This window comes from Aquarana catesbeiana, linkage group LG10 (assembly GCF_042186555.1).
Source record: "Aquarana catesbeiana isolate 2022-GZ linkage group LG10, ASM4218655v1, whole genome shotgun sequence".
Taxonomy (NCBI): domain Eukaryota; kingdom Metazoa; phylum Chordata; class Amphibia; order Anura; family Ranidae; genus Aquarana; species Aquarana catesbeiana.
Window position 1 is genome coordinate 227009138 of NC_133333.1, and position 144179 is coordinate 227153316.

General features: G+C 45.5%; 2 protein-coding genes across 2 annotated transcripts; both read right to left on the bottom strand.

Annotated features, from left to right (window-relative positions):
• Window positions 1–13029: 13029 nt before the first annotated feature.
• Window positions 13030–74057, bottom strand: LOC141111248 (indolethylamine N-methyltransferase-like). Its single transcript, XM_073603391.1, has 3 exons — window positions 73864–74057; window positions 67671–67878; window positions 13030–13810 (listed from the first exon to the last, which is right to left on the bottom strand). Exons 1-3 carry the CDS (start codon window positions 74012–74014, stop codon window positions 13387–13389), a joined length of 783 nt encoding a protein of 260 aa, XP_073459492.1. The 5' UTR covers window positions 74015–74057; the 3' UTR covers window positions 13030–13386.
• A 17917-nt stretch (window positions 74058–91974) lies between these two features.
• On the bottom strand, window positions 91975–107782 carry LOC141110154 (indolethylamine N-methyltransferase-like). The gene is made up of 3 exons (XM_073601367.1): window positions 107632–107782; window positions 106209–106416; window positions 91975–92398 (listed from the first exon to the last, which is right to left on the bottom strand). The coding sequence occupies exons 1-3, from the start codon at window positions 107780–107782 to the stop codon at window positions 91975–91977; spliced, it is 783 nt and encodes a 260-aa protein (XP_073457468.1).
• Window positions 107783–144179: the final 36397 nt, after the last annotated feature.

The following is a 144179-nucleotide window of genomic DNA, read 5'->3' on the forward strand; positions in this document are numbered from 1 at the left end:
GTAGAAAATGTCATTTTTTTTCAAAATTTTCAGTCTTTTTCCGTTTATAGTGCAAAAAATAAAAACCGCAGAGGTGATCAAATAACATCAAAAAAGGCTCTATTTGTGGGAAGAAAAGGACGCAAATTTTGTTTGGGTACAGCATTGCATGACCGCGCAATTAGCAGTTAAAGTGACGCAGTGCCAAATTGTAAAAAGTGCTCTGGTCAGGAAGGGGGTAAATCCTTCCAGGGCTGAAGTGGTTAAGGGGAACCCTGGCCAAAATTAAAAAAAAAAATTGGCGTGGGGTCCCCCTCAAAATCTATACCAGACCCTTCAGGTCTGGTATGGATTTTAAGGGGAGCCCTGCGCCAAAATTTAAAAAAAAATGGCGTTGGGTACCCCCAAAAATCCATACCAGACCCTTATCCAAGCACGCAACCTGGCAGGCCGCAGGAAAAGAGGGGGGAGCGAGAGAGCGCCCCCCCCCTCCTGAACCGTACCAGGCCACATGCCCTCAACATTGGGAGGGTGCTTTGGGGGTAGCCCCCCAAACACCTTGTCCCCATGTTGATGGGGACAAGGGCCTCATCCCCACAACCCTTGCCCGGTGGTTGTGGGGGTCTGTGGGCAGGGGGCTTATCGGAATCTGGAAGCCCCCTTTAACAAGGGGACCCCCAGATCCCGGCCCTCCCCCCTGTGTGAAATGGTAAGGGGGTACAGAAGTACCCCTACCATTTCACAAAAAAAGAGACGGTTTTTGACAATTCCTTTATTTAAAGAGGAGTTCCAGTAAAAAAAAAAATATTAAAAGTCAGCAGCTACAAATACTGCAGCTGCTGACTTTTAATTGGACACTTACCTGTCCCTGGGTCCAGCGATGCGGGGGATCGAAGCCCCGCTCGTCTCCCCCTCCGTTCGGCGGCGCCGGCATTGCAACTGTGGGCGCTGGGCTGTGGCTTCACAGCCTGGCACCCACTGCGCATGCCGTGATTGGCCGCTCAGTCACCTGGGACCTGTAATGGATCCCAGATGATTGACAGGAGGGAGCAGAGCTGAGCCCTTCCTGTGCCTAGGGGGAAGTGATGTCACCAGCCCAGGCACTGGAAGAGGCAGACTACGAGGGACCCCCTAGCAACATGCATTTAGAGGTGAGTAAAAAAACATTAAAATATCCAAATTTTTTTTGTATTTTTTTTTTTTTTTAGGATTTTTTATGTAGTTTTTTTTTTTTTGGGTGGAACCCCACTTTAAATGCTTCTTCTTTTTTCTATTTTCTATCTTCCTTCGGTTTCTTCCTCCATCTTCTTCTGGTTCTTGTTCTTCTGGTTCTTCTTGTTCTTCTGGTTCTTCATCCAGTCTTCTCGTCCGGCATCTTCCTCAGCGGCGCCGTCTTCACTTCATCTTCTTTCCTCGGGCCGCTCCGCATCCACGATTGGATGGGAGGCTCCCGCTGTGTGACGCTTCTCCTCTTCTGACAGTTCTTAAATAACGAAGGGCGGGTGACCCCGCCCCCCCTGATGTCACGGGGAATGCCACAGGGAAGTCCCCGTGCGTCAGAAGGGGCGGAGTCACCTGCCCAGCGTCAAAGGGGGGTGGGGTCACCCGCCCTCCGTTATTTAAGAACTGTCAGAAGAGGAGAAGAGTCGCACAGCGAGAGCCTCCCATCCAATCGTGGATGCGGAGCGGCCCGAGGAAAGAAGATAAAGTGAAAACAGCGCCGCTGAGGAAGATGCCGGACAAGAAGACCGGATGAAGAACCAGAAGAAGAAGATGGAGGAAGAAACCGAAGGAAGATAGAAGAAAGAAGATAGAAAATAGAAGAAAGAAGAAGCATTTAAATAAAGGAATTGTCAAAAACTGTCTCTTGTCATTTTTAACATTTTTGACATTTTTTTTGTGAAATGGTAGGGGTACTTTTGTAAAGGGGGCTTCCAGATTCCGATAAGCCCCCTGCCCGCAGACCCCCACAACCACCGGGCCAGGGTTGTGGGGATAAGGCCCTTGTCCTCATCAACATGGGGACAAGGTGCTTTGGGGGGCTACCCCCAAAGCACCCTCCAAATGTTGAGGGCATGTGGCCTGGTATGGTTCAGGAGGGGGGGCCGTTCGCTTGTCCCCCCCTCTTTTCCTGCGGCCTGCCAGGTTGCGTGCTCGGATAAGGGTCTGGTATGGATTTTTGGGGGTACCCCACGCCATTTTTTAAAAAAATTTTGGCGCGGGGTTTCCCTTAAAATCCACACCAGACCTGAAGGGCCTGGTATGGAATTTAGGGGGACCCCCACGGCATTTTTTAAAATTTTGGTTCGGGGTTCCCCTGTGGGGAATTTCCATGCCGTTTTTATCAATTAACTTTTATGTGTATTGTCGGGCCGGCAATTCAGTATAGCCGCAAGTAGTTTTAAATGACTTTTTTTCCTTTGAAATGTCATTTTGCTGTCAGACTGTTCTAAACACGGGAAACATGCGCCCCTTTACAGGCATACTATAGACACCCCCCAGGTACGAAATTTAAAGGAATATTACACTTTTATTGTTTGACTTTAAGCATTATTAAAATCACTGCTCCTGAAAAAACGGCCGTTTTTAAAACTTTTTTTTTGCATTGACACATGTCCCCTGGGGCAGGACCCGGGTCCCCAAACAGTTTTTAGGACAATACCATGCAAATTAGCCTTTAAAATGAGCACTTTTGATTTCGAACGTTCGAGTCCCGTAGACTTCAATGGGGTTCTAACGTTTGTGCGAAGTTTTGGTCTGTTCGCAAGTTCTGATGTGAACCGAACCGGGGGGGTGTTCGGCTCATCCTTACTGGTCAGTAAGTAGAGCTTGGAATTTTCCTTGGATTTTTCCTTGGCTGTTTTTAACTGTACCATATTAAACTTATCTGTTGAGAATAAAATACCCCCCTCCCCTCTCCAAATTCTTATGAGATCTTAGGGAAAGGCTTTTTTTCAACAGGCAGATGTAATGTTGTACGGTGCACAGACAAGATAAGGCTCAAACGTCCTATGCCTTGCACATGGGCAGCACATCATTACACTAGTCTGTTCATAAAAATGTCCTCTCCCCTCTTTCCAAGATTTTGTGAGCAAAACTTCTCAGTTTTTAGAATGTGTACAATATATCTAATTAATATTTAAAGTAATTTATTTTTCATGCTATTGGATTACAAAAAGTATTTTACCTATTTTATATACACTGTGATATTGGAGACCGGTATCATCAGCCAAGCATGTTGGTAAGAACAAACAGTCCCTATAATGGTGAAAAACAGGCTAACAGAAAAAAACAGCTTGTCCTCAGGAAACCAAAATGGTCCATTATTGTTGGTACAAAACACACATGCTCGGCTCACTGACAGTCACACTTGTCCCTTAACTGGGTGTTTGAAAGTTCCTGTCTACCTAAAGCAGTGGTTCTCAACCTGGGGGCCGAATGACTATTTGCCAGGGGTCACCAAATCCTGGGCTGTTCCTGAATCCCTCGCCGCTCTCCCAGCCCCTTCGCAGCCGCCCATTCAGTTCACAGCATAGCTGGGGGGCAGAGACTAGAGGTCAGCTGACTGGTGAAGAATGTGAAGTGGGAGGGGCTGGAGGAGACACTATCTCCTGATTTCGGCATAGGTGTCACTGTTACGAGACACCACAAAGTCGGAGACATAGTGAAGCCAGAGACACAGTGAGTAATACTACCTGTGATTATAGTTGTCAATAAAAGGCCCCACTACAGTTCTCAGATCAGCAGATGACCTTGATCAAGAGCACTTAAATTGGCTGATCAGAACTCCGCCCAGCATTGCCACTGATCCCATTCCCCCCACCAAGAAGTAAGAGAAGGAATAAAAATAGAGAATACATGGAAGGAAGAGAAAGAATAAGAGAAAGAACAAGCAAGACGGCTAAAGAGAGGGATGGGGAAAAAAAACAAGAAATTAGCAGAGCGCAAGATAAAATGAAAAGAAAGGAGAACAAAGAGTGGTACATCCTAAAATGTACCATAAGGGGTTTTAATACTGTACGAGTGGAAGGGACTCAGGGAGAGCTAAATGTCCGTGGGTTAGTTGTGCAAATTACTTGTCTTGGGTGTTGACAAGCCACGCTACAAAATTTTTTTACTGTTAGGGGTCCCCACAACTTGGGAAATTTTATCAAGGGGTCACAGCACTAGAAGGGTTGAGAACCACTGACCTAAAAGGTCCCAGGGAGGAGGTCACCACAGTTCAGCAACCTTGTCTCAGCCGCTAGCCCACATTGCTCATTTAGCTGTGTTCTGCTCTACTCCACCACACAGAAAGGAAGCTGAGTGCTTCCTCTTCCTTTTCTGGATGCTGATGCAAACAGGTTAACCCTTTCTGGGCAAGAGTCCCTATAATCAGGGTTGGAGATTCTTTTACACCCAAATTTCTCTCTCTCCGAACCTCCAAATTTCATGTTCCAAATGAGGACTTATCAATCCAGAGAGTATTGCAAGTCATTCCTCTCTTCTCTGATCGGACTACCCCAGAACCCCTTACCCTGCATGGATGAGAACCCCTGAGTAATAATAATGTCTAAGCTCTCCCTTAAAGGGACCACAACCCAAACAATGGGGAAATATACCTGCCATCCAGGACAACACTTATTACTTTTTTTTTTTTTTGAAAATCTTTTTATTGAGTTTAAGACATACAAACAAATAACAGTAAACCTGCCACAGCATTGGGACTAGACCCACGCAGGAGTCAGTGCCAGCCGGCCATTGGGCTGCTTCCAGCATTAATATGATACAGCTGTAGCACGTCCGAAAGAAAAGAACAACAAACAAACAAACCTAGTGCTGTATTGGCTCCTGCTCAATTAAAGTATTTCAGGATCAGATTTATCAGTTGAGACCCAAGGGACAATAATAGATATCAAATAAACCCATATCAGAGATAACATTACCAAAAAATCAACCAATGTATCAGTATCACTTTCTCCCGTAGAGTGGTATTATGTACCTGTTCAATCAGTCTACGGTTGCTGTGGAGGCCTCAGCTAACCATTTGGCCTACACTCTATCATATTTTTTTGGGGCATCCCCTATTTTGGTAGGTTTCCTTATAGAGTGGTAGTACTTTATTGACATGTGTTTTCCATAACAATATGGATGGCGGGGCACGTTTTTTCCAGCAGAGAGATCATTTTCCTGGCATAAGAGCAGGAGTCCTATGAGGGTTCTCTCTGCTATCTTGGGGGCTAATTCTTCCACTAAACCTAGAAGGCAGATCTGCGGGGTTGGGGCTATATCTGTTCCCACCACTTCTTGTATTACTGATAGTACTTGTGACCAGTAGTTTTTAATTGCTGGACAGGACCAGAAAATGTGTATAAAATCACCCCCAGTACATCTCCAACACTCTGAGGACAGGGAGGTTCTCATTTTATGCAATCTATACGGGGTGAGATATGCCCGATATAGTATTTTGTATTGTATGAGATGGTCTCGAAGTGAGACCAGGATTTTGAAGGGGAAATCCCACATGTCCTCCCAATCCTCGGAGCCTAGTGCCGGGATATCTTGTGTTCATCACTGCCGGAGCTTCGACAGATCTGGAGAGGAAACTCTAAGGAGATGTGCATAAAGGACCGAGGTCGATTTCCTGGTGCATTCATATCTTGTGACCCTCTCCAGATCTGATTGCACTATTTGCGTGTCGTTGGGTATTATTTGGGCTTTAAAAGCATGAGACAGTTGCATATAGCGAAATAGATGCGAGCGAGGCACATTGCTGTGGGATACTAGGTGATTAAAGGGGTGTATGGCGGTGCCGGTGGTGAGGTCAGATAACAGGTAAATACGGCATTTGGCCCATATTTTAGGGTCAGGTAATGAGTAGAGATGGGGTAGGGTTGTTCTATAGGGGGGTGTGCGGGGAGACTGCATTCCGTGGGAACTTCTCAAGTCCCAGTTCCGCCCCCCAGGCCCTTAGAGTCATGTGCATGGAGGTGGTCAAATCATATGTAGCCTTGGGACCTTGAAGGGGTAAATGTGTTAGGGCTTCCACAAAGCAGACCACCGCGGCCTCAAGAACCGCAGTGAGGTCGGACGCATCCGGTACTAGCCACCAAACTGCCGTGACCAGCTGCCAGAAAATATTTCTGGCAGTCTGGAATTGCCAGCCCCCTCTGTGACCCCGGATGCATCAGTGTGGAGAGTTTAAATCTAGGGTGGTTTGGACCCCAGAGGAAGGAGGAGAAAATTCGGTTCAATTTCTTGAAAAATGAGCAAGGTATCCATTGTGGGGAATTACAAAATAGTATGTAAATTTAGGTATGATTTTCATTTTAATTAAGTTAATGCAGCCTAATAGGGATAGAGGAAGGTTCTCCCAGGCTTTTAGTTTGGCCTTGACTACTTGGACCACCGGATCTAGGTTAAGGGGGATAAAGCTGGATGCGTCTCCCAAGACGCGTACACCCAAGTACACCATTTCGTCCACCCATTGCATCTGCAGATCCAGCGGGGCCAGTCTTTTTGCCTCAGGGTCAATAGCCAGCAACTGGGATTTTGTCCAGTTCACCCGTAATCCTGTTACCTTGGTGAATTCAGTCAATACTTGCAGTGCTCCTCTAAGAGAGGAGTCTGCGTCATTCAGAAAGAGCAGGAGGTCGTCTGCATACAGAGCTACCCTCTCCTTCAGCCACGCTATTTTTAATCCTTTTATATGGGGCGAGACCCGCAGTGCCTCCTCCACCGGTTCCATAGCTATTGCGAACAATGCCGGAGAGAGGGGGCAGCCCTGCCTGGTACCCCTGGACAGCAGGAAGGGGAGAGAAACATTACCTCCCAATCTGATTGCCGCCTTCGGGGATTTGTATATAGTTTGCAGCCAGGCAAAAAACCAACGGAAATCCCATCCTCCGCAGAGTTTCCCAGAGAAATGGCCATTCGATCAAATCGAATGCCTTTTCGATATCAAAGGAGGCAACCGTTCTAGTGCCCACATTGTCATGTATGGCCTGTAAGTTGGTGAATAATCTGCGGAGGTTAATATCCATTGACTTATGTGCCGTGAACCCAGTCTGATCTGTGTCTACAATAGAGGGCAGAAGTGGGTTGAGTCTAACAGTAATTAGTTTAGATAAGATTTTGAAATCAATATTAAGAAGTGCAATGGGCCTGTATGAGGCGCACTGTTTGGGATCTTTATTGGGCTTAAGGATTAGTATAATGTGCGCATCTGCCATAGAGGGTGGGAGCGCTCCCTCCTCCAGACATCGGGTATACAGGTCTGCCAACAGGGGGGCCAGTAGATCCGCATGAAACTGATAAAATTAGACAGGTAGACCATCAGGACCCGGGGCCTTCCCAGCTGCCAGTGTGTTAATGATAGCCTGTACCCCCTCCGCAGTGATAGGCCTAACCAGATGGGACCTCTCCTCATCTGAGAGCCACCCCAGAGCCAGGGGGTCCAGGAGAGGTGCCATTTCGCCAGGAGTCACATCCTGAGGGAGCGTGGTACTGTACAGTATCTGATAAAAGGACTGAAACTCCTTTAGGATATCTTCTTGGGACGTAATAGATTCACCCGTGGTAGAGATCAATTCGGGGATCAGCGTTATGGGGGTGTCATGATGGGACATCATTGCCAGTAGTCTGCCATTTCTATCACCCTGCTCAAAGAATCTTTGTTTGGTGTGGAATAACTCTAAGCGCGTAACCTCAGTGAGATGGAGGTGGAGATCCCTCTTTGTGGACTGCAACAGTTCAAAATTGGAAACCGAGGGGTCAGACCCGTAAGTGGCTGATGCCGCCTCAATCTCCCCTTCCAACCGCCTTGTGCTGGCTTGTTGATTTACTTTCACCACCTTAATTGCTGACATATCATGTCCTCTAGTGAACATCTTGAAGGCATCCCAAACTGGGTGGAGAGGATGACCCCGCGTTATGTTCCCAAAATTTGCGCAATGTTTGTGGAGTCTGCCCTGAAATCTTGTCATGGGAGATCCAGTGGGCCCCAATGCGTCACATGGAGCCACTGCGTTTGTCTCTGGTCCGCATAGTGATCTTGAGGGGGGAATGATCAGAAAGCCCGCTAGGTAGGTATGTTGCCTACACTATGTCATTTAGCATAAGTTGATTTGCAAATGCATAGTCAATTCTAGAGGAGGTTTTATATGAGGTAGAAAAACATGAATAAGCTTTAGTCTGGGGGTGTAACCACCTCCACACCTCAGTAACCCCTGCTGAAAGTGTCCACCCCAGCAGGTCCCCAGTAGAGGACTGCGAAGGTGTGGGCCTATCCAGATCAGGGGAGAGGGTGTTATTGAAGTCTCCTAGGATTAACAATTTAGCTGGACAGTACGAGGTAATCCTCTCCAAAATAATGTAAAGCACTTCTGGTTTGAAAGTGGTGGGATATAAACTCCTACTATGACATACTTTTGTTGCCAGGCCGTCAATACCAAAATTGCAAATTTGCCATGGGGGTCTGTATGAACCGCCTCAACATTACATGGGTAGAATTTATTTATCAGTATTGAGACCCCCCTGGCATATGAGGAATACGTGGCATAAAACGTTTTCTGAACCCAGGGCTTTTTCAAGGCCATCAGTTGGCCACCTGTCAAGTGGGTTTCCTGTAGGATCAGTACCTGCGGGTAGTACGTCTTGACATACTGGAACATCAGTACCCTTTTAAATTTGGAGTTGAGGCCTCTGACATTCCAGGATATCACCGACATTGTTCCTTGATCAGGTGACGCCATGAGGGTGGTCCCCTTCTTCTCCCTCAGGCAGACCCAGGACTCTAACATTATTGCGCCTCAGCCTGTTTTTGCGTCATCCGATTTTGCGACAAGGGACTGTACTGTGCGCTGCAACTCGGCAATAGAGGCGGCATGGGTGGCCGTAAGATCTTCGGTGGCTGATACTCTGGACTCGGTTTCAGTCATTCTCCCCCTTATTTTGTCGAGGTCGTTCCGTATAAGATTACACTCCTCAGCGAGGTGGTCGATGCATACCAGCAGTGAGGTCCTACTTTGCTCAGTCGCAGCAAGGATCGTGGCTGTACCGTCTTGAGGCAGTGGGGCTGATGCCTCTGCCATTGGAGCCTCGCCAGGGTCCATTTCCAGGTCAGCAAGCAAGGCCCAAAGCCACCCTACCAGTAGTGGATCAGTCTGCGGGGAAGATAGCAGCGGTAGTCGGAGCAGTGCGTTGGTCTTTGCGGCTTTGGAGGGCCCCTTCCCTTTTTTGGAGGAGGAGGACATCGGACAGTTCACCACGAGAGCCCTCTATATGGGATATTTATCCGTGCCCAGGTGAGCGTGCAGGAGGCAATTAGAGGGTGATCAAGCTGGCAGCAGGCGCTGAGCCCCAGGAGAGAACACGCTGGGCAGGTCATCGGTGTTTGCCAGCAGCTCCCAACTTCACTGCAGACACACAGGCAGAGACAAGGTGGTGAGGATGTGATGCTGGGGGCACTAAGGTGGAGAGGGCCCAGAGCAGTATGAGAGGCAGAAGGGTGGCAGATGACAGACACTAGGCCCCAGGAGTTCTCAGCCAGCTCAGGTAATCAGTCTCTGCTGGGCAGCACACCAGGCCTTGGCAGGGGTGTGGATGGATGGCAGGATTGTGGATGGATGTCAGGGCAGGAGGAGACAGATGATCCATGCGCCTGAGTTCGGGCAGGCCGGCCGCGGCGCCCCCCGGCGGGATCATGGCTCAGGAAACACCGGTGCTTTACAGGCCGCACCAGGCCGCCGCAGACGTCCCCAGCAGCCAAACGGGCCTCCGGACCGCGCTAGGCAGGTGGGTGGGCAGGCAGATGTGGACGGAGGACAGTCCCTTACCTCCAGTCCGGCCGAGATCAGATCTCCCCAGAGTGGCACAGGCCTGCAAGATGGCGGCGGCTGCAGGTACCTGGAAGCTATGGCGTGTAGACGGCCCCGGGCAGAGAAACTCCGCAATTTTTGACCCAGGACAATGCAGGGGACACAGAGGAACGGGCTGGCAGGGTATCAGCCTGATTTAGCAAGGCAGATGCACAGATGGCGAAGGATTCAGATCAGGATGCCCGGAGCTCCCCAGATACACGTCCTCTGGTGCTCACATCAGGACATGCCCCCCAGGACAACACTTATTACTTTAAAGGATAACTAAAGGTTCTTTTTTATTTTTAAAAAAAAAAACAAACATGTCATACTTGCCTCCTCTGTGCAGTTGGTTTTGAACAGAGTGACCCCGATCCTCCTCTTCTGGGGTCCCTCAACGGCGTTCCTGGCTCCTCCTTTTCTTGAGTGCCCCATCAGAGATGCGCTCTCCCTTGGGGCACTCGTGCGGGCGTGCTCCCGTGTCCATTGACACAGACAGCAGGACTCGGCTCCACCCCCCTAGATCCTGTGTCGCTGGATTTGATTGACAGCAGCGGGAGTCAATGGCTGCGCTGCTATCAATCTATCCAATCAGGACCCGAGACACCGGCTGGAGTGGGTGTGCTCGTACCGGGGCAGGAATGATCAGGCTCAAGTAAGTAAAAGAGGGACTCTGGTGCACTACAAGAGTTTTTTCACCTCAATGCATATAATGCATTGAAGTGAAAAACCGCAAGGGTTTACAACCCCTTTAATCTCCCTATGTTTTATCTCCTTATAAACAAATAAAGTATTGAACCCGATAATGTAAATGTTTTTATGTTTTTTAACATATTATCCATACATTCTATCTAAAAGTATACTTTTATATAATCCTTAACCATATTCTGATGAAAGAGACACTGTAAACGTTCTGAAGTGTATTGGTTATCAATATATAGATAAAAGATGTTTTACACGTGAAAGCTTTACAATATTGCTCCAAGACAAGTCAACACACATTTCAATTCTGAATGATCTTTATTAAGATAGGAACATTTGTTAACACAATTTAACACAGATTAATGCAAAATAACATTGCTGACTTTAGCACAGCTGCTATGATTTCTGACTCCCATTAGTAGGTCAATGATTAATTATATTTGTTGCCCGTAGATTTGCCTTTGAGAAAAATGCTATTAGTTCGAATCGTCTACTCCCCTTTGCATGCTACAATAAATAAAACAGCGCTATAATCAGTGAGATCGCTGACATTGCTTCTCATCTTCACTGCACAGTAATCAATGACTAAACCCAGCTTACCGAGGGCGTTTTTCACAAACTCCTCATTACATTTAAATAAATGGATCCGTTTCCCTTTAACAGTATAATAGGTTGAATCTAATAACCCAAAAAGCAACAGCTGGCCTCCGCATTTTAGCATCTTTCGAGCCCTTTCACACTGGGGCGGTTTGCAGGGGCTATTGCGCTAATAATAGCGCCTGCAAACCGACCCGAAAGTGCCGCTGCTTTGTATCCAGTGTGAAAGCCCTCGGGGCAAGTTCGGGCTGAACTTTGGTTGTTCGCCGAACAACGAACATTATGCGGTGTTCGCGGCAAATTCGAAAGCCGCGGAACCCCGTTAAAGTCTATAGGACACTAACATGAAAAACCAAAAGTGCTCATTTTAAAGGCTTATATGCAAGTTATTGTCATAAAAAGTGTTTGGGGACCCGGGTCCTGCCCCAGGTGACATGTATCAATGCAAAAAAAAAGTTTTAAAAACGTTCGTGGGCATAACAGGCTGTGATGAACGGGAACCTGGGGTAGGCACTGAAGCTACCAATGTGGGAACCATGGCAGGGTCCACAGCAGCTGAAGGGAGTAAGGGCACTGGGGTCTCAGCAGACAGGGTACATGAAGCTGGGACCTCAGGTGGTACAGAGGTTTCAGATGTTGGGGCCTCTACCTATCTGAATGGTGACAGAGTTGAAGCTTTGAGCTGTACAGTAAGTAAAGGGACTGGTGGTTTAGGCAGCAGAGAGGGTAAGAAACTAGAGGTGGACAGCACCGGAAGGGGGCCTGCAGTAGGAGTAGTCAGGGGAGCAGCTTTTTTACAAAAGACATCTGGGAAGGTCTGATAATGTTGGGGGAGCATTGGAGAGGTGGTGACCTTAGCCACAGATACAGAGAGAGGTGGGAGCACCTTAGGGAGACAAGTCTGATGGCATTGGGTGCCCCATGACAACACCTGCACAAAGTTCCAATCTAAATATGGCAAATGTTTTTTCAACCATGGCAGTCCAAGAATGATGGGATTAGAAGACTTAGGAAAGATCAGGAAGGAGATTTCCTCACGACGAACAACACCAACATGCATAGTTATTAGGGTAGTTTGGAGTCATAGGGGTAGGCCAATTCTTCCTTTCATCAAGATTACCTCTATAAGGTTACAGTGGGAAGGCACCACTGACACCCAAAGACCAATTTTTCTGCACCTGTTTGACAGGTACATATCATTGCAAGTTTTTACACCAAGGCCAATTCTTGCTTTCATCAAGAGTACCTCTGTATGGTTACGGTGGGAAGGGGCCACAACACCTAAAAAACAATTTTTACGCACCCGTTGCTTCTATCCAAAGTCAATGTGACACCAGAATGTATCCAAAAAATAATTCCCAGTGCACTACATTGTGGCCTAATCATACACACTGGCTCCCCAGCTGTTGCTGAGCAAAATAAAGACAGCTTGCAGGAAAAATGTCATTTTTTTTGGCTTTATAAATGCAATTATTACTGCAGCAGATTCTAGACATGGTACAGATCTGCCACTTTACAGGTAGACTAAGGGGACCCCCCCAGGCACTATATTGGAAGGAATTTTTCATTTTTATGCTTTCACTTTAAAAATAAAAAAATCACTGCTCATTTAAAAATGACCTTTTTCACAAACTTTTTTTTTTATTGATACATGTCCCCCAGGGCAGGGCCCAGACCCCTATAACCATTGTATGCCCAATTACTTGCATATAAGCCTTCAAAATGGGCACTTTTGATTTTTGACATTCGGGTCCCATTGACTTTAATGGGGTTTGTTATTCGGGTCCGAACTTTCACAGTGTTCGAAAGTTCTGGTGCGAACCGAACAGGGTTCCGTTCGGCCCATCCCTATTGGTTATCAATAGATAGATAAAAATATATGTTGTATACATAAACGTTTTACAATATTTTCCAAGACAAGTCAACACGCATTTATATTCTGAATGATCTTTAATAAGATAGCAATATTTGGTAACACAATTTAACACAAATAGTTGCAAAATAGTATTGCTAACTTTAGCACAGCTGCTCTGATTCCTGACTGCCATCAGTAGGTCAACAATTTATTCTATTTTTTGCCTGTAGATTCTTTGCATTATTTAGCCCTTGTTCACACTGCCGTGGCTTCAAAGTTGCACTTATTAGAATGGTTCCATTGCCATTATTGGGGCGCGACTTGTCATGGGACTTTGAACTCTCAATTCGCATGACAAGTTGCGGCAGTGTGTACCTGGACTTCCATGCTGGGATGAATGCTGTCGGCTCCAATCATCTACTCCCCTTTTTGTGCTGCAACAAATATAACAGCGCCATAATCAATGAGATCGCTGACATTGCTTCTCCTCTGCACTGCACAGTAATCAATGACTAAACCCAGCTTACTGAGAACATTTTTCACAAAGTCCTCATTATATTTAAAACAATGAATCCGTTCCTCCCCAACAACCCCGTAAGTTGTATCCAATACACCAATAAGTAACAGATGCCCTCTGGGTTTTAGCAGCTTTGAGATCTTTTCCAAGTTCCTCATGTATTCATCTTCATTTTTACTGATAGTTTCCAGTAACCATGCACTGATAATGCAATCAGCAAGTGGTAATAACACTGGGGAAGTTATGTTTTCCTGATCAAAATCACATTTTAAAATATGCTTCACAGATGACCTTATGCGTATTTCCTGCTCCTGAAGTTGATCCCTAAAAAGAAAAAAACAAAAAAACAAAAAAAAAAAAACATAATATGAACATTACAGGAAAGTTTCCGATATAAGTACGAATTTACTTCTGAAGCGTGATGAGCAATTCTGCTAAAATTCAGTTATGCTGTAATCTGTCAAATTAAAAAACATGTCAAGCTAGGATTTTTTATCTTAAATTGCACTGAAGTCAATAGGAAGTAATATTTAATGTTTAACTTAGGTGTCAGGAGTCTGTGATAGTGAACCCTTGTAGATTGCCAACTCAGGGTTCCCCAGGGCGTGGGGTCTAAGCCCCAGCCTGCTTCTTTACTGGATGGACTTGTAGCAAGCTGGAACCAGGTTGCGGCCCCCAGGTACGCCCAGCTGAGGATGCGGAGAGCAAACATGTGTACAGCGAACAAGCAGCAGGAAACTACAGGTAATGCAGGAGACAAGCCAAGGCCAGGGCGTGTAGCGGACAAGCATAGACGTTAAGAGCCCATTCACACAGGAACGACTTGTCAGGCGACCTAGTCGCCTGACAAGTCGCCTCCCGTTCTGTGCTATGGAACCGTTCTAAGGGGAGCGACGCAAGTCGCTCCGACTTAGAAAAAGGTTCCTGTACGACTTCGGGGGCGACTTGGGGCGACTTGCATAGACTTCTATACAGAAGTCGTTTTGCAAGTCGCCCGGGCAGTCGTTTGCAGGTCGCCTCGCTGAGGCGACCTGCAAGTCGTGTTGCCCCTGTGTGAATGGGGTCAAACGATGCAAGGGTACACGGGTAGTCAGGCACAGAATACACAAGAGACAAGAGCTCAGAGAACTGTGAAGTTGCTCAGGCAAGGAGCGCTGCACTGAGCATATGTGTGTGTATATAGGGAAGCAAACAAGGGGGGGACCCAGGAAGTAATAGAAGGGAAAAGGATATAAACCCACAGTGGAGTAGGCAACACCCAAAGGTGAACAGAGAAGCCAAACACTACGTGTGAAATGAAGTCACATATCTAGCAGGACCCTGCAGCAAGGAGGTAAGAATTTCACAAATAGTACAAATAGTACCCCCCTCCCCCTTTTTAAATCCTCTCCATCCGTTTAGGGCCAGGCTTGAGAGGAAACCTCTGATGAATGGGTTTCACCAAATTGGAGGCAAAAACATCTGTAAAAGAAGTCCAACATCCTCCTTCCGGACCAGTGACATGAGGAGTAAATTTCACAAAGGGTACTCTGAGACAGATATCCTTAGCAGAGAGCCAGAAGTTGTCGCCAAGTAGAGATTTGGGACTCACACCGTGCAGACGATCTGTAGCTACTTTGTATTTGGAAACTGTCAGAAGCGAGTTCTTGAAAACATCTGCCACTAAAGGAGCAAGAATGGTAAAAGTTTCATCAGGTGCTTGGGCTGGAGCAGACACCGGTAACCAAGATGAAGGGTCTGGTGAGGTGGCTGGCAGAGAGGACACAGGAGTGGGAGCAAAGGTAAGGGAATAGGAGTTGAGGCTTTAGTTTGTACAGTGGGCATAACAGGTTGTGATGAACGGGAACCTGCGGTAGGCACTGAAGCTACCAATCTGGGAACCATGGCAGGGTCCACAGCAGCTGAAGGGAATAAGGGCGCTGGGGTCTCAGCAGACAGGGTACATGAAGCTGGGACCTCAAGTGGTACAGAGGTTGCATATGTTGGGGCCTCTACCTAACTGAATGGTGACAGAGTTGGAGCATTGAGCTGTACAGTAAGTAAAGGGACTGGTGGTTCAGGCAGCAGAGAGGGTAAGAAACTAGAGGTGGATAGCACTGGAAGGGGGCCTGCAGTAGGAGTAGTCAGGGGAGCAGCTTTTTTTTACTAAAGACATCTGGGAAGGTCTGATAATGTTGGGGGAGCATTGGAGAGGTGGTGACCTTAGCCACAGATACAGAGAGAGGTGGGAGCACCTTAAGGAGACAAGTCTGATGGCATTGGGTGTCCCATGACAACACCTGACCAAAGTTCCAATCTAAATATGGCAAATGTTTTTTCAACCATGGCAGTCCAAGAATGATGGGATTAGAAGACTTAGAAAAGATCAGGAATGAGATTTCCTCACCATGAAGAACACCAACATGCATAGTTATTGGGGCAGTTTGGAATCGTAGGGGTTCTAAGGCCAGGTTAGAGCCATCAACTGCAGGTACCGAGAGGGGCTTTGCCAAGGGAATGATAGGAAAATCCAATTCAGCAGCCAAGGACTGCTCCATGAAGCTCCCGGCTGCCCCAGAGTCCACATATACAGCTACTTGATATGAGTTCAGGGCCCAATAAATGGTGACAGGTAAGACAAATCAAGAGAAATTAATGGAATTCAGATTCTGGTCTAGATCACTTCCCTCCGAGGGACCTAGATCTGAGAGTTTTCCTGGGTGGACAAGACAGGACTTTAATATGTGACCATCAGCTCTGCAGAATAGGCACAGGCAGAGTTTGAGGTGTCGCTATTGCTCTTGTGGCATGAGGTGTGTCTGACCGAATTGCATGGGTTTTTCAGATTCCAGCATTGTTGGAAAGGTGCATTGTTCAGGAGCTTCCTTGAAAAGAGGTGCTAAATGATCCACTGGGGGGGGGGGGGGGGGAGACGTGGACAAGCCCTTTCCAGACTTCACTCCTGCAGAGATCAATTTGGATGCTAAGGGCGATCAAGTTATCCAAGGTGGAGGGTATGGTTCTGCCAGCAAGTTCATCCTTAATATGATCTGCTAAACCCTGCCAAAAGGTTGCAGTAAGGGCATCATTATTCCATGCTAGTTCCAAGGCCAAGGTGTGAAACTGAACTGCGTACTGACCAACAGTCATGTGTCCTTGACGAAGCCAAAGAAGTGCTCCAGTAACGGATGAGGTCCTGCCAGGCATATCAAAGGTCTTACATAAAGCTTGCTGGAAGGCAGGAGCACAGGCAAGTGTAGGGTCTTGATGCTCCCACAGTGGCGAGGCCCAAGCCAAAACCTCACCAGAAAGGAATGATATCATGTACGCCACCTTGGAACAATTAGTAGGGAAATGGTTGCTCAGTAGCTCGAAGTGAATCGAGCACTGATTGATGAAGCCCTGAGAAGCTTTAGGATCACCAGAAAAGTGAGGCGGTGGAGGCAGCTGGCATTTTAAAATAACTGCCCTCCACTGGAGGAAGCTGGAGCACCAGGAACCGGAACAGGAGCCGGAATGGAGGGTGAGAAAGTAGGCACAACCTGCAGCTGATCCAAAAGGGGGAAAGTTCCTGCAAACATTGCATAATCTGTTTTTAATAGGCCTGCTGGAAGTTGTTCCAGAAGAGGCTGCGGTATCTCAGAGGAGTTCATGGCCTGCTCAAACTGTCAGGAGTCTTTGATAGTGAGCCCTTGTAGATCACCAAACTCTGGGTTCCCCAGGGCGTGAGTCTATGCCCCAGCCTGCTTCTACACCAGAGCCCCTGATGGTGTGGATGGACTTGTAGCAAGCTGGAACCAGGTCGCTGCCCCCAGGTTCACCGTACTGAGGATATGGAGAGCAAACGCATGTGCAGAGTACAAGCAGCAGGAGACAACAGGAAATCCAGGAGACAAGCCGAGATCAGGGCGGGTAGCGAACAAGCATAGACGTAAACTAAGCTGGGGTTGGTACACGGGTAGTTAGGCACATGATACACAAAAGACAAGCAAAAGGGAGCTCAGGGAATTGTGAAATTGCTCAGGCAAGGAGCACTGCATTAAACATGTGTATATATAGGCAAGCAAACAAGGAGGTGACCCAGGAAGTAATAGAAGGCAAAAGGATATAAACCCAAAGTGGAGCAGGTGATGCCCAAAGGTGAACAGAGAAGCCAAACACCACATGTGAAATGGAGTCACAGATCTAGCAGAACCCTCCAGCAAGGATGTAAGAGTTTCACAAACAGAAATCTGCTAGACTGTGACATTAGGTCCTTTGGAGGGCTGCTAGACAAGCTATTGTCACTGAAATGGCATGTTTGTGTTTGATTTTAGGGATGGGCCGAACACCCCCCGATTCTGTTCGCACCAGAACACGCGAACGGGCAAAAAATTTGTTCGAATACGCATACACGCTATAATGAATTGTCGGTCCCGATTCCCGGCAATACACATAAAAGTTCAATGATAAAAAAGGCATGGGATTCCCCCACAGGGGAACCCCGCGCCAAAATAAAAAAAAAAAATTGCATGGGGGTCCCCCTCAAAGGGTCTGGTATGGGTTTTAAGGGGAACCCCGCGCCAAAATTAAAAAAAAATGGTGTGGGGTCCCCCCAAAAATCCATACCAGACCCTTATCCAAGCACACAACCTGGCAGGCTGCAGGAAAAGAGGGGGGATGAGAGAGCACCCCCCCTTCTGAACTGTACCAGGCCACATGCCCTTAACATTGGGAGGGTGCTTTGGGGTAACCCCCAAAGCACCTTGTCCCATGTTGATGGGGAGGAGGGTCTCATTCCCACAACCCTTGCCTGGTGGTTGTGGGGGTCTGCGGGCGGGGGGCTTATTGAAATCTGGAAGCCCCCTTTAACAAGGGGACCCCCAAATCCCACCCCCCATGTGAGATGGTAACGGAGTACAAAGGTACCCCTACCATTTCAAAAAAAGTGTGTGAAAATGGTAAAAAAAAAAAAAAACACAATACACGCCTTGGGACACGTCCTTTATTAAAAAAATTAAAAAATAAAACTGTCCCACGGAGTCTTCTTCTTCTTGCGCTCCGACGAACCCAAAAAGCCGCACGTCGCCTATGATCTGCCCCCATGGGAGGCACCCGCCATAATGACCGGCCGCTCTCAGGTGACAGCTCTTTTATAACTGAGGGCGGGGCCACACAATGACGTCGCCGGGTGACCCTGCGGTCCGCCCCCCCTCTGATGCATGGGGACATCCCTATGGCTTTCCCGTAGCGTCAGAGAGGGGCGGGGCCACCTGGTTATGTAACCGAGTGACCCCGCCCCCCTCTGAGGCTACGGGGAAGCCATAGGGATGTCCCTGTGCATCAGAGGGGGCGGGGTCACCCGGTAATGTCATTGTGTGGCCCCGCCCTCAGTTATAAAAGAGCTGTCACCTGAGAGCGGCCGGTCATTACGGCGGGTGCCTCCCATGGAGGCAGATCGTAGGCGGCGTGTGGCTTTTTTTTTTCTTTTTCAATCCATCGGAGCGCGAGAAGAAGAAGAAGTCTCCGTGGGACAGTTTTATTTTTTAATTTTTTTAATAAAGTACTTGTGTATTGTTTTTTTCTACCATTTTCACACATTTTTTGTGAAATGGTAGGGGTACATTTGTATCCCGTTACCATTTCTCACGGGTGGGGGGCAGGATCTGGGGGACCCCTTGTTAAATCTAACTGTCTAACATCAGTTGACTGTGTATTGCTGCATGTTAATTGCTTCCACTGCTAACTAACTACTAGTATTCAATATAATAGTGTTGCCTAAGATTTATATTTACTGCTTTTAGGTTGCTAAGCACATAGTTACATAGTTAGTCAGATTGAAAAAAGACACAAGTCCATCTAGTGCAACCAGAAAAACAAAACAAAACTAAAAAAAAACAATCCCGTATAAACAATCCTTTACCCACAGTTAATCCAGAGGAAGGCGAAAAACCCCAGCAAAGCATGCTCCAATTTGCTACAGCAGGGAAACAAATCCTTCCTGATCCCCCGAGAGGCAATCGGATTTATGGAAAGTATAAACTTTACCTATAAATGTTAGTACCCTGTTTTATTATGTACATTTAGAAAAGAATCCAGGCCTTTTTTAAAGCAATCTACTGAGCTGGACAGAACCGCCTCTGGAGGGAGTCTATTCAACATTTTCACAGCTCTTGCTGTGAAGAAACCTTTCCATATTTGGAAATGAAATCTTTTTTCCTCTAGACATAAAGCATGCCCCCTTGTCCTCTGTGATGACCTTAAAGTGAATAACTCAACACCAAGTTCACTATATGGACCACTTATTTATTTGTACATGTTGATCATATCCCCCTTAATCTCCTCTTCTCAAGAGGGAATGGATTCAGTTCCTCTAATCCATCCTCATAGCTAGGGATGAGCTTTGAGTTCAAGTTGAGCCCATGTTCGACTCGAACATCGCCTGTTCGATTGTTCGTCGAATTGCGAAGGTTATGGGCCATTCGCGCCAAATTCGAGTAACGCGTCACGGGCCATAATTCACTGCGGCATCGCAGTGCATTGCTGGCTGATGATTGGCCAAGCATGCACTATGACCAGCATGCTTGGCCAATCACAGCGCCGTCTGTACAGAGAGCCGTAGTTGGCCAAAGCCAGGGTGGCTTTGGCCAATTATGGCTCAGGGGGTTTAGTACACTCCCCACATTATATGAGGCCGCCTGCGTGGCGGCCTTGTGTAGTGTGTTGCGGCAGCAGAGAGAGATATACAGAGAGACAGTGTCATTTGATTAAAGTTAAATAGAGTAGGCAGGCGAGTCAGTTAGCTGCACTTACAGTGTATTGTGTATATATATATGCATCCTAGATGTTGTGTGTGTATATATATATATATATATATATATATATATATATATATATATATATACACACACTGTATTCAGTTTAGCTAGATCCGTTCCTGTTATTATCTTCCTAATATACTGACAGGCAGGCAGGTGTTTTTACAGTATTTACAGTTAGTGTACTGTGTCCTCTGCACAGTGTGCACCTAAAGCTACCTGAAGACAATTGCTAGCGCTCTTCTGATCCTATTAGTATCACAGGCAGGCAGCTGCAGTATTTACAGTTAGTGTACTGTATCCTCTGCACAGTGTGCACCTAAAGCTACCTGAAGACAATTGCTGGTGTTCTGATCCTATTAATACCACAGGCAGGCAGCTGCCGTATTTACAGTTAAACCTCGTTTCCACTGAGCGGATCGGTTCGGGTCGGTACAGTTTGAATGGCCTAGAATGGTCCGGTCTATTCTGGTGAGCGTTTCCACTGCAAGTGGGACCACAAGGGGCCATACAGGGTTTAGAAAAAATGCCTCAGCATAGCACAACAGAGGGTTTTCTGTCAGCCAATCAGTGGAATTTATCGTAGCTCCGCCCTAACCGAACCGTTCCATTTACTATGGCCCCACATCTGAAGCAGGACCCTGAATGGAGCGGTACGGTTCAGTTGTATGGGCCGCTTTCATAATGGAAACACCCAAAATAGCGTACCGTACCGAACCGTACCGAACCGATCCGCTCAGTGGAAACGAGGCATTAGTGTACTGTGTCCTCTGCACAGTGTGCACCTAAAGCTACCTGAAGACATTTGCTGGTGTTCTGCTGATCCTATTAATACCACAGAGAGGCAGCTACAGTATTTACAGTTAGTGTACTGTGTCCTCTGCACAGTGTGCACCTAAAGCTACTTGAAGACAATTGCTGGTGTTCTGATCCTATTAATACCACAGGCAGGCAGCTGCAGTATTTACAGTTAGTGTACTGTGTCCTCTGCACAGTGTGCACCTAAAGCTACCTGAAGACAATTGCTGGTGTTCTTCTGATCCTATTAATACCACAGGCAGGCAGCTGCAGTATTTACAGTTAGTGTACTGTGTCCTCTGCACAGTGTGCACCTAAAGCTACCTGAAGACAATTGCTGGTGTTCTCATACTAATAATACTACAGGCAGGCAGCTGATTCTGCTAGCTGCAGTATAATCGGTATATATATACATCCCAGCTTTGTGCAGCTACATTGCACTGCAGGCCATTAGTATGTCTGGAAGGCCAACAAGGAGAGGCAGACAGTCACAAGCCAATAAAAGAGGGCAAGCAGGCTCTGTGTCTAGAGGCAACAGTGCTGGTCGTGGAGACAATGCATCCTCATCAGCACGTGGCCGTGGGACATGCTTGTCCTTTTTTTTGGCAGCTGGCCGTGTTGAGCCGCAACATGCCGAAGACTTGGTAGAGTGGATGACCAAGCCGTCCTCATCCTCCTCATCCCCTCTCACCAAGGCTCAGGGTACTTTGTCTGGCAAAGCAGCTGCCAACGTGGCCTCTTCCCTTGGCTCAATGACATCAGTCACTCCTTCCGTAGCCCCACCATGTCCTCCTGAGGAGTCCCCTGAACTGTTTGACCATAATGTTGGGTATATGCTCCAGGAGGATGCCCAGCGTTTTGAAGGTTCCGATAATGGTACCCAGCTAGAGGAAGGCAGTAACAGGAGCCCAGAGAGAGGGGGTGCCCAAGAAGGACAGCAATCTGGCAGTCATGTTCCCCCAGCTGCAGCATACTGCCAGGTTTGCTCCAGTGATGAGGAGGGAGGGGATGATGATGAAGTCACTGACTCCAAGTGGGTGCCTGATAGGAGAGAAGAGGAGGAGGCACATCTCCAACGAGGCAGGGTGCCCTCCAGGGGCCAGATTAAGGGCAATACACGACTGCATCACACCGCATGTGCAGGGCGCTGCTGTCTCTGCACATTATTCATTGCAACATATGTCTCAAGGGTATCTCGCATGGCCAAAACATCACCCGCTTGGGCACCACATGCTTGATCAGTCATATGTCAACCTGCCATGCAATTCATTGGCAAGCGTACCTAAAAGACCCACACCAAAGAACAAAGCGGACCTCTCCTTGCTCCTCATCAGTTGGGATCTCCAACCCCCCTATACCTTCAGTCCTCTCTGAAACCTGCACTGAGAAGAATGAAGGTGTAGAATTAGGTGTGTCACAGCCAAGTACTTGCGGGCAATCTGCTATCGGTACACCGACGTCAGATTGTACCAGGCAAATTTCCCTACCCCAGCTGCTGCACCGTCAAAAGAAGTTCGCTCCCAGCCATCCACATGCCCAGCGGTTGAATGCTAGCTTGGCTAAATTGCTAGCACTTCAACTGCTGCCTTTTCAGTTGGTAGACTCTGCCCCCTTCCATGAGTTTGTGGAATGTGCGGTTACTCAGTGGTAGGTTCTCAAATGCCACTTTTTCTCTTGGAAGGCGATTCCGGCTCTCTACCGGCATGTCCCCCTTATACATTGTAAAGCGCTGCGTAAACTGTTGGTGCTATATAAATCTCGTATAATAATAATATAATAATGTGGAAGGCAATGTCTTGACCTCGCTGGACAGGTTGGTCAGCGGTAAGGTGCATATTACCGCTGACTCATGGTCCAGCAGGCATTGACAGGGACGTTACTTATCTTTCACCGCGCACTGGGTGACTCTTCTGGCAGCTGGGAAGGATGCAGGACAGGGTGCAGTAGTGTTGGAGGTTGTTCCGCCACCACACCTCCAAAATTCTACTAGTGGTGATTCTGCCACACCTCTCTCCTCCACCCCCTCCTCTTTTTCTTTCTCCATGGCCTCTTCCTTTGCTGATTTGTCCTCAGAACCAGCGGTGCTCCGTAAGCGTTCAAGGGGCTATGCAAGCACTCAGGCAAAAAGATGCCATGCGGTGCTTGAGCTGGTGTGCTTGGGGGACAGGAGCCACACTGGGGCAGAGATTCTGTCAGCTCTGCAGGGGCAAGTTCAGAGGTGGTTGACGCCACGCCAGCTTAAGCCAGGAATGGTCGTTTGTGACAATGGCACCAACCTCCTCTCCGCCCTCCGACAGGGAAAACTGACCCATGTGCCCTGTTTGGCTCATGTCCTTAACTTGGTGGTGCAGCGGTTCTTGGTAGGCATGTGCATTGCGCTTTGTTCCGAATCGAAATTCGGACGAATTTTTCATTATTCGGAAATTCGGATGCATCCAAATTTCCGAATTACAAAAGTAAAGAATTTAAAAATCCGAAAATCCGAATCCGAAAAAAAACGAACGAATTCGAAAACATATTCGAATTGAAATCGAAAACTTATTTGAATCGAATTCGAAGACAAATTCGAATTTAATTCGAAACCATATTCGAATCGAATTCGAGGACAAATTCGAATCGAATTTGAAAAAAATAGAAAATAATAAGATAGAATATAAAATAATAAAGCAATTGAATATATATATATATATATATATATATATGTATAATTTACAGTCCAAAGAAACCCATGGACTTTTATGTGGCTGGGAGGAGGTGCCTGCGGATCATGTCGTCCTTAGTGACCCAGAGGACTCTGGACCGAATGCCTCAGCAAACCTATGCTGCATGGCCTTCCTGATCCTGCAAAGCATGCGGTAGGATCCTCGTATGTGTGGTATCAAGGGGAGGGATCATTACTGGCTGGCAACCCTCCTTGATCCACGTTACAAGGATAAGGTTGTGGACCTTATCTTGCTGTTGCAGAGGGAGCAGAGGATGAAACATCTTTGGGAGGCCTTGCAGAAAGGTTTGTGCAATGCGTTTCCAGAGCCTGGGAGGTTACAATTTCCTGGTCCTCCTGGACAACGTGTTGCTGAGGCTTTGGTCAGTCACAGAAGGAGCGGTGGAGAAGGTGGCCATCTGACCGATGCTTTCAGACAATATTTTAATCCGCAGCCCCAAGGGATGATCAGTTCCAGCAACCATCGCCAGCGTCTGATTCACATGGTGCTGGAATACCTAGGGGCAAGATCTGACTTGGACACCTTTCCCACCGAAAATCCTCTGGGTTACTGGGTCTTGAGGATGGATCACTGGCCAGAGCTTGCACAGTATGCAATTGAGCTACTGTCCTGTCCTGCATCCAGCGTTCTTTCGGAATGCACATTCAGTGCTGCTGGAGGCTTTGTAACCAATCACAGGGTGTGCCTGTCCACCGAATCGGTCCATCGGCTGACCTTCATAAAAATGAATCAGTCTTGGATCACAAGCTACCAAGCACCTGATGCTGATGTAACGGAATAATTTTTGATGTGAGATCCCTTCAAGACTGCCTATGCTGATGCTGAGTGACTATCCTGTTATGCTGAGTGACAAACCTCTTCCTCCTCAATTTTCATGCTGATAGCTTGTAAGAACATTTTTGGTTCTGGGCACTGCCACCAGTGGCTAAGGCCCAATTTTTCTGCCCCTGTTTAACAGGGGCGTGTAATTACAATTTTTGATGCAATACTTTGCAGCAGGGCTCATTCCTGCGCTCCAACTATAGTATCTGTGAGGGGTTGCAGTGTTGTGGCAGCAGTGGTTAAGGCCCAATTTTTCTGCCCCTGTTTAACAGTTGCCTGTAATTACAATTTTTGATGCAATACTTTGCAGCAGGGCTCATTCCTGTGCTCCAACTATAGTATCTGTGAGGGGTTGCAGTGTTGTGGCACCAGCACCAGTGCCCAAGGCCCAATTTTTCAGCCCCTGTTTAACAGGGGCATATAATTACAATTTTTGATGCAATACTTTGCAGTAGGGCTCACTCCTGCACTCCAACTATAGTATCTGTGAGGGGTTGCAGTGTTGTGGCACCAGCACCAGTGCCCAAGGCCCAATTTTTCAGCCCCTGTTTAACAGGGGCGTATAATTACAATTTTTGATGCAATAGTTTGAAGCAGGGCTCATTCCTGCGCTCCAACTATAGCATCTGTGATGGGTTGCAGTGTTGTGGCACCAGTGCCTAAGGCCCAATTTTTCTGCCCCTGTTCAACAGGGACATGTAATTACAGTTCTTGATCTAATATTTCACAGCAGGGCCCATTCCTGCGCCCACCAAGAGTAACTGTGAGGGCTTACAGTGTTGTGGCAACACCACCAAAGGCCCAATTTTTCTACCATTGTTCAACAATGGCATGTAATTACAATTCTTGATCTAATATTTCACAGCAGGGCCCTTTCCTGCGCCCACCTAGAGTAACCGTGAGGGCTTACAGTGTTGTGGCAACACCAACACCTAAGGCCCCAATTTCTGCAGAGTATATAGGGCAGGCCCCTACTTTCAAACATTCAACTTTCAAACGACTCCTACTTGCAAACGGAAGGAGACAACAGGAAGTGAGATGAAATCTACCCCTATGAAGGGAAATTCTCTCCTGTAAGAGTTAATGTTGGAAAAACGTGCCTCCTCTCCACTGATGCTTAATCACCAATCCATATTTCACTAAAAACCCCAAATTTTCAAAAAACATTTGTCATTGGGACAGAAAGTGAGGTGAAAACTTCTGAAGAGGTGCACAGACAGCAAAACAAATGTTACAGGGGTGATAACCCTTCCCTATGTTTTCCAAAAAGCTTAAAAATAGATTTTTTGGCTGGAGCTACACTTTAAAAATGTACCAGTTCAAAATTACAAACAGATTCTACTTAACAACAAACCTACAGTCCCTGTCTTGTTTGCACTGCCTGTATACTGCTGTTCAGAGTATATAGAGAGTCCTGGAGCTAATAATAGGAGAAATGGGCGCAGGGACGGCATGACAGTGCTGGACAGCACAGTTGCCCTTTTAAGAGCAGTGTTTCCCCTTTTTGGAAAGGGGAAGGGTCTGGGTGAGGGCAGCGTTCAGAGCTGGAGAGAGGAAGGGAGAGGGGGAAGTGACGTCAGTCGGAGAGCGGAGGAGGAAGAGATTGCACGCATCACCCTCACCGCTCTGTATCCTCTCCATTATACAGCGCAGCATTGTAGCGATGGAAGGCTTTATCGCCCAGCTTAGAGGGGCGGTTGTCGCACAAGGTGCGGACTGGCTGCAAGCCCAGATAGCAGCCATAGCAGCGGACAGCGGAGCGGCAACAGACAATGGGGTGGGGGCACCTTGTGCGCGGCGGGCACGGCTGCCTGGTCAGCCTGGAAGCAAGCCCTGGAGGCTCTCAGAGGAGGCAGCTACAGGCGGGGGGAGTGAGCTCCCGGCCCCAGCGCACAGCGGAGCCAGAGGACCAGGAACGGGGAGAAGAGCAGGACTCGGCAAAGAGGAAAGGGCCCGGCGGGGAGGGAGCCCAGTACAGCACACAGCTCCGCTCCCTGGCTTGTCGCAGATGCACAGACCAGGCAGCCGGGGCTGCGGGGGAAGATCGGGGCAGCCAGCCAGCCTAGTCAGGGAACACAGGATCTCAGGATGGGGGCCAGAAGAGGGTCCACGAGGAGCACAGGGTCAGGTGTGAGCGACGGCAGAGGAGTTGGTCTGGTCGAACAGGTTGGAGAGAAGGGCGAGAGCAGCACCGCAGACCCACGGCAAACAGAGCGGGTCCATCGGGGATGCAGCCGATGGTCGGTCGGACGGAAGTGGGCAGCGACAGATTTGAGGGTGAACTGTCTGGGTCGGAAGGAGGCGATGACCAGGGACATCCAGCAGCGGTGGTTCCTGGAGTGACGGCTGGTGGGCCCGGTCCTGGGCAGTCTGGTGAGTGTAATTCTTCACTTTCCATTTCTACTTTACTGAATAGTCTGTTGGGTCAGTGTAGTCTACCAGGGCCATCAGGTTTAGAGGTAATTGCGGGAGCCAGGGGGACAGGTCTACTCCTGTATCGCCCAAAGAGACGGGACTCCAGACAGGGTCCACGGGGCTACGTGATTTATTAGTAGGGTTAAAGGAGTTGGTGCACCACTTTGAGCCAAGCACAGGAAGTAGTCCGGCGCAGGCATGGGCACCGACGCAGGCCACACCTCCAGCAGAGGGCGCCGCCAGGGTTGCATGTGATACTACTGCGACAGTAACGGGAACGGCTATGGGGGTAGGTGAGTTTCCCGGCTTATCGACTAGTGTTACGGCTCCGGATAGCCAGGGCAAGACAGGGGACAAAAAAGCGAACTCAGTCAGGTTGGCGGATTCCGCAAAAAGTATAGTATACGTCTGTTTTGAGGGCACCCTGGGGGCCCATCTGAAGACAGAAATAAAAGAGAAAATTTGGAAAAGTGAGTATGTAGAGATTCAAGTTATTGCCTTTGGAGAAGTTCAACCTGGACAGGTTGAAGCCAGAAGACAGCAAGAAGGAAGACGAGGAAAAATGGAGATACCGGTTGATTCCTCGCACCTTTGCCAATTGGCTACCTGCGTTCCCCATATTAGCAAGTGTAATAGGGGAAAAGACCCCCGAACACTGTTCGGCTCTGTTCGTTTACTTGGAGGCCATTAGCGAAGCACACAGGACGTATGGCGGTGTGGCTTGGTTAAGGTATGACGAACAGTTTTGGCAATAGATGGCCATCCGACCTTCCCTACACTGGGATCATAAGGACATCAGCCTGTGGATGAAGCTGATGAGAGTGGCGCGGGCTCCTAATCAGTTTTTTCAGGCAGGGGTCGGAGGTTCGGCAGCTTCGGGACAACCGACCGAGAAAAGATGGGGCTTTTGTTGGCAGTTCAACGAGGGCACATGTAAATTTGGGACAAACTGTCGATTCAAACACGTGTTCAGACTGCGCGGGATCCCATTCACTGTCCAAGTGCTTTAAGAGAGGAAAAGGACATGACGGAGAGTCTGCGAGTAAGAGGGACGACGCCAGTGCGGGTGGAAAAGATGCTTCTTTTCCTCAGTAGATATCCCGATAGAGCAGCAGCACACATGTTAGAGGCCGGTTTCACTAACGGTTTTAGAATACCTTGTTCATTGACGACAGTCCCACCTGAGGCTAAGAATTTACTGTCGGCCCTGCTTCATCCAGCAGTGGTTTCAGAAAAACTGGGGAAGGAAGTTACTTTATGGCGCATGGCCAGCCTCTTTAATAAGGTGCTTCTTCCGGACTTGGTGGTCTCTCCACTGGGAGTGGTTCCCAAAAAGGAGCCCAACAAGTTCAGATTGATTCATTACCTTTTCTTTCCGAAAGGTGGGTCGGTCAATGATTCACTTGCTCCTGAAGAGCGTGCGGTAACGTACACTTCTTTCAATGCAGCGGTTGCATGGGTGCAGCGGTATGGGAAAAGGTCATTGATGGCCAAGTCAGAAATTAAATCGGCCTTCCGGCTATTGCCGGTGCATCTGGCCAGCTTTAGGCTGCTGGGCTGCACATGGAATGGGGCATACTATGTGGATTGTTGCCTGCCGATGGGTTGCTCCATCTCGTGTGCCTTCTTCGAAACGTGCAGCTCCTTCTTGGAATGGGCAGTCAGGGATGTTTCGGGTATCAACTCGGTCATTCATTACCTGGATGATTTTTTATGTGTTCGCCCGGCGGGTTCTAATATCTGCGCCGTCCTGTTGGGGATGTTACAACATCTGGCGGAACGTTTCGGGGTTCCTTTAGCTCCGGAGAAAACAGAGGGCCCCACGGCAAACATTACATTCTTGGGAACTGAAATAGATTCTATTGGGATGGAATGCTGGCTGCCGAGGGACAAGCTAGAGAAGCTAAAAGACAAGGTGCGAGGGACCATTGGAGTACGCAAGTTACAACTACATCAACTACAATCTTTGCTGGGGAAGCTGAATTTTGCTTGCCGCATAATCCCCATGGGTAGGGTTTTTTGCTGCCGGCTGGCGGCAGCGACTGCGGGAGTACGGGCTCCCACTCACTCTGTGAGCCCTAACCAGGAGCACAGGGAGGACTTGCGGGTGTGGCTGGATTTCCTAGAGTCGTTCAACGGGCGCACTCTTTGGATGTCAGGTCCCATCAGCAACTGTGACTTGGAACCATTTACGGATGCTCCAGGCTCCACGGGGTTTGGTGCCTTTTTCAGGGGACAATGGAGTGCAGCTTGGTGGCCCCCAGCTTGGGGCGAGGCAGGGTTTCTGAAGAACCTGGTTCTTTTGGAATTGTTTCCAATTGTAGTTGCCTTGGAAATTTGGGGGGAATCCTTCAGCAACCTGAAGGTCCGTTTTAATTGTGACAATCTGGGGGTGGTACAGGTGGTTAATCGATTGACAGCGGCATCTGTGCCGGTGGTCAGGTTGTTGTGACATTTGGTCCTAAGCTGCTTACAAGTGAATGCATTCATCTACGCTGTACACTTACCAGGGATTGACAACACTTTGGCTGACGTTTTGACTCGTTTTCAGTGGGACAGGTTCTAGGAGTTGGCACCAGAAGCAGAGCAACACGGGGTCGCCTGTCCCGACTATGTGGAGCATTGCTTTGGGACCGAGCAAAGTGGATCAATCAGTGAGTACGGCTACGTGGAATGCCTACTCGAAGGTATGGCAGGAATGGTTTGCTTGCTTGAACAGGATTGGAATGCCCCAGAAGGTCATGACGTAGCCCAAGCAGTCCTCTATTTTATTAATATGGGACTAGAAAGGGGTATCTCGGCAGCTGCCATTGACCGCAAGTTGTCAGGTTTGGCCTTTCTTTTTAAGTGAAAATAAAAAGTGCAGCGCTAGAAATATCTAACATGCAATAGTAGACATGTAAATATAAGACAAACGCACATTCAAGTGCAAAAAGTGTGAGAAAAATAAAAAATTATAATCAAATGTCCATATGTGAAATATGAAACAGCAAAATGTGAAAGTCCATATGTGAAGTAACAGTGAAGGGATATCTCCTCAAATTTCAAGGCAGAAGTGAACACCAGAAGACGTATGGATATTCAATAGGAGGGGATGGGTACCCTTACCAGATCAGTAGGACGCACATACCATATAGCAGTGCGTCAGAAAGGCATAGGCATCCTTTCCCATCCTTACAGCACTAACGCTAACTAACGTCAGCTCTTCCCTGTCTTCTGTGATTTTTGTATTTGATGTGTACCTTCTGAATAAAAAAGGCTATCTATGAGTGTGGCTGTCCAGAAATTCATTCATGTCTAAAGTCATGTCTTATTGGGGGGTCAGAAGAGCTGATGTTTGGCCGAACGGTAGGCAGTTACGTATCCCCAGGCAGGAGGCTCAGGTCAGGTGGATCGGGGTCCCTGGCATGCGGTGGAACAGGGTGTTGGGGGAAGTACACAGGTTCTCCCGTTTGGACAGGGCCCCGGATGTTTTGCTATTACATGTGGGGGGGAATGATATAGTAGTCAGATCTATGAGGAACCTCATTCGTGACGTAAAATGGGATTTTGTACGTTTACGAGCGGCTTACCCAGGTATTGTTATAGTATGGTCGGATATGGTGGGCAGGATGTCATGGCGGTGGACATGGTCAGCTAAAAAGGTGGACAGGGCCTGAATAAAAGTGAATAAGGAGATGAGCAGGTTTTTCATCAAAAACAGGGGTTTGGCCATACGCCACAGAGAGCTGGAGGTGGATACATGGAGGTATCTGAGGAGTAATGGAGTACATCTTAATGATGTGGGGAATGATTTGTGGGCACTGGACCTTCAGGAAGGCATACAGCGAGGGCTGAGGGTGTGGAGGTGCACACAAGGGTAATGGGTTACCCCTTTCGTGCTGTGGCAGTGTCGGGTCGCTGGAGGAGGAGAAGATAGAGGTTACATGTATGGAAGATGTTGTACACATCCATGGGATGGGGGTTGTTTCTGGTACCCATCCATCCTTGGGATGGGGGTTGTTTCTGGTACCCATCCTTGGGATGGGGGTTGTTTCTGGTACCCATCCTTGGGATGGGGGTTGTTTCTGGTACCCATCCTTGGGATGGGGGTTGTTTCTGGTACCCATCCATGGGATGGGGGTTGTTTCTGGTACTTTCAGGTTATGAAGGGTTAACCTGGAAGGGTTTAAAAGGGTAAGTCACTGCGAAGGTTGGGTACCGCCTCTGAGTCAGGGGTTTCCGACTGGAGGCCTAAAAATTTAAAGAAGTTGTTCGCAGTGACCAGTGGTATGTTGTTTCCCTCTATGACCCATAAAAAAGTATATCTAAGTTTAATGGTTATTTATGAAGATGTTATTTATTTAATTTTATAATTTGTTAATAAAAAAGTCAGTCAAGACCATTTACTCCAAAACCTGGTCAAGTCACTTATGAGGGATTTGGAGGGGGCAAAGTTTTGGGGATAAAGGGTGTGATCAGGATACTGGGCTTAAGTCCTACAAATGTCTAGGGCCTGGGGGCCCCACGCCTTTCCTTTTTTTAAATTGGGTGCAGGTTCCCCTTAATATCCATACCAGACCCAAAGGGTCTGGTAATGGACTGGTGGGCTGGGGGGGGGGGGGTACCCATGCCATTTGTCTCACTGATTTTCATCCATATTGCCGGGACCCAACAATACATTAAAGCCGCAAGCAGTTTTAAATGACTTTTATTCCTTTACAAATGTCCTAAGCACGGGAAACTCGTGCCACTTTACAGGCATACTATACATGTAGACCCCCCCAGGTACGATATTTAAAGGAATGTTTCACTTTTTTTCACTTTAAGCATCATTAAAATCACTGCTCCCGAAAAAACGGCCGTTTTAAAAACTTTTTTTTTCATTGATACATGTCCCCTGGGGCAGGACCCGGGTCCCCAAATCCTTTTTAAGACAATAACTTGCATATTAGCCTTTAAAATTAGCACTTTTGAATTTGAACGTTCGAGTCCCATAGACTTTAACGGGGTTCTAAAGTTAGCGCAAACTTTCAGTCTGTTCGCAGGTTCTGGTGCGAACCGAACCGGGGGGGTGTTCGGCTCATCCCTACTCATAGCCGAGCTCCTCCGTGCCTCTTATTAGTTTAGTTGCCCTTCTCTGCACTTTCTCCAGTTCCCCAATATCCTTTTTGAGAACTGGTGCCCAAAACTGAACTGCATATTCCATTTGAGATCTTACTAATGATTTGTACAGGGGCAAAATGACATCTCTCTCTGGAGTCCATACCTCTCTTAATACAAGAAAGGACTTTGCTTGCTTTTGAAACCGCAGCTTGGCATTGCATACTATTATTGAGCTTATGATCTACCAAAACCCCCAGATCCTTCTCCACTATGGATTCCCCCAGTTGTACTCCCCCTGGTATGTATGATGCATGTATATTCTTAGCCCCCATGTGCAAGTATTGTGGGTGAAATCCATGACTGAACCTAGAGTGTTAGAAGGGTCAAGGTAGCTCTAGAAGACAAGTATCATTCAGCGGCCCTCACGGGAGTTGCGTTACAACAGCAACAGCCCTTACTGGGCTAACAAGACTGACTACTCTATAAATAAAAAAAACTCTACCTAGCACCAGAATTTTTTTTCATCCTCATGACAATAGGATGCAGCTGCTATCCCAAACAAGAAATTAATTGACTAATGTAATTAATTTTGGTACTATTTCTACCCTTACCTGAACGTTTTCTGCACTCCTTTATTGGGCAGGTTTTCTGACACTTTCCTCCCTGACGTCCTCATACTACAGGTGCTAAAGGCATCTCTCATGAGGAACCCCATTCTGGTGGTCATGGGGGTAATGTCCAGTATGCAGGTAACAGAGTAATGTGGTGTTCTATCAATGAAACACAGTGCATGCATTCCATTCTTTTATTTCCTCTTTCTCTCATTTCTCTAAGCTTTAATACTGGTTGGAACGATTGTGACTGTCCTGTGCGATTTGACTGAAGCCCGGTCACAAGACACTGCCATTCTGGCCAGATGAGGGGCTAGTTATGGTCTCCAGCCAAAGCCACTTATAAACTGTGACAGCGATCTGGAGACTGGAAGATGCTTGCTGACAGCATCTGCAACAAGGAGTAGAATGCAGCATGGTTGGTCCACACTTAAAGGGGAGGTTTTCTCAAGAGAGGTATATGTTGCTCCTGCACTGTCCCTACTTCTTTGGAATCTTTCCCTACCTCTAAGCACTGTCCCTGCCAGATGGGGTTCCTGTCCCTACGCTAGCCACTTGCATAAAGTGTGCCAAACCCAGGAGCCAGAGTCTTAAATAGACTCTGCCTGACACAAGATGGTCACTGGAGTCACATGGGGCACCCTTGTCCAATCAGACAGCTGTCTCCCTGTGACCACAGGAAGTCATAGAGGAACCAAGTTCCTCACAACTTCCTTCCCCTTCTGCATTGCCACTTTGGCTGAGCACCACCTGCAGTAGGGAGTACATACTGCACCTGTCTACACGCTGTTAAATTCTATCTCTATTCACACATATATACGGTTACAACACCGCTCTGTCACCACTGCTGCCTCTATTTATTCTAAATGGATAAAGTAACAATAGATCCTTTATTCAATAATAGCTAGAAGTTGCTAAGTATTGAACAAAATATTTAGAAGAAGATTTAAACAGTAAAATTTTGTCATGAATTTTACTTTGTTGCATAATCATTTTTCTAGGGATAAGAATTCCTCTCCTTCACATCCATTCAAGTAAAAGACCAAGGGCAAGGTCTGCTCACCATCACCCACATTCTCATCATAGTACCAGCAGACACACTTCATGTTCTCACAGACATAGCCATCTGTCCGAGGAGCAATGCTGGGCATGCAGCAGACAAATTTTTCAAGGCAAATTAATTTGTGCAAGCTGTCTGTCCAAAGTCTTGAGAGAGAGACTAATGCCGCGTAGACACAAGAGCAGACTTTTCGTCTGACTGAACTCCAAAGGACTTTTTCGACGGAGTTCCAACGAAATGGACTTGCCTACACATGATCACACCAAAGTCCGATCGTTTCGAACATGATGACGTATGACCGGACTAGAATAAGGAAGTTCATAGCCAGTAGCCAATAGCTGCCCTTTTGGTCCATCGGACTTGCATACAGACGAACAGATTTTTCGATAGGCATCAAGTCCTTCGGAAAGGTTTGAAACTTGTTCTATTTCTAAGGTCCGTCAGATTTTTAGACAGAAAAGGTCAGATGAAGCCCACACACGATCGAATTGTCCGACGGATTCGTTCCGTCGAACCTTTGATGCCGAAAAGTCCAGTCGTGTGTATGCAGCATTACACACTCGTGATGGACATGATACATGTCCCGATCTAGTACAGTGCTGGGGTAGGCTGTGCTCCCCCAGATTTTAGGTGCACCCCCCCCAAAGCCCCCGAGCACCCCGAACGCTGTGCTGGCTGTTTCCCATATTTGCACAGTACACAGCCTGAGCAAAGACAGCAAGATCTCCTCCTCCCTACAGCAGCACACATTGTAGCTGAAATCTGATTCCTTTACACACGATCTGCACAGTATGTAGCTGGCACTATGATCTGACCTTTGAAATTCCTTGGTTGGCACAGCAGTTCAGCTGCAGTAGCCACCTACACACTGCAGATCGTAGCTGTATGTAAGGGACTCAGATTTCAGCTACAGTGTGTGCTGTGAAAAGAAGATCTTGCTGTCTGTGGTCCACACTTAAAGGGGAGGTTTTCTCAAGAGAGGTAGATGTTGCTCCTGCACTGTCCCTACTTCTTTGGAACCTTTCCCTACCTTTAAGCACCGTCCCTGCCAGATGGGGTTCCTGTCCCTACACTAGCCACTTGCTTAACCACTTCCCGACCGCCGCACGTATATATACGTCCTAAGTTTGAACGGGGATATCGTTGTTATGGCAGCAGCTAGCTGCCATAACCCCGGTATCCCCGTTTTCGTGCGGCGGCCGGCTTTCAGATAAAAGTGGTCCCTGCGGCGGATTCGCCGCGAGATCACTTTTATCGGTGGCGGGAGAGGGGCCCCCCCCTCCCGCCGCGATCCGGTGCCCTCCGCCGCTTACCGGAGCCGTCGGTAGCGGCGGAGGCGATCGCGTCCTTCTGCCTGGTGTGTCTGGAGACAAGTGAGGCCAAGATGGCGCTCACTCGTCTCCAAGATACTGCTGGGCGGAAGCGACGTCAAAACGTCACTTCTGTCCACGCCTCTTAAAGGCATATTTTTTCAAATGTCATTTTTCTAAATGACTTTTTTTTTTTTTTTTATTGCATTTTAGTGTAAATATGAGATCTGAGGTCTTTTTGACCCCAGATCTCATATTTAAGAGGTCCTGCCATGCTTTTTTCTATTACAAGGGATGTTTACATCCCTTGTAATAGGAATAAAAGTGACACAATTTTTTTTTTTTTTTAAACAGTGTAAAAATAAATAAAATATTTTAAAATAAATAATAAAAATTTAAAAAAAATTTTTAAAACCCCCCTGTCCCGACGAGCTCGCGCGCAGAAGCGAACGCATACGCGAGTAGCGCCCGCATATGAAAACGGTGGTCAAACCACACATGTGAGGTATCACAGCGATCGGTAGAGCGAGAGCAATAATTCTAGCCCTAGACCTCCTCTGTAGCACAAAATATGCAACCTGTAGAATTTTTTAAACGTCGCCTATGGAGATTTTTGAGGGTAAAAGTTTGACGCCATTCCACGAGCGGGCGCAATTTTCAAGCATGACATGTTGGGTATCAATTTACTTGGCATAACATTATATTTCACAATATAAAAAAAAATTGGGATAACTTTACTGTTGTTTTATTTTTTTATTCAGAAAAGTGAATTTTTTCCAAAAAAAGTGCGCTTATAAGACCGCTGCGCAAATACGGTGCAAAAAAAAGTATTGCAATGACCGCCATTGTATTCTCTAGGGTGTTAGAAGAAAAACCATATATAATGTTTGGGGGTTCTAAGTAATTTTCTAGCAGAAAAACCTGTTTTAAACATGTAAACACCTAAAATCCAAAACGAGGCTAGTCCTTAAGTGTGCCAAACCCAGGAGCCAGAGTATTAAATAGACTCTGCCTGACCCAAGATGGCCACTGGAGTCACATGGGGCACCCTTGTCCAATCAGACAGCTGTCTCCCTGTGACCACAGGAAGTCATAGAGGAACCAAGTTCCTCACAACTTCCTTCCCCTTCTGCATTGCCACTTTGGCTGAGCACCACCTGCAGTAGGGAGTACATACTGCACCTGTCTACACGCTGTTATATTCTATCTCTATTCACACATATATATGGTTACAACACCACTCTGTCACCACTGCTGACTCTATTTATTCTAAATGGATAAAGTAACAATAGATCCTTTATCCAATAATAGCTAGAAGTTGCTAAGTATTGAACAAAATATTTAGAAGAAGATTTTAAACAGTAAAATTTTGTCATGAATTTTACTTTGTTGCATAATCATTTTTCTAGGGATAAGAATTCCTCTCCTTCACATCCATTCAAGTAAAAGACCAAGGGCAAGGTCTGCTCACCATCACTCACATTCTCATCATAGTATCAGCAGACACACTTCATGTTCTCACAGACATAGCCATCTGTCCGAGGAGCAATGCTGGGCATGCAGCAGACAAATTTTTCAAGGCAAATTAATTTGTGCAAGCTGTCTGTCCAAAGTCTTGAGAGAAAGAGAGACTAATGCCGCATAGACACAAGAGCGGACTTTTCGTCTGACTGAACTCCAAAGGACTTTTTAGATGGAGTTCCAATGAAACGGACTTGCCTACACATGATCACACCAAAGTCCGATCGTTTCGAACATGATGACGTACGACCGGACTAGAATAAGGAAGTTCATAGCCAGTAGCCAATAGCTGCCCTTTTGGTCCATCGGACTTGCATACAGACGAACAGATTTTTCGAGAGGAATCGAGTCCGTCGGAAAGGTTTGAAACTTGTTCTATTTCTAAGGTCTGTCAGATTTTTAGACAGAAAAGGTCAGATGAAGCCCACACACGATCGAATTGTCCGACGGATTCGTTCCATCGAACCTTTGATGCCGAAAAGTCCAGTCGTGTGTATGCAGCATTACACACTCATGATGGATATGATACATGTCCCGATCTAGTACAGTGCTGGGGTAGGCTGTGCTCCCTCAGATTTTAGTTGCACCCCCCCAAAGCCCCCAAGCACCCCGAACTTTGTGCTGGCTGTTTCCCATATTTGCACAGTACACAGCCTGAGCAAAGACAGCAAGATCTCCTCCTCTCTACAGCAGCACACATTGTAGCTGAAATCTGATTCCTTTACATACGATCTCCACAGTGTGTAGCTGGCACTATGATCTGACTTTTGAAATTCCTTGGTTGGAACAGCAGTTCAGCTGCAGTAGCCACCTACACACTGCAGATTGTAGCTGTATGTAAGGGACTCAGATTTCAGCTACAGTGTGTGCTGTGAAAAGAAGGAGATCTTACTGTCTGTGCTTAGTCTGCGTACAGTGCTGGCATGGGAGAAAAAGCTCTGCAAAGTACTCTGCTAGCAGTGACCCCATCCTCTCTCCTGCCAGTGGTGACCCCATCCTCACCTGCCAGTGGTGACCCCTGTCCTCTCTCCAGCCAGCTGTGACCCCATCTTCTCTCCTGCCAGCGGTAACCCCATACTCTCTCTGACCAGCAATGACCTCGGTCCTCTCCCCGGCCAGCGGTGACCCCTTTCCTCTCTCCTGCCAGCGGTGACCCCTTTCCTGTCTCCTATCAGCGGTGACCCCTTTTCTGTCTCCTAACAGCGGTGACCCTTTTCCTCTCTTCTGCCAGTGGGGACTCCTGTCCTGTATCCTGCCAGGAGTGACCCCTGTCCTCTCTTCTGCCAGCGGTGACTCCTGTCCTGTATCCTGCCAGCAGTGACCCCTGTCTTTCTGCCCTGCTGTCCCCCGTCCTTAGTTCAGTTGACCCCTATCCTCTGCCCTGCTTACCCCCTGTACGCTTCCCTGCTAACCCTCCACCCCCCCCCCCAAAGGTTTTTACTGCACTGCCACATCAGATAGGCTAGATCCAGCCCTGATATGATATGTCATATTGTACAAGGATCAATCTTAGCAAACATATGTCAGTGAATGCCTGGACTACCTACAAGCATCCACCACATATCCTATGCCTTTCACTTCACCTACTGCAGTCCATGCAGTAGTCATGTGTTTAGTACATCATGTAAGTCTCCCAATGACTGATGCAGTAATTTTCAAGGACAGTTCCGATTGCAAAGTGGATACACACCATGAAAACTAGACATGTGCAATTTGTTTCATAACTAATTGAAATTCGGCAGAATTTTGCATCTTTCGATCTTTCGGACATTTGAATGCATCCAAATGTCCGAAGAAAAAAATAACGAATTTCAACGAATACGAAAGAAATTATAGCAAAAATATCGAATGAATTCGATACGATTTGTTCATTCATCTAATGAAACAAAAGGTCAACTCAGAGTAAATCTTACCGTCCAATCAGCTGATTAATTTTGTGCTGGAGGTTGGAATACTGGTAAATAGGGATGAGCTTCGTGTTCGAGTCGAACCCATGTTCGACTCGAACATCGGCTGTTCGATCGTTCGCCGAATTGCGAACGTTATGGGCCGTTCGCGCTAAATTCGTGTGGCGCGTCACGGCCCATAATTCACTGCGGCATCGCAGTGCATTGCTGGCTGATGATTGGCCAAGCATGCACTATGACCCGCATGCTTGGCCAATCACAGCGCCGTCAGTAGAGAGAGCTGTAATTGGCCAAAGCCAGGGTGGCTTTGGCCAATTATGGCTCAGGGGATTTAGTACACACCCCACACTATATAAGGCCGCCTGCACGGCGGCCCTGTGTAGTGTGTGTTCCGGTGTGCTGAGAGATAGAGAGAGAGAGAGACAGTGTCATTTGATTTGAGTTAGATAGATTAGGCAGAACAGTCAGTCAGTTAGCTGCACTTACAGTGTATTGTGTATATATATGCATCCCAGGTGTTGCATATATATATATACACTGTATTCAGTTTAGCTAGATCCGTTCCTGTTATCTTCTATCTAGACTATTTACATTTAATGCAGTGCGTCCTGCTCACAGTGTTCAGCTAGATCCGTTCCTGCTATTTACATTTAGTGCAGTGCGTCCTGCTCACAGTGTTCAGCTAGATCCGTTCCTGTTATCTTCTAGACTATTTACATTTAGTGCAGTGCGTCCTGCTCACAGTGTTCAGCTAGATCCGTTCCTGCAATTTACATTTAGTGCAGTGCGTCCTGCTCACAGTGTTCAGCTAGATCCGTTCCTGCTATTTACATTTAGTGCAGTGCGTCCTGCTCACAGTGTTCAGCTAGATCCGTTCCTGTTATCTTCTAGACTATTTACATTTAGTGCAGTGCGTCCTGCTCACAGTGTTCAGCTAGATCCGTTCCTGCAATTTACATTTAGTGCAGTGCGTCCTGCTCACAGTGTTCAGCTAGATCCGTTCCTGCTATTTACATTTAGTGCAGTGCGTCCTGCTCACAGTGTTCAGCTAGATCTGTTCCTGCTATTTACATTTAGTGCAGTGCGTCCTGCTCACAGTGTTCAGCTAGATCCGTTCCTGTTATTTACATTTAGTGCAGTGCGTCCTGCTCACAGTGTTCAGCTAGATCCGTTCCTGCTATTTACATTTAGTGCAGTGCGTCCTGCTCACAGTGTTCAGCTAGATTCGTTCCTGCTATTTACATTTAGTGCAGTGCGTCCTGCTCACAGTGTTCAGCTAGATCCGTTCCTGCTATTTACATTTAGTGCAGTGCGTCCTGCTCACAGTGTTCAGCTAGATCCGTTCCTGTTATCTTCTAGACTATTTACATTTAGTGCAGTGCGTCCTGCTCACAGTGTTCAGCTAGAGCCGTTCCTGCTATTTACATTTAGTGCAGTGCGTCCTGCTCACAGTGTTCAGCTAGAGCCGTTCCTGCTATTTACATTTAGTGCAGTGTGTCCTGCTCACAGTGTTCAGCTAGATCCGTTCCTGTTATCTTCTAGACTATTTACATTTAGTGCAGTGCGTCCTGCTCACAGTGTTCAGCTAGATCCGTTCCTGCTATTTACATTTAGTGCAGTGCGTCCTGCTCACAGTGTTCAGCTAGATCCGTTCCTGTTATCTTCTAGACTATTTACATTTAGTGCAGTGCGTCCTGCTCACAGTGTTCAGCTAGATCCGTTCCTGTTATCTTCTAGACTATTTACATTTAGTGCAGTGCGTCCTGCTCACAGTGTTCAGCTAGATCCGTTCCTGTTATCTTCTAGACTATTTACATTTAGTGCAGTGCGTCCTGCTCACAGTGTTCAGCTAGATCCGTTCCTGTTAAATTCCTACTGACAGGCAGGCTTGTCTGGTTACAGTATATAAAGCTACCTGAAGAAAATTACAGGTGTTCTATTTGATCCTATTAGTACCACGGTCAGGCAGCTAGACTATTTACATTTAGTACAGTGCGTCCTGCTCACAGTGTTCAGCTAGATCCGTTCCTGTTATCTTCCTACTGACAGGCAGGCTTGTCTGGTTACAGTATATAAAGCTACCTGAAGAAAATTACAGGTGTTCTATTTGATCCTATTAGTACCACGGTCAGGCAGCTAGACTATTTACATTTAGTACAGTGCGTCCTGCTCACAGTGTACAGCTAGATCCGTTCCTGTTATCTTCCTACTGACAGGCAGGCTTGTCTGATTACAGTATATAAAGCTACCTGAAGAAAATTACAGGTGTTCTATTTGATCCTATTAGTACCACGGTCAGGCAGCTAGACTGTTTACATTTAGTACAGTGCGTCCTGCTCACAGTGTTCAGCTAGATCCGTTCCTGTTATCTTCCTACTGACAGGCAGGCTTGTCTGGTTACAGTATATAAAGCTACTTGAAGAAAATTACAGGTGTTCTATCCCAGCTTAGTGCAGCTACAAGCCATTAGTATGTCTGGAAGGCCAAGAAGGAGAGGCAGACAGTCACAAGCCAATAAGAGAGGGCAAGCAGGCTCTGTGTCTAGTGCTGGTCGTGGAGACGGTGCATCCTCATCAGCACGTGGCCATGGGACACGCTTGGCCTTTTTTTCGGCAGCTGGCCGTGTTGAGCCGCAACATGCGGAAGACTTGGTCGAGTGGATGACCAAGCCGTCCTCATCCTCCTCATCCTCTCTCACCCATGCCCAGGGTGCTTTGTCTGGCAAAGCAGCGGCCTCTTCCCTCAGCTCAATGTCATCAGTGACTCCTTCCCTAGCTCCACCATGTCCTCATGAGGATTCCCTCGAACTGTTTGACCACAGTGTTGGGTACATGCTCCAGGAGGATGCCCAGCGTTTGGAAGGCTCTGATGACGATACTGAGCTCGATGAAGGCAGTAACATGAGCACGGACAGAGGGGGTGCCCAAGAAGGACAGCAATCTGGCAGTCATGCTCCCCCTGTTGCAGCATACTGCCAGGTTTGCTCCAGTGATGAGGAGGGAGGGGATGATGAGGTCACTGACTCAACGTGGGTGCCTGATAGGAGAGAGGAGGAGGAGGAGGAGGAGGAGGAGGCGGCGGCACATCACCAACGAGGCAGGATGCCCTCCAGGGGCCAGCCTAAGGGCAGCACATTGACTGCATCACACCCCAAAGCTCCACATGTGCAGGGCGCTGCAGTCTCTGCGCGTTATTCAAAAAGTTCTTTGGTGTGGGCCTTTTTTGAGACGAGTGCATCAGATCGCACCGCTGCTATTTGCAACATATGTCTCAAGCGTATCTCGCGTGGCCAAAACATCTCCCGCTTGGGTACCACATGCTTGACCAGACATATGTTGACCTGCCATGCAGTTCGTTGGCAAGCGTATCTAAAAGACCCACACCAAAGAACAAAGAGGATCTCTCCTTGCTCCTCATCAGCTGAGATTTCCAACCCCACTAGACCTTCAGTCCTCTCTGAGACCTGCAGTGAGAGGAATGAAGGTGTAGAATTAGGTGTGTCACAGCCAAGTACTTGTGGGCAATCTGCTTTTGGTACACCGACGTCAGATTGTACCAGGCAAATTTCCCTGCCCCAGCTGCTGCACCGCCGAAAGAAGTTTGCTCCCAGCCATCCACATGCCCAGCGGTTGAATGCTAGCTTGGCAAAATTGCTAGCACTTCAACTGCTGCCTTTTCAGTTGGTAGACTCTGCCCCCTTCCGTGAGTTTGTGGAATGTGCGGTTCCTCAGTGGCAGGTACCCAAACGCCACTTTTTCTCAAGGAAGGCGATTCCGGCTCTCTACCGGCATGTGGAAGGCAATGTCCATGCCTCGCTGGACAGGGCGGTCAGCGGTAAGGTGCATATTACCGCTGACTCATGGTCCAGCAGGCATGGACAGGGACGTTACCTAAGTTTCACGGCGCATTGGGTGACTCTGCTGGCAGCTGGGAAGGATGCAGGACAAGGTGCAGTAGTGTTGGAGGTTGTTCCGCCACCACGCCTCCAAAATGCTGATTGTGACACACCTCTCTCCTCCACCCCCTCCTCTTCTTCTTCCTCCATGGCCTCTTCCTCGGAACCAGCGGTGCTCTGTAGGCGTTCAAGGGGCTACGCAAGTACGCAGGCCAAAAGATGCCATGCGGTGCTTGAGCTGGTGTGCTTGGGGGACAGGAGCCACACTGGGGCAGAGGTTCTGTCAGCTCTGCAGGGGCAGGTTCAGAGGTGGTTGACGCCACGCCAACTTAAGGCAGGAATGGTGGTTTGCGACAATGGCACCAACCTCCTCTCTGCCCTCCGACAGGGACAAATGAGCCATGTGCCCTGTTTGGCTCACGTCCTTAACTTGGTGGTGCAGCGGTTCTTGGGCAGGTACCCGGGCTTACAGGATGTCCTGAGGCAGGCCAGGAAAGTCTGTGTGCATTTCCGCCGGTCATATAATGCCAGTGCTCGGCTGACGGACCTCCAAAAGGAGTTTAACCTGCCCAAGAACCGCCTAATCTGTGACATGCCCACCAGGTGGAACTCAACGTTGGCCATGCTGCAGCGGCTGCACACGCAGCAGAGGGCCATCAATGAGTACCTGTGCGACTATGGCACCAGGACAGGGTCAGGGGAGCTTGGTTTTTTTTCCCCACGCCAGTGGGCCATGATCAGGGATGCATGCACTGTCCTGTCACCATTCGAGGAGGCCACGAGGATGGTGAGCAGTGACAGTGCATGCATCAGTGACACTGTCCCCCTTGTCCACCTGTTGGAGCACACGCTGCGCGGAATAATGGACAGGGCACTTGAGGCAGAACAGAGGCAGGAAGAGGAGGACTTCCTTAGCTCTCAAGGCCCCCTTTATCCAGACAGTGTTCCTGCGTGCCCGCCGATCACACAGGAAGAGGACGAGGAGGAAGAGGAGGAGGAGGAAGATTGTGTCAGTATGGAGGTGGAGCCTGGCACTCAGCATCAGCAGCAGTCTTTAAGGGATCAGTCCCAAGAAACACATGGACTTGTACGTAGCTGGGAGGAGGTGGCTGCGGACCATGTCGTTCTTAGTGACCCAGAGGACTCCGGACCGAATGCCTCAGCAAACCTACGCTGCATGGCCTCCCTGATCCTGCAAAGCCTGCGTAAGGATCCTCGTATTCGTGGTATCAAGGAGAAGGACCATTACTGGCTGGCAACCCTCCTTGATCCACGTTACAAGGGTAAGGTTGCGGACCTTATCTTGCCATCGCAGAGGGAGCAGAGGATGAAACATCTTCGGGAGGCCTTGCAGAAAGGTCTGTGCAACGCGTTCCCAGAGACTGGGAGGTTACAAACTCCTGTTTCTGGACAACGTGTTGCTGAGGCTTCGGTCAGTCAAAGAAGGAGCGGTGGAGAAGGTGGCCGTCTGACCGATGCGTTCAGACAATTTTTTGGTCCGCAGCCCCAAGGTATGATCGGTTCCAGCAACCATCGCCAGCGTCTGTTTTACATGGTGCAGGAATACCTAGGGGCAAGATCAGACTTGGACACCTTTCCCACCGAAAATCCTCTGGGTTACTGGGTCTTGAGGATGGATCACTGGCCAGAGCTTGCACAGTATGCAATTGAGCTACTGGCCTGTCCTGCATCCAGCGTTCTTTCGGAACGCACATTCAGTGCTGCTGGAGGCGTGGTAACCGATCACAGGGTGCGTCTGTCCACCGACTCGGTCGATCGGCTGACCTTCATAAAAATGAATGAGTCTTGGATCACCACCAGCTACCAAGCACCTGATGCTGATGTAACCGAATAATTTTTTTTGAAATCTCAGATCCCTTCAAAGACTGCCTATGCTGATGCTGAGTGACTATCCCTGAGTAATTATCCTCTTCCTCCTCAATCATCACGCTGATAGCTTGTAAGAACATTTTTGGTTCTGGGCGCCACCACCAGTGCCTAAGGCACAATTTTTCAGCCCCTGTTTAACAGGGGCGTGTAATTACAATTTTTGATGTAATACTTTGCAGCAGGGCTCGTTCCTGCATTCCAACTAGAGTGTCTGTGAGGGGTTGCAGTGTTGTGGCACCAGCACCAGTGCCTAAGGCCCAATTTTTCTGCCCCTGTCTAACAGGGGCGTGTAATTACAATTTTTGATGCAATACTTTGCAGCAGGGCTCGTTCCTGCGTTCCAACTAGAGTGTCTGTGAGGGGTTGCAGTGTTGTGGCACCAGCACCAGTGCCTAAGGCCCAATTTTTCTGCCCCTGTCTAACAGGGGCGTGTAATTACAATTTTTGATGCAATACTTTGCAGCAGGGCTCGTTCCTGCGTTCCAACTAGAGTGTCTGTGAGGGGTTGCAGTGTTGTGGCACCAGCACCAGTGCCTAAGGCCCAATTTTTCTGCCCCTGTCTAACAGGGGCGTGTAATTACAATTTTTGAAGCAATACTTTGCAGCAGGGCTCGTTCCTGCGTTCCAACTAGAGTGTCTGTGAGGGGTTGCAGTGTTGTGGCACCAGCACCAGTGCCTAAGGCCTAATTTTTCAGCTCCTGTTCAACAGGGGCATGTAATTACAATTCTTGATCTAATATTTCACAGCAGGGCCCTGTGAGGGCTTACAGTGTTGTGGCCACAGCAACACCTAAGGCCCAAATTTCTGCTGAGTATATAGGGCAGGACCCTACTTTCAAACATCTAACTTACAAACGACTCCTACTTGCAAACGGAAGGAGACAACAGGAAGTGAGATGAAATCTACCCCTAGGAAGGGAAATTCTCTCCTGTAAGAGTTAATATGGGAAAACAATTTCTCCTTTCCACTGATGCTTTCCAATCCTTGTTCCACAAAAAAACCCAAATTTTCAAAAAACATTTTTCATTGGGACAAAAAAGTGAGGTGAAATCTTCTGAAGAGGAGGAAAGACAGCAAAACAAATGTCACAGGGGTGATAACCCTTCCCTATGTTTTCCAAAAAGCTTAGAAAAGATTTTTTGGCTGGAGCTAAACACGTTAAAAATGTTCAAAATTACAAACAGATTCTACTTAACAACAAACCTACAGTCCCTGTCTTGTTTGCACCGCCTGTATACTGCTGTTCAGAGTATATAGGGCCTGGTGGCCCCACACCTTTCCTTATTTTAATTTGGGTGCGGGGTTCCCCTTAATATCCATACAAGACCCGAAGGGCCTGGTAATGGACTGGGGGGTACCCATGCCGTTTGTCTCACTGATTTTCATCCATATTGCCATGACCCGACATGACATTAAACCCGCAAGCAGTTTTAAATGAGATTTTTTCCTTTAAAAATGACATTTGGTGCAGGGACTGTTCTAAACATGGGAAACACGCGTCACTTTACAGGCATACTATAGACACCCCCCAGGTACGATATTTAAAGGAATATTTCACTTTTTTTTTTTTACTTTAAGCATCATTAAAATCACTGCTCCCGAAAAAACGGCCGTTTTTAAAAGTTTTTTTTGCATTGATACATGTCCCCTGGGGTAGGACCCGGGTCCCCAAACCCTTTTTAGGACAATACCATGCAAATTAGCCTTTAAAATGAGCACTTTTGATTTCGAACGTTCGAGTCCCATAGACGTCAATGGGGTTCTAACGTTCGTGCGAACTTTCGGTCCGTTCGCGGGTTCTGGTGCGAACCGAACCGGGGGGTGTTCGGCTCATCCCTACTGGTAAAGTGCATTCCTGAGAACTGACTGAGAAGGATTTTGTATTGTATTTAAGCATAGGAGAAGAGATATTGTCATTGTGTGTGTTAATGGATTAAATAAACAAACTATGAATCGTTTTTGAATCAAATCGATATTCATACATAACGAATCGATTCAGTATAATGAATATGGACACTCTACGGAAATAACAAATAATCCAAAAACTAATTAACGTAACATACCGAATATAACAGAATGGAATTATGTATTTTACAAATCCAAATGAAATAAAATTTTCCATTGTGCACAAGTCTAGTGAAAACAAATCAAAGTTTGGGAAGTGCATTTAAGCCTTACTTCTGTAGCAAAGGCTATTCGAGTTTGGACAGATAATGTATGACTTTGAGATCTCAAGTGGAGATACAACGTGTTATTAAAGCCTAATGCCGCATACACACGAGCGGACTATCCGGCAGACTTGGTACGGCGGACCGGACCCCGTCGGACAATTCGATCGTGTGTGGGCTCCAGCGGACTTTTTTTCCCCAAAAGTCAGACGGACCTAGAAATAAAACATGTTTCAAATCTTTCCGACGGACTCAAGTCCGGTCAAAAAGTCCGCTTGTCTGTATGCTAGTCCGGCGGACTAAAACCGATGCTAGGGCAGCTATGGCTACTGGCTATCAACTTTCTTATTTTAGTCCGGTTGTACATCATCACGTACGAATCCGTCAGACTTTGGTGTGATTGTGTGTAGGCAAGTACGCTCGTTCGGAAAGTCAGTCGGAAAACGCAGAAAGTCCGTTGGATAGACCGTCGAACCAGTCCGGTCGAAAAGTCCGCTCGTGTGTACGCGGCATTAGAAGTGTTAAAACTAGCAGCTGACTTTGTCAGGAAAGCTGCTATAGATTGCTTGAGATGTTTAACTAAATCTATGTTGTCATTCATCACAACTTGCAGAGCATGGTCATCAGATCAGCAGACCAAAAACAATTTGTGTAAGATTCTGTACCATATTTTAAATCTTTTTTAACAGAAAACCCATTGTTGTAATCTCAAAAGTTACTAGAGCTAAGTTGGAATTCCATCCCCAGCACTGCAGGAGCAAAAAAGGAAGTCCATCGGTGGAAAAAAGACAAGAAGGTGACAGATCTAAAGACTCAAGATCTTTCAGGACAGGGAAGGATTTACATGAAAACTGGAAGAGTACACAATTGTCTTTTCTAAAGTTATCTGTTATCTTTGGGAAAGTGGGGGCAAGGCTTCATCTATTTTCCCAGATCTGGACAAAAAATATTCAAGATGCCTGGGCGACACAAACTACTGTATTCTGAATATATCCATTCATATACTATATCTATCAAATTTGGAAAATTTTTAAAACAGAATTTAAGATACAAATAACAAGATGAATAGCAAGTTAAAACATAAAATAATACGATCATCGTTTGCTGAAATATTCACCTTCAGGCTGGGTTCACACAGCAGCACAGAGCGGCTCACAGCAGGGGTCCGGTGCATCTCTATTCACAGTTTCAGGTCCAATTTCAATCCGGATTTTGGGCTGAATTCGGACCTGAAATAAACCAGAAGACACACAGGACTCCTGCACAATTCGCACCGGAGCCGCACCTGAGCCACTCTGGAGATGTGTGAACAGGCTCCATAGAGCCATAGAGCCAGTCACAATCTCCTGATGCAAATTGGATGCAGCGAAATCCACATCCAATTTGCAATAGTGTGAACCCAGCCTCAGTCCAGAGATATATTCCATAGTACCATTTTTGATGCCGCTTGATGTCTTTGATCTGATAGCCAGGATCATTCAACCCACTTCCTCTAAGACCAGGTTGTCCTGGACCATCTTCAGTCTGTGACTGGACAGTGATATGAGAAACAGTACAGTGATGGTCTTCAGCGCACTATTTATTTGTTAGCACATGAACTGATTGTGCTCCTTTCACACTCCAGCTCTGCTGTGCAGAGACTGCAAGATACTGATACCAGGTTGAATTAATATACTGCTTGAATTTAAAAATACATATAATGATGTAGTAATGTTTACAGAGCTCCAATAATTTGTCTCTTTTATATCTACTTAGAGTTCAGTTTTAATCAATACATAATACATCTTGTTATACAGTATTATTATTATCTCTTTTTTTACCCACAATATTAAGCACCTTATTTTTTGACATACACTATATTGTCAAAAGTTTTGGTACACCTGCCTTTGCACGCACATGAACTTTAATAGCATCCCAGTCTTATGCCCTGTACACATGGTTGGACATTCCAGCAACAAAATCCATGGATTTTTTCCAACGGATGTTAGCTCAAACTTGTCTTGCATACACACGGTCACACAAAGTTGTCAGAAAATCTGATCGCACTGAACGCGGTGACGTAAAACATGTACGTCGGGACTATAAACAGGGCAGTAGCCAATAGCTTTCGTCTCTTAATTTATTCTGAGCATGCGTGGCACTTTGTGCGACGGATTTGTGTACACACAATTGGAATTTCCAACAACGGATTTTGTTGTCGTAAAATTTTATAGCCTGCTCTCAAACTTTGTGTGTTGGAAATTCCGATGGAAAATGTGTGATGGAGCCCACACACCATCGGAATTTCACACACAATTTCGAACACAATCCGATTGCACTTTTTCCGTCGTAAAATCCGACCGTGTGTACAGTGCATTAGTCTGTAGAGTTATATATTAAGTTGGCCCACCCTCTGCAGCTATAAGAGCTTCAACTGTTCTGATAAGGCTGTCCACAAGGTTTAGGAGTGTGTCTATGGGAATGTTAACCATTCTTCCAGAAGCTCACTTGTGAGGTAAGCACAGGACAGCCCGGAAACTGCGGGAGAAGGGCAGGCCGCCGGCGGAAGGGGGGGAGCACCGTGCGGCTGGCTGTGTGAAAGTGGTCGGCAGCTTTGGAACTGCTGCATCACTTTCACTTTGAAACCAGCCGCCAGATCTACAAAATCCACACAGCCATCAGCTTATGATCAAAAGTTTACTCTTTGGACGTACATAGTACTGAATAAAGGGAAATTGTAGGCTCACCTTCCCATAATTTTCCTTTCCTGGTGCATCTTCATGGCAGAATACAATGGGTTGTGGCTCCACCCCTGTAACCTGATAGGATTGGATAACTATAAATTTAAGACAGACCCGGCTCACAGCATTCTCGGTAACTCAACATTTCGGTGGGAATCTGTCTGCTGCCATGAGGATGCACCAGGAAAGGAAAAGTACAGAAAGGTGAGTATACAATTTTCAATTTTCCTGGTACATCATGGTAGCATACAATGGAAACAATTTTGCCAGACAGAAGAAAAAATTTGTAATAATCAGTGTAAGTATGTTCCTGTACAACAAAATTTCCAAATTCTACTGTTGTGAGCTGCACTGGAACTGCCTAGTAAAGCGTAACTGAAGTGCACCGGGAGGACCATGTTGCTAACTTGCAAAAAGCCTCAAGAGACACTCAGCTCTGCGCTGTCCACAGAGTTGTCACTGCCCTGGTTGAATGTGCTGTTAATTCCTTCAGAACAAGAAGGTTGTGTGAAGTGTAGGCTCTTTTAATTGTCTTAACAATCAAGGAGGTGATTGCACGTATTGATGCTGACTGTCCTTGCCTTAAGCCATGCAAGAGCAAGCGCAGATTTCAGCTTGCCGGATTGAAGATGTGGCTGCCAAGTAGGCCTTCAGGGTTAGGCCAACATCCAGGGATGTCATACTCCCAATTCACCCAAAGAAAAACGGAATATTGACTTCCTGGTTAACCCATTCAAGTCAACTGTACGCATATATATGGCCCTACAGAACTGGGCTTTTTTCATGGGGCCACATATACAGTATTTCACAAAATCACATTTTTTGTAAATATTTTATCCTACCTTTTCATGTGGCAACACTGAAGAAATGACACTTTGCTACAATGTAAAGTAGTGAGTGTACAGCTTGTATAACAGTGTAAATTTGCTGTCTCCTCAAAATAACTCAACACACAGCCATTGATGTCTAAACGGCTGGCAACAAAAGTGAGTACACCCCTAAGTAAAAATGTCCAAATTGGGCCCAAAGTTTCAATATTTTTTGTGTCCACCATTATTTTCCAGTGAACAAATATTCAAAAACACCGCGCTTACTCTATAATAGCAGCTCACACACAAAATAAGGAAATTTGTAAACAGCATGGATATATATAGTGCAGCGCTAGTTTGAATCACAAAAAAATGTTAAAATGACAAAAAACAGATGTATTCAACCGTTTGTTCGGATCACATTACGTTCAGAATAGTACAGAGAAAGACCTCAATAAGTATCTGTTTGCATAGAAAATCTGAGGATCAAATAGAGAGTCCCAAACAGGTGGTGGTGTCCACACACCGCATAGATGAATTGAGAGAGGCAACACACAATAATAGGATCAGAAAAATTAAATATATCCCACCATTTTGTTCATAACATATATTCAAAATGGTAAAGATTTCAATAGGTGTCTGTTGCATAGAAAATCTGGAGACCAGATAGAGAGTCCCAAACAGATGGTGGTGTCTATACACCGCGTAGATAAATTGAGAAGAGGTAATACACAATGATAGAATCCCCCGTATGGAAGCAATGCATGCTTACCGGAACCGTTGGACTCACAGAGACATATATCCCCTGAGTCAGAAATGCTTGTGTTGCCACCGGGCAATGAAGTGGGATCTCCCGATGGAACAATATGGAATCCAGATGCCGTTTCTAAGGCTCCCGACAGAATTCTTTCATGTATACCTCGATTTCGTGGTGGCTCATAAAAGGTAAGAAAAAGGGCCACATAGTATAATACCGTTTTCTTAACGTAAAATTTATTAAGGTAAAACACTTACATTCTCCATGTTAAAAAGCGCTTATAATAAAACTAATGGCAGGCAGTGGAGTCTCCCGATGCGTTTCGTCTACTCAGACTTCCTCTGGGGTACCTTGCCACTGCTGCCATACTCACTTATATATGTACCAAGACCCCCTTTGATGAGAATCCGGCGTGTGCCACTTGTTTACTTGCACTTCCGGGTATCGCCAAAATGGCGGCCCCGCGTGCGTTCCAGGCCTCTTTCTGATGACCTCTATGCGTTCCAGCCTTCCCTTGTGGAAAGAATGAGGAATAAACATGCCCATCTACTGCAGGATTTCCAAATGTTATAAGTATTGGGTATCTGTGATGATGTATATAGTTAAAACAGTTCAAAAAAATATTAAAAACTAATGTGAGCTGGAGAGAAATCATCCGGATGTCTCACAGGAAGTGAGTGGAACCGGATGACCACTCTACGTGACGTGTATAGCGTCAACTTCCACCAGAGTGGAACGCAAGCTAGGCGGCCGTCCGCCGCATGCGTGCCACGCCTCGATGTGACAGTAGGCATGGCGCGATGTCGTCACCAGCGGTCCGCTCTTGTCAACACGCCCACCACTATGGAAATGACGCTCAACTGTACAGCGCGTACTGTGTGCTATAAAAATAGACAGCTATTATAAGACTAATCATGCTAGGATTGTGGAGGTGTAAAGATAGTTATGAAAACTTAATTTAATAAAGGTGCAACAAAGGTGTGTAATGACAAATGGTGATGTATCTGCATATTAGTAGCAGATGTATATGTAGCACTAAGGCAATGGTGCTAAGTGTATGTATTTATGAATTTAGTGTAACTATCTGCTTTTATGTGCAATATGGATTAAAGGAGAAAAACCGTGACTCAAAAAACAATTAAATATAATAATACCAGGAATTTCCTAAATCTTATATCCCTGGAAATATAAAAAATCTTATGAGCTGCAAGATAACAGAGGGTATAGGTCCAAGACGGATTCTCAATAGGGGATCGAGGTTATACAGAATTACATACACCATATAAAAATAGAAAAGTAAAAAATAAAAAAGGTAAAAATAAATATCAAATAATGACATGTACACAAATACACATAAGAATGGATTTCATACATGTAATGCATAGTTGTCTGAATGGATATATCCAATCCCACTAACTCATCAACCCTAAAATTCATTACTAGGGATATATAATGTAATAGGTAATGTCTATTTCCCTATAAGAAGAAAGCTTAATCCCACCGATTAAGATTCATTAATAAAGGCGTTAATGTCTAGATCCACATTCATACCCCATGGATGAAGGGACCGTAGCTCATGAATCCAGAACGTTTCTAAACGAGAAACGCCTCTGGTTAAGGCCCCGCCTCTCCATGGGGGGGTGTACTTGTCAATAATCATAAATAATGAGCCAGTAGGGTCGCTGTTGTTAACCTCTTTATAGTGTCTAGGGACACTATGTTTTGAGTCTCTACTTTTGATGAGACTAATATGTTCACTCACTCTTATCGTAAAGGTTCTAGCTGTTCGGCCCACATATTGTTTGCCACAAGGGCAAACAATTAAGTACACGATATATCTAGTATTACATGTACAAAAGGGTTTGATAGTGTATCTCTTCCCTGTAACCGTCGAGGTTAATTCCGTTAATTTTCTTCTTATTGGTATGTTGTGTCGACACACAACACACTTTTTACAGGGATAAAACCCTGTCCAATCATGAAAAAAAGATGGACGAACTGGAGGGTTAATGATATTGGGTGCTACCTGTCCCTGTAGGGATGGTGCTCCCCTAAAGATAATCTTAGCTTGTTCCGGCAGTATCTTTCCCAAGATCTTGTCTTGTCTTAACACCCCCCAATGTTTTTTCATGATAGTCTTGATTTGTTTGTGTTGTATTGAGTATGTAGTGGACAATGCCCATTTGTAAGTGGTATCTGGTTCTCTCTCTGGTTTAGTTGTTAAGAGAGTATTTCTATCTATGTTGGTCACTCTTTGGAGCTCAGTGTCCAGATCTGCTTGGTTGTACCCTTTGTCCAAAAATCTCTGTTTCAAGACCTCTGCTTGTGTAATAAATGTATCTACATCGGTACAATTCCTACGGAGCCTCAAGAATTGGCTCCGAGGGACGGCATTAAGCCAGGAGTTGTGATGACAGCTATCTCTGGGGATAAAACTGTTTCGGTCCGTTGATTTAAAATAGGTATTAAACTTAAATTGACCATCAACAATTTTAATTTCTAAATCCAGAAAATGTATCCCTGTTTTGCTGGCTTCGTATGTAAGAGAAATGCCTCTATTGTTAGAGTTCAGATCTTCAAAAAAACTCGCCAAGGTCTCAAAGGTACCACTCCATAGGAGGAGGATGTCGTCTATATATCTTGCCCACAACACCAATGATGTGGTGCGGTGGGTATAGACAACATCCTCCTCCCACTTGGCCATAAAGAGATTCGCAAGACTTGGAGCGAACTTTGCTCCCATGGCTACGCCGCGCTGTTGAAGATAGTAGCGCTGGTTAAACCAAAAATAGTTGTGTTCCGTTGCGAATTCTAAAAGTTCTATCACATAGTCACTCTGAAAGGATGCCAAGGAATGCTCCTGGTCTAGAAAACGTTTGACCGCTTCTATGCCTCTTTGATGTGGTATGCATGTATACAGAGATGCTACATCCGCTGTTGCTCAGATGTAGCCATCCCGTACATTTACACCTTCCAGGAGTTTAATTGTGGAACCCGTATCCTTCAAAAAGGAAGGTGTTTTCTTAACTACAGGTTGCAAATAAAAGTCAATATATTTGCCAATTCGTGAGGTAATGGAATTAATGCCACTCACGATGGGCCTACCTGGAGGACAGGTCGGATTCTTGTGGATCTTTGGCAAAAAGTAGATAGTGGGGATTCTGGGTGCTTTGGGTATCATAAATGCTTTTTCTTTTTTATTTAAAATTCCACAATCATATCCTTTATTTACCAATTTTTGGAGTTGTTTTTTGTATGTGTTGGTGGGATTGTTGGCAAGTTCAATGTAAGTACCTGGTTCATTTAAGATCCGGTACATTTCCTCCTCATATTTATCTTTATCTAAAATCACTATACCCCCACCTTTGTCTGCCGGGCGGACCACTATATTTTTCCATGAACACAGAGACTGCAGCCCCTTTTTTGATATTGGGGGATGTCTTATGCGTTTCTCAGGTAGTTTCGCGAGGTCGTCTAATACCAGATCTCTAAAGATCTTAACGGCAGGTGCCATAGGAACGGGAGGGGTAAACAAAGAAGGGTTAGAGAGTCCGGAGTGCACAGTCCCTGAAGAGGCTGCTGGACAATCCGTCCTCATGGGATTAGTAACAAGATATCTCTGTATGTTGATTTTACGTATATACTTATGGACATCTATATAAGTATGGAATTTGTTTAATTTGTTTGGTGGGGCATATTTCAGGCCTTTATCTAGTATTGATATTTCTCCCTGGGAGAGTGGTTGGGTGCTTAGATTAAATATACCTTGCCCTGCTACACTCTTTTTCTCTTTTCTCCTCTGTAGTTTCCTGCCTCCCCGACATCCTCTCTTAGGTCTGGACCTCGTTTTTTGGGGTGGCGGTCCTCACGAAAACCCTGGTTGTCATAGGTGTTAGGACCATGTGTGTATGAGTAATCCCCATGGTCACCCCTCCTGTCACTAGAGCTGTGTACATTTCTAAGAGGTGAATACCGGTTATGGGTGGGGAATGGAGAAGAAGGGTAGCGGTAATATGAGTTTTCTTCATAATTGGGATCTTGCCATGTCCCTTGTCCCCCCAAGGGGCGATGATAAGACTGATTATCATAGTCTCGGTAAGGAAAACTCTCATATTCACGACGGAGGTGAGCATCAGAGTGTTGGTTATTGCCTCTGAAGTTGCCCCTACTTCCACGTTTACCCCTATAGTTGCCTCTACCTCTTGAAGGTCGTCTGGGGGTTTGTGGGCTGAAATGTCGTATTCTAGATTGTGATGAGTATGATACCCCTCTTTGTCTTTCTTGGCTTCTAGATGTTCGACCCCCATTTGAACTGGATGGAGGGGCCCGGGTAGTCGAAGCTACCTGTGTATATGATGGTGGATTGACCTCCATGTCGTTAACTGAAGATTCCGTGGAGGAGGCAACCTTAAATAATTTCTGCCAACTAAAGACATTATTCGTTTTATAATCTCCTATATCTCTAGAATATTTTTTCTGTTTTTTGTATTTTTGTTCCCTGTCTTCCTTTTCCAAATGATTTAGAAGATTGGAAGACAGTGAACTATATTCTTGAGAGTTTTTATACATTAATAGCTTGTCTTTAAGCTCCTTAATCTCTCTATCGAGAGAGAGGAGTCTGCTGTTTTTCTTAGAGATCAGGACATTTAAAAAACTGATACCTACATCATTAAAGTATTTAAACCATGAGTCTGAATCTGTTTCGCCTTGTTGGGGTTGTACCTCCCAACGTAGGCTTCTGGGTACCATCCCTTCTGAAATGTACTGTTGTAAAAAGACCAGATCCCATTGAAGATGGAGTTCGGTTGTCATAACATTCTTCAACCTCAAAAATAAACCCCCTATTTCCATCTCATTACCAGTAGCTGTAAAAACTCCTTCTGTGTTAACCTTATGAGAGGCTCGATAATCAAAGACATCCATCGTGAAGGGAAGTGTTACAATACAAAAGAGAGGAGCAGCAGCAGTGTATATTCCAATATAACAACAGTGAACAAATATTCAAAAACACCGCGCTTACTCTATAATAGCAGCTCACACACAAAATAAGGAAATTTGTAAATAGTATGGATATATATAGTGCAGCGCTAGTTTGGATCACAAAAAAATGTTAAAATGACAAAAAACAGATGTATTCAACCGTTTGTTCGGATCACATTACGTTCAGAATAGTACCGAGAAAGACCTCAATAAGTATCTGTTTGCATAGAAAATCTGAGGATCAAATAGAGAGTCCCAAACAGGTGGTGGTGTCCACACACCGCATAGATGAATTGAGAGAGGCAACACACAATAATAGGATCAGAAAAATTAAATATATCCCACCATTTTGTTCATAACATATATTCAAAATGGTAAAGATTTCAATAGGTGTCTGTTGCATAGAAAATCTGGAGACCAGATAGAGAGTCCCAAACAGATGGTGGTGTCTATACACCGCGTAGATAAATCGAGAAGAGGTAATACACAATGATAGAATCCCCCGTATGGAAGCAATGCAGGCTTACCGGAACCGTTGGACTCACAGAGACATATATCCCCTGAGTCAGAAATGCTTGTGTTGCCACCGGGCAATGAAGTGGGATCTCCCGATGGAACAATATGGAATCCAGATGCCGTTTCTAAGGCTCCCGACAGAATTCTTTCATGTATACCCCGATTTCGTGGTGGCTCATAAAAGGTAAGAAAAGGGGCCACATAGTATAATACCGTTTTCTTAACGTAAAATTTATTAAGGTAAAACACTTACATTCTCCATGTTAAAAAGCGCTTATAATAAAACTAATGGCAGGCAGTGGAGTCTCCCGACGCGTTTCGTCTACTCAGACTTCCTCTGGGGTACCGTGCCACTGCTGCCACACTCACTTATATATGTACCAAGACCCCCTTTGATGAGAATCTGGCGTGTGCCACTTGTTTACTTGCACTTCCGGGTATCGCCAAAATGGCGGCCCCGCGTGCGTTCCAGGCCTCTTTCTGATGACCTCTATGCGTTCCAGCCTTCCCTTGTGGAAAGAATGAGGAATAAACATGCCCATCTACTGCAGGATTTCCAAATGTTATAAGTATTGGGTATCTGTGATGATGTATATAGTTAAAACAGTTCAAAAAAATATTAAAAACTAATGTGAGCTGGAGAGAAATCATCCGGATGTCTCACAGGAAGTGAGTGGAACCGGATGACCACTCTACGTGACGTGTATAGCGTCAACTTCCACATTACATACACCATATAAAAATAGAAAAGTAAAAAATAAAAAAGGTAAAAATAAATATCAAATAATGACATGTACACAAATACACATAAGAATGGATTTCATACATGTAATGCATAGTTGTCTGAATAGATATATCCAATCCCACTAACTCATCAACCCTAAAATTCATTACTAGGGATATATAATGTAATAGGTAATGTCTATTTCCCTATAAGAAGAAAGCTTAATCCCACCGATTAAGATTCATTAATAAAGGCGTTAATGTCTAGATCCACATTCATACCCCATGGATGAAGGGACCGTAGCTCATGAATCCAGAACGTTTCTAAACGAGAAACGCCTCTGGTTAAGGCCCCGCCTCTCCATGGGGGGGTATACTTGTCAATAATCATAAATAATGAGCCAGTAGGGTCGCTGTTGTGAACCTCTTTATAGTGTCTAGGGACACTATGTTTTGAGTCTCTACTTTTGATGAGACTAATATGTTCACTCACTCTTATCGTAAAGGTTCTAGTTGTTCGGCCCACATATTGTTTGCCACAAGGGCAAACAATTAAGTACACGATATATCTAGTATTACATGTACAAAAGGGTTTGATAGTGTATCTCTTCCCTGTAACCGTCGAGGTAAATTCCGTTAATTTTCTTCTTATCGGTATGTTGTGTCGACACACAACACACTTTTTACAGGGATAAAACCCTGTCCAATCATGAAAAAAAGATGGACGAACTGGAGGGTTAATGATATTGGGTGTTACCTGTCCCTGTAGGGATGGTGCTCCCCTAAAGATAATCTTAGCTTGTTCCGGCAGTATCTTTCCCAAGATCTTGTCTTGTCTTAACACCCCCCAATGTTTTTTCATGATAGTCTTGATTTGTTTGTGTTGTATTGAGTATGTAGTGGACAATGCCCATTTGTAAGTGGTATCTGGTTCTCTCTCTGGTTTAGTTGTTAAGAGAGTATTTCTATCTATGTTGGTCACTCTTTGGAGCTCAGTGTCCAGATCTGCTTGGTTGTACCCTTTGTCCAAAAATCTCTGTTTCAAGACCTCTGCTTGTGTAATAAATGTATCTACATCGGTACAATTCCTACGGAGCCTCAAGAATTGGCTCTGAGGGACGGCATTAAGCCAGGAGTTGTGATGACAGCTATCTCTGGGGATAAAACTGTTTCGGTCCGTTGATTTAAAATAGGTATTAAACTTAAATTGACCATCAACAATTTTAATTTCTAAATCCAGAAAATGTATCCCTGTTTTGCTGGCTTCGTATGTAAGAGAAATGTCTCTATTGTTAGAGTTCAGATCTTCAAAAAAACTCGCCAAGGTCTCGAAGGTACCACTCCATATATGCCCCACCAAACAAATTAAACAAATTCCATACTTATATAGATGTCCATAAGTATATACGTAAAATCAACATACAGAGATATCTTGTTACTAATCCCATGAGGACGGATTGTCCAGCAGCCTCTTCAGGGACTGTGCACTCCGGACTCTCTAACCCTTCTTTGTTTACCCCTCCCGTTCCTATTGCACCTGCCGTTAAGATCTTTAGAGATCTGGTATTAGACGACCTCGCAAAACTACCTGAGAAACACATAAGACATCCCCCAATATCAAAAAAGGGGCTGCAGTCTCTGTGTTCACGGAAAAATATAGTGGTCCGCCCGGCAGACAAAGGTGGGGGTATAGTGATTTTAGATAAAGATAAATATGAGGAGGAAATGTACCGGATCTTAAATGAACCAGGTACTTACATTGAACTTGCCAACAATCCCACCAACACATACAAAAAAACAACTCCAAAAATTGGTAAATAAAAGATATGATTGTGGAATTTTAAATAAAAAAGAAAAAGCATTTATGATACCCAAAGCACCCAGAATCCCCACTATCTACTTTTTGCCAAAGATCCACAAGAATCCGACCTGTCCTCCAGGTAGGCCCATCGTGAGTGGCATTAATTCCATTACCTCACGAATTGGCAAATATATTGACTTTTATTTGCAACCTGTAGTTAAGAAAACACCTTCCTTTTTGAAGGATACGGGTTCCACAATTAAACTCCTGGAAGGTGTAAATGTACGGGATGGCTACATCTTAGCAACAGCGGATGTAGCATCTCTGTATACATGCATACCACATCAAAGAGGCATAGAAGCGGTCAAACATTTTCTAGACCAGGAGCATTCCTTGGCATCCTTTCAGAGTGACTATGTGATAGAACTTTTAGAATTCGCAACGGAACACAACTATTTTTGGTTTAACCAGCGCTACTATCTTCAACAGCGCGGCGTAGCCATGGGAGCAAAGTTCGCTCCAAGTCTTGCGAATCTCTTTATGGCCAAGTGGGAGGAGGATGTCGTCTATACCCACCGCACCACATCATTGGTGTTGTGGGCAAGATATATAGACGACATCCTCCTCCTATGGAGTGGTACCTTCGAGACCTTGGCGAGTTTTTTTGAAGATCTGAACTCTAACAATAGAGGCATTTCTCTTACATACGAAGCCAGCAAAACAGGGATACATTTTCTGGATTTAGAAATTAAAATTGTTGATGGTCAATTTAAGTTTAATACCTATTTTAAATCAACGGACCGAAACAGTTTTATCCCCAGAGATAGCTGTCATCACAACTCCTGGCTTAATGCCGTCCCTCAGAGCCAATTCTTGAGGCTCCGTAGGAATTGTACCGATGTAGATACATTTATTACACAAGCAGAGGTCTTGAAACAGAGATTTTTGGACAAAGGGTACAACCAAGCAGATCTGGACACCGAGCTCCAAAGAGTGACCAACATAGATAGAAATACTCTCTTAACAACTAAACCAGAGAGAGAACCAGATACCACTTACAAATGGGCATTGTCCACTACATACTCAATACAACACAAACAAATCAAGACTATCATGAAAAAACATTGGGGGGTGTTAAGACAAGACAAGATCTTGGGAAAGATACTGCCGGAACAAGCTAAGATTATCTTTAGGGGAGCACCATCCCTACAGGGACAGGTAGCACCCAATATCATTAACCCTCCAGTTCGTCCATCTTTTTTTCATGATTGGACAGGGTTTTATCCCTGTAAAAAGTGTGTTGTGTGTCGACACAACATACCAATAAGAAGAAAATTAACGGAATTTACCTCGACGGTTACAGGGAAGAGATACACTATCAAACCCTTTTGTACATGTAATACTAGATATATCGTGTACTTAATTGTTTGCCCTTGTGGCAAACAATATGTGGGCCGAACAACTAGAACCTTTACGATAAGAGTGAGTGAACATATTAGTCTCATCAAAAGTAGAGACTCAAAACATAGTGTCCCTAGACACTATGAAGAGGTTCACAACAGCGACCCTACTGGCTCATTATTTATGATTATTGACAAGTACACCCCCCCATGGAGAGGCGGGGCCTTAACCAGAGGCGTTTCTCGTTTAGAAACGTTCTGGATTCATGAGCTACGGTCCCTTCATCCATGGGGTATGAATGTGGATCTAGACATTAACGCCTTTATTAATGAATCTTAATCGGTGGGATTAAGCTTTCTTCTTATAGGGAAATAGACATTACCTATTACATTATATATCCCTAGTAATGAATTTTAGGGTTGATGAGTTAGTGGGATTGGATATATCCATTCAGACAACTATGCATTACATGTATGAAATCCATTCTTATGTGTATTTGTGTACATGTCATTATTTGATATTTATTTTTACCTTTTTTATTTTTTACTTTTCTATTTTTATATGGTGTATGTAATTCTGTATAACCTCGATCCCCTATTGAGAATCCATCTCGGACCTATACCCTCTGCTATCTTGCAGCTCATAAGATTTTTAATATTTCCAGGGATATAAGATTTAGGAAATTCCTGGTATTATTATATTTAATTGTTTTTTGAGTCACGGTTTTTCTCCTTTAATCCATATTGCACATAAAAGCAGATAGTTACACTAAATTCATAAATACATACACTTAGCACCATTGCCTTAGTGCTACATATACATCTGCTACTAATATGCAGATACATCACCATTTGTCATTACACACCTTTGTTGCACCTTTATTAAATTAAGTTTTCATAACTATCTTTACACCTCCACAATCCTAGCATGATTAGTCTTATAATGGTTTTGTAATATACTGAACAAACACTAGGTTATTTTTTATATATAGCTGTCTATTTTTATAGCACACAGTACGCTCTGTACAGTTGAGCGTCATTTCCCTAGTGGTGGGCGTGTTGACAAGAGCGGACCGCTGGTGACGACATCGCGCCATGCCTACTGTCACATCGAGGCGTGGCACGCATGCGGCGGACGGCCGCCTAGCTTGCGTTCCACTCTGGCGGAAGTTGACGCTATACACGTCACGTAGAGCGGTCATCCGGTTCCACTCACTTCCTGTGAGACATCCGGATGATTTCTCTCCAGCTCACATTAGTTTTTAATATTTTTTTGATCTGTTTTAACTATATACATCATCACAGATACCCAATACTTATAACATTTGGAAATCCTGCAGTAGATGGGCATGTTTATTCCTCATTCTTTCCACAAGGGAAGGCTGGAACGCATAGAGGTCATCAGAAAGAGGCCTGGAACGCACAAGGGGCCGCCATTTTGGCGATACCCGGAAGTGCAAGTAAACAAGTGGCACACGCCGGATTCTCATCAAAGGGGGTCTTGGTACATATATAAGTGAGTATGGCAGCAGTGGCAAGGTACCCCAGAGGAAGTCTGAGTAGACGAAACGCGTCGGGAGACTCCACTGCCTGCCATTAGTTTTATTATAAGCGCTTTTTAACATGGAGAATGTAAGTGTTTTACCTTAATAAATTTTTACGTTAAGAAAACGGTATTATACTATGTGGCCCCTTTTCTTACCTTTTATGAGCCACCACGAAATCGGGGTATACATGAAAGAATTCTGTCGGGAGCCTTAGAAACGGCATCTGGATTCCATATTGTTCCATCGGGAGATCCCACTTCATTGCCCGGTGGCAACACAAGCATTTCTGACTCAGGGGATATATGTCTCTGTGAGTCCAACGGTTCCGGTAAGCCTGCATTGCTTCCATACGGGGGATTCTATCATTGTGTATTACCTCTTCTCGATTTATCTACGCGGTGTATAGACACCACCATCTGTTTGGGACTCTCTATCTGGTCTCCAGATTTTCTATGCAACAGACACCTATTGAAATCTTTACCATTTTGAATATATGTTATGAACAAAATGGTGGGATATATTTAATTTTTCTGATCCTATTATTGTGTGTTGCCTCTCTCAATTCATCTATGCGGTGTGTGGACACCACCACCTGTTTGGGACTCTCTATTTGATCCTCAGATTTTCTATGCAAACAGATACTTATTGAGGTCTTTCTCGGTACTATTCTGAACGTAATGTGACCCGAACAAATGGTTGAATACATCTGTTTTTTGTCATTTTAACTTTTTTTGTGATCCAAACTAGCGCTCCACTATATATATCCACCATTATTTTCCAGCACTGCCTTAATCCTCTTGGGCATGAAGTTCACCAAAGCTTCTCAGGTTACCACTGGAGTCCTCTTCCACTCCTTCATGACGACATCACAGAGCTGGTGGATGTTAGAGACCTTGCGCTCCTTCACCTTCCATTTGCGGATGCCCCACAGGTCTGGAGACATGCTTGGCCAGTCCATTAACTTTACCCTTAGCTTCTTTAGCAAGGCAGTGGTCATCTTGGAGGTGTGTTTGGGGTTGTTATCATGTTGGAATACTGCCCTGTGGCCCAGTCACCGAAGGAAGGGGATCATGCTCTGCTTCAGTTTGTCACAGTACATGTTGGCATTCATGGTTCCCTCAATGAACTGTAGCTCCCCAGTGCCGGCAACACTCATGCAGCCCCAGACCATGACACTCCCACCACTATGCTTGGCTGTAGGCCAGACACACTTGTCTTTGTACTCCTCATCTGGTTGCTGCCACACAGGCTTGACACCATCTGAATTAAATAAGTTTATCTTGGTCTCATCAGACCACAGGACATGGTACCAGTAATCCATGTCCTTAGTCTGCTTGTCTCCTTCTGGGATGACAGCCATACAGACCAATTTGATGCATTGTGTGGTGTATGGTCTGAGCACTGATAGGCTGACCCTCCACCCCTTCAACCTCTGCAGTAATGCTGGCAGCACTCATGCCTCTATTTCCCAAAGACAACCTCTGGATATGATGCTGAGCACGTGCACTCAACTTCTTTGGTCGACCATGGCGAGGCCTGTTCTGAGTGGAACCTGTCCTGTTAAACCACTGTATGGTCTTGGCCACCGTGCTGCAGCTCAGTTTCAGGGTCCTGGAAATCTTCTTATAACCTAGGCCATCTTTATGTAGAACAACAATTCTTTTTTTCAGATCCTCAGAGAGTTGTTTGCCATGAGGTGCCACGTTGAACTTCCAGTGACCAGTATGAGAGAGCGAGAGTGATAACACCAAATTTAACACACCTGCTCCCCATTCACACCTGAGACCTTGTAACACAAATGAGTCACATGACACTGGGGAGGGAAAAATGGCTAATTGGGCCCAATTTGGACATTTTCACTTAGGGGTGTACTCACTTTTGTTGCCAGCGATTTAGACATTAATGGCTGTGTGTTGAGTTATTTTGAGGGAACAGCAAATTTACACTTTTATACAAGCTGTACACTCAATATTTTACATTGTAGTAAAGTGTAATTTCTTCAGTGTTGTCACATGAAAAGATATAATAAAATATTTACACAAATGTGAGGGGTGTACTCACTTTTGTGAGATACTGTATCCGTATCAGTGTTTGTGCTGGGATAACGCTGCACTGCGCACTCCCAGCACAGATACTTGGCTGTTACCGGGTTGCCTGAGTTCCGTACTAACTAGTGGAAAGATATCTCCCATGGGACTTTGTTGCAGCAATAGAAATCACACAGTTTAAAATGTATATATAAGGATAGAAAATCTTTATTGGACAACAAGTTAAAAGTTGTCTGGTCTTGACAATTTACATCCTAATCTTAAAGACATTCCTACTAAACACATATGAAGCAGGAATACATTGAATACAGTGGAAGCAATCCTACATACATAGAGAAAACAAGAAAAAATGCACAAAGAAATTTGTATTAACTTTACTGAGTTATATATGGTCTTATTGTTTCATACCACATTTGTAAAAAATATTGCACTTACAGAGATAGTACAAAATAGTGTGTTTATATAAAACAACCTTAGTTATCAAAAAAATCTCTTCACCTTTAACTAAGCTCATAAGGGAATAGTTGGTGGTAAAGGTCTGTTGGGCCCGTGGGGAGAAACCAATTCCAAAAACGCTCCATACCAAAACCAAAATTCTACATGTGCCTGTATTCATACATACATGAATACAAATGTGTTCAAGATGGCGTAAAATGAACCATCCCAAACACACAAGCCATTTATAGTGAGGTGCTCCCTGAGGCCACCCCCATCCCCTAAGGTCAATTAAGACCTATTAGGCCCAGGATATTGGGGCAGGCTCCTCCCCCAGTGCACTCCCGATTGGTGGACACCCAGAAAATTGTCACAGGGGTGTGCTTGCTCAACCATCCCCACCATCTTTGGACATCTTCGCTGGGCCGGAGGGCACAAACCACCGATGCGGCAGACCGGAAATGACGCAGGACCCAATCTCAAAAGGGAGAAGTGATGTAAGACATCACATAAGTGGCAGATGCAACAGTGGCAGCACCCCATAGAGCGAAGCAATACTGTGTAGAAATACAAGAAACGAACACAAGGGGGCACCAAACTAAGTACAGTATGAAGAACACCTGGGTTTATTGAAAGTAAATAATCAACTCATATGTGTATTAAAAAGACAGGCATACTGTATCTATTGCACTGCATCAAGCTGATGAGTCAACATGGGCTCCCGTACTCTCCCGGATAGCACAGTGTCCCTGCTCTAACAGTGCACCTCGGGATGGTAGAATATTGCGGCCAAAAGCCACAGTGACCTTGTGAAAGTTTGCCAGGAAGGGAGGGGAGATGAGTCCTAAGAGGGCCAATGAGAGCTGCAGAGCTGGAGGTGTGCCTCTGTGTAAATCCAGGAAGTGAACAGGCAGCAGCGTCAGCTGCCCACAGTTAAAATGGATGCAGCCAGACTCAGTAGAGGGAGATTTCTGCAGCATATTTGGCAAGTACAGAAACACAGTATATATAAAATAATATGCAAAGTGGTTGGAGGGACACTTCAGAATGGCAAAGATGTTTTTATTACAAATTATGTGAGCAGACTGCAGTTCCTTTATAAACTGGCCTCTCTGTATGTAGCTTCTGACAGGCTGTACAAGAAGGCCGTATCTCTGGAACTAGAGGTGACAGGAGACCCACATTTACCAGTGGTGGGATAGGTCTCTGTGACCCCAGGTCGTGAGCTATGACCCTCGATCTTTTTTTTTTTGGTATTTTTTTTTTGTGGAATTTTTTATGTTCATGGCAGGTGAGGCTCTGCCTCACCTACCTCCCCTAACTGCAGGTCCTTGATACATATGACTGAGGAGTAGAGACTTCATGTATCTACTCTTTGGCTGTTTCTTTAATCAAAGTTGCTACTTTCCTGACATCTGCTTCTTTTTCTGTTGCAGCTTCCTCCAAGCAACTTTGACATACTGGCTTAGCAGGCAATGACTTTCCTCCACAAACCAAGCAACTGTTAGGTCTGGTAGCCTGCAATGATTTGTAGATGAGGAGCAATGATAATCAGAGGTGAGATTACTATGATTAACATTGACTGGAATGCCTGTGACTATATACGACTTGTTTTGGCCTTTAGAGGGCTCCCTCCATCTTGAGGTCCTTGCAGGGCTGTAAATATTACATCAGCATTGGGACCAGATGCTCTCCTTTTTTCAATATATTCATGACTTACCTAATCCCTTACCTTACAGGCAATGAATTGTCTGACTGGGCAGCATTCCCAACAAGACAGGGTAAAGCAGCAAACTGAAATGAAAAACAGCAGGGTACATTGATCCCAGAGCAAGCATAGAGAAGGAACCTGAGATAGGAAGAGCCCAGGTGAATGCCATAAAGTGGGAATTAACACCTGCAGAAAATTACCACATACGCCTCCAGCAGGCATTAATAGAGAACACCACCAAGTGCTGCCCAAATATGCCTTAAATACATTTAAAACTGGCACCCCTGGCCATCAGTGACAATATCACTGTCCGAGCATGCTCAGCTCCCGACACCAACTTGAAAAAGAGCAAGCCAGGAAAAACCTGACCACAGTGAACGCATCACTTCCTGTCCACAACACAAACAGATACAGAGAAAACACTGACAAACAAACAGAGAAAAAAAGGGAAAAACAAGGGGGAAACACTGCCACTCACTCTAAATCTTGTTTAACCTCCCTGGCGGTATTCCCGAGTCTGGCTCGGGTTGGATTTTTTATACCAAAAGCGGTATCCCCGAGCCAGACTCGGGCTTGCATCGCAGGATCCAGGAAGAGCATACTTACCTTGTACCCTGGATCCTGCGATGTCTCCCCGCTGTGATCGGCGAGCCGCTGTGTCTCGCTCGATTCACAGTGCCAAGCTCCGTTCCATGCGAGCGTTGCGACGCACGGGGACGGAGTTCTGCGGTAAATTCAAAAGTGAAACACACAGTATAGATTACAGTACTGTATCAAATAATTACACATCCCCTTTGTCCCTAGTGGTCTGCCCAGTGTCCTGCATGCAGTTTTATATATATAAAACTGTTCTTTCTGCCAGGAAACTGGAGATTGTCCATAGCAACCAAAACTGTCTCTTTACATCAAAAGTGGTTTTAGAGCAGCTAGAAAAAAGCGATAATAAATTAGAATCACTTGCAGAATTGAGCGATAGTGATTTGTGGGGAGATCCGTCATCAAACACTAAAAGTAACGAAAGCTAAAATTCTGCAACTGAGCAAATTTCAGTGTTTTTGATTTGATTACATTATTATATAATTTTTATTATTATTATATTATTATTTGTTATAATTATTTATAGTTATTTATTATATTATAATTTTTTATTTTGTTTTTCAAACTTTATCATACCCAGGATGTCTACTAGACTCTTGTTTGGACAGATTTAAGTGAACTATTCCTAAGAATTACAGGCCTACAATATAAAACGCCAAATTTCTGTGCAAAATAATTGTACCGCTTTCAGCACCTAAAATCAGAAACAATCATACCGCCAGGGAGGTTAAAGTTTTCTTTGACAGGCCATGCCCCCAGACCAGCAGAATAGTACTCTGAACATGTAGCTTATTTAGAGGCTATAAAGGAAGGACTTCCACCCAGGAGAGGCTGAATCATGCTGGGGCGATATGCGGTAAGGGATACCTCGCGACTTCAGTCCTAATTAGGTGAGAACCATTAAGAATGCTGTAGTCTGTCTTTGATTTATAGTTAACCAGTCCTATCAGGTTGCGAGGGCAGAGCCACAACCTATTGTATGCTGTCATGATGTTCCAGGGAAAAGGGGCTGATAGCTAACATGAGAAAAAAAATTAATGTTAAATAACTTAGTAAATGAAAAATACTCAAAAACAATCAAAGTTTCCTTCAAAGAAACAATCTTCTGTCAGCTAAAATGTAGAAGCCAAAAAGTGAGGAATCATTATTGACCATTACCTCGTTCCCTCTAATTCAGCTGCGGCTGATGATGTATGCGACCAATCATATGCTCCGGTACGGTCATGTACCCATCTTCTCAATTCCATGATACATTTCTCTTTTAATTTTAATATGACTATTTCTTCAAAGGAATTGGAGGCAGAATAGAGTTGGTGAATGAAGGAACCAATACTGATGTCAGTCACAAATGTACCCTTAACTCGACCTGCAGGGATATTACAGATTCATATGTTATTTTCCTTGAATCTAATTTCACTGCCAAAAAAGATATTTTACCTTTTCATTAGATTAGACAAATATAGCTTTAAAGTGGAGTTCCACTCAAAAGTGGAACTTCCACTCATCAGATTCCTCCCCCCCTCCGGTGACACAGTTGGCACCTTTCAGGGGGGAGGGGGGTACAGATACCTTTATATTACAGGTATCTGTACCCACTTCCGGCATAGATAGCCGCAGAATCTGCGGTTATTTATGCCACTTCCTGCTCCCTCCCCGCTGTCTGCTGGGAAACACACAGGTCCCAGAGACAGCAGGGACCATCCGTATTGCGCTGCGCGACTCGCGCATGCGCAGTAGGGAACCGGGAAGTGAAGCCGCACGGCTTCACTTCCTGATTCCCTTACCGAAGATGGAGGCGGCAGCACCCGAGGACGGAGAGACGGTTCGGCCTCGGGTGCCGACATCGCGGGCGCCCTGGACAGGTAAGTGTCCATGTTTTAAAAGTCAGCAGCTGCAGTATTTGTAGCTGCTGACTTTTAAAAAAAAAAATTTTGGCGGTGCTCCGCTTTAAATAAATAATCACCATCAATATGTGATATAATCACTTTCCTCTACATTTGTGCTTCTCATTTAAAGATTGAAAACAAGTATGATGATGAATGTGTGAATCTGTGAATTGACCTTTGTCAAATGTATTGAAGCAAATACATAAAAAGTGATAAAAAAAATAATCTTCTTTGGATCAGGCTGTCATTGTTGACCTCTGTACCTCAAGTTGGAATTCTCCATCCCTTTAGTGTGCCATTGGATGGAGTAAATGAGACAGAGGCCTAATAAAGTTGTCATTTGCCTCCCATCGAGGTGGCACCCAAGACAGCATTTCATAATAAATGTTATTAATAACCCTAACTGGTACTTGTCTAAAACTTTCCACCTGGACTTGCTTACACCAGAAAAAGTAATTGCCCAAAAGTAATTATGATTCATATAGGGTAATTTTTAAAGCATTTAAAATTTAGCTTGGCTTTTCAATTGTATAATAAATATTGTGGGGGTTTTATATAAATGTATGTGTTGTGAGTACTTGAGTATTGTGAGTACTTGGGTAATGTGTGTACCTGGGTATTGCATGTACCTGGTTATTGTGTGTACCTGAGTACTGGCAGTGCCTGAGTATTGTGTGTACCTGAGTATTGTGAGTGCACTTGGGCTGCGGGTTCACGTGGGTTGCGAGTACACGTGGGCTTCGATTGCACGTGGGCTGTGAGTTTCTGTGTATTGTATTGTTGAGTACCTGTGTATTGTTGAGTATTAGTGTCAGGAAGCTAGTTGTTCGTTAATTTGGACAGGTTATAATCCCCAATCCTCATTAAATGAGTAGGTACAATGTCCAGCGGGTGTGGAGATGCGACTCGGTGTACATCTTGCGGCATGTATGCGTTCCTTGATCATCTGATCGAGGGTGATTACTGCTGTGCAAAATGTAAGCACATTGTTTCCCTGGGAGCCCAGGTTCTGGATCTAGGGAAACAACTGTCAGCACTGCATGAGAAGACCCTCCATACTAAAGGATAGTCAGGAACATACTCGGCAGGTGCCAGCAGGGGACAGCACAGAGGCGGGTGGAGACAAAGAAGTGCAGGCACTAGAAAAAAGTAGATGGGTGACAGTCAGGAAGGATAGAGGGAAAAGTGCCAGGGAGGCCGATCCTGGGCTGGAACATCCCAATATTACTGGGAGAGGCTGGGGAAGACCCGGCTGTCATGGTGCATGTTGGCACCAATGACAAAGTCAGAGGCAGATGGAGTGTCCTAAAGAATGATTTTAGGGACTTAGGAGCTAAATTGAGGAAAAGGACCTCTAAGGTAGTATTCTCAGGAATACTACCAATACATCAAGCCACACCAGAAAGGCAGAGGGAGATTAGGGAAGTAAACAAGTGGCTGAGGAGCTGGTGTAGTAAGGAGAGGTTTGGGTTCCTGGAGAACTGGACTGACTTCTCAGTCGCTCACCAGTTCTATAGAAGGGACGGACTGCACCTAAATGAGGAGGGTGCAGATCTGCTGGGAGTAAAGATGGCTGAAATGTTAGAATGGTTTTTAAACTAGGCGACGGGGGGGAGCGTCCAGAGGTAGAGATAGTCAGCGCTGAACATATTCCAGAGGGTAGTATTGGGGTCATTAGTGTTAGGTTGACTAAAGCACACAAACCCAAGGTAAGTGTAGTAACAAGTCCTATTTGAAATCTCGGAACACCCAATAAGAGGAGAGTATGCGACCAGTCTAAACTACGTGTCAGGATCCTGGCGGACAAGATGGGAGAACTAGAGATACTATTGTACGAGGAGGATTTCGATTTTGTGGGAATTTCAGAGGCGTGGTTCACCACCTTTCATGATTGGCTGGCAACCATTCAAGGGTATTCCCTTTATCGCAGGGCTAGAGAGGGTAAAAAAGGGGAGGGGTACATGGGACATTGCATGGGACAGAGCATATTACATGGGACAGGGCACATGACAGGGGACATTACATGGGGCGGGGGACATGACGGGGACATTACATGGGACAGGGGACATGACAGGGGAGATTAGATGGCACAGGGGACATAACAGTGAACATTACATGGGACAGGGGACATAACAGTGAACATTACATGAGACGGGGAACATTACATGGGGCAGAACACATTACATGGGACATGACAGGGGACATTATATGGGGCAGAACACATTACATGGAACAGGGCACATGACAGGGGACATTACATGGGGCAGGGGACATGACGGGGACATTACATGGGACAGGGGACATGACAGGGGAGATTACATGGCACAGGGGACATAACAGTGAACATTACATGGGACAGGGGACATAACAGTGAACATTACATGGGATGGGGAACATTACATGGGGCAGAACACATTACATGAGACATGACAGGGGACATTATATGGGGCAGAACACATTACATGTAACAGGGCACATGACAGGGGAAATTACATGGGACAGGGCACATGGCAAGGGACATTACATGGGGCAGAGCATATTACATGGGACAGGCCACATTACATGGGGCAGGGCACATTACATGGGACATGACAGGGGACATTACATGGGGCAGAGCACATTACATTGAACAGGGCACATGACAGCGGACATTACATGGGACAGGGGACATTACATGGGACAGGGCACATGACCGGGACATTACATGGGGCAGGGCACATTACATGGGGCAGGCTACATTACATGGGACAGGGGACATGACAGTGGACATTACAGGGGCAGGGGACATGACAGTGGATATTACTTGGGGTAGGGGACATTACATGGGACGGGGAACATTACATGGTGCAGGGCACATTACATGGGACAGGGGACATTACATGGGACATGACAGGGGACATTACATGGGGCAGAGCACATATAATGGAACAGGGCACATGACAGAGGAAATTACATGGGACAGGGTACATGACAGGGGACATTACATGGGGCAGGGCACATTACATGGGGCAGAGCTCATTACATGGAACAGGGCACATGACAGGGGACATTACATGGGACAGGGCACATGATGGAGGACATTACATGGGACAGGGCATATGACAGGGGACATTACATGGGACTTGGCACATGACAGAGGACATTACATGGGACAGGGGATATTACATGGGACAGGGAACATTACATGGAACAGGGAACATTACATGGGACAGGGCACATTACATGGAACAGGGCACATGACAGGGAACATAACAGGGGACATTACATGGGACAGGGCACATGACAGGGGACATTACATGGGACAGGGCACATTACATGAAACAGGGCACATGATAGTGGACATTACATGGGAAAGGGCACATTACATGGGGCAGGGGACATGACATGGGACAGAGCACATTACATGGGACAGGGGACATTACATGGTGCAGGGCACATTACAGGGGACAGGGGACAATACATGGGACAGGGGATATTACATGGGACAGAGCACATTATATGGGACAGGGCACATGACAGGGGACATTACATGGGACAGGGCACATGACAGGGGACATTACATGGGATAGGGCACACTACATGAAACAGGGCACATGATAGTGGACATTACATGGGAAAGGGCACATTAGATGGGGCAGGGGATATGACATGGGGCAGAGCATATTACATGGGACAGGGGACATTACATGGGACAGGGGACATTACATGGGGCAGAGCACATTACAAGGAACAGGGCACATGACAGGGGAAATTACATGGGACAGGGCACATGACAGGGAACATTACACAGGGAAGGGAACATGACAGGGGACATTACATAGGACAGGGCACATCACATGGGGCAGAGCACATTACATGGAACAGGGCACATTACATGGGATAGGGCACATGATAGGGGACATTACATGGGACAGGGCATATGACAGTGGACATTACATTGGGCAGACCACATTACATGGAACAGGGGACATGACAGGGGACATTACATGGGATAGGTCACATTACATGGGGCAGAGCACATTACATGGAACAGGGCACATGACAGGGGACATTACATGGGACAGGGCACATTACATGGACAGGGCACATTACATGGGACAGGGGACATGACAGCAGACATTACATGTGGCAGGGGACATTACACGGGGAAGGGAACATGACAGGGGACATGACATGGGACAGGGCACATGATAGGGGACATTACATGGGACAGGGCACATGACAGGGGACATGACATGGGACAGGACACATGACAGGGGACGATACATGGGACAGGGCACATTACATGTACAGGGCACATGACAGGAGACATGACATGGGGAAGGGCACATTACATGGGGTAGGGGACATGACAAGGGACATTACATGGTACAGACTGTTGGGCACATTGCGGGGGGACACAGCTGGGTACACTTCAGTACCGGCTTTCTTCTTCTGGCTTCAGAACTCATTTCATATCTCCTCCAGTGGTGCACTGTCTCCCCTCCCCCCGGCCCCTACCAGATTATGTCACATACAACCACTCGATAAGGACAGGAGGGGAGGAGGGGCCGGCAGGGAACAGTGTGCTACAGCCAATAGGATGCCAGCCGCTTCCCTGCCTATCTCTACCTGTGTCTGCGATCCTCCTGTCAGCTGTCTGCGGCTGACAGTCAGATCGCTGTGGAACTCCTGGGGACCTCTCGCGGAACCCCGGTTGAGAACCACTGCACTAGGGGGAGAACCTCTGGGGGAATCTAGGATGGAAAAGGACCTGGGGGTCCTAGTAGATGATAGGCTCAGCAATGGCATGCAATGCCAAGCTGCTGCTAACAAAGCAAACAGAATATTGGCACGCATTAAAAAGGGGATCAACTCCAGAGATAAAACAATAATTCTGTACTGGAAATGGAGTGAGTACAGAGAAGGGCAAAAAAGGTAATAAAGGGACTGGAGGATATTAGTTATGATGAAGAAAGGTTGCGAGTACTGAACTTATTCTCTCTGGAGAAGAAACGCTTGAGAAGAGGGGATATGATTTAAATTTACAAATACCGTAATTTCAGAGGGTCATGGGTTGCACCAGAGGAAGGCCAACATTTTTTGAATGTGTAAATAATCGATATAATGATGTTGATCTTTGTTATTTCATTACAGATTATTTTATGTACATCAGTGACATAAGATCTCAATCAAATCCCTTTAAATTGCAAATTGTAATGCAACAAAATGTGAAAAAATCCAAAGTAGGGGCATTTTTTTTTTTCCATAGTAGCAGCTTAATTTTTGAGTAAAAAATAAAGCATTCCCCCGCTACCAGCAAGAGGAAGCTATGAGGAAGAACTATGGGGGTTCCCACTCCTGATAGGCTCCTCCAGGTAATTTCATTAACAAACAAAAGTAAAAGATTTTACTTATGTGAGCGATACTCTTAGATTTTTTAAAATGTGTTTTTTTTTCTTTATATCAGTATAAGCTGTACATACCTGTACTGAGCTGATAGTGAAGATTGGCCATTGGAAATGTTAAAAAATCATCTGCAAAGACCATGCCCTCCTTATTTGAGCAATATACATCCAAATGCTTTCTGGAATCCATTCCATGTTCGGGATAAAATGTATGTGTTGTGGAATCCATTGTCCTGCAATGCTAAAAAAGCCGCACTTCACCTCTTTGGTTTCCACTAAACATTACTAATGTTGAAGTTATATTTATATTCAACAAGAATAAAGTATGTACATTTATTAGTATGTAAATCAATATTATCATAAACATATTTACGAAGCAGTCATGGGGATACAGCTGACTGAACTATGATTGCCATTATGAGTATGTGCATGTTAAATAGTAGAGGAAGAAGCTATTTCAGGAAAGAAAGTAACAAAGAAAGAAGTCTTGAAGTCTTGGGACATTTGCACACCTTTTTTTATGAGAAGACCAATTAAAATGTATGCCAAGGCAAAATAAAAAGAAACATATGCAATACATCTATGCAATTCATGCACATTGCCTATTTTATTATTTAAAGCAGACCTCCCCCTCCACTGTTTCCCCAGTCTCAGCACTCTGTCCCTCCTACGGTTCGGAAGCAAGGAGCATTGGAGGGCAACATATGCCAACCAAATTAACCTGTGCAGACTAAACCCCTGTTTTTGACTCATACTGTTAGACAGGTTAATTTGGTTGGTCGCAGGCTGGTTGGTAAGTAGAGCTTGGTATTTTACTTGGATTTTTTTTTTCGCTGTTTTTAACATATGTTGCCCTCCAATTCCCCTTTGCTGCAAAGGGCAGTTATAGGTAGGGGTAGTGGCTTACCTTTTTGTACTGTTGATATATTGGTCAGGCAGCGCACTGACACCTTTGCAGCCATTGTGCTACGTGCTGGGTGTTCAGTGTGCCCCTGAGCCTTTAAGAAGGGGTGGGCTCCCTTCAGTCCATCTGCCCTCCATCAGAATACATGTGCTTCCACTGTGGAGCCTCTTAAAAGTTAGAGGTAGGACTACAAGTAACAGGGTGCCTTGGTGGAGCCTGTAGCTTACGCATTTATTTGCAAATGTGTGCCAACTAAACCCTGTTTTTCAACGCATACCGTTAAACAGGTTAATTTGGTTGGTCGCAGGCTGGTCGGTAAATAGAGCTTGGAATTTTCCTTGGATTTTTCCTTGGCTGTTTTTAACCGTACCATATTACACTTATCTGTTGAGAATAAAATAATACCCTCCCCTCTCCAAATTCTCATGAGATCTTAGGGAAAGGCTTTTTTTTCAACAGGCAGATGTAATGTTGTACGGTGCACAGACAAGATAAGGCTCAAACATCCTATGCCTTGCACATGTGCAGCACATCATTACACTCACCTGTTTTCATTAAAATGTCCTCTCCTCTCCCCTCTTTCCAAGATTTTGTGAGATCTCAAACTTTAGAAGCAAGATCTCCGAGACCCCGGGACCTCAGCAGTGCTAGCACCCCCCTCTCTCAATATCAGCCCCCTCCTCAATGCCAACCATCACCTATCCTGTCCCAGATCTCATTGTATACTCCACACTCCTATGGTGAATTTTCACCTTCCACCTCCCATTTTAATCCCTCATATCCTATACCCTGCTACCAGCAGGATTTTTTGCATGATCGCCAGCCCCAGGCATTACCCCGTCCCCAATCCCCACATCCCCATGGTGAGCAAGCATCCACCCCCACCTATCACCAGTTGTGATCCCAACCTTTTATATCTTTTTTGCCTGAAAATAAATTTGTTCAATTTGTGTTTTATATGATGCACACCAGCACTCCTTTCCACTCTGCTTGCCCTCGAAGGCAGAGTGCAAAGGACTCTTTCGCACTCTGCCTTCAGACAAGCGTATGCTTGCCATACGCTTGTCCAAAGGCAGAGTCAAATGGACTTGTTGAACAATCATTGAAAAATGGTCATAAAAAGAACAAACTTCAATTTGGAAATGCTTTATTTAAAAAAAAACACAAGATAGTAAAGCTAAATGTATTCCAATTTTATTTTTTTTTACACATAATCATTCTGCCATGATACCTCTCCATCAGGGGATTGAAAAAATTCAGTAAGGTATTTGGCTGCGATGTGGACGTGAGGGGTGTGCACACCTGAGGGGAGGGGCCTGACGCAGCGTCTGTGTGATCTCATGGAGGAGCACCCAGGGACCAGCCGAGCACCGTGCGGGGTGAGAGCCCGTGGAGCCCTGGCGGATGAAGGCTGCTGAGAAGCCTCCATTATGTAAGATAGAAGAACTAACATTGAAAACGGAATTTAAATTTGCCTGGAGGAGGGAACTGAATTATTTGGGAATTAAATTAGCAAATACCATGAATAGGATCTACAAAACACATTTTATAGCATTACTGGATGAAATTAGAACCGAGTGCAATAGAATAGTTCAGAGGCCCATATCATGGATAGGCCGGATAAACATTATAAAGATGGTTCTTTTACCAAAGATTTCTTATAAGTTCCAGATGTTGCCAATGGCTCTGCCTTTATCTTATTTTAGAAAACTAAAAACAATAATTATGAATGCAATATGGAAATATAGAAAACCGAGAGTCTCTTTTGCAGTTCTAAGACAGGCAAAGGAAAGGGGAGGCTTAGCGGTTCCAGATACCCAGTGCTATTATAAAGCTATTGTCTTGTCGAGAGTTGTGGAATGGGCCAAGGAAAAGAATGAAAAAAGATGAGTCAAGATAGAAAAAACACTTAGTAGGGCACAATTAGGAAAAATAATATGGAATCCACCACACTATAGAACAATTGATGTAAACACACCTTCACTCACACGGAATGTTTTAAAAATATGGGACAAAATGTATAAACAGTTAAATGGGAGTTATAATTCCCCACTAATTGGGTTAAAAGATAATGAGTTTTTTGCACCGGGGAAAAGGTAATAGGAGGGAATTGGATAAAAAAAAGACACGACACAGTTAAGAGACATATTAAAAAAAGGGAAAATTCTCTCACTTTTAAAACACAATAATAATTTTTGGTTGATAGATGAGTGGCGGTATCTCCATCTGTATCACTTTATCCAGAGTCTTCCTCACCCTATCAGATCAGGAGACGAGCTGACTCCTTTGGAAAGGCTGTGCTGCGCGGACAACATAAAAAATACGATCTCTAAGTTTTATAATCTGGTGATGAAGGTAAATGAGGTGGAAATACCGCCATATATTAGGAAATGGGAACAGGAGTTGGTCACAGAGGGACAACGTTAGCATTGGAAAAATACTGACCCTGACCCATGGCTCAGAGGTTGACATCAAAACCGTGGAAATGAACTATAAATGTTTAACAAGATGGTATGCTTCTCCTGACAAAATCAGTAAATATCAAAAGGATAGATCAGCTCAGTGTTGGCGAGGTTGTGGTGAACTTGGGACAATGGCACAGTGTCAGGGAAAGCCCTCTTGCAAATACCCCAGCAAACTAAAGTTTAAAGGAATGCCTGTGCATAAAAGCGCCATCCGGCAACAGCGTCAATAGCGCTAATAGGCGTACGCGCATGCGCAATAGCGGCAATGTCGCTAATAGGCGTACGCGCGTGTGCAATAGCACCAATAGCGGCGAACGGGCGCACGGGAGCGCGCGCGCGCCCCCTGTAACAGCACTTGGCGCCAAAGGAGGCTATTTAAAGGGGACTGTTCCACTGCTGCCTTGCTGTCCGGTCTACAGCATTCCTGAAGACCCCTACTGCCCTGTTACTTTGTATTTGCTACCTGATACCTGTTGGACTGTTCCTGACTACTCCCTTTGCTGCCGGCCCTGATCCCGGCTTTGGACTTTGACTACTCTGTTTTCTGCCCGCCCTGATCTCAGCTTTTGGACTTGACTACTCTCCTGGATTTACCTTCTGTACCTGCTCTGCCCGCCAGTGTCTGACCCGGCTTGCCTGTACCCTGCTGTCTTCATCCTGCTGCTGGACTACAAGACACCTCCCTGTTGTCTACATCCCGCTGCTGGACTACGGGTCACCTCCCTGCTGCCTGCATCCTGCTGCCGGACTACAGGACAAGTTCCAGCAGATTACCTGATTCAGCTCCCTGCTCCAGCCTTCCAGTCAGGCACTTGTGCCCCTTCGCACTCTCGAGCCCCTGTCATCACTACCAGGGGTTCCCGAGTCGGAGGTATACGAGAGGCCGTTCCCTGCATTCCGGGCTCTACTTACCAGGTACGTGACACACAGTTTTGTCCCAAAATCAGAAAATATTGGAGAAAGATTATTCATTACATAAAAAAAATCACTAAAAAAGAAATCAGGGAAGCTCCGTGGGTGGTGCTGTTTCATGAAGTAGAGGGGGACGTGAGGCAATATAAGGAGACTTTGATACCGCACCTCCAAAAAACTCATCCCTAAGAACTGGCAAGAGGAGGAAAGCCCTCCAATATGGGATTGGATTAACGCGGCTGAGGAAACTTATAAATTGGAGCGCCTAAGAACAAATCTCAAAGACAATAATGAAGGGTTTAGAGCGAATTGGGCTGGCTGGAGGGAGTTTAAAAGATCGTGGTGCTATTCCGAGGAGCTGAGATAAGAGGTTTATTAGGGAAGTAGATTAATTAAAGTCTCTTTATAGGGCGAATACGCAGAGGTGGGGGGGGGGGGGGGAGGGGAGAGTGGTGGGTAGATAGGGCTTTAGATGAGGTATTAAAGATGATATACATGGGAAATATTTGTTTGTTATACCTTTATCACTGCATACATTTAGATATGATGATGTGACAAGAATTGGGATAGCAATGAGCCGGAATGGTGATATAAGCTTCCCTATCAGAGTCTGCTGAAGTGGCACAAAAAAAAAAAAAGAATTAAAAAAAAAAAAAATTCAGCAAATTTGTTTTGAATGCTCATGACACGTGTTGTTGAACGCAAGTCCATAAATTGGACCCTCTGAGCTTGGTTACTGGGCTCCTGTTCAACACTGCTTCTGTCATTGTCCCGCAGAAAGTTGTGCAGAACGCAGCATGCCAGAATGACTTTAATGGCGTTCTCAACATCAAGTTGCATACTTGTCAGCAAAACTCGCCATTTGGCCCTGCACACCCCGAATGGACATTTGACAACACGACGTGCACGGCTGAGCCTATAATTGAAGATCTTTTGTCGTTCCTGAGACCACAGCCACTGTATGGCCTCATAAGATTTTCAGCCAGTCCAAAGGCCTCGTCTGCCACCATGACTAATGGCAAGCTGGGTTCCTCAGTGCAGGGTAGAGGCCTGCTCTCAGGAATATTGAGTCATCCCTCATATAGACGATGTCTGAAGGCCGACTCACGGAATATGCGGGGTCACCTTGGCTTCCGAAAAATATTTTTTGTAGTTAAAATAGGATGATCCAGAGTGGGGAGGCTTCTTCACCCTAATGTGTTTCCCATCAAGGGCACCAATACAATTTGGGAACTGAGTTTTCTCCCAAAAAGTGTCGACAACTGATTTCCAGATGTCTTCTGTGGGCTCTGGCATTACAATTTCATGCAACTCCTCCCATATTGCCACACATGTTTCCTTTGTTACTTTGGACACCGTTGTGAGGCCCATGAGGAAGTAGTGATGCAACGAGGCATAACTTTGTCCTGTGGCAAGGGACCTAAGATAACATAAAAATTTAACATATTGAAAAAACCCCATAAAAATAAGACCTAACCCTACCCTTAACCCTAACACCTATCTCCTAGCCCTATCCCCTAACCCTATCTCCTAACCCTAACCCTATCCCCTAAATCAAAGAGCGGCACAGACATCCTTGTAAAGTTAAGGAATTTTGGTCGGATATGAGCGCAGTTGGGAATACATATTGTCAAAGTACCCCGTAGACAACCGATGGGATACCTTTGGATGCACCCAAAATTGACGTCTGCTGCTTCTCTCCTCCACCTGTCTCCTTCTCCGCAGGACAATCAGAAGGATTGCCTCATCTATATTCTGGACGACAGGATCCATATTACTCAGAAAAATCCACAAAATGAAAAAAGACTCCAACAGACTCTGAAATGCTCTCTCCTCTCTCTCCTACCAAAATGGCACCGACACATTCTCTGTAACATATTTTCTTTGGTTTCTGTGGCATTGTGGGAAATTTGGGAGTGCATATAGCCGAGAGATGTGTTTTCCTTTAAAAAATGCTACTTAACGCTAACGTGAAAAAACGCGCAAAAATGCTAATGCAAAAATGCTAATGCAAAACGCTGTAAAAATCGTGTTTTTAATGTCGCTTTTTCCAGGCGTCGGATCTAGCTTTACAGCCCATTTTTTAAAACGTCCGTGTGCATATAGCCTAACAATGAAATATCATGCCGGGGGGGCGGTCCCCTTAGTCTGCCTGTTCCCAGCAAAAAGTGAGATATGCAAATATACGACCCCAAGGAAAAAAGCACAGTCCAGTGGGGCCCCTTATTTGCATATGGTGTCAAGACAAAAGATTAATTGCACTGCTAGTCAAACATGTGGAGGAATGGCTAATAAGGTAGGTGTACATCTTGTAGTAGAATTGCACAAATTTGGCTATGCCAAATGGCATTGGTTCCAAAAAAAGCAAATGTAGGTAGAACTAAAAGACTCATAAGCATCTGAATTTGTGTGTTTTTGACCTTTGGTTTGGTATCAAGCTGTACTAACCCCTGGCAAAATAAAGTAAATGGTAACATGTGGTTTAAGGGGGTGGTGTCTGTTTTTATGTGAGAAGTAATCTCAAAGTGAGTGTGAAAGATGACCTAGTTCATGGAGAATGTGATGAGGCTGAAGCATTATGGGTGGAACTGCATGTGGATGTGTGTACTTCAAAGTTAATCACTGGAGTTTTGGTTTGGTATCAAGCTGCACTAACCCCTTGCAAAATAAGGTAAATAGTAACATGTGGTTTAAGGTGCTGGTGTTCCCAGAACAAAGTGAGATACGCAAATATGCCATTTTAAAGGCTTATGTGCAAGTTATTGCCATAAAAAGTGTATGGGGACCCAGATACTGCCCTAGGATTCACTCACTGTGCATTTTGCAAATTGACAAAAGCATACAATTAAAATATAGATTTTTGAAAGCATTCTTACTTTATAGAATTTCTTCACACTTACCTACAACTTTTGCACAGTACTGTATACACTATATTACCAAAAGTATTGAGACGCCTGCCTTTACACGCACATCAACTTTAATGTCATCCCAGTCTTAGTCCGTAGGGTTCAATATTGAGTTGGCCCACCCCTTGCAGCTATAAAAGCTTCAACTCTTCTGGGAAGGCTGTCCACAAGGTTTAGGAGTGTGTCTATGGGAATGTTTGACCATTCTTCCAGAAGTGCATTTGTGAGGTTAGGCACAGATGTAGATGAGACGGCCTGGCTCACAGTCTCCATTCTAATTAATCTCAAAGGTGTTCTATTGGGTTGAGGTCAGGACTCTGTGCAGGCCAGTCAAGTTCCTCCACCCCAAACTCGCTCATCCATGTCTTTATGGACCTTGCTTTGTGCACTGGTCCAAATCATTTGGTGGAGATGGGATTATGGTGTAGGGTTATTTTTCAGGGTTGGGGCTTGGCCCCTTAGTTCCAGTGAAAGGGACTCATAAGGCGTCAGCATACCAAGACAATTTTCTGCTCCCAACTTTGTGGGAACAGTTTGGGGATGGCCCCTTCCTGTCCCAACATAACTGTGCACAAAGCAGTCCTGAACTCAACCCTGCCTTTGGCCAATCATGGCTCTCACAGCACATCACGCTGTGATTGGCCAAAGCACGCAGGTCTACAAACAAACAAACAGCTGATGTTCAAGCCTGTCCCTACATTCAAGCACTTTTCATGATTTTTTAGCACAGAGCACTTTTTGTCTTATCACTTGGATGGATTTTATTACGAGATTATGTCTTGAAATATACAAATTATTTATATTTATTTTATTTTATATTTTATATTAGTCACCTATTTATGAACTTTCTTTGCACTTTGCACTTTTTTCATATCTGGTAGTTCTAATATTTAAGCATTTGGAATTATGCATTGTTAATACAATTGTTATACATTGTTATTTTGCACATGAGATGAGTTAAACATAAAATTATAATTAAGTAAATTGAAAACTATGACGAAAATCAATTCCAATTTTTATTTAGTCAACTAAAATCTTAGTTTAGTGTAATTGTAATGCATTATTTAAACATTTCTCTAGAATTTCCAATTTGTCTGACTATAGATCTATGTTTATTCCAAGCATGTTTGAAACCATTTACTGTTGACTGTCTCTCTACCTCTGTTGGTAGTTTATTCCAAGAATCAACTTCCCCTTCAGTAAAATAATACTTTCTAAGTTTAACTTTGAACCTTCCTCCAGTTAGTTTAAGGTCATGTCCGCATGTTCTTGATTTTGGTTTCATATTGAAAAGGCTGCCTTCCTGAACCTTATTCACCCCCTTGATGTATTTGAAGGTTTCAATCATGTGAAATGTGTCTTGCTGCCCTTCTTGTGGATAGGTACAATATTAGCTGTCTGCCAGTCATGGGGAACTTCTCCTGTTGGAAGAGATTGATTAAAAAGAGCTGTTAATGGTACAACAACTATATCTTGAAGCAGGGGCAGACTAATAACTCATGGGGCCCCCGGGCAATAGGAGATTATGGGGCCCCCTAGGCAATCAGAGATTATGGGGCCACACAGTATACACACACACACAGTAAACAATCACGCAGTATACACATACATGTACACACAGTATACACAGACAGATGTAAAAAAAACACAGATTTATACATACTGTCCCTGGTTTTACTGAGGCTGGCAACCCTGATGGGGCCCCCTAGTGGCCCAGGGCCCTCGGGCAGTGCCCGAGTGGCTCAATGGTCAGTCCGCCCCTGTCTTGAAGTTCTCTTAGAACTCTTTGATGAATACCATCAGGTCTCATTGCTTTATTAAGCTTTAACCAAGCCAGTTCCTCTGCTACCTCTGTCTCCAGAAATGAACCGTCATTAATAGAACCAATATGATTCCCCAACTTGTTATCGTTAGTGCAATTTATTTCTGAGAAGACTGAATAGTAATTGTTTAAATGGTTTTCTATATCCTAGTCTCCCTCCTGTCACCAATGTACCTAAAAAAGGTTTTATCTCCTTTTCTTAATAGATTTAGCAATTTCCTCCTCTTTTTGTGCTTTGGCAGCACTGATAATGTGTTTGGCCTCCTTTTGTCTATTTTTCTACTCCTCTCTGTCAGCTAACACCTTCTGTTTCATTGAATGTTCTATATGCTAATTTAGTTTTTCCTTAACTATCCTACCTACCTCTTTAGTGAACCATATTGATTTTTTCCTTTTATTCTTACTAAGGCTCTGTTTCCACTAGTGCGACTTTTCATGCGACTTGGGACTGAAAAGTCGCATGACAAATTGTTTCCCATGATTTCCAATGAGTACCGTTCATATCTGTGCGACTTCAAGTCGCAGCGACTTCAAAGTAGTCCCTGCACTACTTTGGTCCCACTTTGATGCGACTTGAGGTCCATAGATACAGGCATTGCTTCAAATCGCGGTAAAAAGTCGCGGTAAAATCGCGGTAAAAAATCGCGGCAAAATCGCGCGACTTTGGGGACGCACTAGTGGAAACATAGCCTAACTTGCAGTCAGGGCTGGCTCAGCCCTTCCTTCTCTGAGCTGGCTGCTCAGCTGTCTGCAAATTGCCAGCTCTTATCCCTCTCTACAGTTAACCAGCTGTTGTGGATCTGCTCGTCAGTCCTGCCTACTTAAAGATCTCCAGCTCACTTAATTCCTAAAATCGTCTTGGTCACATCATAAGAAACCATCTCCTGCGTTCCTGTTTAAAGACTGGCTTTGCTGACATCCTTTCTGGCTCCTTATACTGCTTGCTGTTCCTTCACTTGGATCCCTGACTTCTGCCCTGGCCTCTCTGGTTACTGAACTCTGGCTTGGCTGACTACCCGATCCGGTTACTGAACTCTGGCTTGGCTGACTACCCGATCCGGTTACTGTACTCTGGCTTGGCTGACTACCCGATCCAGTTACTAGACTTTGGCTATGCTTTGACTATGCTTTCTCTATTTACCTTTTTATTTTTATTAATAAACAAGTGTGATTTTATTGTACTTCTGTCTCGGTCTGGTTCATGGTTTCTGATACTTGCCTGACATATAATCTAGTAATCAGGATGGTAGACTGTAATAGTGCCCACTGATTACTTTCTCCTGTCATTTTACTCCAACATTTCAGTTATTTTTATTTAGAAATTTCCCCATTTCAGCAAAATGTGTCCTTTTAAAATCTAAAACTTTTGTTTTTGTATATGATTTTTCAGTTCTTGTTTTAATATCAAACCAAAGACATTGGTGATCACTAGAACCCAAATTCTCTCCCACCTCAACATCAGACAGTCCATCCTCATTTGTCAGTACTAGGTCTGAAACAAAAATCTAAAATACTTCTCAAATCAAAATCGATCAAAACGTTACTGTTTATGGTATTAATCTTTGAACATACACTACAGAAACAGATTTAGCTACTGTGATATATAATGTCTTTATAAATAAAGAGTCCCATCCTGAGTAGTAACTGAGAGAAGTGTCCCTAAGCCGAGCGGTGCATGGGTGTGGGGGTTCCTACTTTCTTTGCTACAATCCCGCACATCTACTATGCAATCTACGGGGGTAAAGATGTATGACATTAGATATGTCACAACGTAAAAGAAGAAGACAATCAGGGTAGTGTTACACTCCTCGGGTCGGTGATCCAAGGATCCCAGTTGAGACGAAATTTTGCGGTGTACATGTTGGCCTTAGCAAAGGAGAATTCCATTAGGAAGTGGTTGTTTAGTAGAGCGATGAGTTCCGAACTAGAGGGGGCTTGTGAGGCTTTCAATTTTTTAGTTAGAGCTAATCGTGCTGCAATAAGAATGTGTGTCGCAAGGACTCTGACATTCTTGGGCCAGTTGGGGACGTTAAGACCCAGGAGTAAGTCCAGTGGAGACAACAGCAATGGGATTTTGCAGAGCTGTGAGATGAGGTCGGAGACCTCCTTCCAGTACTGGTGGATGTTAGAACAGCCCCACCATATGTGTCGCAGGGTGCCTTTGCCTGAGCAGTTTCTCCAACATTGAGAGGAGTTAGCCGGGTAAATATTTGCCAATCTGGCTGGGGTGTAGTACCACTTGTGGAATAGTTTTTGTGTCGATTCCCAATGAGATATGCATTTTGAGACTTGAAGAGGGATGGTCAGGGCTTTGTGCCACAATGGAGGCTTTGGTGGCGAACTTGTGAATGTGGACCAAAATGTGATGGATGAAGAGGTGTGATCTTTGGAGAGCATTGTTAACAGCTTGTAAATCCATGCAATGCCTTTAACTGCTGGGTTTGGGGTATTATAAAAATTCAGGATGTCAGTCATTTGGGAGTCACATGCTGTGAGATCAAGTTTAGCGATGATAGAGCGGATCCTCATATACAAGAAGGATGTATTAGCAGGAAGGTCAAACGTTCGTTGAAGATGTGGGAATGGGTGGGGTCCAGATGTGGAAATGAGTTGTCCCAAGTTGGTAAGTCCTTTTTGTATCCATACCTGAAGGGATAAGTTAGGAGAGATCAACTCTAGTGCTTGGAGATTTATTTTAGAAAGGATAGCTTTGGGTATGCCCTTGGATTTGTTTGCAGTGGCCAACCACACTCGCATGGCTGCGGTTACCGTAAGTAGGAAGTGTCGATGTGGTTGCAAGCTGAGTAGTGCAGCCATTAGTGTGTGTTGTGGGTTCGCGTTGAGAGCCATTGTTTCGATTTGTGTCCAAGTCTTGGTCGAGGTGGGCGTCCACCAATCCCGTAGTTGATCCAGTATAACTGCTTTGTAGTATGTGTGGACGTTGGGGGCTCCCATTCCTCCATTTTGTACAGGAGCCAAGAGGATATCTTTTTTGAGTCTGGAATGTTTATGTTGCCAAATATGTGTATTGAGTATACTTTGTATCTGCGTCAGTTGCTGGGGTAGCACAGGTATTGGGATCGTGCGAAACATATACAAAACATGTGGCAGTAAATACATTTTGACTTGAGCTATTCTACCCGCCCAAGAGACAGTATAGTTACACATATCTTTGGAGATGCGCAAAAGTTTTTCCTGTAGGGCGGCATAGTTTAGTTGAAGCATAGATTTACTGGGGAAGGTTAGTTGGATACCCAGGTATGGGAGCGAGGAGTTTTTAGCCCAAGTGAAAGGAGTGGTTGTCGAGATATGATGTGAAGTTTGAGGGTCTATCCCTAGGTTCAGCATGGTGGATTTGCTGTGATTTATTTTATATAGAGAGATTGAACTCAATTTTTCCAATGTTTTTTGGAGATTAGGAAGGGAATATCTGGAATTTGTGAGGGTAATAATAACATCGTCCGCGTATAGACCAATTTTATGTTCAACAGTCCCCACAGTGATGCCTGATATTGCTGGTGTGGATCTAATGGCTTGTGCAAGTGGTTCTATCACCATGGCAAAAATCAGGGGGGAGAGTGGGCACCCCTGCCTAGTGCCATTAGTAATGAGAAAGGGGTCTGATATTATGCCTGAGGTCCACACTCGGGCTCTAGGGGAAGAGTAAATGTTGAGTATAGCCTGGAGGATATTCCCTGTCAGTCCGAACTTTAGCATTACCTTCTCCATGTATTTCCAGTGCACCCTGTCAAATGCCTTCTCTGCATCCAGGGAGAAGAAGAGAGAAGGCGTTTGACTGTGCTCTACCCACTGGATCAAGTCAATAAGGCGTCTGGTACCATCGGAGGCCTGCCTGCCTGGCACGAATCCGACTTGGTCCGGGTGTATGATGAGGGGGATGACTTTGGATAATCGTTGGGCTAGTATTTTTGCATATATTTTGGTATCAGTATTCAAGAGTGAGATCGGACGGTAGTTGGCTGGGTTATCAGGAGATTTGCCTGGTTTGGGTATGGTGACGATGAGGGCCTCTAGGGCTTCTGCGGGGATTTTGCCTGTATTAATGTACTGGTTAAAGGTGGTGCATAAGTGCTAGGTGTTCACGCCGAGAAGTGTTTGTAATATTCGTTCGGGAATCCATCCCGGGGCCTTGTGTAGGGGTAATCGTTTGATGGCCATGCGGATTTCCTCGGGGGGGGGGGAAAGGTACAGAGGTAGAGTCTAGTTGCTCAGTGGATATTGAGGGAAGGTGAATAGAGGAGAGAAACTCGTCTATGTCTGCTAATTTTGGCTTTGTTTCTTGATTTAGGTCATTGAGATTGTAAAGTTTGGCGTAAAAGGTACTAAATTCGTTTGCTATATCTAGAGGATTATGAACTTTTTTACCTTGGGAGTTGGATAAGTATTGTATCTTATTATTGGCCCGGTGTTTTTGTAGTTGCTTGGCCAGGAACGCACCTGACTTGTTGGCTGAGGAGTAATATTGTAGCCTAAGATGTTTAACGTAGTAATCAAATCTTTTGTGGAGGTGTTCGCTAAGATCGTATCTTAGGTTTTTGAGGTCTAGGGACAATTTGGGAGATGGATTTTGTTTGTTGGCATATTCTAAAGCCCTGATCTGCTTTAGTAGGGTTTCTGTGGCGGCCGTTTGTTGTTTTTTATTTTGTGCTCCATATTTAATGAGGATGCCCCGTGAGAAAGCTTTATGCGCATGCCAAACTATGGATTGGTCAGTAGTAGAATGTACATTGAGACCTACTTTGATATCAATCTCGGATCGGAGCTCATTTTCAAAGGATGGGTTGGTGAGGAGGGATGTGTTTAGTCTCCAAATATTATGACTCGCAGTTTTTTTGCAATTGAATAATGTGATGGATATGGGTGCGTGATCCGACCACGTGATTGTACCTATGCGAGCTTCGGTGATTGATTGGAGGAGAAATTTATCTGTGAGGAACATGTCGATCCGAGAATAAGACTGCTGAGGGCTGGAGAAGAAGGTGTAATCTCGCTCTGTGTCATGGGTACATCTCCACGGGTCATAAAGATCTTCTTTATGTAGAAGTGAAGACAAGGCAGAGGGCCTACGTTTAGTAGGGTTGGATGTGTCTAGGGTTGTGTCAACGATTTCATTAAAGTCTCCACATAGTATAACTGGATCAGATCTATACGGTGTCAGTTTGGAGATCAGTTTGGTAAAAAATTTCTTTTGGCCAGTGTTAGGGGCGTATAGATTCACTAGCGTGAGGCGTTGGTTTGCAATCGTTGCAGAGAGAATCAGGTATCTGCCATCTTCATCAGCTTCACAGTGGTGTAGCTGAAATGAGACAGAGGAACTAATTGCAATCATTACTCCCCTTTTTTTGGTGGGGGCACTGGCAAAAAAGCAGTGCGGGTATCGCTTATGCAAGCATTTTGGGGAGTTATCTTTATCGAAATGCGTTTCTTGTACGCAAAATGGGACAATGCCTCTTTCCAGAGGAGGTTGCGTTTGAATGGGGAATTCAGTCCCTTTACATTTAAGGAGGTGATTTTGAAGGCCATGATATTGGGGGATGACCCGGGTTGGGAATGAAAGGAGCGAGATTCCGCACCTCTTCTGTTCGCCCTGACCAAATATGAATCACACAATATAGTAGGTATCTATACAGAGTATGGCTGTGATATACAAAAGTTGTACAAGAAACACCTGTAGCAGTTACACAGGACTGTCAAATAAGCTATAATGCGGAAGTAGGTCAGATAGTAAATAGATTATACGTTCGGTATGATCGCGTAAACACTGTTAGAAGAACCAAAAAGAAAAAAAAAAGAATAAAAAGAGAGAAGTAATATATATCTCTGTAGGAACAAAAAGTAAGTAAAACAATTATAACGGTGTGCTTAGCACACTATAACCTTAGGGGGTGGATGTGTTTCAGAAACTGCGTCCATCAGGGATCCTAGTGGTGCGGAGGACCGTGGGCCTGCTTGTTGTTATGGATCTCGCCTGGATCGTGTATCCCGTTCCTTGCAGACGGAGGACAGGAGTAGGAGCCCCTGTATTCTTTTTGGTTGGCAGATACGGGCAGAAATCCCCAATTGGTCAGCTTTTTATATCCATCTTTGGGAGTAAGGATGGGAATTATCTGTTGCTGGTATGTGACCAGTAGTTTGGTAGGGAAACCCCATTTATATGTAATTTTCTTCTCCTGTAACACAGAGGTTACAGGGGTGAACGCTCTTCTCATCTCCATTGTGGCCTTGGAGAGGTCACTAAACACTGTGATATTGGAGCCCGAGATCATCCGCCAAGCATGTTGGAAAAAGCAAACAGTCCCTATAATTGTGAAAAACAGGCTAACAGAAAAAACAGCTTGTCCTCAGGAAGCCAAAATAGTCCATTATTGTTAGTACAAAACACAAATGCTCGGATAACTGATAGTCACACTTGTCCCTTAACTGGGTGTTTGAAAGCTCCTGTCTATCTAAAAGGTCCCAAGGAGGAGGTCACCACAGTTCAGCAACCTTGTCTCAGCTGCTAGCACACATTTCTCATTTAGCTGTGTTCTTTTCTACTCCACCTCACAGAAAAGAAGCTACAGTATATACTCAAGTATAAGCCGAGTTTTTCAGCACATTTTTTGTTCTGAAAGTGCCCTCGGCTTATATTCGAGTCACTGCCATCTCTGCATACCTGATCAGCCTGTGTCATGCTCAAATGGCAGCCGACCAGTGTAAAAAAACTGCGCCTCCTCCTCATCCTCGTTCGTGATAGGGGAACACTCAGTTTCCCAGCAGTGAGTCAGTGTTTAGTGTTCCAGCTATCACGGATGTCCTCATCCCAGGGACAAGGACGAGAGGATGTCCATGATAGGCGGAACACTAAACACTGACTGCTGGGAAACTGAATGTTCTGCCTATCACGGACGAGGATGAGGCACGGCTTTTATACACAGGATGGCCGCCATCTGACTGCATGACAGGGGCTGATCAGGTAGGCAGATTGTCACAGGGATGCATGCAATGGACACAGGGAGGCTGCAATGCAATGGACACAGGGAGGCTGCAATGCAATGGACACAGAGAGGCTGCAATGTAATGGACAAAGCGAGGCTGCAATTTAATGGACACAGGGAGGCTGCAATGTAATGGACAAAGGGAGACTACAATGTAATGGACACAGGGAGGCTGCAATGCAATGGACACAGAGAGGCTGCAATGTAATGGACAAAGGGAGGCTGCAATGTAATGGACACAGGGAGGCTGCAATGTAATGGACAAAGGGAGGCTGCAATGTAATGGACATAGGGAGGCTGCAATGGACACAGGGAGGCTGCAATGCAATGGACACAGGGAGGCTGCAATGTAATGGACACAGGGAAGCTGCAATGTAATGGACACAGGGAGGCTGCAATGTAATTGACACAGGGAGGCTGCATGCAATGGACACAGGGAAAGCATACAATGGACACAGTGAGGCATGCAGCTGCAGATAGGCATTGTTAACCCCAGGGGCGGACTGATAACTCATGGGGCCCCCAGGCAATAGGAGATTATGGGACCCCCAGGCAATCAGAGATTATGGGGCCACACAGTATACACACACACGGTATACAATCTCACAGTATACACATACATGTATACACAGACAGATGTAAAAAAAAACACAGATTTATACATACTGTCCCTGGTTTTACTGAGGCTTGCACAGAGTGGCCCCGATCCTCCTCTTCTGGGGTCCCTCAGTCGCGCTCCTGGCTCCTCCTTTTCTCGAGTGCCCCATCGGAGATGCGCTCTCCCTTGGGGCAATCGTGCGGGCGCGCTCCCGTGTCCTGCTGCTGTGTCCATTGACACAGACAGCAGGACTCGGCTCCACCCCCCTGGATCCTGCGTCGCTGGATTTGATTGACAGCAGCGGGAGCCAATGGCTGCACTGTTATCAATCTATCCAATCAGGACCCGAGACACCGGCTGGAGCGGGTGTGCTTGGCCCCAGGGCAGGAATGATTGGGCTCAGGTAATAAAAGGGGGGCTCTGGGTGGCTGGTGCACTACAAGAGTTTTTTTCACCTCAATGCATATAATGCATTGAGGTGAAAAACCGCAAGGGTTTACAACCCCTTTAAAGTGGATGTAAACCCGAAATTTTTTTATTTTTTATTTATTTTTTTTTATATCATACTGTAGAGTATAAGATTTCCTATCATTTGAGCCCAGTCTTGCCACACAGAGTTAACCCATCTCTGAGCAATCCTCTTTTAGTGTTCAGTGAGATAATTCTTGACAAACTGAGAAAAACTTTGTCAAATCCTCCCTCTTGCTGTGAGTGACAGGTGATTTACATCTGTGCACTAGCCTAAGACACAGGGAGTATTTTTTAATCCCCCCCCCCCCACTCCTTTCTTCAGCAGCTCTGCAAGGATTGGCTGTTCCACACCTCAGCATGATTTGGCCTGCTGAAGTCATGTGGTTACTTGTGGTCCTGTCTTTTCACTGGATGTTAGAGATCATAGCAGAAGTTCAGCAGAAGTTCAGTGTTAGAAATACACAGGGGGGTGTAGAGGTGGGCGGGGAGTCTACTGACATCACGACTCCACCCACCGAGCTCCAGACAACAGACCCGCCCACAGAATATGCAGTTTTTCGGGTCTCATAACAGACAGAGGGGAGACATTTGACAGGTAAAGATACATGCAGGAGGAATGTATATCCTTATAGATAACCCCTATGGCAGTAGTTTACAAAGGATGACATTGGGTTTACATCCACTTTAATCTCCCCATGTTTTATCTCCTTATAAACAAATAAAGTATTGAACCTGATAATGTTTTTATGTTTTTTAACATATTATCCATACATTCTATCTATACTTTTATATAATCCTTAACCATATTCTGATGAAAGAGACACTGTAAATGTTCGGAAGTGTATTGATTATCAATATATAGATAAAAGATGTTTTACACATGAAAGTTTTACAATATTGCTCCAAGACAAGTCAACACACATTTCAATTCTGAATGATCTTTATTAAGATAGGAACATTTGTTAACACAATTTAACACAGATTAATGCAAAATAACATTGCTGACTTTAGCACAGCTACTGTGATTTCTGACTCCCATTAGTAGGTCAATGATTAATTATATTTGTTGCCTGTAGATTTGCCTTTGAGAAAAATGCTATTGGTACCAATCGTCTACTCCCCTTTGTGTGCTACAATAAATAAAACAGCTCTATAATCAGTGAGATCGCTGACATTGCTTCTGGTCTTCACTGCATAGTAATCAATGACTAAACCCAGCTTACCGAGGGCGTTTTTCACAAACTCCTCATTACATTTAAAACGATGGATCCGTTTCCCTTTAACAGTCTTGTAGGTTGAATCTACTAACCCAAAAAGCAAAAGTTGGCCTCCGCATTTTAGCATCTTTAAGATCTTTTCCAGATTCTTCATGTATTCATCTTCATTTTTACTGATAGATTCCAGTATCAATGCACTGATAATACAATCAGCAAGTGGTAGTTGCACCGGGGAAGTTATGTCTTCCTGTTCAAAATCACATTTCAAAATTTGCTTGACGGATGACCTTAGGCGCATTTCTGTCTCCTGAAGTTGTTCTCTGAAAAAAAACATAGTATGGACGTTACGGGAAAGTTTCCAATATACACAAAAAAATTTGCTTCTGAAGCATGTTGAGCAATTCTGCCAAAATTCAGTTAGGCTGTAATTTGGCAAATTAAAAAGAAATTCTTGAACTAGGATTTTGAACTTGAATTGCATTGAAATCAAGAGGAGGTTATATTTTATGTTTAAATTAGGTCCTTTGGAAGGCTACTAGACAAGCTATTGTCACTGAAATGTCATGCTTGTGTTTGCTTTCTGTTTCTTTAGAGTGGTTGTAAACCCACTTTGAAAAAAAAAAAAACTAACACCTGCAAGACAAAGGTATAATGAGCTAGTATGCATAGCATACTAGCTCATTATGTAATACTCACCTGAGATCGAAGCCCTCTTTGCGGTGCCTGTACACAGCACCGGCCAGCAACACCGGTGCTGTGGTTGCCCGGAGCCACGATGATGTCACTCCCGCGTGGGAGCCACCGGTGATGGCACACTCACTGAAGCAAATGGCACGTACGCGTCATTGCTTCAGTTTGCTTCAGTGTGCATGTGCCGATGACATTGGCACATGCAAATACAGGGAATATCTCTTAAACCAGGTTTAGAAGCTATCCTGGGTAGCTACAGGTAAGCCTTATTATAGGCTTACCTGTAGCAAAAAGTGGTCTGTAAGGGTTTACAACCACTTTAACTGGTAAGAAAATGATAAGGAAAAGGCCACTGCTAGTTATGGTGAATTAAATGTAAAGAGGTATCATCATCCTTGTAATGCTGGGGTTGTTTTCAGGGGGAAGCCTAATATGGAGCCTTACTAAGGTGGAAACACGTGACTATGAGATGCCAGGTAACATCTAGCTATTCACTTGTCCATTTGGCTGCATCTGGGTTACTCCCTCTATGCAGCATAAACATGCTGCCTGGATCTAATTATGATTTTTGCTGTATACTTTTCCTGAAATACCTTTGACCATTGCTATTTTTTTCTGCAAGGATCTTTTATGCCTTGCTGGTATTTGTAGTTTGCTAATGTAAACCATTCTTTTCGCTGCTGTAGTTGTGTAGTTGTGAAATATATATATATATATATATATATATATATATATATATATATATACCTATAGCACCCTGGAGTTTAGGCAGGGTTGCTACCCAAAATTTACTTGTCAGGAATAGTCATCTTGGATAGTTGTTAGAGATGAATTGATTTCGCTGACCTTGTTGCACTTGACCTTGTTGTACTTGGTGGTACTAGATACGAGAAGGGCATGCAGGGTTAGATTACGGGTATGTGGGGTATCCTATCCAATAGGCAGGGGTTTTCTTGAATCCCTTGGCCTGCTGGCAGAGCCTATCTATTCTGGTGAAGTCAGGTGATCTGTGTTCTGTGCCACCTGGACAGCTGTCTGGGTGGACTTGTATTGTACTGCCCGGGCTGCTAGACCGGAGATTCAGAAGTAGGGATGAGCCAAACACCCCCAGGTTCGGTTCGCATCCAGAAAACGGGAACGGACTGAAAGTTTGCGTGAACTTTTGAACACTGTTAAAGTCTTGAACGTGAAAAATCAAAAGTGCAAATTTTAAAGGCTAATATGCAAGTTATTGTTCTAAAAAGTGTTTGGGGACCCGGGTCCTGCCCCAGGGGACATGTATCAATGCAAAAAAAAAGTTTTAAAAATGGCCGTACCTACATATATACTGCAGCTAACTGAATCAACTGCCTGCCTGTAGTATATTAAGAAGAGAACAACAGGAACGGTCTGCAGTGAGATCTAGCTGCACAAGATACAGTACTGAATATACTGCAGGTAACTGAATAAACTGCCGGCCTGCAGTATATTAGGAAGAGAACAGCAGGAATGGTCTGCGGTGAGATCTAGCTGCACATGATACAGTATTGAATATACTGCAGCTAACTGAATGAACTTGCCTGCCTGTAGTATATTAGGAACAGAACAACAGGAATGGTCTGCAGAGAGATCTAGCTAAACTGGATACAGTACTGAATATACTGCAGCTAACTGAATGAACTGCCTGCCTGTAGTATATTAGGAAGAGAACAACAGGAACGGTCTGCAGTGAGATCTAGCTGCACAGCATACAGTACTGAATATACTGCAGCTAACTGAATGAATTTGCCTGCCTGTAGTATCTAGCTACACGGCCGATGTGCAGGTGGCCTTATATAGTGTGGGGCGTGTACTTGCTTATGGCACTGTGATTGGCCAACGCATACGGGTTATAGTGCATGCTTGGCCAATCATCAGCCAGCAAACCACTTCGATGACACAGTGCATTATGGGCCTTGACACGCCGCTCGAATTTGGCGCGAACGGCCCATAATGTCCGATCTTCGTTGAACGATCGAACAGCCGATGTTTGAGTCGAACTCATGTTCGACTCGAACTTGAAGCTCATCCCTATTCAGAAGCAAGAGAGCAGCACAGGGTTGGGATTGCGGCTTGCAATCCAACCAGAAGTAACGGTTCTGCCGGCCAGAGAACCTGTCGTGTCGGAGGTAGTGGGAAAACTGTCGCCACTAAGGGACCAACCACTTTATTACCAGGGACCACAGTGAGTAACTGAAGCAAGTACCGGCGCAGTATTCTCACCAACCGGGGACAGTGAAGAATCAGGAAACTTTAGTGGGTATCAAGCCAGGGACCCAGCCAGTGAAGGTGACGCTTGCAGAGCAGCCTTGTGTGTCAAGCCAGGGACCAACCAGGCCAGTGGGGTGAAGCTTAAGAGGTATCTTGAGTGCCAAGTTAGGGACTCAGCAGAGAAGCGCTGTTTCCCTCCCCATAATTGGCCACAGCAGAGGGCCATTCAGAGAGAGAGAAAATCACGGCTTTACGGGGCGGCTTGACAGCTCCTGTACGGGAGGAGAGCGGGTGCCGTTTTGGTGGGGGGGGCGGCTTTTTTGCCGCCCCCCCCACAAAGTGCCGCCCTAGGCCTGGGCCTTGTTGGCCTAGGCCAAAACACAGCACTAATTGGGGATACAGAGAGGTTTAGAAAGCCAACAGTAAATTAAGCACAAAGGGGATATACTGTGTGGTAATCCAGAGGCTGGTAAAACAAATACGATATACCAATATATCATGCTACCAATGGTGTACTTGAGAAAGGGGGTTGAGAGGGAGAGGGAAAAGGAAGAAGCAGAGGAAAAAGAGAGAAAGAAAAAGAGGGAAAATAGCTGCGAGGGAGAGAGGGGTCGGAGGCACTGCGATGGCCCATGTCATAGAGCATCACTCAAACTAGGGGGAGGGGTAGAGGGGAGTCAAGGCTCTAAGATGGATTCATCAAAATCCGGGGGGGGGGCAGAAAATGGCCCAAGGCTGCAAATTTTAAGGTGGTAGGGGATTCTGTCTAAAATGACGGCCTCGATTTTACCATGAATCATGGCTTGAGTGTTTTTCACATTAAGAATGCATTATTTGGGAGATTTCCAGGCTCTGGCTATTGTCTGTTTGGTCACTGTCATTAGCTGCAAGAGGAGATGAAGCCAGGCTCTAGTACAATCAAGAGTGACATGATTCAACAGTGCTAAAGATGGGTCGGGGTCTAAAGTAACATTGAGCAAAGCAGAAGCCATACAGAAGATTGCTGTCCAAAATTGTTGTACAACCGAGCACGTCCACCAAATGTGAAAGTGCGCAGCTTTAGGTTAAACCTCTTCTCTTCCAATCTCATTGTGTGGCTCGTGTCCTCTTACACTCCCTGAGACTGAATCTTTTTTTACTAAGCTGGGATTACCATTAAGGTATTTGTAAATCACTATCTTATCCCCTCTCATGCATCTCTTCTCCAGCGAGAATAAATTTAGTGCTTGTAGTCATTCCTCGTAATTGAGGTCCTCCAATCCCTGTATTAATTTAGTTGCCCTTCTTTGGACTCTCTTCAGCTCCAGCACATCCCTTCTAAGGACTGGTGACCAGAACTGGATGGAATACTCCAGATGTGGCCTAACCAGAGTTTTTTAAAGTAGCAAGATTATAGTTTTTTCTCTGGAGAATATCCCCTTTTTTATGCATGTTAAAGAGGCCCGCCCACCGCTACAAAAATTAAAAACCAGCAGCTACACATACTGCAGCTAATGGCTTTTAATAATAGGACACTTACTTGTCCTGGAGTCCAGCGATGTCGGCATCACAGCTGATGTTCCCATCAGCTGTTGGGTGCTGCCGTCGCCATTTCGGGTAAGGGAACCCGTCAGTGTAACCTTAGGGCTTCACCCCGGGGAACCCTACTGAGCATGTGTGAACAGAGGTAAGAGGAGGGAGCTGAGCAGTGATGTCAATATCGGCAGCTGTGGCTCCTGGAAGTGGGAACAGGATACCTGTCAAAGACAGGTTTCCTGTGCCACTCTCCACCCCAAAAGGTGCCAACTGCTTATTTTTGTGTCCTCTGCAAAAACTGAGATTGACCTAATTATCCCATCCTCTATATCATTTATGAATAAATTAAACAGAATTAGTCCCAAGACAAGAGCCTTGGGGTACCCCACTTACCACTACAGACCAGTCTAAGTACACGTTATTAATCACTACCCTTTGAACCCAGCCCTGTAATCAGTTTTCTATCCAAGAACAAACCTTATGGTCTATGCCTGCAGACCTCAGCTTGTAGATTAAGTGTCTATGGGGAACTTTATCGAATGCTTTTGCAAAATCCAGATACACCACATACACAGGCCTCCCCCTCTAGATGGCAGATCACTTCCTCATAGAATTTTAACAGATTGGTCTGGCAAGAACGACCCTTTGTAAACCCATGCTGGTTACTCCTAATTATACTGTTATCTTCAGCAAATTCTTGGATATAGCTCCTTATCATCCCCTCCAATAATTTACCTACTATTGATGTTACGCTGACTAGCCTGTAGTTTCCAGGAATATGTCTATGCCCTTTTTTGAATATTGGTACCACATTGGCTTTTCTCCAATCAGCCGGTACCAATCCTGTCAGTATGCTGTCCACAAAGATTAGGAATAATGGTCCAGCTATAACCTGACTGAGTTCTTTGAGGACTCTTGGGAGTAAGCCATCTAGTCCCGGTAATTTATTTGTGTTAAGTTTATCCAGTCTTTGATTTACTCCAGCCTCTGTTAGCCACTTTGGATGGGCGAATGGTTCAGCCCGAGCATAAATTTGGGTTGAACTTTGGTTGTTCGCAGAACAAGGAACATTATGCGGTGTTTGCGGCAAATTCGAAAGCCGCGGAACTTCGTTAAAGTTTATGGGACACTAACATGAAAAACCAAAAGTGCTCATTTTAAAGGCTTATATGCAAGTTATTGTCATAAAAAGTGTTTTGGGACCTGGGTCCTGCCCCAGGGGACATGTATCAATGTAAAAAGTTTTAAAAAGGGACGTTTTTTCAGGAGCAGTGATTTTAATAATGCTTAAAGTGAAACAATAAAAATGAAATATTCCTTTAAATATTGTGCCTAGGGGATGTCCTTAGTATGCCTGTTAAGTGGTGCAGTTTTCCTGTGTTTAGAACAGTACCACAGCAAAATGAATTGTCGTATCCCTTCAATATAGATAAAATGAATTGAAAAAAAACGACGTGGGTTCCCCCCAGTCCATTACCAGGCCTTTTGGGTCTGGTATGAGTATGAAGGGAAAATGTAAAATATTTTGTCCACGTGACATCAGAGGAAGGCGGGGTCACCCGTTTACGTCACTGGGTGGCCCTACCTTCAGTTATATAACAGCTGTCGTTGAGAAGAAGCAGTGTGCAGGAGCCTCCCATGGAGGCGGAGCTGTTGCATTTTTTTCTTTTTTGGTTCGTCGGGCGGTGTGTGATGGATTTACATAGCGGGACATTTTTATTTTTTTAATTTTTTAATAAAGGAATTGTCCCAAAGTGTCTCTTGTCATTTTTACTATTTTTGAGACTTTTTTTTTTAATTGGTAGGGGTACAATGTACCCGTTACCAATTTACAAAGGGGGGGGGCTGGGATCTGGGGGTCTCCCTATTAAAGGGAGCTTCCAGATTCTGATAAGCCCCCCCGCCCGCAGACCCTCACAACCACCGGGCAAGGGTTGTGGGAATGAGGCTCTTGTTCCCATGCAGCCGAGGAGGAGAAGCAGCTGGGAAGCAGCCGAAGCCTCCTGGGAAGCCGCTGAGGAGGAGAAGCAGGGGATAAGCAACCGAAGCCACCCACGACCTGGATGGGGTAAGCAGGGTGGGATGATCGCCTAGTCACTAGCCACCACTGAATGACACAGTGGGAAGGATTCCCTCATGCACCTCAAATGTGTAGATGGGGAAATCGAGTCAATTTTTTTTTTGTTTAACTCGCTGGTTGAAATGCAAAAAACGGACTTATCTATGAGCAGCCTAATACATCACTGTAATACCCATCAGCTACTTCAAAAGATTTGGAAAACACATCGACTCATTTTTGATGAAATATAAATAAACATGATTTATTTTATATATACTCATATACTATATCTATCAATTTTAGGAACTTTTTAAAACAGAACTCCAGATACAAAAAGCAAGATGAATAGCATGTTAAAAGATAAAATAATACAACCAGCTTTTTATGCAATATTCACCTTCAGTCCAGAGATGCCCCCTAGAGTACCATTTTTTCTGCCACTTGATGTCCTTGGTCTGATGGCCAGGATCATTCAACCCACTTCCTCTAAGCCCAAGTTGTCCTGGACCCTCCCCAGTCTGTGACTGGACAGTGATATCAGAAGATGAGAAGCAGCGCAGTGATGGTCTTGTCTCTCTGTCACTCTGCTCTCTCCTTTTATCAGCATGCTATTTGTCAGCACATGAACATGAACAGAGAATGCAAGAGGCTGATATCATGTGAGAGTCAGGTACTTTCCTGCTTGCATTTAAAAATACATTTAATGATGTATTACTGATTACAGAGCTTAATATATCTGTGCCCTTTATATCTGCCTACAGTTCAGTTTTAATAAATATTTAATATATCTTGTTATACAATATTATCATTATCTTTCTCTTTTTACCCACAATAATAATCACCATATGTTTTCACATATATGTTAGTTAATTTGGTTAATTTACTAAGGAAGTTAGCAATCTTCACTGAAAAAAAAGCGTAAATATTCACTTCAATAATCCAGTTACGCGATCTGCATGTGATTGAAAAGTGAACAGAAATTTTATTGTGAAGATTCTCAACTTTTATTAGTCTAAAAGTGTCAGCATGATCTAACCTTTTAGCAATTTTTCTTGTCCCTCACCAATATGTTGTAACTTTTAAATAAATGTGGATCTCACACAGTTTTACTTATTATGATAAGGCTGTGAAACATCTTTTTTGAAGTGGCTGGTAGAAACAAAACACATCATGAACAATTACAGTAAGTACAAGATCTCTTTATTTTTTTTTTTTCTACATGTTAATGGACCAATACCTGCTGCTTATGAAACACAAGTTTGTTGGGATTTTCTAATACACCTTATCAAAGGGCCAAAGGTGACCACCTTGACCTCTATTGACTTCACACAGTTGAAATCCATTGACTACATTGGCGACACCCAAGCTGATGTCTACAAGACTTGAGAGAGCTGGAACTGCAAGGCATCACTGATCTAAGTTCTATATATAAATTGCAAACTGAACTACTAAAGTAGAAGACCAATCAAATACTATCTAGACTTAAACCTGCTCCCACCCCCATTTTAAGCCCTATTTTATCTACCCTGTAAAGCAAGGCTCTCAAACTGGCGGCCCTCCAGCTGTTGCAAAACTACAAGTCCCATCATGCCTCTGCCTGTGAGATTCATGCTTGTAACTGTCAGCCTTGTAATGCCTCATTGGACTTGCAACAGCTGGAGGGCCACCAGTTTGAGACCTCTGTGTAATGATATCACATACTGGACACACGAAAAGCTGTAGCTAGCGGCAATGTTGTTGAGAACCTTACGGCAGCCATGACAGTCTTGGCTAACAGTTACACATTGCAGTAGAAATCTGAACCCCCTCCCTCCTCTCTTATTTCTAGGAATTCATAGGCTTAACACTTCAAAAGATTTGTTATCTCAACATAGAGAAGCAAACCAGGATTAGGCCTGTGAAAACAACTAATGTAGGCCTGGCAGGATGTCCAGGCCTATCGTAAAACCGTCACCCTCTCAATTCGGAGAACACACAGGTACCAGTCGTAAATATAAAGCTCAAACAGTTTAGTATAGTTCTGAAATTTCAGCATGTTTCATAACTTCCAAATTAATAATAGCATCGCCATAATATGGACATATTTTGTTTCCTCAGATAGTTTGTAACGTTTTAAGTCCAGACAACCCTATGTCAGATCATATGGGAAACCACTGGTACCCCTTATTCCTCCTAGGTAAACTAGACAATGGAAACCTGCCATGTTTATATTTGTTTTGAAGCAAATGTCACGCTGAACAATAATCTGGATATTAGCAGTCTATAAACAGTAGAGATGCAGAGATATGAATATTTATCACAAAGTGTACCTGGGACATGGTCATGAATGTAGAGACCTCCCAGAAATTAACCCTTGAACAAGATGACCAGACGATTGGTCTTTGGTAGCTGTCAACACCCTTTTGATCTGACAGAAAGGAGGAGATGCTAAGACAATGGTCTGTTCTCCTTTTAACATCGAAACAGGAACATCTGCCAAGTTTGAGAACCGATTACCCAGCTCATCAATCAAACTCTGATCAATCCTCAGACTTTAATTGCAAGTATTCTTCCTCCCCAATTCTACCCTATTTCTTTGCGACTGTATATTGTCTTTATCTCTTTGAAACATCTTTTCTGTAAATATTTTATTTGCACCAATTTTGACCTTTTCATTATTAAACCCTTATTTTGAAAAGTGTTAACCTTGTTTCTAAAGCTCTTAATGCAAGCTATAAACGAACCTGCCTCTTGAAGAGCGCTACTGTTTTAGAGTAAGACTTCTGAGCTGCCTGTCTGTGGTGGCAGTGTGTGTTACAGACACTTATTCTGAAGTCATACCTGGTATTGCTAAATTGATGGATGTCCTGACACTTCACAAATGTCATTGGTGGCAGTTAAAGGGTTAATTGTTTAGCCCAGTGACGATCGCTCTCAGGCTGCTGGCACCTAGATTGTGGTCTCGCAAGCTGGAAAATCTTTGTGCAGTGCGCAGCTGAGAATGGTATTGTTACATAAGTGACAGCGTGGTATGAGGTTGGCCGGTCCTTTGTCACAAATGAGAGAGGAGGGCAGGGATCTGACACCTGCATTCGTCACATATTGGCTGGCAGCGTAGTGGGATTGTTTTGCATTAGAGCATTCAGTGCATTGTTAGGAATTAGTTCTGCACTGAGGGATTGTAACCTTTGTGGAAACAGTTCTTAGAGAGAAGCTGGGGGATATTTTTTTTTTTAAAGAGAGACATACAGCAACAGCTCTTTCTTACACCTTCTTCCTATCTCTGCTTTATGTTCTATCTTTTATGCTTGCAAAATTCTGAGTTATCAGTATATAAAAAGATGAGCAAAAATTAACTGACCGCTGAGTGCACAGTAAGAGGAATTGACGCTGGTGGCAAAAATCGTGAAGGCATGATACATGCCCTACAGGAGTTTGATATCCGGGCAGACCAGAATCCTGGGGAAACTGAACCAGAAAGGGTTTGCACTACTCCAGAGCCCAGTGGTTCAGAGGTGGCCTCACCAGAGGGGCAAGCAGAGTCTGACACTGGGATACCACTGATTGTTACCTCCAAGCCACCGCATAAGCAGGCCAGCACCAGATTGCCTGAAACCAGCATAGACTCTCCTCAAATGTAGGAAACATTACAACACATTAGGGAGATGGATCTTGTGGTGTACCTGCAGTTTCACAAGCGCCAGGCCAAGCAAGAGGAGCACACGACTGCGGCTGAGAGAGAGACTGCAGAACGCTGGGCTGTGGTTATTATACAGGATTTATACAGGTTGAGATAGAGGCTGTGCAGAGGGAGGCTGATCGTCAGCACGAACTGGAGATGGCTAGGCTCCAGCAGCAGCAACAGGCTCAGAACTTTGGATCCCTAGAGCACAGGGATGCCTCTCTGTCAGAGACCCAGGCAGCCAAATTTCCAGTTATGGAAAAGAACAGTGACATTGACGTGTATCTACTGTTTTTTGAAAAAACTTGCCGTCAGTACCATCTTCCCCTAGCACAATGGGCCCGGTACCTGATGCCAGGGCTACGAGGCAAGGCCCTGGATGCTTATGTCGAAATGGCAGAAGAACAGGGTGAGGATTATGATGCCCTAAAGGTTGCGATTATCCAAAAATATCAGCTAGTGTAGTGTAGTGTACTGGAAGCGATTTAGGTCCTTGCAAAAAAGGGGCCTGGGGACTCATACAGTAGGTGACCGCGATATTGTGTCAATCTCGCCGTTAATGTGTTTTTTCCTTTCCCGATGAGCGACAAGCATTGCTGGCAGTTGCTGATGTTACCGCCTGGGGCATGATGGGACTGTGACGTCATAAGGGGCGGGGCCACCTCATGCCTATATAAGTCGTTGCGCACCACGCACATGGCATTACAGCGGGAGAGAGCGTTGTGTCCACATCGGAAGAAGAGAAGAGGGAAGAAGATGACAGAGAAGACCGGGCCAACGTTAGCAAAAGAGCGGCAAAAGAGCAGAATATAGCGGAGGAGCCTGGCAGAAGAACCGGAGAGCGGGAGAAAAACCAAAGACCGGGAGAAGAGGCCGGAGAGTGGGAGAAGAGGCCAGAGAGAGTGGAGGAGTCGGAAGAGACCCCCGGAGCTGCCTAATAAATTACTTTAATAAACTGTCTAGTGTGTTTTTATTGACACTTTTTTCCCCAGGTGAATGGGTAGGGGTACGATGCCGGGATCTGGGGGTCCCCTTATTAAAGGGGATCCCATATTCCTATAAGCCCCCCGCCCCCAGACCCCGACAACCAACGGCTAGGGTTGTCGGGAAGAGGCCCTTGTCCTCATCAACATGGGGACAAGGTGCTTGGGTTGGGGAGGCCGCAGGGTGCCCCCTTCCCCAAAGCACCCACCCCCCTCCATGTTGAGGGCATGCGGTCTGGTACGGTTCAGGAGGGGGGCTGCTCGCTTGTCCCCACCCCCTTTCCTGACTGGCCAGGCTGCGTTCTCGAATAAGGGTCTGGTATGGATTCTGGGGGGGACCCCACACCGTTTTTTCGGCGTAGGGGGTTCCCCTTAGAATCCATACCTAAGGCCCTGGTATGCTCTTGGAGGGGAATTTCTTCTCATGCTCGCTGCAATAGGAAAATGTGTTTTTTCTATTGCAGCCAGCACTAGATGTACAGTACCCTGTCACCGAGAACCAACACGATGGAATTGCGCTGGAAACACATTCTCGCGGGCAGATAGGATGAAGAATGCCCCAGCTACCTGCCAGAGAGTCACAAATGACTTACTGGAGGGGCTGGAAACCTTTGCAGTAGCCTACCTGGATGACATTGCTGTTCAGTCCTACCCAGGAAGAACACCTGGTGCACCTGTCACAGGTCCTGGACCAACTGACAGCTGCCAATCTGACTGTCAAACCCAGTAAGTGTCAGATAGGCATGACTGAGGTCCAGTACTTGGGACACAAGGTAGGAGGAGGCACCCTGACACCTGAGACAGGGAAGGTTGAGGCCATCCTGGCCTGGCCCACCCCCAAACCAAAAAAGCAGGTTCGGTCTTTCTTGGGGACAGCTGGCTACTATAGGAAGTTTGTATGTAACTATAGTAGCCTGGCGCAACCTCTCACTGACCTAACCAAAAAGAAACTGCCCAAGGTGGTATCTTGGACGCCAGAATGTGAGCAGGCTTTTCAGGCCTTGAAGGAGGTGCTGGCCAGTGCCTCTGTGCTACAGGCTTCAGACTTCACCCACCATTTCCTAGTGCAGATGGATGCCTCTGCCTATGGATTGGGTGCAGTACAGGTGGATGATCCCAGAGAGGAACATCCCATCCTCTACCTGAGCCGGAAGCTGCTTCCCAGGGAAATAGCATATGCCACGATCGAAAAGGAGTGTCTTGCGATCATGTGGGGCTCTCCAGAACCTTATGGACGGCACTTCCCTGTGATCACGGATCACAATCCCTTGAGCTGGCTAAATCATGTTGCTGGGGAGAATGGCAAACTACTTCGGTGGAGCTTAATTCTGCAGCAATACAATTTAACCATCTAGCATAAGAAAGGCAGAACCCATGGCAATGCTGATGGGCTGTCATGACAAGCAGAGCCTGCAGAAGTCGGTAGCGTCAGGAGGGAAAAGGTAGTTCCCTCCCATGCAACCACCTAAGGGGGGGGTGTAATTATATCATGTACTGGACACACGAAAAGCTGTAGCTAGACAGCAGCCATGACACCCTGCAAGGAAAGATGTCTATATTTATCTATTTTGACAATCCAGTTCGGTCACATGACCTTCTTAGCAGCCAGCTTGAATAAAGAGGAGAGATGGCTGACAGCGGCTGCAGTGTCTGGGCGTTGACATCACCCATAGGCTTACTATGGGGCTTCTGTTGTCAACTGTCCCTCCATTACACTGAAGCTGGCTCTGGGAGCCGATCACGTGATCGGACCAGAGGGCCCTCAGAATAGGAAAGTAAAGATATCTTTGCTTTATGGCAGGGGTCTCCAAACTTTCTAAATAAAGAGCCAGTTTATTATCCTTCAAATTTTAGTGGGGCCAGACTGTGGCCACAAGCAATAGAAAATGTCCTGGTATTGATAACAATGTACCTTCACTCGTGTCCATGAGAAGAATAGTAAACCATTATTGATGTCAGTAGGAGGACTATTGACCCATCATTGGTCTCAGTGGGCAGAAGAGTGTCCCACTCCCATCGTTGCTGTCAATGGGAGGAATAGTGCCCCATTGTTGGTGTTAGTGGGACGAATAGTGCCCCACCGTTGGTGTCAATGGCAGGAATTATGGCCCACTGTTAAAGCAATAAAGTCTCTTTTTTTTTCTCTAAAAATAACAAACATGTTATACTTACCTCCTCTGTGCAGTTAGTTTTGCACAGAGCAGCCCAGATCCTCCTCTTCTCAGTTCCCTTTTCGGCGCTTTTGGCCCCTCCTTCCATTTGAGTGCCCCCACAGCAAGCAGCTTTCTATGGGGGGGCACCCAAGCCAAGCCACAGGTCCCTGTGTCCATTTAGACGCAGAGCCCCAGTTTGGCCCCACCCCTCTCTCTCCTGATTGGCTAACTGGCTTTGATTGACAGCAGCATGAGCCAATGACACCGCTGCTATGTCTCAGCCAATTGCGGACATCGCTACAGAGAGATGAGGCTCAGGTAAGTAATTGGGGGGTTCTGGGGCGGCTGCTGCACACAGAAGATATTTTAGCTTAATACATAGAATGTATTAAGCTAAAAAACCTTCTGACTTTACAACCCCTTTAATGTCAGTGGGAGAAATAGTGCTCCAAGTGACAGATAAAGGCAAGAAAATCGCTGCAGTTTGGAGACCACTGCTTTATGGGGTAGTAAGTATAGAGCATGGAATGGGGATGGGAGCAGGTTTAAGTTTAGATAAGATTTGACTGGACTTCTTTAAACTCTGTGAACAGACTTTTTCCAGCATAACAGGCAGCCTGAATAAAACATTATAAGGAGCTGATAGTTGTATCTCCTAGCTGAAAATATAGATTTGAAATTTTCAAATGCAATATTTCAAATTTACCTGACTAAAATGAAAAAAATATTTGTATATTAAACAACCTAATACATGAAATATACACAAAAACATTGGAGTTGCCTGTACAGAAACAATCCTCTGCAACTTAAAAGCTAAAGAGTCATTAAGGGAAAAGTTACCTCGTTCCTTCTAACACAGCTGCAGCTCCTGATGCATGTGTCCAATCATATGCTCCGGTACGGTCATGTAGCCATCTGGTCACTTCCATGATACATTTCTCTTGCAATTTTAATATGATTATTTTTTGGAAGCAATTGGAGGCGGAAAGGAGATGGTGAATGAAGGAACCAGCGCTAATGTCAATCATAAATGTACCCTTCACTTGACCTGCAGGAGATTCAGATGTTCAGATGTTATTTTCCCTGGACCTAATTTCACCACCAAAAAAGAGATATTACCTTTTCATTAAAATGGACATCTAATGGTGAATATAGATTTAAAAAATTGTTCCCCTCCAATTTTTGATATGGCCATTGGATTGGTTGCTAGGCCCAGCCACCATTATATGTCACATTATCCTCCATATATAAAAGTCCCAGATGAGCAAGAAGCTGAAAGGGAGTGCAGGTAAGGTGAGTATAAAGGGGCCAGGGGGCTATTTGCAGAGACATAAGCACCTTGCTCTAAATTTACTCAGATCATTTAAAGATAGAAATGTATGATAATGTTTGTGAAATGACCTTTACAAGCTAATGCATAAAAAGTGATAATATAATGAAAAAGAGTAACACATTCACCAAATAAAACTGAGTCATGAAAAATCTATTATCTTTTGTTATTGATTCATCATGATGTGGTAACAGTTTATGACTCAATACTTTAAAAAAATAATTTTCTTTGGATCAGGCTGCCACTGCTGACCTCTCCACCTCAAGTTGGAGTTCTCCATCCCTTCATTGTGCCATTGAATGAAGTAAATGGGAAAGAGGCTTAATCTTGTCATTTGCCTCCCATGGAGGTGGCACCCTAGACAGTTTTTCACAATGAAATGTTATTAAAAGCCCATTGGGGAAGTTTTTTAAAAATATTTTTAGAACCTGACCTTGATTAGTACTTTTCTAAAAGCTTATCCTGGACTTGTGTAAACTAGGGACATTAATTACCCAAAAGCAGATTTCATTCTTTTAATTATAGAACTTCAGAGGGCCATTTGTTGCTCCAGATGAAGCCCCAACTTTTTTTTAAAGTGTTGATCTTTGTTATTTAATTACAGACTATTTTATGCACATTAGTGATATCAAATCTCAATCGAATCCATTCAAATTTCAGGTTGTAACAACAAAATGTGGAAAAACCCAAAGTGGGGTAAATATGTTTTTCCATAGAAACAGTTTTATTTTTGAGCAATAAATAAAGCATTCCCCTTCTACCAGCAATAGGAAGCTGTGAGGACAGAGCTATGGGGGCTCCCACTCCTGACTGGCTCCTCCAGGTAATTCCAAACACAAGTAGGAGGTTTTTACTTGGGAGCGATACTCTCCGATTTGTTTTTAACAAAATTAGTATTTTTTTGCTAAAAATATCAATATATGCTGTACATACCACTGTTGAGATGATAGTGAAGACTTTCCATTGGAAATTTTAAAGTATCATTTGCAAAGACCATGTCCTCCTTATTAGAGTAATATAAATCCAGATCATCTCTAGAATCCCATCCATGTATGTGATAGAATTGATGTGTTGTGGAATCCATCGTCTTGCAATACTGAACAAGCCACACTTCACCTCTTTGACTTCTACTTTCCACTAAACTTCACTAATGTTGCAGCTCAATTTATATTCAGTCGAAATAAAGTTTTTACATTTTAATTCAATATAATCACAAATATATTTACAAAGCAGTCATGGGGATACAGCTGACTGAGCTATGTTTGCCATATGAGTTTGCATATGTTAAATAATGGATGAAGAAGAGAAAAGGAAAGGGAAGGAAAGGGAAGGGAAAGGGAAGGGAAGGGAAGGGAAAGGGAAGGGAAGGGAAGGGAAAGGGAAGGGAAGGGAAGGGAAAGGGAAGGGAAGGGAAGGGAAGGGAAGGGAAGGGAAGGGAAGGGAAGGGAAGGGAAAGGGAAAGGAAAGGGAAAGGAAAGGGAAAGGAAGGGAAAGGAAGGGAAAGGAAAAGGGAAAGGGAAAGGGAAAGGGAAAGGATATTTATATTGATTGTACTTCAACCAAAAAATAATGCATTACAGCCTCTAGATCAGGGATATGCAATTAGTGGACCTCCAGCTGTTGCAGAACTACAATTCCCATGAGGCATAGCAAGACTCTGAGAGCCACAAGCATGACACCCAGAGGCAGTGGCATGATGGGACTTTAGCAACAGTAGTTTAGCAACAGCTGGAGGTCCGCTAATTGCATATCGCTGCTCTAGATGGAGCCGACGATCGTAGGAAGTAAACGTATTAAGCAAATTATGAGGATTATTTTGTGATGGCTGTGCAAATGCTTGGGACATTTTTTATGACTAGACTTCTTAAAGTGTATGTCAGGACAAAATAAAAAGAAACATATGCAATTATTTTACTTTGCGTCTTTTGAGGTTCTTTGTGGTAAAAGCAAAGAAATAATAATACCTCTGTTGTGTATTATTGTGCTGTACTAAACACAATGCTGTACATACAAACTATTTATGTCAGGGCTGGGCTCAGCCCTTCCTTCTCTGAGCTCGCCACTCAACTGTCGGCTAATTGCCAGCTTCTATCTCTCCACAGTGACTCACCTGTTGATGATATCCTGCTCATCAGTCCTGCCTACTTAAGCCGTCCAGCCCAGATGATCTCTGCCTTTGCCTTGGTCAACATCACAGAGACTATCTCCTGCGTTCCTGTTAAAAGACTTGCTTCGCTAACATTCCTTCTGGCTCCAGATCCTGCTTGCTGTTCCACTATGCTGTTCCCTGGCTTCCTGACTTTCTGGCTTGTCTGACTATCCGTTCCGGTTACCGAACTTTGGCTATGTTTTGACTACGTTTGTTCTATTTACTTTTATTAATAAACAAGTGTGATTTAACTGTACTTCTGTCTCAGTCTGATTCATGGTTTCTGACAATTTAGAATTATAGAGATATAATACAAGACTGACAGATGTACATAAAACAAATGCGCACGCTACCTAAACTTCCCAATGAATGAGCATGAACAATGGTCTGTGTACAGTAGGAATATGCTAAAAGTTACTTAGCTCGGGTCATAGTAGTGTAGCACCCTCTAGTGTGCTACTAGAGATAGTGCAAGTAAATTATAGTATGGCTCAGGGCTGAGCCTGAGCCATGGAATGTGGGTCAGGGTTCATTAGAGTTCAGGGCTGGGTGACTCATCCAGGCAGGTCTCTGGTGCCTCCCTCTGGTTCTAGAATATTGGAGAATATTATAGAACTTAGTGGGCAGAAGCTAGGAGGGTTGTCTTGCATATTTAGGGGCCCTTAGCAAATCCACAGGAATTGGGGAGGATACTAAGTGAGCCCTTGAATAGACTTGAGTCATGCCAGCAAGAGAAGTCGGATGGAACATAGAAAAGCAGTGCTGAGGGAGACAGTTGGTGGCGTATAAGGGACCTCTGCAGGTGAGGGGTTTTACCTCAGGCTGGAGCTCGGGTGGGTCTGAAGGGTCTGGTATGGATTTTGAGGGGGACCCCCATGCCATTTAAAAAAAAAAAAAATAGGCGTGGGGTCCCCCTTAATATCAATACCAGACCTGAAGGGCCTGGTATGGAATTTAGGGGGACCCCCACGCATTTTTAAAAAATTTTGGTTCAGGGTTCCCCTGTGGGGAAATCCCGTGCCGTTTTTATCAATTAACTTTTATGTGTATTGTCGGACCGACAAGTCATTATAGCCGCGAGTAGTTTTAAATGACTTTTTTACCTCTGAAATGTCATTTTGCTGTCAGACTGTTCTAAACACGGGAAACGTGCACCCCTTTACAGGCATACTATAGACACCCCCAGGTACGAAATTTAAAGGAATATTACACTTTTATTGTTTCACTTTAAGCATTATTAAAATCACTGCTCCCGAAAAAACGGGCATTTTTAAAACTTCTTTTTGCATTAATACATGTCCCCTGGAGCAGGACCCAGGTCCCCAAACACTTTTTATGACAATACTATGCATATAAGCCTTTAGCACTTTTGATTTCTCCCATAGACTTTTAAAGGGTGTTCCGTGGCTTTCGAATTTGCCGCGAACACCCCAAATTGTTCACTGTTCGGCGAACTGGCAAACAGCCGATGTTCGAGTCGAACATGAGTTTGACTCATACTCGAAGCTCATCCCTATGGGAGATAGCACATGTTGACATTACCCATTTGGACTCCCAATTTGTGTGCATCTTGAAAATTTGGCTTTTACAGGGGTGACATCACCCCATCACATTTACAGCAATATCAAGACATTTTTGACACTATAATGTCTGATATTGCCTTCAGTTTTTAGACATTGAGCTTTGTAAGTTCCAGAGTTGTGTATGTTATGTTTTAAAACATGCCTGTTTCTTAAAAAAAAAAAATATTGGAGGGGAAAAAAAAAGAATTTTCTAAACACACATGTGAATGTGCACAGAGTAAAAATTTTGAAAAACAACAATGTGTGGCTTCATATTTCAATGCTCAATACCAGTATATTTATTACGTTGGTGTAGTTACATTGACAGTATACTCTAAAATGTGTGTAGCCGAGCCACAGCACAACATAATAGTTAGCTCAAGGCAAGATTGTCACCTCATGTTGCACATCAGGTTGGTTTGCATTAGTGGCAAAAATGACAAAGATCAAGGCTATTTGCAAACCTAGTAAACACAGACAACAGTAGTTCAAATGAAATAGTATTTTATGAATGAAGTCAAATATTTACTCATTATCAAGTACATTTTGCTGCCAAGGCACTGCCCCTCTACCCACAAAGTAGTCCATATACTGTTCCCGGACAAGACAGGCATTCTGGGAGGCAAAACCAGCATGCACACTTTCGAGAGCAGGCATCACAGCCTCTTCAGCTGGTCGTGAAAAAGAAGGCTCATCTGTTTGCCCTGAGGCAATGTAGCTGGTAGCATTCCTCCTTAAAAAATGATGTAGGATGCAGCAGCACAACACCACATGGTTGATTTTATACTCTGCTAAGTTTATGGCAGTTAGGAACAGCCTAAATCGACTTGCAAGGATGCCAAAGGCATTTTCCACAACCCTTCTGGCACGAGAGAACTGATAATTAAAAATGCGTTGTTCTGGGGTGAGGTTCCTCATTGGAAAGGACTTTAGAAGATGTTCCCCCAAAGCAAAGGCTTCATCTGCCACAAACACAAAATTTAGGTCCTCAACATTGTCGTGAGCATGTGGTAAACGTAAGGTGCCATTCTGTAGCCGATTGTAAAATTCCGTATGCATCATGACACCTCCATCAGAGTGGCGTCCATTCATACCAACATCCACGTACAGGAACTCGTAGTTTGCTGACACAACAGCAAGCAAAACTATGCTGCAAAAGCCTTTATAATTAAAAAACTAGGATCCTGAGTTGGGTGGAGGCACAATCCTGACATGCTTGCCATCAATGGCACCCCCACAGTTGGGGAAATTCCACAAATTGGCAAACTGGGCCGCCACATCCTGCTATTGCTGGGTATTTGAAGGAAACTGTGGAGTCAAAAAAGACAAATGAATTAATACTTGAGCACATAAAATTGCAACCATATTTGGCACAAAGATTGTTGGGCAACATAAAATTACAACATTTAAATGTGTATTTCCAAAAAAAAGGGTAAGTTATAATTATACGCTTCCTCACCCCCTCTGGTGGCACATTCTAAAAATGTTAGGGGGGAGTTGAATAAGTAGATGTTTTGGACAGGTAAACCTCTACACTTCCACAAGAGCTAAATGCATTAAAAATGAAGTTTAATTTGGCCAGCCCCTCCATCTTTACAAGATTGGCAGCCCAGTGGACAGGTAAGAAGTGGCATAATCCAAAAAGAAGAATACACACTAAATCTAGTCTAAATCTATACACATTTTGACATACATAACTTACCATTAAGTTAATAGGAGAACAAAAATTAATAGTGTACATTTTGAAGGTAATCATGCAGGCAGAGGCATAACTAGAACCTTCAGGGCCCCAATGCAAGAAACCATGATGGGCCCCCCTGCCCCCCTTCTATCCGAGCCCCGGGCTTCCAATTTTGGGAGGGTGTCCATGGACATCCTCCCAAAAATGTGCTTCCCGCATGACCCCTGGGACATGCATCCAGCGCAATCACAGTGGCCCTTTACCATGTGATCAGCTGATCACATGTAAACAGACTTGCCGGTTATCCACAGCCCTTTCCTCCCACGCTGTGTCTGTGTTAGGAAAGGACTGCTGTTAACTGTCAAGAATGTCAGTAAATTGTTTACACTGATAACCAGTGCCCCAATCATCAGTGCCATCTATCAGTGCTCATCAATGCCACCTATTAGTGCCCATCAATGCTGCCTATCAGTGCTCATCAATGTGGCCTATCAGTGCTCATCAGTGCCTCCTATCAGTGCCCATCAGTGCCTTCTGTCAGTGACCATTAGTGCCTCATATCAGTGACCATTAGTGCCTCATATCAGTGCCTTCTATCAGTGCCCATCAGTGAATGCTATTAATGTCCATCAGTGCCGTCTGCCTTCTCAGGACAGCACGGCTCTGAGCGGAGATCATGTCTGTCATGGAACAGTAGCACAGAGACACCGGCATTAACGTTCTATTTGCCCATCCGTCCTCTCTCGCAGGGGATGAGAGAGGACACACAGCTGATCTCACTGCTCCCACTTCTCCCCCTCCCCTCTCCTGTGTGCTCCGCAGGAGATGTGAGCTTGTTAGCTTCACACTTAACTGCCCGCAGAGCACACAGGAGAGGGGAGGGGGAGAAGGGGGAGCAGTGAGATCCCCTGCGAGAGAGGACAGATGGGCAAATAGAACATTAATGCCGGTGTCTCTGTGCTACTGTTCCATGACAGACACGATCTCCGCTCAGAGCCGTGTGTGAATAGCAACCCCGCTGGGCCCCCCCACAGTGGCGGAATGCCGGGGTCCTGTCGCAAGTGCGACTCTTGTGACCCTGGTAATTCCGCCACTGCATGCAGGCCCTTGCACTACATGCTTTGGAGAAATAATGCAGAAATCTTAACTCCAAAAATGAGGTATACTGTGTATGGGTTTTGCAAAGTCAGCAGATAGAGTAGTTGTATCGGTTGACTCTGAATTTGGGGGGGTCAAAAAATGTTGGTGTACCACAAAAAAGGGACTCTTGCACTCTGCATGAATTTGAGGACAACAATAAGATTTGGACACATTTTCGGGGGTGTTTAGGGTAAACATAAAAATGAATAAAAATAAAAACAGTGTTAAGTTACTAGGCTAGGTGTGTATGGGCCCAGGGTAGCATGCTGGGAGGTTAGTGAAGGAAAATATGCATGTAGGCCACGAAAAATCTTACAGCATGCATAAGGACAAAGAGGACATTCATTCACAGCATATTACAAAAATAGGAAGGATGGAATACAAAAAGTATAAAATACATTAGAAAACATGAAGGTGATATTAACCTCTTCCCGCCCGGCCTATAGCAAAATGATGGGCGGGCGGTGGTTCAGTTATCCTGACTGGGCGTCATATGACGTCCTTCAGGATAACAGACGCGCGCCCGTGGGGGCGCATATCGCGGCGGTCGGTGGAGCAGTGTGTCAGTTTGACATACCGCTACACCGATCTCGGTAAAGAGCCTCCAGCGGAGGCTCTTTACCACGTGATCAGCCGTGTCCAATCACAGTTGGTCACGATGTAAATAGGAAGAGCCGTTGATCGGCTTTTCTTCACTCACGTCTGACAGACGCAAGTAGAGGAGAGCTGATCGGCGGCGCTCCTGATGGGGGGGTCTGCGCTGATTGTTTATCAGCGCAGCCCCCCTCAGATGATCACACTAGACCACCAGGGATGCCACTAGGACCACTAGGGAAGAGGGAAACATGTGGATGGCCAGGTATGTACCCCATGGCCATCCACATGTTCAAATTAATGCCCAATCTGTGCCAATCAGTGCCCACAAAATTGGTCACGATTAAGTAACCAAGTTTTGGCCCAAACACTCCTCATCCTACTACTCTGTTTATTCCTGGACCAGGATAGAGTCACAGTAAGAACTCCAAGCCCATAAATAGCACGCTCTCTCGTAGGATTGCGCAACATGGCTGGCTGACCAACGAACAAATGGTCAAAAATGAACAGGAAACGCATGAAACTGTAAACCGCGAATCAGCACTGACCAAACGTCTACTAACACGAAATTAGCAGAAGGAGCCCAAAGGGCGACGCCGGAGAATTCAACTTCCTCTTTTGAAGTGTCGTCAGTACGATGTAACGTCACTACATTCGTTTTTGTTGCCTAAAAAGTCCTGCCGTGTGTATGCTTAACAAGTTCACGGCCAACGCCCTTTGTACAGAAATCCACGGGAAAGTTTGTTTAAAGTCCGATCATTTGTATGAGGCTTAACTGTAGGGGAGATGGGCTAACTGAAACATGACAGAGATCCCTGTTCCAGATCACTGGGGGCAGTATATCCCTGTCATGTCATTAGGCAGAACAGGGAAATACCTTGTTTGCTCCTCGTCGCAATCGTGGGCCGCCAGTGGACATAAAGTGTCGCGCCCGCTATCCTGCTTTTATGGACTGCCTTAAAGGTACATCAGTTCATGCAGGAGAGCCGGCCTGCCGCAGTATATCTGCGGGAGCAGGTCAACAAGTGGTTAAACTTCAATTGTTTTTGTGTGTATTTAATTTATTAAATTGTGTAAAATACAAACTCTTTACATGTTTTTATTCAGGTAACTTTGAAATATTTTATTTGAAAAGTTCAAATCTATATTTTCAGCCTGCAGATGGAGCTCTCAGCTTCTTATAATGCTTTTATTCAGGTTCTCCTTATCTGCTATGCTGAAAAAAGCATATCTACAGAGTTTAAAGTATAAGTCCAATCAAATACTATCTAAACCTAAACCTGCTCCCATCCCCATTTTAGGCCCTATACTAAATACCCTGTAAAAAAAAAAGATGTCTATACTTACCTACTCTGAGGGCACTTCAGTCTGGTCACATGATCAGCTCCCATCGCTGTCTTCAAAGTAGAGGAGGCACAGTCAACCCCATAGTAAGCCTATGGGTGATGTCACCGCCCAGGTACTGCAGCCATTGTCAACGATCTCTCTTCTTCACTGAAACCAGCTGCAGGGGGATCATGTGACTGGGCTAAATTGCCTTCAGAATAGATAAGCATAGACATCTTTCCTTTACAAGTAAATTAACATATGGCTTAAAGTGGGTGGGAACAGGTTTAAGGTAGATACGATTTTACTAGTCTTAAATTTGAAGAGCTAAATCTGTAAGTTATTTATATGAGTCTTGGACTTGAACAGTTCCGGTTCTCTCTAGTTTTTCTTGTAGACTTCAGCTGGGATGTCACCAATGAAATCAACTGTGTTGAAGTCAACGGGGGTCAATTTTTTGGTGCTCACTTTTGGCCCTTTGAAAAGGTGTATTCAAAAATCAAAAAGTAGATCAAAAAGTAGATCATGCTGACACATTAAGGACAATTTACTATAAGTTGAGACTCTTCACTAAAACATAGAAGCATAAAAAAAGTGTGTTTCTGTGTTTACAAGTGACAGCTCTGCACTCTGTGTGTAACCCCCATGAACTCTGCACTCTGTATGTAATGCAATCCTGATATTTAATGCCCCTTTAAGACCCTTCTACTGTTTGTGAAATATGACCACACCCATTATTTGATGTGATTTGGAGGGTGTGTGTGGGGGAGGGGTTTTGGGGGGTCGTGGTTCCAGCACCTATTGTTTAAGAAAAAAAGCCATTCAGACAAGTATAATATAATATAACACAAAATTTAAAATATATCATTTATTATTGAAAAAACGTTTACAAAGACATACACATATATAAACAAGGAACCAAATGTCGACCCTATAAAAACAGTAAAGAATGTACAGTGGGTACACTACAGTACATTCGAAATACACATATTAGAAGGAAAGTCTAATGAGTAAGCCATTGGGTTAATCCTGCAAAGAATATGGAAAGGCCCAATAAACTGAGGTGAAAATTTCAGAGAGGGAACACGAAGTCGGAGGTTGCGAGATGACAGCTAGACCCTGTCCCCGACCTGGTAGGAAGGCGCAGGCAGGCGTCTGCAGTCAGCTTCGAGTCTGTGGCTATCATTAGCATTTCGCAAAGCCTCCTGGACTTGTGCCCAAGTGGAACGAAGACCACGGAGATGCTCCTCTAACGCAGGAATACTTTGCGCAACAAATGAGTCAGGCAACATGGAAGGTTGGAAACCATAGTTCGCCATAAATGGGGACAATCAGGAAGCAGAATTCAAGGCACTATTGTGAGCAAACTCCGCCCACTGTAAGAGGTCTGACCAGTTGTTATGATGGTCAGAAATTTACCAATGTAGGAATTGCTCCAAAGACTGATTGTTTCGTTCTGCGGCCCCATTAGACTGCAGGTGATACGCAGAGGAGAAAGCAAGCTGAATTCCCAACTGTGCACAAAATGCTTGCCAGAACCGGGACACAAACTGACTACCCCTGTCCGAGACAATCACCTTGGGTATCCCATGTAAGCGAAAGATCAATGGGACATTTTCGAGAACAGCTCAACCACCACAAGGATAACTGTGTTGCCCTGAGAGTTGGGTAACTCCACAATGAAATCCACAGACAGGTGGGTCCAGGGCCTCTCTCCATTGGATATGGGTTGTAGGAGGCCCACTGGAAGGTGTCATGGAGTCTTACTCTGAGCACACACAGAACAGGCAGCTACGAAGGTGGTTACATCAGCACATAGACTAGGCCACCAGAATTGTTGGGAAATGGCCCAAAAGAGTTGAATTGAAGTGGAGGAAAATTGTTGTGACAAAGCGTCAGCCCTTACATTTTTAGTAGGGGGTAAGAATGAGACAATGTAATTGAAATTAGACAAGAAAAGAGCCCATTGGGCCCTTCTGGGAGAGAGGCGTTTAGCCTCAGACAAGAATGTGAGATTCTTATTTTCAGTAAGAATGAGAACCGGCACAGTGGTACTTTCAAGGAGATGTCTCCATTCTTTTAAGGCTAAAATGATCGTTAACAGCTCTCTATCACCAATCTCGTAATTGCACTCTGCAGGTGACAATTTCTTGGTAAAGTAGCCACAAGGATGCATAGCACTCTCAGAGGTAGGATGTTGAGACAGAAGGGTGCCAACTTCAGTCTCAGAAGCATCAACCTCAAGGATAAAAGGTAACGTAGGATCAGGATGTGCCAACACAGGAGCAGAAACAAAGGCAGCCTTGAGACTCTCAAAGGCCTTAATGGACTCCGGAGACCAACTCTGTGGGTTACAGCCCTTTCTGTTGATATCAGTCAGGGGCTTGACCAGAGATGAGAAGCTACGAATAAACTTCCGATAATAGTCAGCAAAGCCAAGAAAACATTGCAGAGAACGTAACCCCATGGGTCAGGGCCACTGTAGGACTGCTGAAAGTTTCTCTGGGTCCATCGAAAAACCAGCAATGGAAATGACATAACCCAGGAATTTAACCTGTTCACAATGGAATTCACACTTCTCCAATTTATAATATAGATTATTCCCTCTTAGTTTCTGAAGAACAGGACAGACATCTGTGTGGTGGCTCTCCAGGGACTTGGAAAACATGAGATATCATCGAGATAAACCACCACACATAACTGCAACAAATCTTGGAGGACATTATTAATAAATTCCTGGAAAACTGCCGGGGCGTTACAAAGGCCAAAAGGCATTACGAGGTACTCATAATGGCCTGTTGTGGTATTAAACGCAGTTTTCCACTCGTCACCCTCCTTAATCCTCCTGAGATTGTATGCCCCTCTCAAATCAAGCTTTGTTTAAACTGTTGCTCCCTTGAGGCAGTCAAATAACTCAGCAATCAACGGAATGGAATAGGCATTCTTAATCGTGAAAAGATTGAGACCCCTTTTGTTTCCATTGTTTTACAGATGTTCTGGGTGAACTTTGTTAAAAAAAGCTCCATAAGTAATGGTCAACAATAGCCAGACCTTTTAACATGTATGACCTATGGCATGTATGATACAATTAGGGATGAGCTTCGAGTTCGAGTTGAACCCATGTTCGATTTGAACATTGCATGTTCGACCGTTCGTGGAATTGCGAACAATATGGGCCGTTTGCGCCAAATTCGAGTGGCGCGTCACGGCCCATAATTCACTGCGGCTTCGCAGTGCATTGCTAGCTGATGATTGGCCAAGCATGCACTATGACCCGCATGCTTGGCCAATCACAGCGCCGTCTGTACAGAGAGCCGTAATTGGCCAAAGCCAGGGTGGCATTGGCCAATTATGGCTCAGGGGGTTTAGTACATGCCCCACACTATATAAGGCCGCCTGCATGTCGGCCCTGTGTAGTGTGTTCCGGCGTTGAGAGAGAGATAGAGAGAGAGAGGCAGTGTCATTTGATTTAAGTTAGATAGAGTAGGCAGGCGAATCAGTTAGCTGCACATACAGTGTATTGTGTATATATGAATCCTAGGTGTTGTATATATATATATATATATATATATATATATATATATATATATATACACACTGTATTTAATTTAGCTAGATCCGTTCCTGTTATTCTCTTCCTACTGACAGGCAGGCAGGTGTTTTTACAGTATTTACAGCTACCTGAAGAAAATTGCTGGTGTTCTTCTGGTCCTTTTAGTCTTATTAGCTACAGTATTTACAGTTAGTGTAGTGCGTCGTCTGCACAGTGTGCACCTAAAGCTACCTGAAGAAAATTGGTGGTGTTCTTCTGATCCTATTAGTACCGCAGGCAGCTGCAGTATTTACAAGTTAGTGTAGTGCGTCCTCTGCACAGTGTGCCCCTAAAGCTACCTGAAGAAAATTGGTGGTGTTCTTCTGATCCTATTAGTACCGCAGGCAGCTGCAATATTTACAAGTTAGTGTAGTGCATCCTCTGTACAGTGTGCACCTAAAGCTACCTGAAGAAAATTGGTGGTGTTCTTCTGATCCTATTAGTACCGCAGGCAGTTGCAGTATTTACAAGTTAGTGTAGTGCGTCCTCTGCACAGTGTGCACCTAAAGATACCTGAAGAAAATTGGTGGTGTTCTTCTGATCCTAGTAGTACCGCAGGCAGCTGCAGTATTTACAATTTAGTGTAGCGCGTCCTCTGCAGAGTGGGCACCTAAAGCTACCTGAAGAAAATTGGTGGTGTTCTTCTGATTCTAGGACCGCAGGCAGCTGCAGTATTTACAAGTTAGTGTAGTGCATCCTCTGCACAGTGTGCACCTAAAGCTACATGAAGTCAATTGCTGTTGTTCTGATCCTATTAATACCACAGGCAGGCAGCTACAGTATTTACAGTTAGTGTACTGTGTCCTCTGCACAGTGTGCACTTAAAGCTACCTGAAGAAAATTGGTGGTGTTCTTCTGATCCCATTAGTACCACAGGCAGGTGCAGTATTTACAAGTTAGTGTAGTGCGTCCACTGCACAGTGTGCACCTAAAGCTACCTGAAGAAAATTGGTGGTGTTCTTCTGATCCTAGTAGTACCGCAGGCAGTTGCAGTATTTACAAGTTAGTGTAGCACGTCCTCTGCACAGTGTGCACCTAAAGCTACCTGAAGACAATTGCTGTTGTTCTGATCCTATTAATACCACAGGCAGGCAGCTACAGTATTTACAGTTAGTGTACTGTGTCCTCTGCACAGTGTGCACCTAAAGCTATCTGAAGACAATTGCTGTTGTTCTGATCTTATAAATACCACAGGCAGGCAGCTACAGTATTTACAGTTAGTGTACTGTGTCCTCTGCACAGTGTGCACCTAAAGCTACCTGAAGAAAATTGGTGGTGTTCTTCTGATCCTAGTAGTACCGCAGGCAGCTGCAGTATTTACAAGTTAGTGTAGCGTGTCCTCTGCACAGTGGGCACCTAAAGCTACCTGAAGAAAATTGGTGGTGTTCTTCTGATTCTAGTACCGCAGGCAGCTGCAGTATTTACAAGTTAGTGTAGCGCGTCCTCTGCACAGTGTGCACCTAAAGCTACCTGAAGACAATTGCTGTTGTTCTGATCCTATTAATACCACAGGCAGGCAGCTACAGTATTTACAGTTAGTGTACTGTGTCCTCTGCACAGTGTGCACCTAAAGCTACCTAAGGACAATTGCTGTTGTTCTGATCCTTTTAATACCACAGGCAGGCAGCTACAGTATTTACAGTTAGTGTACTGTGTCCTCTGCACAGTGTGAACCTAAAGCTACCTGAAGAAAATTGGTGGTGTTCTTCTGATCCTATTAGTACCATAGGCAGGCAGCTGCAATATTTTCAGTTAATGTACTGCATCCTCTGCACAGTGTGCACCTAAAGCTACCTGAAGAAAATTGGTGGTGTTCTTCTGATCCTATTAGTACCACAGGCAGGAAGCTACAGGATTTACAGTTAGTGTACTGTGTCCTCTGCACAGTGTGCACCTAAAGCTACCTGAAGACAATTGCTGTTGTTCTGATCCTATTAAAACCACAGGCAGGCAGCTACAGTATTTACTGTTAGTGAACTGTGTCCTCTGCACAGTGTGCACCTAAAGCTACTCAAAGAAAATTGGTGGTGTTCTTCTGATCCTATTAGTCCTATTAGCTACAGTATTTACAGTTAGTGTAGTGCGTCCTCTGCACAGTGTGCACCTAAAGCTACCTGAAGAAAATTGGTGGTGTTCTTCTGATCCTATTAGTACCGCAGGCAGCTGCAGTATTTACAAGTTAGTGTAGTGCATCCTCTGCACAGTGTGCACCTAAAGCTACCTGAAGAAAATTGGTGGTGTTCTTCTGATCCTATTAGTACCGCAGGCAGTTGCAGTATTTACAAGTTAGTGTAGTGCGTCCTCTGCAAAGTGTGCACCTAAAGCTACCTGAAGAAAATTGGTGGTGTTCTTCTGATCCTATTAGTACCGCAGGCAGCTGCAGTATTTACAAATTAGTGTAGTGCGTCCTCTGCACAGTGTGCACCTAAAGCTACCTGAAGAAAATTGGTGGTTTTCTTCTGATCCTAGTAGTAACGCAGGCAGCTGCAGTATTTACAAGTTAGTGTAGCGCATCCTCTGCAGAGTGGGCACCTAAAGCTACCTGAAGAAAATTGGTGGTGTTCTTCTGATTCTAGTACCACAGGTAGCTGCATTATTTACAAGTTAGTGTAGTGCATCCTCTGCACAGTGTGCACCTAAAGCTGCCTGAAGACAATTGCTGTTGTTCTGATCCTATTAATACCACAGGCAGGCAGCTACAGTATTTACAGTTAGTGTACTGTGTCCTCTGCACAGTGTGCACCTAAAGCTACGTGAAGACAATTGCTGTTGTTCTGATCCTATTAATAACACAGGCAGGCAGCTACAGTATTTACAGTTAGTGTACTGTGTCCTCTGCACAGTGTGCACCTAAAGCTACCTGAAGAAAATTGGTGGTGTTCTTCTGATCCTATTAGCACCGCAGGCAGCTGCAGTATTTACAAGTTAGTGTAGTGCATCCTCTGCACAGTGTGCACCTTAAGCTACCGGAAGAAAATTGGTGGTGTTCTTCTGATCCTATTAGTACCGCAGGCAGTTGCAGTATTTACAAGTTAGTGTAGTGCGTCCTCTGCACAGTGTGCACCTAAAGCTACCTGAAGAAAATTGGTGGTGTTCTTCTGATCATATTAGTACCGCAGGCAGCTGCAGTATTTACAAGTTAGTGTAGTGCGTCCTCTGCACAGTGTGCACCTAAAGCTACCTGAAGAAAATTGGTGGTGTTCTTCTGATCCTATTAGTACCGCAGGCAGTTGCAGTATTTACAAGTTAGTGTAGTACGTCCTCTGCACAGTGTGCACCTAACGCTACCTGAAGAAAATTGGTGGTGTTCTTCTAATCCTATTAGTACCACAGGCAGCTGCAGTATTTACAAGTTAGTGTATTGTGTCCTCTGCACAGTGTGCACTTAAATCTACCTGAATAAAATTGGTGATGTTCTTCTGATCCTATTAGTACTGCAGGCAGCAGCAGTATTTACACGTTAGTGTAGTGCATCCTCTGCACAGTGTGCACCTAAAGCTACCTGAAGAAAATTGGTGGTGTTCTTCTGATCCCAGTAGTACCGCAGGCAGCTGCAGTATTTACAAGTTAGTGTAGTGCGTCGTCTGCACAGTGTGCACCTAAAGATACCTGAAGAAAATTGGTGGTGTTCTTCTGATCCTATTAGTACCGCAGGCAGTTGCAGTATTTACAAGTTAGTGTAGTGCGTCCTCTGCACAGTGTGCACCTAAAGCTACCTGAAGAAAATTGGTGGTGTTCTTCTGATCCTATTAGTACCGCAGGCAGCTGCAGTATTTACAAGTTAGTGTAGTGTGTCCTCTGCACAGTGTGCACCTAAAGCTGCCTGAAGAAAATTGGTGGTGTTCTTCTGATCCTATTAGTACCGCAGGCAGTTGCAGTATTTACCAGTTAGTGTAGTGCGCCCTCTGCACAGTGTGCACCTAAAGCTACCTGAAGAAAATTTGTGGTGTTTTTCTGATCCTATTAGTACCATAGGCAGGCAGCTGCAGTATTTTCAGTTAGTGTACTGCATCCTCTGCACAGTGTGCACCTAAAGCTACCTGAAGAAAATTGGTGGTTTTCTTCTGATCCTATTAGTACCACAGGCAGGCAGCTACAGTATTTACAGTTAGTGTACTGTGTCCTCTGCACAGTGTGCACCTAAAGCTACCTGAAGAAAATTGGTGGTGTTCTTCTGATCCTATTAGTACCGCAAGCAGCTGCAGTATTTACAAGTTAGTGTAGTGCGTCCTTTGCACAGTGTGCACCTAAAGCTACCTGAAGAAAATTGGTGGTGTTCTTCTGATCCTAGTAGTACTGCAGACAGCTGCAGTATTTACAAGTTAGTGTAGCGCGTCCTCTGCACAGTGGGCACCTAAAGCTACCTGAAAAAAATTATTCTAGTACTGCAGGCAGCTGCAGTATTTACAAGTTAGTGTAGTGCGTCCTCTGCACAGTGTGCACCTAAAGCTACATGAAGACAATTGCTGTGGTTCTGATCCTATTAATACCACAGGCAGGCAGCTACAGTATTTACAGTTAGTGTACTGTGTCCTCTGCACAGTGTGCACCTAAAGCTACCTGAAGACAATTGCTGTTGTTCTGATCCTATTAATACCACAGGCAGGCAGCTACAGTATTTACAGATAGTGTACTGTGTCCTCTGCACAGTGTGCACCTAAAGCTACCTGAAGAAAATTGGTGGTGTTCTTCTGATCCTATTAGTACCGCAGGCAGCTGCAATTTTTACAAGTTAGTGTAGTGCACCCTCTGCACAGTGTGCAGCTAAAGCTACCTGAAGAAAATTGGTGGTGTTATTCTGATCCTATTAGTACCGCAGACAGCTGCAGTATTCACAAGTTAGTGTAGTGTGTCCTCTGCACAGTGTGCACCTAAAGCTACCTGAAGAAAATTTGTGGTGTTCTTCTGATCCTATTAGTACCATAGGCAGGCAGCTGCAGTATTTTCAGTTAGTGTACTGCATCCTCTGCACATTGTGCACCTAAAGCTACCTGAAGAAAATTGGTGGTTTTCTTCTGATCCTATTAGTACCACAGGCAGGCAGCTACAGTATTTACAGTTAGTGTACTCTGTCCTCTGCACAGTGTGCACCTAAAGCTACCTGAAGAAAATTGGTGGTGTTCTTCTGATCCTATTAGTACCGCAGGCAGCTGCAGTATTTACAAGTTAGTGTAGTGCATCCTTTGCACAGTGTGCACCTAAAGCTACCTGAAGAAAATTGGTGGTGTTCTTCTGATCCTAGTAGTACCGCAGGCAGCTGCAGTATTTACAAGTTAGTGTAGCGCGTCCTCTGCACAGTGGGCACCTAAAGCTACCTGAAAAAAATTATTCTAGTACTGCAGGCAGCTGCAGTATTTACAAGTTAGTGTAGTGCGTCCTCTGCACAGTGTGCACCTAAAGCTACATGAAGCCAATTGCTGTGGTTCTGATCCTATTAATACCACAGGCAGGCAGCTACAGTATTTACAGTTAGTGTACTGTGTCCTCTGCACAGTGTGCACCTAAAGCTACCTAAAGACAATTGCTGTTGTTCTGATCCTATTAATACCACAGGCAGGCAGCTACAGTATTTACAGATAGTGTACTGTGTCCTCTGCACAGTGTGCACCTAAAGCTACCTGAAGAAAATTGGTGGTGTTCTTCTGATCCTATTAGTACCGCAGGCAGCTGCAGTATTTACAAGTTAGTGTACTGCGTCCTCTGCACAGTTTGCACCTAAAGCTACCTGAAGAAAATTGGTGGTGTTCTTCTGATCCTAGTAGTACCACAGGCAGCTGCAGTATTTACCAGTTAGTGTAGCGCGTCCTCTGCACAGTGTGCAACTAAAGCTACCTGAAGAAAATTGGTGGTGTTCTTCTGATTCTACTACCGCAGGCAGCTACAGTATTTACAAGTTAGTGTAGTGCGTCCTCTGCACGGTGTGCACCTAAAACTACCTGAAGACAATTGCTGTTGTTCTGATCCTATTAATACCACAGGCAGGCAGCTACAGTATTTACAGTTAGTGTACTGTGTCCTCTGCACAGTGTGCACCTAAAGCTACCTGAAGAAAATTGGTGGTGTTCTTCTGATCCTATTAGTACCGCAGGCAGCTGCAATTTTTACAAGTTAGTGTAGTGCACCCTCTGTACAGTGTGCAGCTAAAGCTACCTGAAGAAAATTGGTGGTGTTATTCTGATCCTATTAGTACCGCAGGCAGCTGCAGTATTCACAAGTTAGTGTAGTGTGTCCTCTGCACAGTGTGCACCTAAAGCTACCTGAAGAAAATTGGTGGTGTTCTTCTGATCCTATTAGTACCATAGGCAGGCAGCTGCAGTATTTTCAGTTAGTGTACTGCATCCTCTGCACAGTGTGTACCTAAAGCTACCTGAAGAAAATTGGTGGTGTTCTTCTTATCCTATTAGTACCACAGGCAGGCAGCCAAAGTATTTACAGTTAGTTTACTGTGTCCTCTGCACAGTGTGCACCCAAAGTTACCTGAAGACAATTTCTGTTGTTCTGATCCTATTAATACCACAGGCAGGCAGCTACAGTATTTACAGTTCGTGAACTGTGTCCTCTGCACAGTGTGCACCTAAAGCTACCTGAAGAAAATTGGTGGTGTTCTTCTGATCCTATTAGTCCTATTAGCTACAGTATTTACAGTTAGTGTAGTGCGTCCTCTGCACAGTGTGCACCTAAAGCTACCTGAAGAAAATTGGTGGTGTTCTCCTGATTCTAGTAGTACCGCAGGCAGCTGCAGTATTTACAAGTTAGTGTAGTGTCTCCTCTGTACAGTGTGCACCTAAAGCTACCTGAAGAAAATTGGTGGTGTTCTTCTGATCCTATTAGTACCGCAGGCAGTTGCAGTATTTACAAGTTAGTGTAGTGCGTCCTCTATACAGTGTGCACCTAAAGCTACCTGAAGAAAATTGGTGGTGTTCTTCTGATCCTATTAGTACTGCAGGCAGCTGCAGTATTTACAAGGTAGTGTATTGTGTCCTCTGCACAGTGTGCACCTAAAGCTACCTGAAGAAAATTGGTGCTGTTCTTCTGATCCTATTAGTACCGCAGGCAGCTGCAGTATTTATAAGTTAGTGTAGTGTGTCCTCTGCACAGTGTGCACCTAAAGCTACCTGAAGAAAATTGGTGGTGTTCTTCTGATCCTAGTAGTACCGCAGGCAGCTGCAGTATTTACAAGTTAGTGTAGCGCGTCCTCTGCACAGTGGGCACCTAAAGCTACCTGAAGAAAATTGGTGGTGTTCTTCTGATCCTATTAGTACCATAGGCATGCAGTTGCAGTATTTTCAGTTAGTGTACTGCATCCTCTGCACAGTGTGCACCTAAAGCTACCTGAAGAAAATTGGTGGTGTTATTCTGAACCTATTAGTACCACAGGCAGGCAGCTACAGTATTTACTGTTAGTGTACTGTGTCCTCTTCACAGTGTTCACCTAAAGCTACCTGAAGACAATTGCTGTTGTTCTGATCCTATTAATACCACAGGCAGGCAGCTACAGTATTTACAGTTAGTGTACTGTGTCCTTTGCACAGTGTGCACCTAAAGCTACCTGAAGAAAATTGGTGGTGTTCTTCTGATCCTATTAGTACCGTAGGCAGCTGCAGTATTTACAAGTTAGTGTAATGCGTCCTCTGCACAGTGAAAAGTGGTCAAGCTACCTGAAGACAATTGCTGGTGTTCTGATCCTATTAATACCACAGGCAGGCAGCTACAGTATTTACAAGTTAGTGTATTGTGTCCTCTGCACAGTGTGCACCTAAAGCTACATGAAGAAAATTGGTGATGTTCTTCTGATCCTATTAGTACCGCAGGCAGCTGCAGTATTTACAAGTTAGTGTAGTGCGTCCACTGTACAGTGTGCACCTAAAGCTACCTGAAGAAAATTGGTGGTGTTCTTTTGATCCTAGTAGTACCGCGGGCAGCTGCAGTATTTACGAGTTAGTGTAGCGCGTCCTCTGCACAGTGGGCACCTAAAGCTACCTGAAAAAAATTGATGGTGTTCTTCTGATCCTATTAGTACCACAGGCAGGCAGCTACAGTATTTACAGTTAGTGTACTGTGTCCTCTGCACAGTGTGCACCTAAAGCTACCTGAAGACAATTGCTGTTGTTCTGATCCTATTAATACCACAGACAGGCAGCTACAGTATTTACAGTTAGTGTACTGTGTCCTCTGCACAGTGTGCACCTAATGCTACCCGAAGAAAATTGGTGGTGTTCTTCTGATCCTATTAGTACCACAGGCAGGCAGCTGCAGTATTTACAATTAGTGTACTGTGTCCTCTGCACAGTGTGCACCTAAAGCTACCTGAAGACAATTGCTGTTGTTCTGATCCTATTAGTACCACAGGCAGGCAGCTGTAGTATTTACAGTTAGTGTACTGCGTCCTCTGCACAGTGGACAGTGGACAAGCTACCTGAAGACAATTGCTGGTGTTCTGATCCTTTTAATACCACAGGCAGGCAGCTACAGTATTTACAGTTAGTGTACTGTGTCCACTGCACAGTGTGCACCTAAAGCTACCTGAAGACAATTTCTGTTGCTCTGATCCTATTAATACCAGACAGGCAGCTACAGTATTTACAGTTAGTGTACTGTGTCCTCTGCACAGTGTGCACCAAAAGCCACCCAAAGAAAATTGTTGAAGTTCTTCTGATCCTATTAGTACCACAGGCAGGCAGCTGCAGTATTTACAGTTAGTGTACTGCGTCCTCTGCACAGTGTGCACCTAAAGCTACCTGAAGACAATTGCTGTTTTTCTGATCCTATTAATACCACAGGCAGGCCGCTACAGTATTTACAGTTAGTGTACTGCGTCCTCTGCACAGTGTGCAACTAAAGCTACCTGAAGACAATTGCTGGTGTTCTCATACTAATAATACTACAGGCATGCAGTTGATTCTGCTAGCTGCAATATCAGTATATATATACATCCCAGCTTTGTGCAGCTTCATCTCACTGCAGGCCATTAGTATGCCTGGAAGGCCAACAAGGAGAGGCAGACAGTCACAAGCCAATAAAAGAGGGCAAGCAGGTTCTGTGTCTAGAGGAAACAGTGCTGGTCGTGGAGACAGTGCATCCTCATCAGCACGTGGCCATGGGACACGCTTGTCCTTTTTTTCAGAAGCTGGCCGTGTTGAGCCACAACATGCTGAAGACTTGGTAGAGTGGATGACCAAGCCCTCCTCATCCTCCTCATCCTCTCTCACCCAGGCTCAGGGTACTTTGTTTGGCAAAGCAGCTGCCAACGCAGCCTCTTCCCTCGGCTCAATGGCATCAGTCCCTCCTTCACTAGCCTCACCATGTCCTCCTGAGGAGTCCCCCGAACTGTTTGACCACAGTGTTGGGTACATGCTCCAGGAGGATGCCCAGTGTTTTGAAGGCTCTGATGATGGTACCCAGCTAGAGGAAGGCAGTAACGTGAGCCCAGAGAAAGGGGGTGCCCAAGAAGGACAGCAATCTGACAGTCATGTTCCCCCAGCTGCAGCATACTGCCAGCTTTGCTCCAGTGATGAGGAGGGAGGGGATGATGAGGTCACTGACGCCTGATAGGAGAGAGAAGGAGAAGGAGGCACATCTCCAACGAGGCAGGATGCCCTCCAGGGGCCAGCTTAAGGGCAGCACACCAACTGCTCCGCATGTGCAGGGCGCTGCTGTCTCTGCACTTTATTCCAAAAGTTCTTTGGTGTGAGCCTTTTTTGAGACAAGTGCATCAGATCCCACCACTGCTATTTGCAACATATGTCTCAAACGTATCTCACATGGCCAAAACATCACCCACTTGGGCACCACATGCTTGACCAGACATATGTCGACTTGCCATGCAGTTCTTTGGCAAACGTACCTAAAAGACCCACACCAAAGAGCAAAGCGGACCTCTCCTTGCTCCTCATCAGCTGGGATCTCCAACCCCACTATACCTTCAGTCCTCTCTGAAACTTGCACTGAGAGGATTGAAGGTGTAAAATTAGGTGTGTCACAGCCAAGTACTTGCAGGCAATCTGCTATCGGTACACCAACGTCAGATTGTACTAGGCAAATTTCCCTGCCCCAGCTGCTGCACCGCCGAAAGAAGTTCGCTCCCAGCCATCCACATGCCCAGCGGTTGAATGCTAGCTTGGCTAAATTGCTAGCACTTCAACTGCTGCCTTTTCAGTTGGTAGACTCCCTTCCGTGAGTTTGTGGAACGTGCGGTTCCTCAGTGGCAGGTTCCCAAACACCACTTTTTCTCACGGAAGGCGATTCCGGCATGTGGAAGGCAATGTCTTGGACTCGCTGGACAGGGCGGTCAGTGGTAAGGTGCATATTACTGCTGACTCATGGTCCAGCAGGTATGGACAGGAACGTTACCTATCTTTCACCGCGCACTGGGTGACTCTTCTGGCAGCTGGGAAGGATACAGGACAGGGTGCGGTAGTGTTGGAGGTTGTTCCGCCACCACGCCTTCCAAAATTCTACTAGTGGTGATTCTGCCACACCTCTCTCCTCCACCCCCTCCTCTTCTTCTTCCTCCATTGCCTCTTCCTGTGCTGATTTGTCCTCGGAACCAGCGGCGCTCTGTAGGCGTTCAAGGGGCTACGCAAGCACGCAGTCAAAAAGATGCCATGTGGTGCTTGAGCTGGTGTGTTTAGAGGACAGGAGCCACACTGAGGCAGAGATTCTGTCAGCTCTGCCGGGGTAGGTTCAGAGGTGGTTAACGCCACGCCAGCTTAAGCCAGGTATGGTGGTTTGTGACAATGGCACCAACCTCCTCTTGGCCCTTCGACAGGGACAATTTACCCATGTGCTCTGTTTGGCTCACGTCCTTAACTTGGTGGTACAGCGGTTCTTGGGCAGGTATCCAGGCTTACAGGATATCCTGAGGCAGGCCAGGAAAGTCTGTGTGCATTTCCGCTGGTCATATAATGCCAGTGCTCGGCTGGCAGACCTCCAAAAGGAATTTAACCTGCCCAAGAACTGCCTAATCTGTGACATGCCCACCAGGTGTAACTCAACGTTGGCTATGCTGCAGCGGCTGCACACACAGCAGAGGGCCATCAATGAGTACTTATGCGACCATGGCACCAGGACAGGGTCAGGAGACCTTGTTTTTTTTTCCCCCACGCCAGTGGGCTATGATCAGGCATGCATGCACTGTCCTGTCACCATTTGAGGAGGCCACGAGGATGGTGAGCAGTGACAGTGCATGCATCAGTGACACTGTCTCTTTTGACCACCTGTTGGAGCACACGCTGCGTGGAATAATGGACAGGGCACTTGAGGCAGAACAGAGGGAGGAAGAGGAGGACTTCCTTACCTTTTAAGGCCCCCTTTATCCAGACAGTGTTCCTGCGTGCGATCACACAGGAAGAGGACGAGGAGGAGCAAGAGGAGGAGGATTGTGTGAGCATGGAGGTGGAGCCTGGCACTCAGCATCAGCAGCAGTCTTCAAGGGATCATTTACAGTCCGAAGAAACCCATGGACTTGTACGTGGCTGGGAGGAGGTGGCTGTGGATCATGTCGTCCTTAGTGACTCAGAGGACTCTGGACCATATTCCTCAGAAAACCTACGCTGCATGGCCTCCCTGATCCTGCAAAGCCTGCGGAAGGATCCTCGTATTCATGGTATCAAGGGGAGGGATGATTACTGGCTGGCAACCTTCCTTGATCCATGTTACAAGGGTAAGGTTGCGGACCTTATCTTGTCATCGCAGAGGGAGCAGAGGATGAAATATCTTTGGAAGGCCTTGCAGAAAGGTTTGTGCAACGCGTTTCCAGAGCCTGAGAGGTTACAATTTCCTGGTCCTCCTATTCAACGTGTTGCTGAGGCTTCGGTTAGTCACAGAAGGAGCGGTGGAGAAGGTGGCCGTCTGACCGATGCATTCAGACAATTTTTTAGTCCACAGCCCCAAGGTCTGATGAGTTTCAGCAACCATCGCCAGCATCTGATTCACATGGTGCAGGATTACCTATGGGCAAGATCAGACTTGGACACTTTTCCCACCGAAAATCCTCTGGGTTACTGGGTCTTGAGGATGGATCACTGGCCAGAGCTTACACAGTATGCAATTGAACTACTGGCCTGTCCTACATCCAGCGTTCTTTGGGAAACGCACATTCAGTGCTGCTGGAGGCTTTGTAACTGATCACAGGGTGCGCCTGTCCACCAAATTGGTCGATTGGCTGACTTTCATAAAAATGAATCTGTCTTGGATCACCAGCTCCCAAGCATCTGATGCTGATGTAACCGATTGATTTATTTTAAAATGTGAGATCCCTTCAAGACTGCCTATGCTAATGCTGAGTGACTATCCTGTTATGCTGAGTAACAATCCTCTTCCTCCTCAATTTTCATGCTGATAGCTTGTAAGAACATTTTTGGTTCTGGGCACCGCCACCAGTCGCCAAGGCCCAATTTTTCTGCTTCTGTTTAACAGGGGCGTGTAATTACAATTTTTGATGCAATACTTTGCAGCAGGGCTCATTCCTGCGCTCCAACTATAGTATCTGTGAGGAGTTGCAGTGTTGTGGCACCAGCACCAGTACCCAAGGCCCAATTTTTCAGCCCCTGTTTAACAGGGGCGTTTAATTACAATTTTTGATGCAATACTTTGCAGCAGGGCTCATTCCTGCGCTCCAACTATAGCATCTGTGAGGGGTTGCAGTGTTGTGGCAATTTTTCTGCCCCTGTTTAACAGGGGCGTGTAATTGCAATTTTTGATGCAATACTTTGCAGCAGGGCCCATTCCTGTGCTCCAACTATAGCATCTGTGATGGGTTGCAGTGTTGTGGCAACACCACCACCACCACTAGGGATGAGCCGAACACCCCCTGTTCAGTTCGCACCAGAACATGCGAACAGGAAAAAAGTTCGCTCGAGCACGCGAACACCGTTAAAGTCTATGGGACACGAACATGAATAATCAAAAGTGCTAATTTTAAAGGCTTATATGCAAGTTATTGTTGTAAAAAGTGTTTGGGGACCCGGGTCCTGCCCCAGGGGACATGGATCAATGCAAAAAAAAGTTTTAAAAACGGCCGTTTTTTCAAGAGCAGTGATTTTAATAATGCTTAAAGTCAAACAATAAAAGTGTAATATCCCTTTAAATTTCGTACCTGGGGGGTGTCTATAGTATGCCTGTAAAGGGGCGCATGTTTCCCGTGTTTAGAACAGTCTGACAGCAAAATGACATTTCGAAGGAAAATTCCATTTAAAACTACCCTCGGCTATTGCATTAACGACAATACACACAGAAGTTCATTGATAAAAACGGCATGGGAATTCAACACAGGGAAACCCCGAACCAAAAGTAAAAAAAAAAAATGACGTGGGAGTCCCCCTGAATTCCATACCAGGCCCTTCAGGTCTGGTATGGATATTAAGGGGAACCCCGGCCAAAATTTGAAAAAAAAATGACGTGGGGTTCCCCCTAAATTCCATACCAGACCCTTCAGGTCTGGTATGGATTTTAAGGGGAACCCCGCGCCAAAAAAAAAACCGGCGTGGGCTCCCCCCAAAAATCCATACCAGACCCTTATCCGAGCATGCAACCTGGCAGGCCGCAGGAAAAGAGGGGGGGACGAGAGTGCGCCCCCCCTCCTGAACCGTACCAGGCCACATGCCCTCAACATTGGGAGGGTGCTTTGGGGTAGCCCCCAAAACACCTTGTCCCCATGTTGATGAGGACAAGGGCCTCATCCCCACAACCCTGGCCGATGGTTGTGGGGGTCTGCGGGCGGGGGGCTTATCGGAATCTGGAAGCCCCCTTTAACAAGAGGACCCCCAGATCCCGCCCCCCCCCGTGTGAAATGGTAAGGGGGTACCTACCCCTACCATTTCACTAAAAAACTGTCAAAAATGTTAAAAATGACAAGAGACAGTTTTTGACAATTCCTTTATTTAAATGCTTCTTCTTTCTTCTATCTTCCTTCATCTTCTTCTTCTTCTGGTTCTTCTGGCTCTTCTGGTTCTTCCTCTGGCATTCTCGTCCAGCATCTGCTCCGTGGCATCTTCTATCTTCTTCTCCTCGGGCCGCTCCGCACCCATGGCATGGGGGGAGGCTCCCGCTCTTCTCTTCATCTTCTTCTTCATCCTCTTCTCTTCTTCCTTCTTCTCTTCTTCATTTTCTTCTCCGGGCCGCTCCGCACCCATGCTGGCATGGAGGGAGGCTCCCGCTGTGTGACAGAGTCTCCTCGTCTGACGGTTCTTAAATAACGGGGGGCGGGGCCACCCGGTGACCCCGCCCCCCTCTGACGCACAGTGACTCGACGGGACTTCCCTGTGACGTCACGGCGAATGCCACAGGGAAGTCCCGTCATGTCCCATGCACCCGGTGACCCCGCCCCCTCTGACGCACGGGACAGGACGGGACTTCCCTGTGGCATTCCCCATGACGTCACAGGGAAGTCCCGTCCAGTCACCGTGCGTCAGAGGGGGGCGGGGTCACCGGGTGGCCCCGCCCCCCATTATTTAAGAACCGTCAGACGAGGAGACTCCGTCACACAGCGGGAGCCTCCCTCCATGCCAGCATGGGTGCGGAGCAGCCCGGAGAAGAAAATGAAGAAGAGAAGAAGGAAGAAGAGAAGAGGATGAAGAAGAAAATGAAGAGAAGAGCGGGAGCCTCCCCCCATGCCATGGGTGCGGAGCAGCCCGAGGAGAAGAAGATAGAAGACGCTGCAGAGGAGATGCTGGACGAGAACGCCGGAGGAAGGACCAGAAGAGCCAGAAGAACCAGAAGAAGTAGAAGATGAAGGAAGATAGAAGAAAGAAGAAGCATTTAAATAAAGGAATTGTCAAAAACTGTCTCTTGTCATTTTTAACATTTTTGACAGTTTTTTAGTGAAATGGTAGGGGTAAGTACCCCCTTACCATTTCACACGGGGGGGGGCGGGATCCGGGGGTTCCTTTGTTAAAGGGGGCTTCCAGATTCCGATAAGCCCCCCGCCTGCAGACCCCCACAACCACCGGCCAGGGTTGTGGGGATGAGGCCCTTGTCCTCATCAACATGGGGACAAGGTGTTTTGGGGGGCTACCCCAAAGCACCCTCCCAATGTTGAGGGCATGTGGCCTGGTACGGTTCAGGAGGGGGGGCGCACTCTCGTCCCCCCCTCTTTTCCTGCGGCCTGCCAGGTTGCGTGCTCGGATAAGGGTCTGGTATAGATTCTTGGGGGAACCCCACGTCATTTTTTTTTAAATTTTGGCCGGGGTTCCCCTTAATATCCATACCAGACCTGAAGGGCCTGGTATGGAATTTAGGGGGACTCCCACGTCATTTTTTTTTTTCATTTTGGTTCGGGGTTTCCCTGTGTTGAATTTCCATGCCGTTTTTATCAATGAACTTCTATGTGTATTGTCAGCAATGCAATAGCCGCGGGTAGTTTTAAATGGGTTTTTTCCTTCGAAATGTCATTTTGCTGTCAGATTGTTCTAAACACGGGAAACATGCGCCCCTTTACAGGCATACTATAGACACCCCCCAGGTACGAAATTTAAAGGGATATTACACTTTTATTGTTTGACTTTAAGCATTATTAAAGTCACTGCTCCTGAAAAAATGGCCGTTTTTAAAACTTTTTTTTGCATTGATCCATGTCCCCTGGGGCAGGACCCGGGTCCCCAAACACTTTTTATGACAATAACTTGCATATAAGCCTTTAAAATTAGCACTTTTGATTTCTCCCATAGACTTTTAAAGGGTGTTCTGCGGCATTCGAATTTGCCGCGAACACCCCAAATTGTTCGCTGTTCGGCGAACTTGCGAACAGCCAATGTCTGAGTCGAACATGAGTTCGACTCGAACTCGAAGCTCATCCCTAACCACCACAGCCCATTCCTGTGCTCCAACTATAGCATCTGTAATGGGTTGCAGTGTTGTGGCAACACCACCACCACCACTAGGGATGAGCCGAACACCCCCTGTTCAGTTCGCACCAGAACATGCGAACAGGAAAAAAGTTCGCTCGAGCACGCGAACACCGTTAAAGTCTATGGGACACGAACATGAATAATCAAAACTGCTAATTTTAAAGGCTTATATGCAAGTTATTGTTGTAAAAAGTGTTTGGGGACCCGGGTCCTGCCCCAGGGGACATGGATCAATGCAAAAAAAAGTTTTAAAAACGTCCGTTTTTTCAAGAGCAGTGATTTTAATAATGCTTAAAGTCAAACAATAAAAGTGTAATATCCCTTTAAATTTCGTACCTGGGGGGTGTCTATAGTATGCCTGTAAAGGGGCGCATGTTTCCCGTGTTTAGAACAGTCTGACAGCAAAATGACATTTCGAAGGAAAATTCCATTTAAAACTACCCGCGGCTATTGCATTAACGACAATACACACAGAAGTTCATTGATAAAAACGGCATGGGAATTCAACACAGGGAAACCCCAAACCAAAAGTAAAAAAAAAAAAATGACGTGGGAGTCCCCCTAAATTCCATACCAGGCCCTTCAGGTCTGGTATGGATATTAAGGGGAACCCCGGCCAAAATTTGAAAAAAAAATGACGTGGGGTTCCCCCTAAATTCCATACCAGACCCTTCAGGTCTGGTATGGATTTTAAGGGGAACCCCGCGCCAAAAAAAAAAACGGCGTGGGCTCCCCCCAAAAATCCATACCAGACCCTTATCCGAGCATGCAACCTGGCAGGCCGCAGGAAAAGAGGGGGGGACGAGAGTGCGCCCCCCCCTCCTGAACCGTACCAGGCCACATGCCCTCAACATTGGGAGGGTGCTTTGGGGTAGCCCCCAAAACACCTTGTCCCCATGTTGATGAGGACAAGGGCCTCATCCCCACAACCCTGGCCGATGGTTGTGGGGGTCTGCGGGCGGGGGGCTTATCGGAATCTGGAAGCCCCCTTTAACAAGAGGACCCCCAGATCCCGGCCCCCCCCCGTGTGAAATGGTAAGGGGGTACCTACCCCTACCATTTCACTAAAAAACTGTCAAAAATGTTAAAAATGACAAGAGACAGTTTTTGACAATTCCTTTATTTAAATGCTTCTTCTTTCTTCTATCTTCCTTCATCTTCTTCTTCTTCTGGTTCTTCTGGCTCTTCTGGTTCTTCCTCTGGCATTCTCGTCCAGCATCTGCTCCGTGGCATCTTCTATCTTCTTCTCCTCGGGCCGCTCCGCACCCATGGCATGGGGGGAGGCTCCCGCTCTTCTCTTCATCTTCTTCTTCATCCTCTTCTCTTCTTCCTTCTTCTCTTCTTCATTTTCTTCTCCGGGCCGCTCCGCACCCATGCTGGCATGGAGGGAGGCTCCCGCTGTGTGACAGAGTCTCCTCGTCTGACGGTTCCTAAATAACGGGGGGCGGGGCCACCCGGTTACCCCGCCCCCCTCTGACGCACAGTGACTCGACGGGACTTCCCTGTGACGTCACGGCGAATGCCACAGGGAAGTCCCGTCATGTCCCATGCACCCGGTGACCCCGCCCCCTCTGACGCACGGGACAGGACGGGACTTCCCTGTGGCATTCCCCGTGACGTCACAGGGAAGTCCCGTCCAGTCACCGTGCGTCAGAGGGGGGCGGGGTCACCGGGTGGCCCCGCCCCCCATTATTTAAGAACCGTCAGACGAGGAGACTCCGTCACACAGCGGGAGCCTCCCTCCATGCCAGCATGGGTGCGGAGCGGCCCGGAGAAGAAAATGAAGAAGAGAAGAAGGCTGAAGAGAAGAGGATGAAGAAGAAAATGAAGAGAAGAGCGGGAGCCTCCCCCCCATGCCATGGGTGCGGAGCAGCCCGAGGAGAAGAAGATAGAAGACGCCGCAGAGGAGATGCTGGATGAGAATGCCGGAGGAAGGACCAGAAGAGCCAGAAGAACCAGAAGAAGTAGAAGATGAAGGAAGATAGAAGAAAGAAGAAGCATTTAAATAAAGGAATTGTCAAAAACTGTCTCTTGTCATTTTTAACATTTTTGACAGTTTTTTAGTGAAATGGTAGGGGTAAGTACCCCCTTACCATTTCACACAGGGGGGGACGGGATCTGGGGGTTCCTTTGTTAAAGGGGGCTTCCAGATTCCGATAAGCCCCCCGCCCGCAGACCCCCACAACCACCGGCCAGGGTTGTGGGGATGAGGCCCTTGTCCTCATCAACATGGGGACAAGGTGTTTTGGGGGGCTACCCCAAAGCACCCTCCCAATGTTGAGGGCATGTGGCCTGGTACGGTTCAGGAGGGGGGGGCGCACTCTTGTCCCCCCCTCTTTTCCTGCGGCCTGCCAGGTTGCGTGCTCGGATAAGGGTCTGGTATAGATTCTTGGGGGAACCCCACGTCATTTTTTTTTTAATTTTGGACGGGGTTCCCCTTAATATCCATACCAGACCTGAAGGGCCTGGTATGGAATTTAGGGGGACTCCCACGTCATTTTTTTTTTTCATTTTGGTTCGGGGTTTCCCTGTGTTGAATTTCCATGCTGTTTTTATCAATGAACTTCTATGTGTATTGTCAGCAATGCAATAGCCGCGGGTAGTTTTAAATGGGTTTTTTCCTTCGAAATGTCATTTTGCTGTCAGATTGTTCTAAACACGGGAAACATGCGCCCCTTTACAGGCATACTATAGACACCCCCCAGGTACGAAATTTAAAGGTATATTACACTTTTATTGTTTGACTTTAAGCATTATTAAAGTCACTGCTCCTGAAAAAATGGCCGTTTTTAAAACTTTTTTTTGCATTGATCCATGTCCCCTGGGGCAGGACCCGGGTCCCCAAACACTTTTTATGACAATAACTTGCATATAAGCCTTTAAAATTAGCACTTTTGATTTCTCCCATAGACTTTTAAAGGGTGTTCTGCGGCATTCGAATTTGCCGCGAACACCCCAAATTGTTCGCTGTTCGGTGAACTTGCGAACAGCCAATGTCTGAGTCGAACATGAGTTCGACTCGAACTCGAAGCTCATCCCTAACCACCACAGCCCATTCCTGTGCTCCAACTATAGCATCTGTAATGGGTTGCAGTGTTGTGGCAACACCACCACCACCACTAGGGATGAGCCGAACACCCCCTGTTCAGTTCGCACCAGAACATGCGAACAGGAAAAAAGTTCGCTTGAGCACGCGAACACCGTTAAAGTCTATGGGACACGAACATGAATAATCAAAAGTGCTAATTTTAAAGGCTTATATGCAAGTTATTGTTGTAAAAAGTGTTTGGGGACCCGGGTCCTGCCCCAGGGGACATGGATCAATGCAAAAAAAAGTTTTAAAAACGGCCGTTTTTTCAAGAGCAGTGATTTTAATAATGCTTAAAGTCAAACAATAAAAGTGTAATATCCCTTTAAATTTCGTACCTGGGGGGTGTCTATAGTATGCCTGTAAAGGGGCGCATGTTTCCCGTGTTTAGAACAGTCTGACAGCAAAATGACATTTCGAAGGAAAATTCCATTTAAAACTACCCGCGGCTATTGCATTAACGACAATACACACAGAAGTTCATTGATAAAAACGGCATGGGAATTCAACACAGGGAAACCCCAAACCAAAAGTAAAAAAAAAAAAATGACGTGGGAGTCCCCCTAAATTCCATACCAGGCCCTTCAGGTCTGGTATGGATATTAAGGGGAACCCCGGCCAAAATTTGAAAAAAAAATGACGTGGGGTTCCCCCTAAATTCCATACCAGACCCTTCAGGTCTGGTATGGATTTTAAGGGGAACCCCGCGCCAAAAAAAAAACGGCGTGGGCTCCCCCCAAAAATCCATACCAGACCCTTATCCGAGCATGCAACCTGGCAGGCCGCAGGAAAAGAGGGGGGGACGAGAGTGCGCCCCCCCCTCCTGAACCGTACCAGGCCACATGCCCTCAACATTGGGAGGGTGCTTTGGGGTAGCCCCCAAAACACCTTGTCCCCATGTTGATGAGGACAAGGGCCTCATCCCCACAACCCTGGCCGATGGTTGTGGGGGTCTGCGGGCGGGGGGCTTATCGGAATCTGGAAGCCCCCTTTAACAAGAGGACCCCCAGATCCCGGCCCCCCCCCCGTGTGAAATGGTAAGGGGGTACCTACCCCTACCATTTCACTAAAAAACTGTCAAAAATGTTAAAAATGACAAGAGACAGTTTTTGACAATTCCTTTATTTAAATGCTTCTTCTTTCTTCTATCTTCCTTCATCTTCTTCTTCTTCTGGTTCTTCTGGCTCTTCTGGTTCTTCCTCTGGCATTCTCGTCCAGCATCTGCTCCGTGGCATCTTCTATCTTCTTCTCCTCGGGCCGCTCCGCACCCATGGCATGGGGGGAGGCTCCCGCTCTTCTCTTCATCTTCTTCTTCATCCTCTTCTCTTCTTCCTTCTTCTCTTCTTCATTTTCTTCTCCGATCCGCTCCGCACCCATGCTGGCATGGAGGGAGGCTCCCGCTGTGTGACAGAGTCTCCTCGTCTGACGGTTCTTAAATAACGGGGGGCGGGGCCACCCGGTGACCCCGCCCCCCTCTGACGCACAGTGACTCGACGGGACTTCCCTGTGACGTCACGGCGAATGCCACAGGGAAGTCCCGTCATGTCCCATGCACCCGGTGACCCCGCCCCCTCTGACGCACGGGACAGGACGGGACTTCCCTGTGGCATTCCCCGTGACGTCACAGGGAAGTCCCGTCCAGTCACCGTGCGTCAGAGGGGGGCGGGGTCACCGGGTGGCCCCACCCCCCATTATTTAAGAACCGTCAGACGAGGAGACTCCGTCACACAGCGGGAGCCTCCCTCCATGCCAGCATGGGTGCGGAGCGGCCAGGAGAAGAAAATGAAGAAGAGAAGAAGGAAGAAGAGAAGAGGATGAAGAAGAAAATGAAGAGAAGAGCGGGAGCCTCCCCCCATGCCATGGGTGCGGAGCAGCCCGAGGAGAAGAAGATAGAAGACGCCGCAGAGGAGATGCTGGACGAGAACGCCGGAGGAAGGACCAGAAGAGCCAGAAGAACCAGAAGAAGTAGAAGATGAAGGAAGATAGAAGAAAGAAGAAGCATTTAAATAAAGGAATTGTCAAAAACTGTCTCTTGTCATTTTTAACATTTTTGACAGTTTTTTAGTGAAATGGTAGGGGTAAGTACCCCCTTACCATTTCACACAGGGGGGGGCGGGATCTGGGGGTTCCTTTGTTAAAGGGGGCTTCCAGATTCCGATAAGCCCCCCGCCTGCAGACCCCCACAACCACCGGCCAGGGTTGTGGGGATGAGGCCCTTGTCCTCATCAACATGGGGACAAGGTGTTTTGGGGGGCTACCCCAAAGCACCCTCCCAATGTTGAGGGCATGTGGCCTGGTACGGTTCAGGAGGGGGGGCGCACTCTTGTCCCCCCCTCTTTTCCTGCGGCCTGCCAGGTTGCGTGCTCGGATAAGGGTCTGGTATAGATTCTTGGGGGAACCCCACGTCATTTTTTTTTTAATTTTGGCCGGGGTTCCCCTTAATATCCATACCAGACCTGAAGGGCCTGGTATGGAATTTAGGGGGACTCCCACGTCATTTTTTTTTTTCATTTTGGTTCGGGGTTTCCCTGTGTTGAATTTCCATGCCGTTTTTATCAATGAACTTCTATGTGTATTGTCAGCAATGCAATAGCCGCGGGTAGTTTTAAATGGGTTTTTTCCTTCGAAATGTCATTTTGCTGTCAGATTGTTCTAAACACGGGAAACATGCGCCCCTTTACAGGCATACTATAGACACCCCCCAGGTACGAAATTTAAAGGGATATTACACTTTTATTGTTTGACTTTAAGCATTATTAAAGTCACTGCTCCTGAAAAAATGGCCGTTTTTAAAACTTTTTTTTGCATTGATCCATGTCCCCTGGGGCAGGACCCGGGTCCCCAAACACTTTTTATGACAATAACTTGCATATAAGCCTTTAAAATTAGCACTTTTGATTTCTCCCATAGACTTTTAAAGGGTGTTCTGCGGCATTCGAATTTGCTGCGAACACCCCAAATTGTTCGCTGTTCGGCGAACTTGCGAACAGCCAATGTCTGAGTCGAACATGAGTTCGACTCGAACTCGAAGCTCATCCCTAACCACCACAGCCCATTCCTGTGCTCCAACTATAGCATCTGTAATGGGTTGCAGTGTTGTGGCAACACCACCACCACCACTAGGGATGAGCCGAACACCCCCTGTTCAGTTCGCACCAGAACATGCGAACAGGAAAAAAGTTCGCTCGAGCACGCGAACACCGTTAAAGTCTATGGGACACGAACATGAATAATCAAAAGTGCTAATTTTAAAGGCTTATATGCAAGTTATTGTTGTAAAAAGTGTTTGGGGACCCGGGTCCTGCCCCAGGGGACATGGATCAATGCAAAAAAAAGTTTTAAAAACGGCCGTTTTTTCAAGAGCAGTGATTTTAATAATGCTTAAAGTCAAACAATAAAAGTGTAATATCCCTTTAAATTTCGTACCTGGGGGGTGTCTATAGTATGCCTGTAAAGGGGCGCATGTTTCCCGTGTTTAGAACAGTCTGACAGCAAAATGACATTTCGAAGGAAAATTCCATTTAAAACTACCCGCGGCTATTGCATTAACGACAATACACACAGAAGTTCATTGATAAAAACGGCATGGGAATTCAACACAGGGAAACCCCAAACCAAAAGTAAAAAAAAAAAAATGACGTGGGAGTCCCCCTAAATTCCATACCAGGCCCTTCAGGTCTGGTATGGATATTAAGGGGAACCCCGGCCAAAATTTGAAAAAAAAATGACGTGGGGTTCCCCCTAAATTCCATACCAGACCCTTCAGGTCTGGTATGGATTTTAAGGGGAACCCCGCGCCAAAAAAAAAAACGGCGTGGGCTCCCCCCAAAAATCCATACCAGACCCTTATCCGAGCATGCAACCTGGCAGGCCGCAGGAAAAGAGGGGGGGACGAGAGTGCGCCCCCCCCTCCTGAACCGTACCAGGCCACATGCCCTCAACATTGGGAGGGTGCTTTGGGGTAGCCCCCAAAACACCTTGTCCCCATGTTGATGAGGACAAGGGCCTCATCCCCACAACCCTGGCCGATGGTTGTGGGGGTCTGCGGGCGGGGGGCTTATCGGAATCTGGAAGCCCCCTTTAACAAGAGGACCCCCAGATCCCGGCCCCCCCCCGTGTGAAATGGTAAGGGGGTACCTACCCCTACCATTTCACTAAAAAACTGTCAAAAATGTTAAAAATGACAAGAGACAGTTTTTGACAATTCCTTTATTTAAATGCTTCTTCTTTCTTCTATCTTCCTTCATCTTCTTCTTCTTCTGGTTCTTCTGGCTCTTCTGGTTCTTCCTCTGGCATTCTCGTCCAGCATCTGCTCCGTGGCATCTTCTATCTTCTTCTCCTCGGGCCGCTCCGCACCCATGGCATGGGGGGAGGCTCCCGTTCTTCTCTTCATCTTCTTCTTCATCCTCTTCTCTTCTTCCTTCTTCTCTTCTTCATTTTCTTCTCCGGGCCGCTCCGCACCCATGCTGGCATGGAGGGAGGCTCCCGCTGTGTGACAGAGTCTCCTCGTCTGACGGTTCCTAAATAACGGGGGGCGGGGCCACCCGGTTACCCCGCCCCCCTCTGACGCACAGTGACTCGACGGGACTTCCCTGTGACGTCACGGCGAATGCCACAGGGAAGTCCCGTCATGTCCCATGCACCCGGTGACCCCGCCCCCTCTGACGCACGGGACAGGACGGGACTTCCCTGTGGCATTCCCCGTGACGTCACAGGGAAGTCCCGTCCAGTCACCGTGCGTCAGAGGGGGGCGGGGTCACCGGGTGGCCCCGCCCCCCATTATTTAAGAACCGTCAGACGAGGAGACTCCGTCACACAGCGGGAGCCTCCCTCCATGCCAGCATGGGTGCGGAGCGGCCCGGAGAAGAAAATGAAGAAGAGAAGAAGGAAGAAGAGAAGAGGATGAAGAAGAAAATGAAGAGAAGAGCGGGAGCCTCCCCCCCATGCCATGGGTGCGGAGCAGCCCGAGGAGAAGAAGATAGAAGACGCCGCAGAGGAGATGCTGGACGAGAACGCCGGAGGAAGGACCAGAAGAGCCAGAAGAACCAGAAGAAGTAGAAGATGAAGGAAGATAGAAGAAAGAAGAAGCATTTAAATAAAGGAATTGTCAAAAACTGTCTCTTGTCATTTTTAACATTTTTGACAGTTTTTTAGTGAAATGGTAGGGGTAAGTACCCCCTTACCATTTCACACAGGGGGGGGGCGGGATCTGGGGGTTCCTTTGTTAAAGGGGGCTTCCAGATTCCGATAAGCCCCCCGCCTGCAGACCCCCACAACCACCGGCCAGGGTTGTGGGGATGAGGCCCTTGTCCTCATCAACATGGGGACAAGGTGTTTTGGGGGGCTACCCCAAAGCACCCTCCCAATGTTGAGGGCATGTGGCCTGGTACGGTTCAGGAGGGGGGGGCGCACTCTCGTCCCCCCCTCTTTTCCTGCGGCCTGCCAGGTTGCGTGCTCGGATAAGGGTCTGGTATAGATTCTTGGGGGAACCCCACGTCATTTTTTTTTAAATTTTGGCCGGGGTTCCCCTTAATATCCATACCAGACCTGAAGGGCCTGGTATGGAATTTAGGGGGACTCCCACGTCATTTTTTTTTTTCATTTTGGTTCGGGGTTTCCCTGTGTTGAATTTCCATGCCGTTTTTATCAATGAACTTCTATGTGTATTGTCAGCAATGCAATAGCCGCGGGTAGTTTTAAATGGGTTTTTTCCTTCGAAATGTCATTTTGCTGTCAGATTGTTCTAAACACGGGAAACATGCGCCCCTTTACAGGCATACTATAGACACCCCCCAGGTACGAAATTTAAAGTATTATTAAAGTCACTGCTCCTGAAAAAATGGCCGTTTTTAAAACTTTTTTTTGCATTGATCCATGTCCCCTGGGGCAGGACCCGGGTCCCCAAACACTTTTTATGACAATAACTTGCATATAAGCCTTTAAAATTAGCACTTTTGATTTCTCCCATAGACTTTTAAAGGGTGTTCTGCGGCATTCGAATTTGCCGCGAACACCCCAAATTGTTCGCTGTTCGGCGAACTTGCGAACAGCCAATGTCCGAGTCGAACATGAGTTCGACTCGAACTCGAAGCTCATCCCTAACCACCACCACTACCAAAGGCCCAATTTTTCTGCCCCTGTTCAACAGGTGCATGTAATTACAATTCTTGATATAATATTTCACAGCAGGGCTTGTTCCAGTGCCCACCAAGAGTAACTGTGAGGACTTACAGTGTTGTGGCACCAGCACCACCACCACCACCAAAGGCCCAATTTTTCTACCACTGTTCAACAATGGCATGTAATTACAATTCTTGATCTAATATTTCACAGCAGGGCCCGTTCCTGCGCCCACCAAGAGTAACTGTGAGGGCTTACAGTGTTATGGCAACACCAACACCTAAGGCCCCAATTTCTGCAGAGTATATAGGGCAGGCCCCTACTTTCAAGCATCCAACTTACAAACGACTCCTACTTGCAAACGGAAGGAGACAACAGGAAGTG

What these genes read in the sequence shown, in the direction of transcription:
- LOC141110154 (XM_073601367.1), bottom strand. Translation starts at nt 107,782, where the DNA reads ATGGATTCCACAACACATCAATTCTATCACATACATGGATGGGATTCT. An exon ending in TCACTATCATCTCAACAGTG is followed by an intron (nt 106,417 to 107,631) that starts GTATGTACAGCA and finishes AATCTCCTGCAG; the next exon opens with GTCAAGTGAAGGGTACATTT. An exon ending in GCTGTGTTAGAAGGAACGAG is followed by an intron (nt 92,399 to 106,208) that starts GTAACTTTTCCC and finishes GTTTTTTTTCAG; the next exon opens with AGAACAACTTCAGGAGACAG.
- LOC141111248 (XM_073603391.1), bottom strand. Translation starts at nt 74,014, where the DNA reads ATGGATTCCACAACACATACATTTTATCCCGAACATGGAATGGATTCC. An exon ending in TCACTATCAGCTCAGTACAG is followed by an intron (nt 67,879 to 73,863) that starts GTATGTACAGCT and finishes ATATCCCTGCAG; the next exon opens with GTCGAGTTAAGGGTACATTT. An exon ending in GCTGAATTAGAGGGAACGAG is followed by an intron (nt 13,811 to 67,670) that starts GTAATGGTCAAT and finishes TTTTCTTTTTAG; the next exon opens with GGATCAACTTCAGGAGCAGG.